This window comes from Micrasema longulum, unplaced genomic scaffold (genome assembly GCF_059751315.1).
Source record: "Micrasema longulum isolate JH-2025_06_02 unplaced genomic scaffold, ASM5975131v1 h1tg000996l, whole genome shotgun sequence".
Lineage (NCBI taxonomy): Eukaryota > Metazoa > Arthropoda > Insecta > Trichoptera > Brachycentridae > Micrasema > Micrasema longulum.
This window is the reverse complement of record NW_028278184.1, coordinates 381-144,559: the sequence shown is the minus strand read 5'-3', so window position 1 is coordinate 144,559 and position 144,179 is coordinate 381. Positions and strand designations below refer to the sequence as shown.

The window sequence follows — 144,179 nt, the reverse complement described above, 5'->3', positions numbered from 1 at the left end:
TAGGTGCGGAAAAGGAATTATGGTGAGTTATTATTGTAAATATTTTTTTTTTATTATTGTTATTATTTTATTCGACACTAAATCTTATGGTCAAAAATAAGTTAACGTAATAATTTATCTCCAACACAAAAAATACACTTTTTTGCTTAGAGAAACAATTCGCTCGCCCGCTTAATAAGAAGTTTTTTGGCAAGAGATACAATTTTTTGGCTTTGTTTTGAGTTTGTCAGCAAACGTGTAACCGACGGTTTCGGTTTGCGCTTTCAATTCTCGACCTGAGTACATACAGCCCGCTGTTTTGCTGTAAACCGTAGATATAAGAAATGTAAATGTTTTTCACAGGCTGATTTAAACTGAGATGCTGTAGAAAAGTTTATGATGGGAGATTATTCCCCAGTCCAGCCGCATAGACGTATGGACAGTACAACATGAGCTTAAAAAAGAGTAACAATTATATTAAATTGTTACTCTTTAGTTTTACTCTTACTCTCTAGTAAATTTAAAAGGGTATCTGTTTGTCTTTTTTATCATCATCATCATTTTGCCATCCGCATATAGTGGTCCACTTAATAAATAATAATATACGAGGGAGTTATTTGGATCTAACTTTATTGCAACAGAGAGGAAAAACATTTTTCAGAAAAATGTTTAAACATGGGCAGAATGGTGAATATTACACTGTGCTTAAAGTGGCCACTTGAACCAATCAACGACAAGTCATAAGCCCTGTATATGCCTAGACTTCCATATTCCCTTCTCATTAATGATTCCCCTCCCTAATGCAACTAATTTAGGTCTAAATAATTCCCTGGGGATGGAATCCAGCCTGTTTGCAAACATTTGATCATAATCAATCATTGTTAAATTTACTTACTGGCATAAGAAGAAGGATAAAAATTGTTTTCAGACGTTGCCTAGTAGGTAAATTTGTTCAGCCAGATGAACCTCTCTCACATGATAAAGGTTTCAGCTTTTTTACTTTAGAAAAGTCAACGGATGGAAAAGGTGAGGAAATGTGTATGTTAAACACGGGAAGAATTGGAAATATTACACTGTGCTTAAAATGGACACTTAAACCATCTAAGAACTGGTCATAAGCCCTGTTAATACCTAGATTCCATATACCCTCCTCAAAACAGTTTTTTTTATCTGTTGCAACAAATTTAAATTGCAAATCATTCAAATCTTCCCCGTACACTGCACAAACATCGCGAACGGCTTTGGCAGCTTAATTTCCTCAATTTAACGCGAACAGAAACAGGAGTGGAAAACGCTCACTTTCGTCTACTTGACATTCTATTCTGAATGCTTGTAATCAAATAAAATCATATAATTAACGTGAAAGCAAACACAACACCTTATAGAATATAGAAATTCATTTAAATTGACATATAATCTGCGGCATTTTTTTTTCTTTTGGTGCTCATTTTAAATTTGGATACAACCTACTTAAATACGCGCTGTAAAAGCGTTCTCTCAATATAATACAATTATAAGCATTTAAACAAATATTATAAAAAGGATGTGCTAACACTAGAATATTTCATGGTCCCATCCCTAAAATAATCAAGATACGCTGCGATTGGTGTACCGATACAGTGCCCTATGAACCATTAGGTGCAAAAAAGAGACTGATGAATGACGGAAAAAATATTTTTACGATATAAAATGAAAAAATACTCACGTAATATAAATATAACATATTGTTTATAAAACAGCTTGAAAATATTATTTATAAAAAATTTGGCCTTTTTACGTTTGATCAACACGGATTAATTTATTCTTCTTTATACTGAAATATTGTTTTTATACTTTGGTAACGTCAATAAATACAAAAAAGCAATAAAATACTGTTTCGACTTTATTCGGTTCTCCGTTTGTAAGATTGGAAGTTAACTAATATAAGGGCAATAACATTGCCGAAAAATTGACCAATTTCACCCTTACTGACAAAGTTCTACGAGTTACTATGGAGGTATTACGATAACAATAAGAAAGTGAACAATATACAAAGAGATTTGAACACTGAAGAATTTCCATTTAATAATAAAAAGACCGAACTAGTGATGTACAACTGGTTACTTAAATCGATTTATTCGGTCCTGTAATCGATATCGCTAATACAAAGGGTGTTTCCTAAATAATCTTCAACTTGAAAGTGTTCATTGAAAGCCGCACCCACTTATCCGGATATGTTTCAAAGATCTTGTGGCCTCTTTTCAGATCCGAACACAGCCAAAACATTTTTTTTTAGCTGTTATGAATTTTTAAAGTTTTAAAGTATTGCATTCATTTATCATCACCATCATCATACAACCATTTTAATCCACTGCTGGACATAAGACTCCCACATATTTTTTAATTTATTAAGATGAGGTGATTGGAGAAACATAGCAGATTTCCTAATTGTATAGTATATAAAATAATTCAAACATTTTTGACACCCCTATTATGTAATCACTAGCACACGAAAACGACAACTTGGCAAACTTACCAATTCTGTGGAAACAATACATCGATTTCATAAGGTAAAAATGCAGTTATCTATCGACCTTATACTCTGGGCAATAACTACTAAGATATCGGTGATTCATTATATGTGAAGTTTAGTCCTTACAAGGCGGCTTTTTTCTCGTGTTTCTTGGGTATTACATTTGAATTTCTAATTTCTTTATTTTTTCTTCATATTTCTTATTAGTTCTAGATAACATCATATAACATTCTTTTATTGATAAGTATTACTGATACTTGATTTTACGTAAAGGTCTAAAATATTTATATATATATATTTTTTTAAAACAATATTTGAGAATATTTTTTGTACTTTTATTACCTTTTCACACGTCTCCATTTGTGAATAACTGTAAGTATTCATTTATTTTAAATGCTATATTCGATATTTAACGTCGAAACTTAACTCTATTTACCTGTTTGTATATTTATGTATTTTTCGACTTATATGTAAAGCGTACTAAGCGCAATTTTTTTTTTTTTCTAATAAAGTAAAATATTTCTCCATATACACTTTTCTTGCGTCTTGCGCTTTCTACATCCAGTCACCAACGTTCTTTTGATATCATCTTGACCGTTGTATGAGGGTTTTCGTATATTTTTTTGTCTTCGTGAGATTGCCACGACTGTCTTTATTGCATTTATTAAAAAAACACAATACAGAAATGCGAATTAATTTATTGTGTTTTACACTTATTGAAACAAAACACAATTTTCTTTGTTACGAGCATTATTTCTTAATATTTGCATAAAGTACAAAACTTGACCAATTTTCTCCATTTAAAAGATATACTTCAAGCTTTAAGACCATTATTGTTATAATGTACATATATTATGGAAATTGTTAAAAATTAAATAAAAATAATAAATAAAACAAGGAACAGATTGTCATTGGATATACATTGGGATTTAAAAAAAGAGACGAAAATAACACTAAATTAGCGTCAAAACAAGAGCACCCAAGGAATTCGAACAATTTGCCCCGAAACCCCAGAAAGAATCAATCTAATCTAAAAAAATCGTACAAACGTTATTTTTTTAAAAATTGATTACCAAAAGAGAGTTTTCTCTCTTACAAATTATTCGATTATGTCAATCGGTTCTGTGCATCCCTAGTGACGACCAATAATATAAACTGATCAATATTCTATATTTGAAATATCTCGCGGGGACCAATACTCTTGGGGGGTGTTCAAACGTCCAGTGAGGGTGCAAGGGGTTCTATGAAAATACAAGTTTTCAAACATTATCAGTATAATAAGTACGACCAAATCTTTGTAAACAAATACTGAATTAATCCTTTGTGGAGTTTATAAAGAATATAAAAAAACAAAGGAATAATCCGTCAAGCATCTATTTTAGACGCTCGTCAGCAGGTGGGAGAAAGAGGATTTAGGAAGCCATATCAGAAAAAGTATTTCTTTAATTTCTTTCTTACAACTAGTGGGAATGGAACCTGGAACGCCAGTTTCACAGTTGACCGTCTAACCAACTGCACTACGGCGCATATTGACAAACATTTGGACATAGAAGAATGAGCTCTTTTAGGGGGGAATAATAAATTAAGAAGGAAGTAAAGGGACATGGATATGTTCGAATTTCATTTAATGAAAGTCGCGTAAGACTAGTCACCTTGCCTTCTGGTAAAAGATGATTAATATACGTTGCGTGTGGTGCACAGATGCATTGCCCTATTCATATGACAGGACGATGACAAAGAAAGACAATTTTATTTTTGACACTTAAATTACGGATAACTTACAAAGCGCCATATTCGTCATATGCACAATCAAATGTCATTTGGATTGAAATTAATGTTAAACAGTTGTCCAAATTTTTGTAGATATGGATTGGATTCAACCCCCTGGAGAGCTGTTTATACTAACATATTAGAACATAGATGAAGATCATTTTAGAGAAGGGAATGTAGAAGTCTAGGCATCCATAAGGCTTATGACCTGATATTCCTTGGATTTTTCCATATGTTGACGTTTGTGAATTTAAAGAGCTGAAACTTTGGAAACAAATTCAATTTGAGAAAATCAGTGGGATATGAACATATTGTTGGTTTATGAATAATTTCATGTTACAACAAAGTATTAACAAACATATATATTTTTTAAGAAGTAAAAATTGACTAAATATTAACACTATGCAATGAAGAGAGGAAGGGGTAAAGAGGGAAGGAAAGAGGAAACGAAAGAGGGGGGAATAAGAAAAAACTTACTTTCAAGCAGTGACATTTTATTCGTGATTTGAATGTAAATAAAGAAGGGGTATGTGTGAAATAAGTGGGTAGATTATTCCATAATCAAACAGCTACTCCGGTGAAAGAGGAGGCAAAAAATTAGAGCGAAAATGGGTATTGAAAGGGTTCTCTCGTTACCAGAACGAAAGGTTTGCCCATACGTGATGGAGGTTGAATGAGCTCTCTCAGATAAATAGAAAAATTTAAAATATTGCGAAGAAGTGATATAGATGCCCGCAATATTCGGTTAAGAGATCGAATTCTCGAATAATTAAGATAAAACGTTTACAAGTATTCTGCAATCGTTCCAACTAATCAAGGAATTCAGAATTAGCATTAGGATAACATACATCTGCATAATCAAGGATTAGAAGAAGGACCAATGTTTGCTTAGCATTCGTTGGGAAGAAATTCTGCAATCTTTTAATATGAAGTATGTAATATGTAATGTGCAAGTTTGTATGATATTCGATAATATATAAATGATCCTCAAAATAAAACATAAAATACAAATTACATTTGAGCATTGTAAACGGTAATATTTTTGGGCTCTAGGACAGCCATTTTATTTCCGGTGCTCAGGCCTCGAGTCTAGGTGGTGTTGAATAAATAGATGGTGATTATGATAGAGCCGTAGGTAATTTAAATCTTGAATATGTATGTATCAGTAATAATTTATTAAACATTGTTATTTGCACACCACTGCAATAGCTTGTTTTTACTTACCTCCACTTACAAAGACTGCATATATGATTGCTTGTATGCAGAAAAGAGATAAATAATAAATATTCACGTAGAAGATTCGAGAACAAGCGAGAGAGAGATACATCCTCATACTCAAGTACAAGAGTAAAATAATTCTAATGGGATTCTTATAAGCATAGGAAAAATCCACCAATTTCCAAGGGACATAGACGGAAGTGCTCGAATTCGAGGAAAGAAGAATAAAACTTATATCACTCGATAGTAAGGAATGTTTTCGCCTATACGAATTTCCTGTTTGCGTTATTTTGATTTTCAAGATCACCCATTTCGATAGAAAGGGGAAGATGGGGTAGAATTGAGGTGGCGGGCTCTCTAGTCGAAATAGAAAGAAAAGGAATTAGAATATTTCATGTAATCGAAAAGGGGCTAAAGACTGATAGACAAGGATAGAAAATTGCCAAATTTGCGTAATGAAAAGGGAAGGAATGATTGAAAAAGTCACCCAAAACGCTTCGATATTTTATATTGGTCGGACGGCGGAGGTGGACATATTTTACATGAGAGGTTGAAAAGGATAACGCACGATTGTGATGAAAAATGAATGAAAATGGATAGAAAAGCAATCATTTCCTAATGGATTCTCTTATCCAAAATAACACTTCCAGTGGTTTCAGTCAAAAGCATCTTCTACTAAAGAGAAACTTGATATTTATTTTAATAATTTTTTGAAACCCTTATCTTCCTATAATTAATAACCAAACTAGAGAATTAAACTACAGCGTTTTGCTAAAAAAACAATAATTGAAATATATTTCAATGTAGTATCTACCAATTCTTTATTCCTTTTCCGGCTTTGCGTAGTCTGGGCATAAAATACCACATACAGAAACAGTGTTTTCTGAAACCTATCCGGATATTAGAGTAGTTAATCAATAGTTATGTATGTATTAAAACATCATCATCATGATCTAATTCAAACTCGATGGTACATGAGGCACTGCAAAAGTATGAGAAATACAGCGTATCTCGATCATGTTACGTGAAAGTGGTATACAGTGATCAGTATTATAATTCAAGTGCAGCTTTTAAACAATTATTATTTCACGTTTCGAAAAATTATTTCAAGTCGGTATCCTTGCCAGGAATTAAATCTAGGATCTCTAGTATGGTAGGCAACCTCAACACCATCATTCGGACATATTGTCGTTCGTTTTCCTTTTTTAGGAGAGTAGCAATCGAGTCGAAGAAGTGCAGGATTTTGTTCCTTTTTTACACACAGAAGTGATACTGGAATGAATCTGGATACGGAAGTGGTAATTCATTTATACTACGTATAAACTGATACATATTTTAAAATTACAGCCGTATTTTTGTGGGCGATAGAGCTTCTACGTAAACATTTATCAAGGAAAATACGTCTGTTACACATATTAAATGATGTGAAATGTGGGATCGGGTATTGAGTGTGGAAGGAGGCAGGAAGAAAATCTAGGGAAAAATAAGAATTTGAGGAACGGTACATGATTAACAATGTGTAAAATGGCACTTCTACCAGCCAATGACTGGTTAAAAGCTCTATAAATGTCAATAATTCCATATTGCTCTTTCAAAATGTTAATCCTATCTGTTGCAATGTTTTTTTTATCATGATATCTCCTAAGGAGTGGAATCCAGACTCATCACCAAATGTTTTGACATACCCAAAATATTATTGACAAACTATTTTGACAAAAACGCAACAATTATTTTTTTTACACTTTGTTTACAAAGGCAAAATTAGCACTTCACAATGGAGTCTTGGTCCATACCCTGATGTATGGGAGTGAAGTATGGACTTGGAAAAACAGGGATGAAAGTAGGCTAAATGCTGATGAAATACGATCTCTCAGATGAATGTGTGGTAAAACTATGTACGACAGATGCACAAATGCTGGAATCCATACATTATGTAAGGCTGAGAAAAGCATTATCGACAAAACCAAGAAAGGAGCTCTGCGCTGGTTTGGACAAGTAGAGCAAATGGACCGCAAAAGGACGGCTAAGAATATTTATAATACAATAGTTGATGAATGTAGAAATAGAGGAAGTCCGAGAGAGACATGGCATGACCAAATCCAACAAATACTTGAATATGGACATGTTAAAAGTCGGAATAATCGGCGCGCGTGCACGAGAAGATGTATGAATGTAGAGGAAGCGAGATCTGTATGCAAAGCTAGAGTGATGTGGCGTTCTATCTTCTCTGCCTACCCTTACGGGGAAACGGCGTGATGGTTTGTTGTCGTTGTTGTAGTTTTTTATGTTTGTCTTGCCATTAACCCTTAAAATGTTAAAAAATAACCGTGTTAAAAAATGGAAAAGCAATTTTATCAAGTAGGTAAATCGTAGCAAAGTCCGTGATTTGTTCTATCAAATAAAAAATATTCACCAGTAAATATTAATTAAACTGTACTTTTTACTTGGTCCATATTAAGGTTGGTGTCTGGATGACTGTGGAAACCTCCCTTGCTATGTAGATATCTGGAAATAGTAAGAGAAGTTAGTAGGGTGCACACGAGGGTAGCATTTCACCCCCATCCCCTTTGACGACCCCACGAATCGATATTTTACAGCCTGCATATGCATCCGATTACGTTTTTTACAAAGAACAAATCGATAATTTTAAATTGACATCGATTACACCCTTCCAATGAGGCAGAGTGCAACTATTCTGTTGTAGAATTAATGCTTTTTTCTATCAATATTTTTAAGTTTACTTATAATATTTTTGTTATGACAGAATTTGACCCATAATTTTGACCAAGGAACAGTCCTGTTTTGAAACCAGTTACGATATTCAATTTATTTTAGTGGTTTTACACTAACTTAATAAGTAGTTACATTATTCAACTTGAAATACAGTAAAATTACAACAATACAACAGAGATGAAAAACATTTTAGAGAAGGGAATATAGAAGTTTAGGCATCCACGGGGCTTATGACCTGTCATTGGCTGATCAGTCCTTTTCAACAAAAATTTGGACAAACTCAAAGCATTGTTGATAAATCCACCTGGTCCAAGATATAAAGTATATAAATTTAAAAATATTTTCAGGCGTTGCCTAGTATGTAGGTGAAATCATATGAATCTCACTCACAACAATATAGGTTTCAGCTCTTTAATTTCAGAAACGTCAACATATAGTAATAATCATAGTAATAAAGAGTTTTTCATTCTGTATTTCCATTCTTAATTTTTAATTACTCTTACAAATTTTCTTCATTTTTAATATTATGTCCATTTGTAAATACTCACTACAAACTACAAACCTTAAAATATATTTTTTTCACTTAAATTTTAATTTTTAAACAACTTTCATTTATGTTTTCTTTTTCCTTCTCTTTTTTATACTTTCATAGTTAACCTTACATATAATTGGTTTTTAATATGGAAACTTGACTGGTCTATTAGAATTAAGTCTAATTGTGTAAAATATTAAACTTTGTAACTGTACTGTATGTTTCCTGAATAGAAGAAAGAAAAAAAAAAGATGTTTTAATAAAGCCAGAATGGTGAATGTTACACAGTATGTAAAGTGGCCACTTAAACCAGCTAATGACAGGTCATAAGTCTTGTGGATGTCTAAACTTCTACATTCCCTTCTCTAAAATGTTCTTCATCTCTGTTATATTATGTTAATATTAACAGCTCCCTAGCGGGTCAAATCCAGTCCTTGTTTACAAAAATTTGGAAAAACTTAAAACATTGTTAAAATTTAGGTAGTACTTTTAGTATGTTTAGACAACAACTGAATTATACCTGCTAGGGGTTTTATAACATTTGAAAATTACGTAAAAAGACGAAGAACCTCTTTGAAAGAAGAATCAGGAATAAAAAATGTGAAAATAATGTTTATTTCTTCAAATATTTTAACGCCCATAAGCATATTAACATATAAATATTGTCAATAAATAAAAAAGGACTATTTCTATAAACTAGTCCTTTTTTAAAAAACTAGTCCTTCACTATTGAAGTGAATTTAGTTTTTACATCATTAGAATACTGTGTTTTTTATGAACTGTATGAATTTTTCCTCGAAAAACTGACAATGAAAAACGAAACATAGCAATTTCTCTTTACTCGTTTCCGAGCCGGTGTAGTCTGACGATTGTCGAATTTACGAAATAATTCTGTCTACCACGCGTCCCACAGCAAATATGTATATATTAAGCATGTAGATAAGGCACCATAGTCCTGCAAGGTGTCTCGGTTTGTAGAGGAAGTCAGTAGTGTACCAATATTACTTCAATACAATGTGACAGTACAAAAGGTTTCCAATGTGCTACATAGAGGAATGTTGACAAAGTCAGAGACTCTGAAAGTTGAGTAGTAAAATGATTTAGAAAAACTTTAATTTTCTTAAGACATTTTTTTCTTGTGTTTCGTTATACCTTACTGTTTATTTATTAATTTCACCGTTTTTACAATGTAAATAGGTTATTTATTTCAAGTTTTAACTAGAGGTAGATATTTCTTGTGTTTAGGCGGGGCCTTTTTTGTGAGATGTGTTTTTTTCATTGGATGACGTTAAAACAATTAAAATCAATACCTACTAATAATAATATATATTTTTATTTATTCTACTTAAAGGAATAACCCGCTTAGCCTCTATATTGAGGCTTGTCAGCAGGTGGGATAGAGGGGATATGGAAGGAGGTAACGAAAACACACTACAACACCCAGACCAATTGAGAAAAAAAAAAATCTTGGATTTTTTTCTTGCAACTGGCGGGAATCGAACCCGCGACGCAAGTTTCACAGTTGGCCGTCTAACCAACTGCGCTACGGCGCCTGTCTTCTATATTCTTATATTCTTCTATATTCTTCTATGTTCTTTTATAATAAAATGTGAAACAGAGATGTAAATGTAAATATAAGTTATAAAATATAAAAAACTAACAAAATATTATCCTCCAATTATATTTATCGTTTGTTGTTTATATTTTATTATAAAAATGTAGGATTTTGGTTGTTGAGGGTTGGTTGAAGACACGAGGTTGCTGTTAAATGCATAGTTGAAGTAACTGCACTTGAACTACGTGCTGGAACTGAGTGACTGACTGGCTGAACTTTACTGGACTGAACTGGGCGTTGACTGCGCTTTGTGGTCTTTTTATAGGCCACGATCCTTTGTTTTTCATATTTCCATGGTAGGAACGATGTTAATGAACTGCAGAATGTTGATCTTGTGTTTTGAAGACTTTTATGAATTAAATTAAATAGAAAACGCTGACTTGCTTCGTGGAGTCATGACTATATTTCAGGTGAAGTTATTAAGCACGTGTGTGTCATCGATCATGGACTACAAACCCCACATATATATATATTATACATATTTGTCCTTATAAAACTAGTGAGTAAAAGCCCCATAAGCCTTGAAAATGATTGAATTAAACTAAATAAATATTACCTATTTGTGTTCTTAAATTTAAAAAAAAAAACTAACTAATTTCCCGGTGCGTTTTCCTACCTTGTCAGAGGTCACGGAAGTCGATACTCGACATAATATTTATTTAAAAACATGTTTTTACACTATAGTATTTCATAGTGCTTGAACTGGCACATGACTTCATGTAACAAAAATTATCTCGATAAGCTGTGTTTGATGTACAATTACGTGTAAAAGGGAATGATGATTATGCCGATTTCTTATGATATGCATAACCAGAAGATGAATTAATAAGGGGCTTATCGCCATCAATAAAACCTTTACATAAAATACTCTTAATTATACACATCTCGAATGATCACTTTTCACCATCATCATAATTCCCTTTCTGTATCAAATGGTTTATAGGGCACTGCATTTATACACCAACTGCGGCGTATCTTGTTAACTTTTGTTACATGAATGTAAGATTATTTGTCTTAAGCTTCAGGAACTACAAAATATTTTAGTGAAAGAATACCCTTTGAAACAAGTATTTCATTTCAACCTTTCGGGAATCAAACCCGAGACCTCTTGTATGGTAGACAAATGCGTTGACTATATCTATGAACCTACAATTCATTAAAAAAGAATTTAATATTTCAAATTTATTTAAATGTCTAGGATTGACGGAATAACAGTTAAAATTACGTACAATATCGAAGTATTTGAAGTTAAGATTTGTTAAAATAAAGGTTTAGAGTTAATTGATATTTCCCTAAAAACTTGGCAGTCTCTGTGGTGTAACGGTTAAAAACCTTTTCGTTGCGCTCAGGATTTCCAGGTTAAATTCCTAACGAAACAACAATAACTAAAATAATTTTATTTTTAAAATTGGGTTTTAAATGAGCTTCTTTGTCTGTTGTGATACAAAAATTAATATTTATAAATAAAATTTGATCACAGACAAAAAAAGACTTTATTTTTTTTTAAAACATTTTATTTATGTCAGAGATTTCTTTGATACGAGTATTTTACCTGTCCTTAAGCACGAATAAAATCATCTATTTTCGCGTCCCCTCCAATCATTTCATTGCAATTTTTCTTCCCTCAATCAATTTTCCCTGATCATTTGAGCAAAAAACTCTTTGAAGGCGGCTTTTGTTTAATAGATTTAAAGGCCATGAGCCTAGGATGTAGTAGGCAAAGGAAAGATACACGTGTGTGTGTAGGTAGAGTGTGTATTTACCATGTAGGTGTATTGTGTAGGGTGGCCAGGAAGAAAGTCCCACGTGTCTACGACGGCGTAAAGGAATTCCCATTTAAAGTCCTTCGAATTTCAGAGAGGTGCATCGCTCACCCTGTACTAAAAGCAAAAAAACGAACCACAGAAAAATGTGTGAACAATAAATTCTAAATATAAGGTTATAGTTTTATACATAGCGGCTCCAATGCATGGTGGAGTGGTTTAGATATTTACTCAGTGTATAATGTGTTTGGGTTCGAATCCTAGTAATATCCACTCTGATTGAATGCTCCATAATCAATAATAGAAATTTTATTAGTCAAGTTGAATTTTGATAAGGAAGAAATTACAAATACATTCGCTATTTATTGACCACCAAACAAGAACCAAGATAGAATCGATAATTTTTTTATCAAATGGGAAAAAATATCATTTATCACCAGTTATCGAATCAAAAACCAAGACTTTGACAAGAGTTTGAAAATTGTTATTTTTCCTTTTTTTAAAGTTCCAACTATTGTTTTTGAAATTCTTAGTATGGATTTATTTTTTGTGTTTACTCAATTTTTTGCGATGTATTTTTTATTTGCATTAGAAATGCACCGATAAACTTTTAATGATTATAAGTTTGGCGCGATCTTTTATTTATAAATATGATTAAACAAAAAAAATGCAATAAAAACTACCATCATGTCGATTTTCCGTAGCGATAGACACATCCATCCATCGCGACTTACATTTTTTTCACATTAATTCATATTTTCATGCATGCCTTTCTATGGTATATTCTACTAAAACAAACAGGCTTATATCACAAATGTTCTAAAGTTCACTTTTTTATAAAGATTCAATTCAATTCATTTATTTAAAATATAACATATACATTATAAACATATATTTAATACGTACATATTATAAAAAAGAAAAAAATACATGAAAGAGACTTATGTCAAAGTAGTAGGAGAATTTTGCAGATTTCATTTACAGCCCTTTCATATAAAGCTAACCACGCCATCAAAAAGTAGCAGAAAACCGATTTTGACTGTGAATGAAGGCGTTATGCTATCAATTATTATACTGGTGTTCAAAATGTTAACCTCAGACATCTCTGCACTTTGTTTTTATCATATAACACCTTCATCCACTTGTGTCATCAATTGAAGTCACTATTACTTACACTAAACTCATTACGTTAAGACGACTATGAAAGTCGTGTGGAATAACTTAACGAATAAAATATTTATGAATAGGAGGAAGATTTCTATTACATTTCCCATATGCATAAAGAAATACGTCTATATGCAGAAGTATTATTCAGCAAACGAATTGCCCTATCAATGGATAAATTCTGACTTGAATTCGTACGGCTTCTGGTTACGTAAAGTTTTACATGAGTTCTCACTTCGGTATAGTAATTGAGAACATACAAACGGATCTCTTTCTTATGTTTGGATCATATTTTATTACACTTACACAAATCATTTTTTTAATTTTTTTTTTTTTAAAGTGGACGATTGATCATACCAAGTATTTGTTGGTCATTTTTGTCTTACGTCACCATGGATTTTGAAACAATAATAAAAGTTTAACTCTAAGATTGTTGCGAATATTTCGTTCCACAGTTGAAGTTTTGAAAATAAAGGTAACACATATGTATATCAGAAAAATAAGAAAAAAATTAACCATTATCAAGATGAAGCAAACAAATTTGAACTTTAAATGCGATTTACACTAATTATTTACACTAATATAGAGGCATGACTCCAAGAAACAAGTCAGAGTTTTCTATTGCATTCAATTCATTACATTCTGCGAAACACGAGATCAATGTCTTGCAGTACACTAATATCGTCCCTACCATGGAGATATGAAGAACGAAGGAACGTGACCTATAAAAAGATCACAGGGTGCAGTAAACGCCCAGTTCAGTCCAGTAAAAGTCAGTCAGTCAGTCACTCAGTTACAGCATGTAGTTTATGTGCTGTTACTTCTAATTTCTCATCGCCGTAATACTCAGGCAAGAAAATTCATTATTTATTCGCCATGTAATAAATACGCATTTAACAGCAACCTCGTGTCTTCTGTCAATCTCTAACTGGGGTAAGAGCTCCACCAACCCTCGCAAGCTAATCCAATACATATTATGGGTCAATTTCATGAAAGGTTTTGAATTAATTTTCGGGTAAGGTCGACATGAAAAATTAGTTCCAAAATGTGGTTCATAATTCGTTGTTGACTTGTATCTGAAGTTTAAGACTAGTCATCGAGAAACCAAAGATCGACATAGGCTGTATTTTATGAACTAATTTAGCGCCCTATTTGCAATATAATGGTATAACGATGATGAATTGCTAAAAGAGTTAAATTATCTACAGACGCGACTTTCAGTTTCAGAAAAAACAAGATTCAAATGATATTGTAGGTTTTTTTGTGTTGGTAACTACCAGAACTTTAACTAAAGTAGTAAAATTTAGAACTAATAAGCAATTTAATTATGATTTTTAAACAGAATATGTGTTTATACAATACCTACATTCCGTTTGCTCACCTAACATGATAAAATAAAAAAGAGACACTATAGTATAATTATTCATTGTTTTTGTACTTTAAAAATTCTAAAATGAAGTTCCTCTCAAAGACGGTATGGTAGATCAAATAGTTCGCTAGGGACAAGTTTATTTCCAATGCAAACAGAGCCAATGGAAGAAGGTTCTACCAAGAGGTAACACCTGACCTTTACGTATGCAAACACGGCCATATTTGTTTTTCGTTATTTTTAATGGGCGCTGTTTTCCTACCATCAACGCATGAATTATTCAAGCGCTCCTCTCCATATAAACCCTTCCATTGTACGCTCGGGGAGTCATTTGGAGATTTTGTATGCGGAACGTCTTAATTTTTGCAAATCTTTTTTGTTATCATAACTGACAGCTGCTTTTGGACCATTCCTTACAGATTTTTTCTTTGAGATTTTTTTGTTTGTTTATAATCACTGTCTGTTTTGTGGTGAAGTGATCAGCGTATTCGAACCCTATGCTTGTGGTCCCGGCTTCAATTCGCGTAAAGATTTGCTTGAATTATTAACAAAAATTATATTAAAATTGAACTCTACTTTGTTGTTGAACCGGGTTGTGGTCCCGTGGTAGTATTGTGAACTCGCGGACCACAGGTTCCAGGTTCAAATCCCACTCTACCCGAACTTGATTTCCATTTTTCCAGCACAAGTTATGTACGACTTTTAGGAAATGTTCTAAAAATTTAAATATTTGAGTTAATAAAAAGAACTCAAATATTGCTCTTTTTTCTCAATTTTTTTTTTTTTATATTAAATCAAAAAAATTCAGGTAAGTTAGAAAGTTACTGGAAAAAATAAACAGATAAGAATAGACAAGAAATATATATTTCATGTGAAACCTGTCGAGAATTGAACTCGAGACCTCATGCATGGTAGCCAAATGCCCTAACCATTAGACTACGAGGTAGAATTATTTTATTTAGATAATCACCTTGCCCACTGTGTTACATTCACCATTCTGCGTATGCTGCAATTCCCATATTTACTTAACTCTTCTATCTATTGGTTTTTATAAAGTAAAAGAGCTGAAACCTTTGTTGATGTGGATAAGATTTATCCAACTGAATTATTTCACCTACTAGGCAATTCCTAAAAATACTGTTTATTTATAATATTGATAGAATTGAATTAAGATTGAACATTTCAAAAAAATAATTAAAACAATTTACGATTTTTATACCAATGTTCTCGTATTGTTTATTGTCTATGAACCATAATAAATAAAACAAAACAATCAAAAATTAATATTAAATTATTAAACTTTAATAACATCTATTTACATTCTTTGGATACGAACGTGGTGGCGATTTGATGATAAATTATTGTAGTGGACGAATCTCATACCCGAATAAGGGTTGGAAAAGGGTGGTTGAAGTGTGGGGGAGGGATTAGCGGAGGGGGTAAGAAAATTCAATTCATGTGCCACCCCTTGCCACTTTACACACATGTGAGTTTTGCCTGTGTGTTCTAAGAAATTTCGCGGCTCGAGGTCACGTTTTGCATCATTTTAGTAAATAATAATATGAATACAATTTGTTTTTTTTTTTTTATATATAGTTTCTAATAGAAGAGAACAATTTGCTTCGTTTATTTACAATTTTTTTTTTTTTTTTGCATCTATCTATATAGGTAAACCCGTACCAAGATAAATACAAGTTGTATCATTATGGTGTGGTAACGGTAGGAAAACGACCGCAAGGCGATGCACGGTCACTCGCCTAAACATTTTTATATTCGCTTGAATGACAGCGGACCACCCCGCTATCACCTCTTTGAATCCCTTAAAATAAATATGTGTATATTTATGTTTTTTCTTTTTTTTTTAAATGTTATTACTATTTTATTTTATTTTTACATCTGAGCATGTTTTTCATTCTTTATTTCAATTCTTAATTTTTAATTACGCTTACAAATTTTCTTCATTTTTAATATTATTTTCATTTGTAAATACTCACTACAAACTACAAACTTTAAAATATCTTTTTTTCACTTAAATTTTAATTTTTAAACAACTTTCATTTATGTTTTTCTATTTCCTTCTCTTTTTTATACTTTCATAATTAACCTTACATATAATTGCTTTTTAATATGGAAACTTCACTGGTCTATTAGAATTAATTCTAATTGTGTAAAATATTAAACTTTGTAACTGTACTGTATGTTTCCTAAATAAAAGAAAATATTTTTTTTTTTTTTTTTAAATCACCGCTCACTCTACCTCATATAAGTACATAAATATATATACACATCTGCAATTTAAAAAGGGCACACAAATAATACACTATATTTCTAAGGCGTTGTGCCTTGTCCAAGAGCCATATCGCCACTGCCCTTGGAAATCCCTGTAGTGGTTTTTATCTCTAATTGACGAGGGTAGTTTACTATATAGTTTTATTCCACTACAATTGTAGTAGCGCTGGGTTGATTTGGTCCTTAGTTTGAGAACAATTAGGGATTTGTTTGTGTTAGCTCTAGTGTGGTGTGAGTGGTCTGTATATTTCTGCGTGTGTATGGTTTAGTGTATAAATGCAAGGATACATTTATTAAACAGTTGACTATTAGTTAAGCTACATGCTAAGAATTTATTCAAATGATTTTGAGAACAAGTGGGTTTTAAGTTTTTTCCGAAACATCACTTCACTCTAACAGTTTCGGACTTCTGCTGGGAGAGCATTCCATGCCGTAGGGCCTGCGAACGCAAATGCAGCTAAAATTTGTCTCCAAGTAGATGTAGAATTGTATTCTTTTCTCGCCCGGACCCAAAAAAAAAATTGTTTATATAATATAACACGATCCTCGACATAAAGACATCTTTAACAAATTAAAACAAACTAACACCACTTTCAGTCAAAGGTACTAAAAGTTTTTTTTTTGCAGAGGACGTCCTGGTCCATTGATGCCTTGTATAGTAGGCAAAAGTAGTTAAGGCTCTCAGAAGGCATCCGCAGCACATGGCCGAGCCAACCAAATCGCCTCCGCTTGATGACAGTTGTCAATGGAGTTTCCTGCGTCCATTTTCTTATTGCTTCATTCCTCACAAAGTCAAACTACCGCAGACCAGAGATTCTTCTGAGACATCTGTTCTTAAAACTCAGTATGTTGCTGTTTTGGGCCCTTGTGAGGTGCCACGATTCGCATTTGTAGAAGAAAATAGGTGCTATGCAGACGTTTTCTAAGCAGCATTTGGTTTTCACTGAGTAAATATCTAATCTCCAGACAGCCTTCGTACTGTGGAATGTGGTGCCTGCTACTCCTAGCCGCACACACAGATCTTTTTTAAAGCTGTCATTTTCCGAAACATATACACCCAGGTATTTGAAACTTTCGACCCTTTCGATGACTTGGTGTGACAGTCAGGGGATTTCAGGCACTGAGCCATAAGGTGTTATACAGTACATGGGTTTTTGAAATATTGTTTTTTTAACCCATGCATGCGGTATACCTATTTTGGCTATCTATAGTGACCTGAAGACCCCTGACTGAATCGTTTATTATATCCGCATTATTGGCATGCTCTAGGTTCACATTCATAGGGGGGAATAGGTGCTATGCAGGCGTATTCTAAGCAGCATTTGGTTTTCACTGAGTAAATATCTAATCTCCAGACAGCCTTCGTACCTACAGTTTAATGTGGCGCCTGCTACCTTTAGCCACACGCACAGTTCTTTTTTAAAGCTGCCATTTTCTGTAACCCATACTCTAAGGTTTTTTTTCCGTTTCAGAGCTGCAGAACAGCGTTTATTTGATATTTTTAAATGCAATATATTACATTTTGTTACCCACTAAGTTCAAAGACTTTTCTTTGAAACTCTTGGCCCTTTCGATGATTTGGTTTAAAAAGATCGGGGATTTTAAGCATAAAAGAACAAAGTATTACACAGTACGTGGATTTTTGCGATATTGATTTTTTAAACGTATGCATGTGGAGTTAGAATGCAAAAAGTTAGTTCCAAAATAGAATGCAAAAAAAATATATACAAAATAAAATATTGTCTACACGAGCCAGTGTTGAAAAATTTCTACCCAAACGAAGAATGGCTCCTTTTCACCAACACACTGATGCTGTAAAAAATCTTCACACATACCAACACTAGAGCGAACACCTACACCAACGCGAACCTCCGTATGCCGCTAAAGGGGGAACCGCGGGCAAAACGTACCGACAGAAAAATTAAATTATATTTCCCGAGCGGTGTCAGCCAGTTATTAAGTGGCTGGACGCCATCTTGGCATTACATTATTTTTTATTATTATTATTGGTAGGTAATACCACCATATTTCTGGTATCGACGTGTGGGTGTAGGGTAGTCTCACTTCCACATTAAATACCGAATATCGAGGGTGGGAGGGAGAAGCAGCATCCTGGAGTGGGTTGGGAGCGGTCGTTCACTCGCCTGTGTATGTTCGGCGCATTGTATGTGTGTTTTTTGTAAACAGAAAACTGAGAAAAATTAATGGTATTTTCTCTTTGTTGCGCGGTTCTTTGCTTCCAGTACATATACCGTTCTCGAGAATTTGCTGATTGTTTGACTTGTGACAAATCTAATCCTATTCTGCTAACGTTTTCAGGACCAATTACGTACCCACCTAATGCCATTTTGTATTTCGATAACAAATCATTACTTGCACGAGAAAGTAATCATTTAACTATGCGTTTTCATTTTGTAACGAATCATTTATTGATAAACATAAAACATCATCGGATAGAAAAATTGAAGGAATATTGATGTTTAAATATAGGTGGAATTGTAAATACCACATAGGGCGTAAAATGGCCACTAAAACTGGTCGTAAGCACAGTAAATGCCCAGACGTCTGTTTTTTCTTAAAATTTTTTATATCTCTATTGTACTAATATGTTAATATTAACAGCTCCCTAAGGGGTTGAATCCAGTCCTTGTCTACGAAAATTTGGACCAACTCACAATATTGTTGATAAATCCACCTGGATCCAAGAAGAACTTTAAATATTTATTTATATTTTCAGGCGTGGCCTAGTATGTAAGAGAAATAATCCAATTAGATCAAGCTTACTCGCATCAATAAAGGTCTCAGCTCTTAAGCATCACGAACATCAACAGATGAAAGAAATGAAGTAATATTGATGTTCAAACTTAGACAGAATTATGAATGTTGCACAGTGTGTAAAGTGGCTACTTAAACCAGCGTTTGATAGGTTGTGAATCCTGTTAATGCATAGACTTCCGTGTTTTCTTTTCGAAAATGTTTTCCTTCTACGTTGAATGGGTCTGAATTCTTTCTTTTACATTAGCAAAAACATCCCTTTTAGCTGTGTTGGCCAAATTACGTTTCAGCAAAAGTACATGCATAATGCATACGTTTACAAGACGCATCGCATTTCGGAACATTGTGTCCTGTTTCGCAACAAAAAATGTCCACTCGCTTTTCTCTAGAGGTGGCAAAATTTTCAGGGAGGCTTATGGGGATGAACCGCCGATGTAATCAAGCGTTTTGTTGTAAATGATCTGCTTCGCAAGGCGATATTTCATGTTTTATACCTCCGGTCTGCGTACACTGGGCGCTTGTAGGGGTGCGTTTTACCCCGGGGTATTTTTCGAGTATTTCTAGTTTCTGCAGACACCGCTGACCCCCAGGAGGTTCCGTCTGTTTGTCACCGTAGTTCGTGCCCAGTGTGTTTTATTTGTAAAGACAGTGAACGAATAATAATGTACGATTGCATAATGATTTATGTTCATTAAACATCATTCAAAAAATTTAATTAATTAAAAAAACATTTATCCATCGATCGTAGCTGTTCCAAATTTACCTTACTCTGTTACCAATTAGATATTTTTAGTACGATATTTTATGACTTCAAAAAAAAACTTTTCGAGACACTGAAATGTATATGAGTAAATAACTATTTTACCTATTTTACTCATACGTACGCACTTTACTAGATATCTGAAGTTCTTAATAAGTTGGAACGATTGCAGAATATCTACAAAGATTATATATTTCATATTCGCAAATTCGACCACATAACCAAATACCAAACGCAACTACACTGGCTCAGTATCGGGCACACAAGACACATTCACATTTTATCACTTCTTCACAATATTTAAATAGTCCAATTTACCTGTTTAGCTCTTCCAAGCTCTTTTACCGCATGGAATATCTCCTCGTTCTAGTGACGAGATTACCCTTTTAATACCAATTCACCGCTCTAATTTTTGACCTCCTCTTTCACAGTAGTAGCTGCTCGATTGTGGAATAATCTATCTACTAATGTCCGAGACGCTTTTTTTATTTACATTTAAATTAATATTGAAATGTTACTAACTGATAATTTGAGTATTCCCTTTCTCCTCCTTCTTTCCTTTCCATTTCCCTTCCTCTCTTTATAGTAAAGTGTTGATTTTTAGTCAATTTTTATTTCTATAAAAAAGTGTTAGTATATGTGGACATATTTATATATGTATACATAAATATTAATATATCTGGGATATGTGCATATACGAGTACCTACTATTTATTTTCTCAAACCAAAGAGTTAGGGTAGGAAGGAAAAAACTACCTTAAGGCGTTATACCCGCTATTATATGTTTATAAAATGTATATGCATATAAATGAAATAATCAATAAATTAATAGTTTTTAATATGTCGGTTTTATTTATCATAAGTGCACTCTAAATTGGTCAATAGGAAAATACCACTTTTTTGTACACAATTATGAATAAATTTACTTAAGGGCCAATTAAGTACTTTCGAGTAAAAAAACATCAAATTTGTTTTAGTTTTTTTTTTTTAAATTTCCATCCAACCTACTAATGAAGTGGACTGTATAACCCTTAAATACGTGAAGTAAAAAAAAATGTGCTTACTATTTAAAATAACCATTTATGTACCGCTCCAAAAGGGCTAAACCTAACTTATCAAATATGTAGATCAGTTAGAAAATATTTAAAAAATAAATAAATATTTTTTACCAATGTGCTTTAAAAAAAAAAACAAAGAAACATGTAAAAATTAGGGTTTGTTAATAATTTTTCGACTTCATACTAACTTCTATTAATAGAAAACTCTATGTCATTTAAAATTTAAACCCCTTAGGGTTATCAATATTATGTATCTTTTTGGGTGATACCGTGTAGGTTGGATTTGATCCGACGTTTCGGCTACCATTGCAAGAGCCATCTTCAGGGAAAACTGTGTGTTTTATAGATAAATTTATGTGTTATGTACTAGTAATTTTGTACCGTGTCACAGTCAGCAGTAGGCACATTCTAGTTTTGTAGGAAAGAATAATTATGTTTATGTACTAGTAATTTGTACTGTGTCGCAGCCGGCAGTAGGCACATTTCTATTCGTTTTTGTCATATGTAGTGCTGGGAACCATGTTGAATTTAATTTAAGCCCGTCGTCTTTGTTTATATTATTTGGATGTCTGTGTATTTCAATTGCCTCTTTTATTATTCGTGCACTATAATTACTAGGTTTATGTAGAATTTTCGGTTCAAAGGCAAAAAAATGTCCTGTGTCTATAAAGTGTTCCGCTATTGCGGATTTGTCTGAATGCCCAAGTTTACACGCTTTTTTATGTTCGTCAATTTTCTTTTTTGCTGTGCGCCCTGTTTGTCCAATATACACTTTATCACATCCTTGGCAACTTATTTTGTACACGGCTTCAGTTTCCAGAGGATTTTTATCTTTTGGGTTTCCTAAATGGTCTTTTATTTTTCCCACAGTCCCAAACGTTCTTGCAATATTTTGTTTCTTCAGCACTTTGGCTATCCTGTCAGTTACATTATGTACATATGGCAGGTATGCAGTCCCTCTGGTAATATTTTCTTCCTTGTTCTTCTTCGTCTCTTGCGATTTAATAATGTTGTCAATTTGTTTCTTCTTATATCCATTATGCTCCAATGCACCTGAAATTTTGTTGAACTCTTCGCCCTTTTCGGAATCTTCGCATATTCGAGTCGCTCTTGTTAGAAGTGTATTTATTAATCCTCGTTTTTGGGCTGGATGATGATGTGAATCAGCGTGTAAGTATCGATTCGTATGTGTTGGTTTTCTATACACCGTATGCCCAAGACTGCCGTTTGGTTTTCTTTTTACTTCTACATCCAAGAATGGAAGAGAGTCGTTCGTTTGTAATTCCATTGTTAACTTTATCAGAGGATGTAATGCATTTAAATGATCTAGAAAGGTATTTAATTCATTCATCCCATGTGGCCAGACTGCAAAGATATCGTCTACGTATCTCAGCCACACTTTTGGTACAAGAGTTGTTGTATCCAATGCTGTATCTTCAATTTTTTCCATGAAGAAATTTGCTATCACTGGCGAAAGTGGAGAACCCATGGCCACTCCTTCTATTTGTTCATAAATTTCACCTTGAAATGTAAAATAGCCACTTTTAAGGCAATGTTCAAACATATCGCACATGTTTTTTTTATAAATTTCACGCAGAAGAGCCATCGAGTCTCCCATTGGTACATTAGTAAACAGCGATACTACGTCAAAGCTTACTGAAATGTCCTTTTCTGTCCCAGATATGTTGTTAAGAAGGCTTACAAAATGAGCCGAATCTTTTACAAATGAGTTGGTCTTTCCAGTATGTGATTGCAACTGTTTCGATAAATACTGCGCCAGTTTGTAAGTTGGAGCTCCTATATTGCTAACTATAGGTCTAAGGGGCATATCCTTTTTGTGTATCTTGGGAAGGCCATATATCGAGGGTGTCCTTGAGGCTTTCACAAATAGTGTCTGTTGCACTTCTTTGGGTATTTTTGATGTTTTCACTAATTCTCTCGTTTTTCTATCAAATTTATCGGTTGGGTTCCTTTTTAGTTTCCTGTATGTAGGTGTTTTTACTAGTACGCGCATTTTCTGTTTATAATCCGTTTTGTTTAATATTACAGTTGCATTGCCCTTATCTGCTATCTCTTACTATGTTTGTACTTAACTGTATATTTTTTGTAAATGCCCCTTGGGCGTATTGTAAAATTAATAAATAAATAAATATAACAATGTCTGAATTTCTTCGTAATTCTTTTAGGGCTTGTCGTTGAGATGTTGACAAGTTCGATATTGGAGATACTAAAAAAGATACATAATATTGATAACAGTGACCGTGAAAACCTTCGCACCTATTTCCCTTAGGGTTATACTTTCCCAGAATTGCGCAGAATTCTAAATTATTATAACATCTTATTTTCTGAAATCGACATACATTTCCTCACTCTAAACGACTATAAAGAAAATGATAGAACCTTAATTGCAAATAATAGTTATAATTAAATCTAACTCTATATATTTTTTTAAACGTTGATGTTTTTGAGTACTTCTATTTTTACAATATTTGAGTTTGTCCAAATGTTTGTAGACAAAAGACTGGATTTCACCCCCTCGGGAGTCATTAAGATTAACAAATTACAACAAGGAGAATACTTTAAATAAGGGAATGTGGAAGTCTAGGCATTTACAAGGCTTATGACCTGTCATTGGCTGGTTTAAGTGGTTTAAGTGGCCAGTGGCCAGGTTTAAGTGGCCAGTGTAAAATGGCCACTTAAACCAGCCAATGACAGGTCATAAGCCTTGTAAATGACTAGACTTCCATATTCACTTCTTTAAGGTATTATCCATCCTTGTTGTAATTTGTTAATACTTCCATTTTGTAATTATTTTTTCTTGTTTGATAGAAAAAAGGAGCTGCGATCACAAATCAGTTATTTTTGCGATGAATTTAATTTAATCCACTGTGTCGTGTTATAATAATCAAGAAACCACGTCAAGTGCCCCTCCTTCCTGACCACAGGATCTGATCTGATCCCGACTGCCGCGGGACAAGTTTCAAACAATAAAGTACCAGAACCCCAGTGCAAGGTAGGAAATCGCATTCATTGTATCAGGGTTCGGTGGCAAAGCATAAAGATAACACATTCCGCGAACCAGACAATTTCGCAGCGATCATCTGCGGGCAAATGGCGCGATCATTTGTTGTTTTCTTTTAATAAATAAACAAAAAAGAAATATTACAAGGTCGAGTCATGTTATGTCTTGTCTGGTTAGTGTAGTGATCATGTGATTTTTCGGGCTGATTTTAAATTTTCTTCCATTGTACGTTTTGGAGTAGAAAGGAATGTCACTGCAGTGTTGAATCTTATACAAAATGATATGCAAGTTTGGAATAACGTTAAATATATTTTTTTTCTTCTTTCTCTCTTTCCTCTCTTGAGATGATTCAGGTATTCCACTATTTGTTAAACTTATCTGACGATGTAACATTCCTTACGTAAACTACGTGACAATATTTGTTTGGTAAAAATTTATTAATATTATTATTTAAAAGTAAAATAATTACTATTTAATTTTATTTTACTTGAAAACATAAAACAAACGACATTTTTTAACTGATTCAATAAAGAAATCATTCAAACTAAATTCCTAATGACTTCGTCCCCTAACAAACCACTTTACAACGTTAAAGTGTCTATTCTGATAGATAAAGCCTCGGTTAGAGCACGCTTTACTACTGATAAACGAGTTCAAAGTAGCCGCTCCATACACACGTACTAGAAACACGGTAGTAGCTGTTTTTACACATGTGTTGGAATTACGGAAGAGAAATGCAATGTTTCCGTTTTAACGGAAAACGGACTTTGGACTAACGAATCCATCGTCCCGGTCGTTAAACGGACGATTCGTTAGATCGTTAGAGTTAGATTGCATTAGCTAACAATTGGTATTTTTGGCCATAGACGGAGGAATTGGAGAAAATTTTCTGGTATAAGAAAAGCCGGAAAAGAAAAATTAGACGATTGACCCTTTGTTCCGTAAACATAAACTAAGAAAAGTTTTTATTTATTTATTTTATTAGGTAAACAAACGGTATGTACACAAATATTGCCAATTTCTTTGTATATTAGTGTAAGAAACTCATTCAAAAAATTTTTGACACTTAATACAATAACTTAAATAATGTTCAATATAATAAATGTAAAAGAAACGAAATGAAAAAAAATATATTTCATAATAAAGTTAAATATCTGCTTCCCTCAAAATTTCTATAATTTTTGACATAAATTTACATACTTCGTCACACTGAATCGGGTTTTTCGATTGGACACATTTTGTAAAATAGGTTTATTTTACACACGCATATATAAAAATTATTTATTAATTACCCTTTGACATTTACAATAGTGTGTTATGAAATAGTTTTTTCCATATTAATAATTATTTTTAATATAACACAGTCAATGTAACAGTTCAATTCTTGTACCTGTAAATAGACATATTTTTTCATTGGTTACAAACCAATTCAGTTATTAATTTTTACTACATGCAGCATTAAGCAGATTGATTTTAAAAAATTCAATAGAATCAAATCGCTTAGACTCAACAATTTTAATTACTTGATTTGCTGGATATGTAATTTATAAACTATTCCGGTAGTTTCCACTCCCCCTCCTTGTCCTTAAGTAGAGGCAAATCCTACTCTCCCTCATCCCTTTGTCTTTGATCTGTATCCAATCTAAATTCATTGGCTAACAATGTTGTCCTCTTAGACCCCTCCATGTTACACGATTCCACTGGCTTAGCTTTGCAATACCCAATAATTTAAAGTACGAAAATCGTTTACATTATTATTAAACTTGAATTTACCTGGACCTCGATCACAATGGGAAGTTAACAAAGGTATCTTCAGCACTCTATAAAGTACGATCGAATTTTCTGTACGAAAATGAGTATATTTGTACAAAAATTTTGTTTCGTTTTATTTATAATTTATAACTAAACTCTTTCAACTAGAATTCATAAAATTTATCCATAAATTAGCCACTGATTAAAAATTGTAGACGAAGCACTAAAACTTAAAAAAAATTGTAGTAAACACAGACACAATACGATAACATCGGAATAATATTATATCGATTCTATACTGACAGAATGCATTAAGTCAAAAGGCTTTAAATATTTCAACTATTTTTAAATATAGGTTCGAGATGTTGATTTCAAATTTTATGATATACGTAGAATAAATATGAATTTTTCAAAGCTTTAAAATAAATTAAAATAAAAGAAAATAGTGGGAGAAATAATGCGTTGAAAGAATAAAAAACTTTGAATGCGATTATCTCGGAACTTGTTTTAATGACTGAATGTATTCTGCACGTAAAGCCTCCATATACAACATCCTAAAACGAAGTAAGCAGAGTCGAGACTCGATACTCATAAAAACTTAATAAACGACTCAAGATAACCTCTTCAAAAAATAACAAAAATATTATCAATAGAAGATGAATTTAAAATAGAAAGAATATTTTGTAAAATGAATGTAATGCGCAAGGGTTTAAAATTATAATGGTCCAGAAACCGGGTAGGTACATGAATCTAAAGCCGACTCAACTACTCACAAATGAGTTGTTTTATGTTTTATCCATTAATTATTCTGCAGACGTCGCTTAGTACGCAACTGCCGATTTAAAGTCAACTGCCATGTTATGTTTTTTGTAAGTATCTGGGATCAAAAGATAATAGAGAAGGATCACCTTTTATGTGTACAAATAATATTATTTGAGAATTCGATTATTTTACCGTCTGTCAGATTAAACAAGAAAACAGAAACAGAAAAAGAAGGTAGATATTTTGTTACTATTACCAAGGTATTCGATTTTTTTACCGGCTTTCTATTAATAAACCTTAGTACAATATTAAACTGTATTAATTTACTTAATTACTAAATGAATATTTAATGTTTTTTTTATGTTTGCCTGATAAAAATGTACCTGTTTTTTTTCATAGTCCAGTCAGTTCAAATTTTTTTTGTGTTAAATATAGCATAAAATTACAAAAAAATATCTTATTTTCGTGTTATTCGCGGTCTGCTAACAATACGCGGCCACTTAACGCATGCGCGCAGGCGGGATGTCAGACTTTTGGACACAGTGCGATGTATGCAAACATGAATCCACACGACTTCTGGCATATACATAAAGGTTTATTAATAAAAAAATGTATCTTTTTCAGTAACATATAACTGAAGATGTTTAAAAACAATATTAATATTTCATTGTTCATAAAAAAAATCGGTTTAATCTATAGACAGCTCTTAAAAGTGTATGTTAAAAATGGGCCAAACAGTGAATATTTCTCATTTATCTACATGTAAATTAATAAAACTTCCACCTTGGCCACAACCTTCTTTGATAATCGTCAATTTAATTTATTTAACCCATTTTCGTGACACTCGAAGGTATTCGTTGGCCCCTAATAGCGAGTCCTATTATCCACTCACGTTTTGAATAGTCACTCCGCAACAATAAGTAGTCCCCAACAATTCCTGCTTCACTTAACCCTTATCCGGAGCCTTAGAGAGGACTTCGGACGTACTGACACAGTATCGTCGCATTGTCACCCTGACCGCATATCATTTTTCATTACTAAACCAGGAAAAATTAATTTATGATCGAAATAGTATTATAAAATTACGACTTATTTGTAATTGATGTTTTTTCTGCCAAAAACTTTCGATTGGTAAGGCTGTCACTTGTCAAATTTATGACGAAAGTTTTTTTTTTACATTTTTTGTTGCCACAAATTTAAAATTGATGATTTAACATCTTACACTCGTGCCAAGTTTTGCTTTTGACCTAATAAAGCTAAGCCAAAATCAAGTGAGGGTTATTACCAGAGCCCTTACAGGGCACTGCAGATTGGACAAACACCTTGCTAGATTTAACCTTTCCGAAACTACTAGATGGTGGTTTTGCAGTGCAGATGAGGAAACATCTAAGCACATTCTATCTAAATGTGATGATTTACATCATAAAAGGAGCCTTATCCTCGAGGAACGTTAAAGAGGGTGTTAAAGAGCTCGGCCCCTACCTAATTGTCTCACACACTCTTTACGTCTTACTCTCGATAATATAGGTATATTCGCGACTGAAAGAGACAAAATCACGCGTCACACGCGCAAACAGCAAAGTTCTTAAAACTTCCCCTCAGACGCCGGTAAGTAGCTCACCGACTTTCGTCAGGGCCGGTCCTTTCACCCGCGCTGCGAGCATGAGTTAATTCGTTTTTCATGTTTTTAGCAATTAGATTAAAAAGATTATCACTTTTGACTTCAACTGAACTTTGACTGAAGCAATTGCCTATGAATATTACATTTTTCCGATTTGAAATCTCTTATCGTTTGCATATATAATGACTACACAGCACCGCAATGCGGGGACATTTTTGGGACAGTAAGGGAAAGTTTAAAATAAACTTTTATTTTTATACATTTGAGAAACGTAATAAGCAGAGAAAAATTTAAATAAATTAAAAACAATCATATATTTTTATTCATATTTTTTCTTTAACAAACTATAATTAATAATAAAAATAATGTCTCCTCACTGGGTTTATCCGTGCCAAGGGCACTTAACAATATATTTTTTTTTTAAATATTATAACATTTGAGAATAAACAAAGGAGACTAACTTAATAAACAGAGATAATTAACACAATGTTTAGACAGTTTTAAGCACTGCATATATAATTTTATAATTAATTTTTGTACATCTATATTATTAATATTACAAAACGCACAATGAAAGAACAAAAACCTAACATAAGCTATACATTTGTGGAGCAGTTGATTTAATATTGGTTTGGGCGAATGAGAGAATCCATTTTACTTCTACCTAGCTCCACTATCCAATTTTTCATAGCTTTTTTGAACATTTTCTCGTTACTAATTGTTTTAATAGATCGTGGAAGTAGATTATAAATTTTAATTGAATAAAACTCAAAATCCTCTTTTCCGAAAGTGGTATTAGCTTGTATTTGTTTAAGTTGTATTTGTGTTAAGGATCTAGTGATTATATTATTTGTACGTTATGTATTGTAGGGGTTCGGTCTTTTATTTGAGAATGAAAGTTATATTTCATTACTCTTTAAATGCGTCTTAAAAATTGTTTACATTATAATACGTTAAAAAAAATGAACTATGCATTTGTGGAGCCGGTATTCCAAAATTGGTTTGGCCAAATGACACAATCCATTTCACTTCTACCTACCTTTACTTTAATTTTTTTATAGCCTCACTAAACATTATCTCTTTACCAATCGTTTTAATGGACATCGAAAGTGGGGATAGATTTCGTGTAGGCCATTGGCTTGTATCCTATGAGGCCGCGTTAAGTCCGTGACATATGGAGAAAACCATCAACTATTGAAGCTTTAAAAACCAATAAAACACCCACCATTTCAGAAATAACATCGGATTATTTGGAAAAAGTGGCCAAAATTTCGACCGACAGAATACGTCATCGGTTATCGTGTTCCGAAAATCAATGTGTATTTTTATTTTTCGAACAAAATAAAAACAACTACGTCTGATCTACGATATATAAAAGTTATATTTTCCATCGGGGATTTTTTTTAAATTTTGAGTTTAATTTTTAACTTTGTTTGTGACCATTTAAATTTATAAAGAAAATCGTCACGAATCTTGACGTCACAATTGTCAAGGTAAAATTTTTAGCGTTTTCGTTGAAACGTAATTTTTAACAGTTTTATTTTCGAAATTATGAATAAAAACAGTTTACATCAATATCCGTATTGATTTTGAAAATATAATTAACTCATTTAAATCCATTTCACATATGTTTATCGGTATTCGTAGTATGTGATACGTCCCTATTATTAATAGTATAATTTTCATAATGCACATAGGTCTATCTACATCTCCATACGTCTAGAAAGATCCATTTTCTCATCTATGTGAGTGGAAGTTCTACAAAGAGAGCGGATGCTGTATAACAAAGTGGACCAAACGAGATTAGGAAATGGAACTAGAGAGAGCTGATATCCGAATGACAAGGATTCCTATTGAAGGCGAGGGGATGAATGAACTTATCTGTTTCATTAGATTTTGTTTTGCATTATTTTCATTCGATTTGTTTTTCTCTCAAAATAGAAAAACTTTTTTTAAGGTTATAATAAAAAAATACTATTAAATTGTTTCACTCTCATTCTATGGATTATGAAATTTCAAACTAGGTTTTTTTATACCTAATCAAATCATTGGTAATGTATGTTTAATATATTTATTTCCTATTTGTAGGCTGAATAAAATGTTTAAAGACTGGTGGTATTTTCAAATAAAAAATAAATATTTGACAAGTATCTGAAAAAAATTATAGCTCAAATTTACAAAACGAACATGTATAATACTTTTTTGAAAGGAACTTTTTTTAATGTATTAAATTACAAAATAAAACCGATAAAGTCGTAATAAACAATAGATTGATGTAAATGAATTGCAAAAGGAAAACATTTTTGAGGAGGTAATAAAGAAGTCTAGGCATTTAAAGGGCGTAAGCCTGTCATTTCCCTGTTTAAGAGGCCTCTTTACGCGTTGTGTAACATTCATAATTCTGCCTTTGTTTAAATATCTACACTTCCTCAACTCTTCCATCTATTGATTTTTGTAAAAAATACCTAAATAACTCCATTAGGAGGAAATCCATTCTTTCTACAAACATTTGGACATACTTAAAACATTGTTGAAAATAGGATAGGTTTACATATTATTGAGTAAGTTACTACCACAGAGATAAAGTTTTACATTTTATTTTGTTTCCTATTTTACTTTTGTATCATCATTTTTTACTTTTTCAGCCATAGATATGGTAGAACATTTAATATTAATTTTGTCGTATTTTTTTAAGTGGAAAATTAATTGAGATTGGGGTTTTTTGTTTTCACTAAAAAGGAATTCACAGTGGTGAATACACGATATGATTTTAGTTTATTGGGGGCACTGCATTAGAATTCCAATCATATTTTCAGTAAAAGCAATTTTTCTGTTAAATACAAAACAGATTTAAAAAAAAATGCATAATAAAACTAATGTCCTTTTCAATCTCAAACAAATCTATTTTATTAAGCGAATAATTCATCGAAATTAATATCTACTAATAAAACCGAACGAGTTAAAATTAAACTAAAAAAACCCCCTCGTATACGGCAGCCAGTAATTACAGTAGCAATGACAGAATGATATTTGTAATAAATGTCATTTAAACTGCCACCATGTACAACTCGGTGGCTTTTAATATCAACAATTTACACGCACTATGATCAAATTGTCCAAATAAGACGCAAAAAACCAGTCGAGACGAGTTTCCAGTGTTAGGGGATTTTTTCTTCTGTTTTTTCTTTACGGACTGATCATAAACTACCCCTAAGCGTAGATATACCCCTATTAAGACATAAATTTGTTGGATAGTGTTTAAAATCGGCCCTCATCTAAGGGGAGTGTGCGCGTAGGCAAATGTTATGCTAATTTCATATAATGTGAAGGGTGTTGTTAGCTTTTTTGTGCATAGTATAAAATATATTATATCGACTTGCCTTGTATCTCTGGAAAAAAATATTCTGTATTATTTCATTGCTTTGTTTTTTATCATCATCATCATTACCTTTCCGCATCTAATGGTGCAAAGGACGCTGCATTGGTAAACTAATTACAGCGTATCTTGATCTTTTTTTTGTTACATGAAAGTAAGATGTTCAGTCTTCTGCTTCAGGTACCAGTCGAGGGGCTATGAAATATTTTAGTGAAAAACACCCTTTTAAATAAATATTTCATATCAATCATGTCGAGAATCGAACCCAAGACCTTTTGCATGGTAAGAAAACGCATTGACCATTACACCATGAGAATGAGTGTTTTTTTATTCGTAATATAAAGTTTTTACTTAGAAACTTTACTTGTACTAAATATTTTGAATTCATTCATCATGGATATTTTTTATATCACAATTTTTGTGGAAATCACCTCATGGTCAATGCACAGTAAACATCTCTGCCCGTACAATAAACATGTCTTGCAGCTACAAAGCACGTAGGTGGTTAAAAATCTAGTTCCCGTTTCCAATTATTTTAAATTTTAATAGTATATAGCAGCTAGATTACAACGTGTCTTGTAGCTGTAGAGCGTATGGTCGGTTAAAAACATGAAATCTATTTTCCTTTTTTACAATGAGTAACTAAGAAAATATGTAACTCAAAAGACGTTTAACGCATTTTTACAATGAAATATTTCATAGTCTCTGGAATGGCCTCTGATGCCTTTATGTGACCAAATAATATTAAGATACTCCGCGTTTGGTGTACTACTGCAGTACCCTAAGCACCATTTCACGCGAAGATGGAAGGATGGTGATAATGATTTGTTAAACGTCAGTCGTCTATTAAAATTGTTTGCACAACCTAGATGTTCTAGATTAATCAACATCGTACTGGCCAAATGAGTGAGTTAAATTCTTTTGAATATTCCTTCAAGCTTTTGAATTTATTTGATTTAGCACAATGAAAGCGCCGTCTTTATTTAGTCTCTTATTTTAACTATGGTTTTTGATTTTTTCAAACTAATTAAGCGAAAATTGGATATCCGTTTCATTACAATTAAACTGCCAAAATGACAAAACATAGATCTTTTAAAGCTTTTATTGTATCCCTTACTGCAGCAGTGCTAATTTTTAATCATTCAAGTAAACAAGATCAGTATATTCACTTTATTGTAGTTTTTCTATATGACCGTGAAGAAATACAGTTTTAGAACTAAATCGAAGAAAAAAGCCCCTCCCAATAGAACACGCACTCTAACAATAAAAGAAAAAACAATAGAGAAATATCACGGTTTTTTTTTAAACTTTTTTAATTGATAAAGCGTCTGTGAAAAAAAATTGTATAAAGAAATAGTTAAAATGTATAATTTTGAATTCCGGCGAAAACGGTCCATTAAATTGGCTACACGCCCAATACGCCACGATTCGTGTAAATTTCGAACTTTGTTTGTGATCGTTTAAATTTAAATAGGACATCGTCACAAATCTTGACGTCACAATTATCCGGGCCAAATATCTCGCGTTTTCGACGGGACATATTTTTTAACTATTTATTTTTAAAAGTTTTGTATGAAAACATTTTTCCACAATATCCATATTGATTTTAAATACACATTTAGTTTTTCTGAATGCATTTCATGTATTTTTATCGCTATTCGTAGTGTGTGATATGTCCCTTTTTGCATTTTAAAGCGCAAAAATAACTAGTTAAAATTATAAAGACAAAAATATCAAGAGAGTCACTAGATACTCCACCCTAATGCTGCAAAAACAATTTCAATATAACACAAATTTCGGTCAAAAAGGGTAGATCTTGTTCTTGATTATTGTTTACAATCTAATTTCATTGTCCATAAGGACGGTAAAAATTCACTAAAAATGTTTTGAGTTTGTCCAAATTTTTATAGACAAGAGCTGGATTAAACCCCCTATGGAGCTGTAAACATTAACATATTGCAACAGAGATGGAGAACATTTGAGAAAGGGGAATGTGAAAGCCTAGGCATCTACAGGACCTCTCATTGGCTGTTTAAAGTGGCCACATTACACGTTGTGTAACATTCACCATTCTGCCTATATTTGAAAATTTATATTCCTTCAATCTGTTGATGTTTGTGAAGTTAAAGAGCTGAAACCTTATTGACGTGGGTGAGATTCATCTGATTTGATTATTTCCCTCACACACTAGCCAACGCCTGAAAATATTTTTTTAAATTTTCATATTTCTTCTTGGACCAGGTGAATCTACCCGAATGGTACATGTTTTTTTTTTTTTTAATAATCTGCTAGGCTTCTATTTTGAGGCTTACCAGCTGGTGGGATAGAGGGGATATGGAATGAGGTAATAAAAAATACATCACAACACCCGGACCAATTGAAAAAAAAAACTTTCTTTGATTTTTTTCTTGCAACTGGCGGGAATCGAACCCGTGACGCCAGTTTCACAGTTAGCCGTCTAACCAACTGCGCCACGGCGCCTGTCTATAATACTAAAAGTGTAAATGCCTTTAATACTTAAAGTGTAAAGCGGCTACTTAAACCAGCCAATGATAAGTCATACGCCCTCGGGATACCTAGACTTCTATATTCCTTACTCTTAAATGTTATCCATCTCTGTTGTAATATGTCAGTAAGTAAAATTAACTGCTTGAAATTGCTACGATGGAGCTGATAATAGAGGCGCAATGCGCACGGATTGATGAGTGGATCGGGCCAAATAAGTAAAAATGTGTTTAAATTTGTAGTGTTACTAAAAAATATTGTCTAATATGTACAGCGAGCATGTTTCAAAATTATGTAGAGTGTTTTCTTCGGCCTCGGGAAACCCAGTAAAGAAACATTATTATTTTTCTCTTTATATACAATAGTTCAAAATAATAAATAAATCAAATAAATACTGGCAAAACTCTAATACCGATCCTCAAATGACCCAATCGAGTTCACGGAATATTTTTTTCATTCATAACAACATCGATCTCTCACAAACCATTTTGAGGAAGCTCAGGATTTGGTTTTATTAACAGACTAATAAACTAAACCAAAAAAAATATTTTAAAAATATTGCGTTAACAAACAGTATGTACAAAATATATTGGCAATTTCTTTATACCTACATATATAATAATGTAGGATATCCATGCGCACACAAAAAAAAGTTACACTGAAGACAATAATTATTATCTTGAATAAAACAAATGTAAAAGATGTACTTTTAAGAAAATTAATTAAATATGTGCTTGTCTAAATATTTTAAAGACTTTTGACTTAAATTCATAAATATCAACTTCAATACATCTATAGTTATATTGATCGCATATTCTAGGTTTTGAGTGTTTTAAACAGTTAATTGACACGTTGTCTGTGTAAAACAGAAGATTGCGTCTTATCACTCAAGATGGCACACGGAATAGAAGTCTTTCAAGTAGATTTGAGGAATTAATTTTATAGTTTATTCTATGGCACTGAGTACTTTCAGCATTAGAGAAATTAAAGTTTAACCGGTAGTCGACCTGAATAAAATAAATGGTTTTGACCCTTTCTAGTGTATTAATACTGACATTACTGTAGCCTAAATAAAAGTGTCTACCTATCGTTTTATAATCGCTATGATTTTTAAAATTTTTGTAAATGTGAAAATCTGAAATTACACCGCCCATGACCCAACGTCACGATTTTAAGTCGGTAAGTTTTCTAAAGTGTAAAACCACGTACAATTGAGAAATATCACTTTTCTTTTTTTACATTTTTATTGTTTTATTGTTTTTTTTTTTGCACCACAACAGGCTAGAAGGCCCAATTACAGTGATGAATTACATCACAGAACAATATAACAAATTGAAGTAATAAGGGTCTATGAAATACTGTACAGTAAAATACGTCGTGGTGTAATGGTCAGCGCGTTTGCCAACCAAGCAAGAGGTCTCGGGCTCAATTCCTGACATGTTTGACAAATCAAAAAATACTTATTTAAAAGGGTGTTTTCACACCAGAATATTTAATAGTCCCTGGACTGGTACCTGAAGCGTAAGACATATCATCTTATCTTTATTTAACAAAAAATTATCTATATACGCAGCGATTGGTGTACCAATGCAGTGTCCTATGCACCATTATGTGCGGAAAGGGAATGATGATGATGATGAAAAAAAAAATACTACTTATAAGTAGCATAAAAAGTATTTTTGAATTTGTAATTTTGAATTCCCGCAAAAACATGATGTTTTTTTTAAACTTTGTTCCTAACCATTCATATTTTATGGAACAACGTCACGAATCTTTATACTATAATGCCAAATATTTTGCGTTTTTCTAGTGACATATTTTATTACAATTTTTTTTTAAAGTTATAAATGAAAACGTTTCTCCACAATATCCATATTGATTTTGAAAATACAATTAGTTATTCTGCATCCATTTAATTTATTTTTATCGGTATTCGTAGTATGTGATATTTCCTTATTCTAAATACAAATTATTTGGACCTGTTGAACGTCAAAACACCCTAAACGTCGAAAAACATGACTACCTTGGAAACTGAAAACTGGAAATCGGTTTCCAGTTGCAACAACAACATAACAGGTATAATTGATTGGCTACACGTGTTTACATTTCAACGAATATAATTTTTATTGTTGTTTTCCACACATTTTCGAGGAACTTCGCAATACAATTAATACTGCTTTACCCACCGTTAAACTACTGGGAGTTTGACTCAATTCTGACCTATCTCTTGACGCTCAAATTAGTAGAACGATAAGTTCATGCTTCTACCAGCTGAGACAAATTAAATGCATACGCAAAAATTTGCCGGTTGATGCCGCCCGTCAATTAATAAATGCGTTTGTAGTGTCTGGAGTCGATTATTGTAATGGTATCTATGCAGGTCTACCAATGAACAAAATGACTCGCCTGCAATCTGTATTGAATGCTGCAGCGAGACTTATTTTCGGAATCTCTAAGTTCAGTCATATCACTCCACTACTTCGGGAACTACACTGGCTACGTTTTCCACAGAGGGTCGAATACAAACTCTGTTGGCTTATGTATAAGTCACTGCACAACTCTGCTTCAGAATATCTAAGGGAACTATGCATTCCAGATGAACTAGCTGACAGGCGTCTCACGCTTAGATCAGCTACGTCTACGGCGAGAGGAAAAGTTATTATTAGTAATTTAGTGAACGCGCATTTGCGGTCGCAGGCCCTATGGCATGGAATGCTCTCCCAGCAGAGGTGCGAGGCTGTGAAAGTAAAGTGATGTTTCGGAAAAAACTTAAAACCCACTTGTTCTCTAAATCGTTTGAATAAATCCGTAGCACGTGACAACAAAATAAATTATTTTAATTAAATTACAAATGTAAAAGCTTCAATTAAATTAATTTAACAATAGAATCACTATGTAAAGCGCCCTTGAGGTATTTTATTACGAAAATGGCGCTATATAAGTTATCCATAATAATAATAATAATAATTAAATACTTAATTTTTAACCGCATGTTAGAAAATATTTTTTGTATCCGATTTCCCCTATTACAAAGCTTCCTCATTGACTTAATACCAACAAAGATTTATCATCGATAAGTAGCACCACAGCTATGCGAAGTAAAATGAAACCAAGTAGATACAATATTTGATAAAATATTTACTTCGGCTGAGTTCCATTAACTGATGGGGCCAGTAAAGTAAATTTCCATCTGGAGTAAGTTGTGGTTCCACTTGGAAATAGGAGTATATGACACAGGTGGTCCGTATGAAATTGTGCACGGAATTGGCAAACTATTTACATCATATTTCAGAACACATTTCCTCTTCTATCCCCTCTTGACATGTTTGTATTTTTACCAAATAATAATTTAAGAATACTTATACTCGTACTACGCCAAATATAAAATAAAAACATTAGAACTCACTCTGATTTATCGAAATCTAGTATTTTTTGTATAATTTTATTCCAAAAAGAATACATTCACATACGTGTATTATTTTTCGTTTAATTAGGAAGTAAAGGGGTTTTTTTTATTTTGTAAATAGACTATTAAACTAATACCCGTATGCAGAGACAAAACTTAAGGTGAGGAAAGTACATTCTAATCTCAAATGCAGAGAAAAACCCTAAGGTGAAGACAATAGAATGTACTTTCCTCACCTTAAGGTTTGTCTCTGCACACGGGTATAAGTCATTTTTATTATAAACTCTATGATTATTACTCTAAGTTACTGTAAGTTTTATGTTTTTTTTTATTACATCGCGTGTGACGTCTCAAGTTGTCTTCCCCTTCTTCTCGATGAAAGTAGTTCGTTTTTATTTAAATCGTTTTTTTTTTTAAATTCATTTTCTAAAAACTTTGTTGTACAATTCAATGCTCTATTTTTTACCACAAGTAAGAATACATTTTTGATTTCCAATTTCCCGTAGGACTTAACTTCCTCATTGAAAATTGTTATGTTCGATGCATATATTATGTATGTTTTAGTTTATATATCAATAAAATAAAAGCATACAAATAGAAATTTAATATAAGTCGTGTTTTAACCGTGTTTGTAGTTTAAAAATTTAAATATATTCTTCTTACATGTAAAATAAGTACATTGTAAATTGTCTTCGCCAGGGGTTATTCCAGTAAGGGCATAAATTTGTAATATTTAAAATGTATGTATGTAAAAGAAAGAATCAATAAATGTTCTTCCACAACGTACATTTCAAGGCGATAACAATGTTTAAGGGTAGTATTAAATTTAGAATAATCCTTTAGGGATGGGCAGAAATTATTAAACGGTTACGAGCTTTGGGAAAATCGATATTCAAGACATTCATTCTCGCGAGAGGAAAGTGTCTTTGGCGGCGCGTTATTAGATTCAAACCCTTACTCACCCCTTAAAAAAACTTAGTCAAAAGTGTGTGTGCGTTTTTTTCATGTGTATGACGTTTTTCCGTGCTCTACCCTACCATGAGCATATCTCCATCTCTCTTTGCATCAGTATTGAGGGCCACGTGCGAGAAGGAAAGGTTGATAATTATTTCTCTCATATTCGGCGTCATGTGTGTTTAGGGGTCGGGGGGGAGTCACTAGTCTAGGGATGTGTGTGTGCGATTGGCAATAAAAAAGTATCGCGAATGTTTGTGTGTGTCGGTGTGATAGAATGCGTATAGATTTTAGTAAGTGAAGTTAAAATAGCGAGCAGATGATACTGGGTGATCAATAAAATTATATTACCAAACTCAAAACCGTGAGCATATTATTTTTATTGTAAACAAATAACGTTTATTTTGGTGCAGTTTTTTTTTTTAATAACCTTCACGTGTACATTCATATAAAACTTGGAAAATGTGAAAAGAGGATAATAATTTGCTGATCTTGGCCAGTTATTTTTTTGTAAGTACGCATATAATTTTAAAATATTATCAATTTTTATTCGATGTTCAATGCACCAACTTTGTAATTTTACCTGTAAAATAATTTAACAGAATGAATATTTTTACTGGGCAAAAACAGTATAATTGAGATAAAAACATTCAGAAGTTCCCGAATAAATTTTTTTCTTATGAATTCGTAAGGATAATGTTTATTTTAACTAAATTTAAAAAAAAAATTAAAAAATTCATCACACAAACATGAAAACAAACGTCGCACATATACAATTTTGTAAACTATTTTCTCATGTATTATTAAATAAACATTAGATTTTTAATATACCTCTTGTATTGTCAATATATTTATACTTATTTTTTATGGAATAGCTGTAAAAATGTGAAATTTAATAAATAAACATGCCGATTTAGAGGCATGACTTATTTTCTCATATTTAGTTTGCAATATTATTTTTTAATTAAATAAATAATGACGTAAGTATTTGAACTATTCATAAATCATCCAGGTGACATTGCGGTTAAATTATGTACCAATGTCGTGATCCTTAAATTATTTTTTATTTGTATTTTTGTAAAAAAAATGCGTTTTTATGATTTACTCGAACAGCTTAACTTTGAGTCCATTTTAAGGAGGTTCTGATCTGGAGTCCACAATATTATCCACGGACCACTACCCTTCTCGTAAGACTAAAAAAAGCGTCATCAAATAAATAAAGATAGGAGTTCTGCGTTGGTTTGAACATGTAAAATAAATGGACGGAAAAATAAAAGCTAAAAAGATCTACTATGTGAATGTTGATTTATGCAGAAAACAAGAAAGACCGAGTAATACATGGTATGACCAAATCCAACTAATACTTGAAGACGAACATGTCAAAAGTCTGAATAATCAGCGCGCGTGCATGAAATGATGTAAGAATATAAAGGAAGCGAAGTATGTATATAAATACAAAACAATATGACGTCACATCTTCCCTGCTTACCTCTACGAAGAAACGGCGCGATGGGTTGCTTGTTTCGTTTTTTTTTATTACCAGAAATATAACATACCCTGCCTTTTAAATGACCGATTATTCGGCTCACCCGTTAGGGGTAGTATGTGTAGTATTTTCATTTCACCCCCAGGACGCAAAAAAGTGCCATAAAAATGCGTCCCCTCGGATTGCACCCTCCTTCACCCCCCCAAAACCCTCCCCAACCCACCCTTCCCTACTGCCTTGAGGCTAACCGCCTTGGATATCTCATATTCCGATATCTAATAACTAATTTAAAATTTCACCCCAACCAGGGGGTTGAAAATAAATCCTTATAATATTAAGGTTTCTGCCTGGGTCAGTATTGACTTTTCCAAATTACAATTTCGGAATTGCAAATCAACCTCTGTTTGGAAAGAAAATTATAAAAGAAGATAAACTGTAATAACGTTTATTTTCTTTATTATTAGGTCCTGGTAAAATCAAAAATTATTCCGTTACGTGTGCGAAATTGAATTTTTTAAATTATATTTTGAACCATAAATACACATTTGCACATTGAATTTTGTAACTTGTTCATGTTTGTTTTGATCTATATTTTTTTTCAATGTTTTTTTAAAAATTAATAATATTTCACCCAAACATCATCATATTGTAAAATATTCTTTGCTCATTTGTTAGTACTTTTAATTTATTTAATATCAAATTTACACTCACATGTTGTTTTTTTTTTCAAATCGATTCTTAAAAGTTTGTTTTGGTTATTTGTTTAAATTTTCTTTGTTTGATGATAATTATATGCTGCTACAGTAGTTTATGTGTGGTTCAATAATTGTGTTAAAAATAATTTTGATACATCCTTATCAACAAATCTTCTAATTCATCCCAAAACTGAATTTCTGTCGCAATCTTTTTCATTGCTATCTTAGTATTTTGATAAAATATAAGTTTGGAATCCATCATAACACGATTTTTTAATTTATTTATGTGTGTATCGTAAAAGCAAACAATAGTGCCAAAAAGTTTATTTCGAATGACATTTACCAATTTGTTTTAGTTTTGATGCTCATTATTAAATTTTAAAAAAAGGACCCAACTTATGTTAACACGAAGTTAACTGTTTCATGAAAGTAGGGTGATCAGTCCTACGCTTCAGCTTACAGTCCGGGAACAATGAGATATTGCAGTTTAAACAACCTTTGAAATCAATCAAATCAAAATGCAATATTATCCATTTTGAATCTAGAAAAAAATGTCACAAAGTAGATGCTTACATAAATAATGAACGACTAACTGAAATTGAACATGTTAAATACTTAGGACTAACAATAGACAGACAATTGACATGGACAATTTAATTAGCAAAGTGGCGACTTTATCGAATCTATTTTTTAAAATCAAAAATTTTGTTCCTATAAAGGAAAAAAAAATAATGTATGAAGCCTATGTAAAAACTAAAATATGTTATATACAACTACTATGGGGAACAGGAAATCAAAATGACATAAACAGACTACAAAGACAGCAAAATAAAATATAAAAGTTAGTATTTGACCTTCCCTATCTAACAGCAACTAAAGAACTTTTTGAACAAACTAAACAATTAAATGTAACTGAACTCTTTGAACTAGAATCTTTAAAATTTATTCATAAATTAGCCACTGATGTAATTGTAGACGAAGAATTAAAACTTGAAAAAAACTGTATTAAACATGAACACAATACGAGAATATCAGAAAAATATCATATACAATCTTTTAAAACGAGAAAAGGACAATCGAGACTTATAAACCATGGACTGAAATTATACAATAAACTACCAGACAAAACTAAACAAAAGACTCAGACAACCTTTACAAAAGATGTTAAAAATATTATTATTAACAGTAGAATGTGAATTTTAAAAGTGAAAATATTTTGTCAAATGTATGTAACCCGTAAGGGTTTATCAAAAAAAATAAAAATTATTTCAACCTCCCCTGCCAGGAATCGAACTCAAGGTATCAAGATTGGTGGGCGAACGCGCCAACCACACAGAACTTAGCGGATTTATCTCCATTCGATTTCACTTGTTTAGGATTATTATCGGAGAGTAGCCATCGAGTCGGAAACATTCGTGTAAGGTTCTGGTTCTATTGCGCAGACAGAAATGTATTCCTTATCCGCCAAGACACAGAATATTAAAAACTGCATATCGACGATGGAAAAGAAAAAAATACTAATCGACATGTAGCAACTTTACGGAAGAAATAAATATAATTTTCTTATTTTAAAAAATCTCCTACCTTTATTTATTACATTGGCGATGTTCCTGCATTATTTAAATGAATAATTAAAATAAGAGATTTTTTATTAATTAAAAAAATCCTTAATCGGCACTTTTTTAAAGTTGGCCACATGTCGCTTAGTAAATTAAGCCTTTCCGTCGATATGTTTGAATGTAACTACGAGAATATTCTAGTTAACATTAATAAGGTGGTTTTACATAAAATAATTGGGTAGAATAGAAAATTATTCGCAATTAGCATTTCTACTCTAAAAGTGCATGGCGTAGTGGCGAGCGTTTGCGGCTAGGCGCGGGCGCGGTGAACTCAAACATATAAATAAAAATGTTAAGCCTGTCGATTTTTTTTAAAGCACAACGTTGTTAAATACCAAAATTTCAATGTGTAAAAATGATCCATTTTTGTGATGAGTAACTGATTTTTTATGCGCTAAATAAGTGATAATGAATCTGACCATCATCTCCAGACTTGGGCAGTGTCCAAGAAATAGAATAGGAAAGGGTGGTAAATAACGACCGGTCTTATTCTGATCGTTGCTTGTTAAAAAATAAAATTACAAAGAAATTACTTTTGAAAATATCAAAAATTTTAATGTCAAGCAATGGTAGTAAAATGTTGCTTGTATTCGTATATCTGTTTTCATTCGAAATACAAAATTTAATTTTACTCTTCAATGCTTTGAGTATTATATATTTCACTTTACGGTTACGATTTAGCACAATATCATGATTCTAAGAACTATTTAAATAACAAAAATGTGAATATTCTTGATTCGCCGGAAACCCACTAGATTCCTAGGGTTGAATTTCTTAAAATGTTCATGTATTGTACAATGAACATTGAAATGATTCAAGCCATCATCAGGAGTGTTGCTGTATCTCCTATTGAATAACACAGACATATTCATAAATTAGTATAAATTCATCAAATATTGTAACAAAACAAAAAATAATTGTCCTATTCTAGAATATTTTTTTTATTGTTTGATAAAGATTTATTTTTTATAGGTGTTCAGAATAAGAAGCAGGGGTAGTTAAAGCGTGGGTGTCAGATGGCGCCGCTATCTCATCATGAATACGTGGCCCGGGGCCCGAGGATGATATACGATGATTCGCAATCATCATTCATAGGCCCACAGACGGCCATCTTAATCCAAATCTTTTATCATTGCTTTGTTTATGTAGCCCTGGCGAAAGTTTTGGAATGAATGGCGGAGGGATACAAAAAATCTTTGGAATGAAATATTTTCAACCCTTCATCTTTCACATAGAAAACTCCAGATTCATTATTTTAGATGAGAGTTTATTTGACATGACGAATACTTTGCTACGCGTGAATTTAAAACCAGAATCCTGGACGGGCGTTTTAGACTCAGCGGCTACTCAAGGCTAAAAATCTTAAAAGGGGAATCGAGTGAAAATAAGTCTTTCCCATAGTGAAGTGGTTGGTTCTTTTCCCTACCGTGCTCGAGCTTCCTAGTTCTTTTTTCGGCAATGTTGAAATAAAATGCATATTTAAATTTATCGAAAAAGATAGGTAAAACATTTTTTGATATACCGTTTATGAAATATTTACTTAAAAGGTGGTATAACACTAAAATATTTCATAACCTTTCCTTCACAAAACAAATGATACATAATTGATACATTTAGAGTTATTATGAAATGCCCTATGCATCATCATGTGAGGATAAGAGCAAGATAATAATTATGTTTACTCGATGATCTTTTTAGTAGAGTAGGTCCATATTAGTAAACAATCAATAGATTCTAACCTTTACATTCATATTGTATTTATTTAAATACAATGCTTGCATAACCTCTATTTTCAAAATTTTATAATTCGTACTCAAAATCTGAAAATCGAAAGTGAGGTGAAATTTAAGAGCAGAAACCTTTATTGTTGCGGGTAAGATTCATATGATTGAATTATTTCACCTACATACTATGCAACGTAACGTCTGAAAATATTTTTCAATTTTTATACTTTTTCTTAAACCGGGTGGATTTATCATCAATGTTTTGTGTTCGTCCAAATTTTTGTAAACAAGGACTAGATAAGTTAATGTTACTTTAGCACACATTAAAGAACTGTTATATATAAGTTACATGTGTAACATGACAACGAACCAAAAAGCGCTAAAAATAAGCAAATTTATTCATTCAATTCAAACATTATATTTCATTGTTTATTTTACTTAACCCTTATTTTAATGAACTCGTAAGGATTAACAATAAAAACGCCTAATTTTGGTGTGACTTTTAACTTTCAAATAAGTTTCGGTTTCAGCCGAAACTAGAACAGGAGCCGAAATTTGGTTGCGGTTTCGGATGAAAATCTTGTATCGGTCGGTCACTGATAATTATTAAATAAATAGAAATATTTGCGTTCCCATAATTTACCCAAATATGTAATTTCCAACAAGTTGTAAATAACTCACTATTATAAAATGGGAATCAAGTTGGGGTAGAGTGAGATTCGAACCACGGACCTTTGATCCGTGAGTCCGAGACACTAGCCACGGGACCACAACCCGATTCATTCCTATTGTCATTCTTCTTCCCGCAGTCAGTGGTAGAGAGGTCTCTGCATTTGTAAACCAAACTTAGGTTATCACGATGATCAACGAGTATTACATAAAGGGTAGGTGATCAGTCCAACGTTTCATGGAATAATGAAATATTGCAGTTTAAACGACCTTTATAATTAATTATTCACATCCATCGTGCAAGGAATTAAACCCAGGACCTAAAGAATAGTAAGCGAACGCACCAACCACTACACTACATGGCAGACTTGAATGAAGAATATTGTTCCGTGTTTTAAATAGAACCAGAACTCTAGACGAGTGGTTTCGACACTCGTTGAAAGTTGAATGAAGAAAGGTCCGCCTCGTTGGGAAGTGGTTTGCGCGTTCATCAATTAGAATGTTATTTTGCACTGCCATATTATATTGCTTCAAGACCTGACCTGACCCACCAACAACCAACGAAAATATTAAAATAAGCAGCAATTGGAGTACCAATGCGGTGCCTTATGCACACGCAGCCGTTCTCCTTTCTTGATTTTTTCCACACAGGGAATGTTTTCTTTTTATCCTTATTTTTACAATAACAAACATTGCTTTCATACATTAGATTCGGCACCAAGACTCCGTTGTGAATTCCTAATTTTGCTTTTTGCAACGAACATTTACTTGCCAAGGTTAATTAAAGTGCACCCTGCACTCTGTTCCTGACACTCACCCTACGTTTAACATCTTTATAAGTCTTTTCATCCCTACTTAACATACTTTTCAGATACCGACAAGTTTCTACCTGATTCATTATATGAGGTTTGAAATTTTGTAATAATATTTTCGTGTATATTTGTACACAGTTTCGGAGTAAAAAATTCGATTTCGTATTCAAAATACTGCTCGAAATATACTGTATTTCAAAGTGCTTCTTGAACACCGGCCGCTTACCTCTGTCCAGACTTTATCGTCGTCTGACTGATTTTATAAGGGATTTTTATGCGCCGTATACATTTCATAAGGCCTTAAACTTCAAGTCACATTTTATTCTGACTTTAGTGTCTGTCTAAGCTTCTAAACCAAGACATAAGACAAGCGATGCTTCTTGGAATTGATTTCCAATAAATTCGTGTAGCTTAAGAAAAATTTTAGATAAGTGGTCCGACTTTTTTATGATTAAGGCATATTTCATTAATATATTTTATTGATGTTTTACTGGAAAATTTCATCAGCTAATTTATCACCTTGTAAGTTTATTTGTTTTTATTTTAATTTATTAGGTGATTTTTATTTCATTAGGTAATTCAACAAAGTTGCATACGCAAAAAAAACACATTACAATTTCTAGATATTCGTCGATTCAATTACATCATGTAATTGAATCGACGAATATCTTTAATTACACATTATATTTTTATTTAAAAAAAATATAAAATTATAAAAAATATTATGGTTCACCAAAATGTTGATTTCAATGTTGGCGCCATTTTCAACGAGTTGTTACTAACTCACTATTAGAAATTGGTGATTAAGATGAAGTAGAGAGGAGTTAGAACTTCGGACTTATAATCCGCGAGTCTGCAGCTATTAATATTATTTCAATTTAAATTGTTTTTTTTTTTTTAAATGTATCTATCTATAATTGACGTATTCTTAAATGTAAATATAAATCATAGTGTTTTGAGTATGCCCAAATGTTTTTAGACATGCTGGATTTCCGATAGTTTTTAAGATATAATTTTTTTGCAACAGAGAGAGAAAACCTTTTTGAGAAAGGAATATGGAAGTCTAGGCATTTACACTATTCACAGACTATGAAATATTCTAGGGCGAAAACACCCTTTTCAAATAAATATTTTAAATCATCCATGTCGGGAATTGAACCCGAGACCTCTTGCATGGTAGGCAATTGCGCTGACCATTATTAAATGACCTGAGTATGGCGTATTATTACTCTCAAGGTAATAATACGCCATCCTCAGTTCAATGATATGCTGTCAAAAAAGAAGTTCTTTTAATAAAATCGACATTTATCAAGTTCTATAAACTTAATGTTGTAATGTGCCAGGAGTACGCATGCGTACTTTTAAGGGAATGTATTCGCGTGTTTTTGTGGACACAACCCACTTGACTTTACTTTTACTGAGTTAATAAAAATAACAATTACAGTTAACAAACTGTTAACAATTTGAATTAATAATAGTTTTATAAATAGTGGCAAAATTAGAAGTTCTTAATAGAGTCCGGGTCCCGTCTCTGATGTATGGGAGCGAATGATAAACTTGAAAAAACAGGGAAGAAAGTTGGCTGAATGCTGTCAAAATACGAACTCTCACGCAAATGTGTGGTAAAACTATGTACAATGTTGGGATCTGTACATTATGTAAGGCTGAGATACGCATAATTGACGAATTCGAGAAAGGAGCTCTGCGCGTGTTTGGGCATGTAGAGTGAATGGACAGCGAAAAAACGGCTAAGAATATTTACAATGCGAATGTTGATGGACACAAACATAGAGGTAGACCGAGAATAACCAAATCCAATAAATACTTGAAGATAGACATGTTAAAAGTGGGAATAATCGGCGCGCGTGCATGAGAAGAGGAATATAGAGAAAGCGAGATCTGTATGCAAAGATAGAGTGATGTGGCGTTCTATCCTCTCTACTTACTGTTGTTTTAGTTGGTGTTTTTGTTTTATTTTTTTGGTAAAACAACAAATTTATAATAGTATAATAATAAAGATACATTACTTTAAATCATCTGTCCAAAATATAAGATGAAAGTTAAACTTTATAATTTATTTATTCTGCTGGCTTAATGAATCAACCCAGTTAGTCCATGATAATACATGTTTTGTCTTTGCAATGAGATTATAAAAGTTTCCAGAAATAAAATATATTGTGAGATATTATTGCGTACTCTTGAGGACTGCGTACTTTTAGGCATACCTCCCCAACGGCCCGTTGTATTGCTGTAAACTGTAGCTAACTTCGTAGTTGATAATCATATATAGGTTTTGTCCGTATGGGCGACTCTATTAGCCAGTGGCGGATTATAACTCCAAGGGATATATCCTAAAAAAGGTGCAGAATGTATGCCTCGGATTACTTTTTCCTCCTTAAGAAAAATGTAATTTATTAAGGGTCTTAATGCTAAACGCTAAAAGGGAGAAAAGTAAAACCCACTAAGCCCCCCCATTCACATATAAAGCGGGCACACACAGAAAAAAACCCGAAGGAAAATAATATAATGCATTAAATCCACATATAACCAAAAACAGACATAACGGGGGGTCAATTGCCGGGAGAGAAAAAACAGAAATAATAAAAGCAGAAGAGACAAAGAATAGAAACAACGAAAAAGTAAATTACCTTTCGTCTTTCTCTTTCTTATCGGGTGTCTGCGTATCGCGCCGTCTCTTTCCCCGGGTTCATACAAAATGCAGGCCATTTCTCTCGATTATTGCGCTAAGTCCTACACCCCCTCCCCTCCCCCTCCTTTCTAACTAACCCCCCTACCACACTCTAGCCCCTATTTTGCAACCTCTGCGGGCGATACGTCCGTAACGCTAACTAAGACAAGGTTCGGCAGAAAGTAATGGAATAATAATATTATTATAATAATCTTTATCTGGCATTTAAAAAAACTATTTAAAGCTATTGTATCTGATTGTGTAATAACACCCAAATGACATACAAAATAACATCCAAATCCCAAAAGGAACATTCCCACACTAGCAGATGTCAAACTAGAGGATGGGTCATGGGGTCTACCACAAACTCTAAATTCAGGCAAAGAAATTTCAGGTTTTTGGGCCCAAAATATTCAATATGTTACCCAAATATTGCAAAACCATGACCCGGATTCAATTCAATAAATTTGTTAAAAAAAAATAGTTACTGGGTTTAGGTCGAGAAAAAGCGGAAAATTTACTCAAAAACATTATTAAATAATAAATGGTATAAATTTGTATTGTATTAATGTAAAGTAAATTAACTAGTGGGTAGTAATGTTATTGTTTATGTTGCCTAAAAATGTCTGCCTTAAACAGATTGTACCTAGTTAGGCAGTCTAGACATGATCCAGAGATATTTATTACCTAAGTGTGTATGTAGTAAATAAAGTAATTGTTATTAATTATTCATATTGTTAACAAGTTTGTTAACTGTAATTATCATTTTGTAAACTCGGTAAAAGTAAAGTCAAGTGGGTTGTGTCCACAAGAATACGCAAATATATTCCTTTGAAAGTTCGCATGCGCACTCTTGGCACATTACAATATTAGGTTCATAGAACTTAATAAATGTTAATTTTAGTCATAAAGAACTACTTTTTAGACAACATATCGTTATTACCTTAAGAGTAATAATACGCCAAACTCAGGTCATATAATAATGGTCGGCGCGATTGCCTACCATGCAAGAGGTCTCGGATTCAATTCCCGAAATGGTTGATATAAAATATTTATTCAAAAGGGTGTTTTCACACTAGAATATTTCATAGTCCCTGGACTGGTACCTGAAGCGTAAGACTGATCATCTCACCTTTATGTAACAAAAATGATCAAGATACGCTGCGAATGGTGTATCAATGCAGTGCCCTATGCACCATTGGGTGCGAAGAGGGAACGATGATGATGATGAAAGTTTAACAATAGAAACGCAAAATTTTGGCCGTTTTTATGTAAATTTTAATTTGTTTAAAGAAGTTACGGTTTCAGTTTTGGTTCCGTCCAAAGTTACTTACTTTGAAAAATATGTTAAATGAGTTAGAACTTACAAATTCTCTGTAATACCTCTGTGTGCTAACCAAAAACCGTGCAACTGAACTAAAAACGATGTAACACTGCTTTGCGAATTAAAATGAATATGTGGCTAACATGATTACAATATTGCAAAAATGTGTTAACCCCGCAATTGACGCTTTCTTTGCCGGAATTGCCGACAAATCTTGTTTGTTAGAAACGGCAACCACCTTTTTGTTCTTTAGGGATGCATATTAAAAGTCAACTCTAAAGTTTTTTTTAACGTTTGGTTTTGAACATGAGGCTTAAATTTCAATTTTATTTATTTTTTACCCAAAATTTTCCATCGCTATAAAATACATTCTATTGATAATTTTAAATTTAAAAAGGTGATAAAAATTTGATTTTGTTTTTTTTGGGAAGTAACGTTATTTTAAACGTTTTTGTGTTTATTTATTTATTTATATTTGGATAATTTATATAGCGCCGTTTTTGTGAAAATCACCTCAAGGGCGCTGTACAATAAATAAATATCCCAGCACGTCTTGCAGCTACAGAGCATATGGACGGTTAGGATTCTTGTTTCTCGTCTCCAGTTATGATATATGGGAGCTAGATTACACGTCTTGCAGCTACAGAGCGCATGGACAATAAGAAATCTAGCCCCTATTTACATTTCTATTTTTTTATTTGTTATTGTTATAACAGTTATAACAAAGGTAATAGTTTTAAAGGTGTTCTGTAGAAATGTGTTATCCCTTTTTTTTGTAGGGGTACGCCGAGAGAATGGACCGCCACACGCGTCCCTGGTATACATTTCTAATTTCTTCCACATTCATACATCTTGTCATATATGCCCTTTGGTTTTGCCTGCTTTTGACATGACCAGGGCCCCGATTACAATAGGAAGTTAACAGAGTTATCTTCGACTGTCTATTAAGAAAAATCGATATTTGTGTACGGAAATAAATATATTTTCATGATAATTTAAAGTATCTTCTTTGGTAACCTATGATTGAACATGTTTAAATTTTAAATTACGAACATGCACGTAAATCTGTTAAACGAGTTCAGTATTCAGATTAGGAAGAGTTCAGTAACATCAAACAGAAGAATTATGTGCATAAAGATAGAAAAAGTGTGTTAAAATTTATTAATGAGAGTACATAATAATACAAACTATTAGTTCTACATTTTTTAATTAATATTATTATTCATAAATCATATTACACAAAGTATTTTAAAAGTATAATACGTTGAATCACATTCCTAGGAGTTACAACAACTCAATTCGGGACATAACATTTAGAAAATAGCCCATATTGAGAAGAACAAAGAAACAAAGCAAGTTTAGCACCTTTATAACTAAATATAGCACAACAATATATACGCCAAAAAACTTTTTTTAAACAAGTAGAATAAATATATAAAGAAACGCTTTTAAATCTAAAAACAAGTGGTGAATCTACTAAGGGAGATAAGGTCATTAACATCACATGCCATGCAGATGATGCAACCATAGCGTATATTATTTAAAAACTGAAGAATTTCTCCATCTTTAACAATTCAATATAACATAAAAAAACAAACCGTAATATTAAACGACAAATCAATTTCGATGGATGGAATAACAAAAGTTTTGAGAGCGTGGCAAGAATGCCATCTGTTAAAATTTAATTTAACTACCGTCATAAAAAAGTTAATATCCTTAAAAAACTCACCTAAATAGCCAAGATGCAAACCCTTATCTTTTTACAGTGAAATTTTGCACGTAAATGTCGATGAACAATAAAGTTACTGTAGCTTTAATTTTCCATGTTTATTATTTGAGTTATTTACATACCTTTTGTTTAATAAACTTGTTTTCTAAGATATTCAGTAACAATTGTTATGTTCAAAGACGAAGAAAATTTAGTTTTTTACGAAAGCACTTCACTTGTCTACCGCTAGATGTCAGTAAATAAATAAATATAGGGGTTAGAATTTACGAGCATGCGCAGTGTATTGTAATTTGCGCATCTATCCCTCTTTCCGTTTCTCGTTATGTAAACCGAACCCTTTTACATAAAGATATGTGAGAAATTAGGACCCTCTACAGATGGAAGGGTGGAAATGTGTGGAGTACGCAAGCGCGAAGGAAATTTCTCTTCGATGAAGAAATTACTCTAGGGGGTGTTTTTCGCTAAATGAAAAGACAAAATGGCGGATACAAACTATGGAAATACCTACTACGCTAAAAAGGCGTTAATTTAACTCATTTTTGCTTTAAGTTTTTTGATGGGTTATATTTTTATGAGCATAATTATTTATATTTATTTTACAAACATTTTTATAAAAAGTAATTATCTTAATGTTATAAAATATTGGTATAAAACCACTTACCTACTTTTTTATATCTACCGGTTTCGAGACGTAAATTTCTTTTGGAATTATTTGTTGAAATGATATATTTGGATTTCTTCGAAAGGGTCGAGAGTTTAAAGTACCTGCGGCGGTGCTATTCTAAAACGCCTTCGCGGCCGTAGAATATACTTTTATTTCGTGTATTTACATACAAAATACGCGAGAGTGCTTTCTACGGTTTTTTTATGTTTTTTTTGTAGCCATTTGTTTCGGAAAAAAAATATTCTCACGGGAATTCTCCATCTTTTTTGAAAACATAGATTAAAGTAAAGAAATGTATTGGGAGCTTATTGTATAATAATTATGCATTACAGGTTGTTTAAACTTCAATATTTACGTATTTAAACAATCATAAAATGGACCGCTTTAGATAATGTAAGAAATAGGGAGGATTTAATTCGTTGTAATCTTAGAGAACTTATAATTAAATAGTGGCTGGTAGCTTACGCAATTGGTAAGTATTGAAATTTATTGAAACATAGACAAAAAAAAATTTTGAGATTATAATATTTATTTCTTTATTTTATTAGGTAAACAAACAGTATGTACACATATATTGCCAATTTCTTTGTATATTAGTGTAAGAAACGCATGCGCACACCAAAAAAATTATTTACACTTAATACAATAATTTAAATTATGTTCAATATAATAAATGTAAAAGAAACGAAATGAAAAAATATGTATATAATAATAATAAAGTTGAATATCTGCTTCTCTCAAAATTTCTATAATTTTTGACCTAAATTTCATACATTGTCTCAAAAAATATCAGCCTCGGTAAATATATTGTTATATTGGTCGTATATTCTAGGTATTGTAGATTGTTTAAAATAGTTTGTTAACGTGTTTTCAGTGTAAAACAGAAGATTTTGTCTTGTCGGTCTAGATGGCACACGGAATGGAAGTCTTTCAAGTAGGTTTGGAGAGTCAATTGAATTATATATTAATTTGCATAAAAATGACTGGTCTAACATTATTCTTCGATTTTTAAGAAAGTTTATTCCATTGTACTGCATACTTTCAGCATGATTAGAAAAGTTAATGTTTTACCAGTAGGATTCTTTCTAGTCTATCAATACTTTCATCATAGGAAGGTGACCAAATAGGAATACAATATTCTATCTGGGGACGTACGAATGTTTTGTAGAGTCTCTGCATGTTTAAATGGTTTTGATACTCGTATAATAAGTCCGACCATTTTATATGTTTTTTTTAGGACTGATTCAATATGAATATTAAATATAATATGAGAGTCTATGCATTTACAGGGCTTATGACTTGTCATTGGCTGTCCCTTCAGGCATGTGACCTTATGTACTGGTTACGCAATATTAGCGCAGTGCACGGTAAGGATGCTATGAATGGAAGGACAGATAATCGAAAGTTTTTGCGTTTCAAAGAAGGTAATTTCGCCCGGAAGATATTAAACGTTCTGGACGACCGGTGGACTTCGATGAGGACCACTAAATCCTCGTAAAAGCAAACACAGATCTCGTGTAGCAGAAAATTTTCTTTCGAAGGACAAATAACCTTACCATTTTGTTTTTCTTCTGGTACTCATTTTTAAATTTGAAAAAAAGGACACAACTTATGTTAACACTTATACATATTTTGTAAAAATCAATCTAGTGCCTTATGCACATGATTTCAAATGACGTAGAAAAGAGAATGAGGAAAAGGATGAAAAACCAATTTCTTAAAATATTTTTATGTAACAAAAAAGCGAAAAGGGAAATATGAAAGAATTCATCCCCTAATCGAAGCCTAACAAACGCTCTTGAAAAATATTTTAATAAAGAATATTACAGGGGCAACCATGTTAGAAAGTAATATTTTTTACCTTTGCAAAAAATACAAAGAACGTTAGCAAAATATATAATAAGCACACATATTATTTGATACCTATTTTGACATTTAATTTGATAATCCAATCATATTTTATATATTTGATACCAGATATTTACTATCTGAGAATTTTTGGCTTCATTGGTTTTTTGATAGATCGGATAGGTAATATTGTAAGTGTGACTTAAAGCTCAAAGGTAAAAATCCTAAAGAAATAAATCTAGTCGAGATAAACCCGCCTCGTGGTGCATTGATTTAATAACCATGTTTACATAAAATATTTATCCTAAAATACACAAGAACCTCGTTAATTTAGATGGTTCCGAAATAGTACAATCCAAATTATTTTTAGATTTTTTAAACATTAATTTTTAAATGACTTATGCCTAACGAGTAATATTAATTTATACTAACAGGCAAAAGTCGGTGACTGTTACATGCTAGAGACTTCGACCCTCCGGGTCCAAGTAATTTGCCCTCCGGGCCTCGTTTTATCGATCCTATGGGACTCAGTATACAGCCCTTTGCGCAGCGAGTGATCAGGATCTTGGTCACCAAGAAGTATTGTCATTCTGGGAATAACTGTTTTGTCGTCGTTCGGAGTAATTTAATTATTTTTTTTATTTTTTTTATATGGGTGTTGCTTTATTATTTACCTTGTTTATAATATACAAGGTTTATATTTCAAAAAGTGGATTTTTCTGCTATTAAATATCTTAAAATTTATCTAAACTATTGGGATCAGGAGGGAGTAATCTAATTGTAAGAAAGAATAAAATCTCGCTCAAAATACTGCTTCGAAAATCACAAAAAAATACAGTAATATGTCATATCAAAGTCAGAATATTGCTTGGTAAGCGATTGAAATTAAAAAGAAAAGCATTAATCATTTTAAAAAGATAACAGTCACTCATGGCCGACTTTTAAGTGCTGGTACATTCCACCGTTCGGGTTTCATTTAGGCCTCTTGGCTTTAGTGAATCTGTCCTCTTTCCTAGGCAATAGGGAATCTGTCCTCTTGGCCTTATAAAATTGGCCCTACGGGCCTGAGTAATGTAAATTCGAATATACTTTAAATATCGAAATGAAATATCATTCAAAAGGGTTCGATTCCCAACGTGGTTGATTTGAATATTTATTAAAAGGGGTGTGTTAGTTTGTTTAAGGGTACCATAGTCCCTGGGCTGGTACCTGAAGCGTAAGACTGATCATCCCACCTTTATGTAACAAAAATTATCAAGATACGCTGAGATTGGTGTACCATGCACCATTAGGTGCGAAAGGGGAATAATGATGAATGATGATGATCTGCAAATAAGTTCAGTTGGTAAGCGATCAAAATTTAATAGCGAAGAATCTGGAATTCAAAAATAAAAACAGCTTTTGCCAATAGGGAAATATCCCATAGGTACTACGAATACCGATAAAAATATATGAAATGGATATAGAATAATTATTTGTACTTCCAACATCGATATAAATATTGTGGAAAAATGTTTTCATAGATAAATGTAAAAAATAAATCTAAAATGCAAATATTTCTTTCTAAAAAAAAATAAATGAAAATACGTTGCTAGAAAAAAGGACGTGTTTGCTTGTTGTCGCGTCAAAATTCGTAATATTGTTCTAACATAATGTCAAAGGCCAGGAACAAATAAACATGAATCGTGACGTATGTTTTATGCTACTAATAATTAACAATAAAAAAATTTACGATACACTATTTCATGGGCCTTTACTACTTCAAATATGTAAAAAAAAGAAGTGGTATTACATGCAATTAAATTCGGATTTCCAGGGCGTATTTAATCGGCCTCATGGGCCTTAATAAATCTATCCTCATGGCCTTATTTAATCGTTGATCGGCTCTTAGGGCCTTGGTTAACCCTTTATAGGAAACTTATATTGGTTGATTTACGTCTTCCAAATCTAATGAAATATAGCATTTTTCAAGATAATAAATATGTTGCATTTGAAAAAGCTGAGTGAAAAACTGATTTATCTGTGAAATACCCTTGTGAAATTCATACAAAATATTTAAAAATAAATACATTTATTTTGGTAGCATACTCTTATGTCGTCCTATAAAGGGCTATTTAAGATCTCGGATGTACTATTTTAGCTTTCCATAATACAAATTAAACTCCATATTCATGAATCTTAGCGCTTTATAAGTTATCCATAATAATAATAAAAACGACATACGTATGTTATTAAGGATACAACTAATTTTTTTTCGCAGTGTAAATAATAATTCAATTAAAGAGAATTTATAAATATGGTCTCCAGGTCATTTGAAATTTCGTCAAAATATAGAAAGGGATTAAAAATGTTCTCTGGGCTTTAAAAAAATAATAATTAAGAGGTAAATGTTTTTTTGCTATAATATTGAAAAAATATATTTGCATGGCTTATTTTAAAAAAATCAACAAAGAGGTACATTTTATTGTGATGAAAACTAGTTGAAACAATATATTCTTTTAAAAAAAAATGTAAAGAAATATTAATTAAAATATTCAGATATAATTATTATCCAACAACAACAACAACAAACCATCACGCCGTTTCCCCGTAGGGTTAGGCAGAGAGGATAGAACGCCATAACACTCTATCTTGGCATACAGACCTCGCTTCCTCTACATTCATACATCTTCTTATGCACGCACGCCGATTATTCCTACTTTTGACATGTCCATCTTCAAGTATTTGATGGACTTGATCGTGCCATGTCTTTCTCGGTCTTCCTCGTTTTCTGCATCCATCAACATTTGCATCGTAGATCCTTTTAGCCGTTCTCTCACTGTCCATTCGCTCTACATGTCCAAACCAACGCAGCACCCCTTTCTTGATTCTGTCAATAATGCATGTCTCAGCCTTACACACTTCACGGATCTCGACATTTGTGCACCTATCATACATCGTTTTACCACACATTCGCCTGAGGGATCGCATTTCGACAGCATTCAACCTACTTTATTATCCGGTTTGAATATTAAGTTTTAATAGACGAAAATGACCATGATTTAGCGTTGAAACCACGATAATAAGGCTCAAATTCATAGAGCGGACTCCGTGGTGTAGAGGTCAAAACTCTTGGCTCACGCAGAAAAGGTTTCGAGTTCGATTTCGGGCGATTTTTCTCAAGCCTGGGAGTTTTGTGCTGTAAACCGTCACTTTTATTGGGGCTCTGGCCTGTTGGCCTGTTGTGGAACAAAAAAAAGGCCGAAGCCATCAATCAATTCTAGAGTATTTATATTTTTGAAAATATTTAATATTTATGGCAAAAAGAGGAAATCAACTTCAATAGATTAGGATGAAATAATCATAATTTATGTAATGTATCAAGTTATTATATTGAATATTATTTTGTTCAAAATCATTAAGCATGAAGATTTTTAAAATAATCAATGCTGTAAATGATTGTAATATTCTGCAGCGTAATTTAGATAAAATGTTTCAGTGGTGCTCTGCTAATAAACTGCAATTGAATATTAAAAAATGCCAGGTAATGAGATTTTTTAGAATAAAAAATCCCATATTATTCGATTATCTGATGGGAAATACTCAATTAATCTCAACTTCTGAGGTGCGCGACTTAGGCGTCATTTTCGACCAAAAATTATCCTTCATTAGTCACATTAACAACATAACTAGTAAATCTCTGAAAATGTTGGGATTCGTGTTACGTGTGACTAATGAATTCAAAAACATAGGCACTTTGAAGTTGATGTATACTTCTTTAGTGAGAAGTCAGTTAGAGTACAACTCGACAATTTGGACTCCTTACTACAATTGTCATCAAAATTCTCTGGAAAGGGTCCAAAAAAAATTCTTAAGATACATAAATTTTAAACTTGGAATTAGTCATGAATTTTTAAATTACGATTTTTTATTAAAAACATTAAATTTGCTTAAACTTAACGATAGAAGAAAAATTATAGACCTGTTAAATTTGTATAAAATTGTGCATTCTATATGGGATTGCCCAGAACTTTTGTCACTCGTCAACTTCAGGGTGCCTGGAAGGATAACTAGGCGGGTGCCACCGTTTTGCAGTAACAACTCACGCACAGTGTATAATTGTAATGCCGTATTAAGCCGACTTCATGAACTCGGCAATAGTAAATATTTGCGTTCTTATGATTTACCCAAATATTTAATTTTGAGGGCCATTTTCAACGAGTTGTAAATAACTCACTATTAGAAAATGGAATCAAGTTGGGGTAGAGTGGGATTCGAACCACGGACCTTCGGTCTGTGAGTCCGAGACACTAGCCACGGGACCACAACCCGATTTTACGATTTTTTTTTAGTTGTTCCCACATATCGGATATATTTAATGTGGGGTATTGTTCTTATAGAACAAACCTTATAAACTTTTTCAAAGATGAGTAGTAATCATATTTAATGTAGTTACTTCATATATGATTTTCTGTTTTTATATATATTTTTATTATAAACCTTATTATGTTTAAAATTTGATTTACTTTTTATATTAATTTTTAAAGTTCTCGTATACTTTTTATTTCAAACTTTTGTTTTATTTAAACTTTTTTTTTCTTAAATATTATGTTATATAATTTTTAGGCTTGATTATTGTTCCTAAGTTTTGAGTGCAAATATGTAGTTTAAAAAATATCAAACCTTATATGTTTATATTATAAATTTGTAAAGGGCAATTATGCCGTGTATGTTAATAAAAAATAAATAAAAAATAAATAAAATAAAATATGTTTATTTAATGCAGTGGTTCGTAATAGGTGCACCGCCAAAAAAAATATTAAAGCAGACAATCCGCGAAATACTGAAAACCGAACAATTCCTTTACAAGAGTATCTCTAATTGCAAAAGCATTATCTGCAGCACTGAAACCAGTAATAGACCAAGTTGAAAATATGATAAATTTCATTAAATTAAGACCTCGAAAAACACGTATTTTTAAAAACTTTTCTGAAAAGCATTTCGATGAAAGCTAAGTACGAATGTTTGCGTTTTTTTTCTGAAATTAGGTGGTTATATTTAAAAAAACTTACAAATTTAGGCGAAGAATTAAGGGTAGCTATATCAAATATTCAACCTATTATTTTTGAAATCTGCAGACTGGCTAGATTTCCTTCCTAGGGAGTTATTTTAATCTTAATTTGTTGTAATAGAGAGGGTAAACATTCTTGAAAAGGAAATTTGATAAATAATTTATTTATTTATTTATTGTGGATAACTTATATAGCGCCATTTTCGTAATAAAATACCTCAAGGGCGCTTTACATGGTGATTCTAACTAACTAACTAACCAACTAACCATCACGCCATTTCCCCGGAGGGGTAGGCAGAGAGGATAGAACGCCACACCACTCTGTCCTGGCACACTTCCTTTGCTTCCTTCACATTCATACATCTTCTCATGCACGCACGTCGATTATTCCGACTTTTCACATGACCACTTTCAAGAATTTGTTGTACTTGATCATGCCATGTCTTTCTCGGCCTTCCTCGACTTCTACAACCAGACACATTCGCATCATAAATCTTTTTAGCCGTTCTTTCATCATTCATTCGCTCCAAATGACCGAACCGATTCTATTGTTAAGTTAATTTAATTGAAGCTTTTAAATTTGTAATTATGGAATAACTCCCTAGGGAGGAAATCCAACCAGTCTGCAAGCATTTGGACAACTCAAAACATTGTTGAATTAACTACCTGGTAAAAAAAAAGGAAGAAAATTGGAAAATTGTTTTCATGCGTTGCCGAGTAGGGGAATTGGTTCAGCCGGATGAATCTCACCCACATGATAAAGGTTTCAGCTCTCTTACTTCACAAAAGTCAACAGATGGAAGAGTTGAGGAAATATGGATGTTCAAACATAGGCAGAATGGTGAATTTTAACCAGTGTGTAAAGTGGCCACTCAAACCAGCCAATGACAGGTCATAAGCCCTGTAAATGCATAGACTTCCAAATATGGTAATACCCTTTTCAAAAATGTTTTCCCTCTCTGTTGCAATAAATTTAAAGTTATGACCGTTTGATTTCGTTACACCACATTTTTCTATTATCATTTTTTATTCTTTATGATCAAAAGTGCACCGGGACTTTTCAAAGGTTAAGAACCGTTACTTTATTATTTGAAACGAAATGATCATAACACTCTTTAATGCATGTAAGGTAAATGGCAGATATCCATATAGGTATAAATAAATGTTTAATAAATAATTGTAAACATTTTATAAATTATATTGTCCTTTTTATTGCGCATTTAATTTTACATACTAACATTTTTAATACAAATTTGGTCCTTGCTTACATCCCTTGCTTATTATTGTTAAGTACCTAGTATACTTACCCATTTATATTTATAAATGTAAAATGGTAACACTTTCAATCCAACGAAAATCGTTTACCTAATCAACAGTTACGATAATAAATTATAAACACTTATCACAAATAAATTAAATAACTTCTATATTTGAAACACTAACTTCGTGGTGAATAAATTTAATTAAAATTAAAATAAAACTAATTTGTTTTCAATCACTTTTTTTACTGCCCGGTTTTAAAGCTACACACGCTTCCTTATAGGGGTATAATTTAGCATCAAATATTATCACATTTAAAAAAAATTAACAGCGTATTCTAAATACTAAATTGATGATATTGATATTTATATTACTTAATTATACATTTATAAGAAAGTTTTTGTAGCTTCGAAACCAGTCGGTAATAAAATAAAAAATAGTGGTTAAGAAAGAATTTGTTTTATTTTTGTTTAAATTATTAACTTCAGTCTGATCGACCGTATTACGAAACGGTAAAATCGATACTGCAGAATGATCCAGATTATATTCTACCGAAAATATTGGAATAAAAAATCAATACAGCAATACAAGGGATGTAAAAATTTCTAAAGGTGTTCTCTTCAACCCTCGATAGTAAATTCATAAAAAAATCGTGGGGTAAAGTTCAATGGAAACAGCTGTAGATGTAAAAAAAGGTCGGTAAATCGAGGCCGTCAATATTTTTGATCTTTGTGGGTAGTTTATTATTTTTCAATACAGATTTAAGGAAAACTGAGTTTTGGCACAAATGAGTAAGATTTTTTTCCTTTATTAAAAAATGAATACACTACTATAATATCATTTTACAAAAAAACGTAAAATATTAAATGATTTTTGGTCTGATAAACTATTAACTAAGAGTAATGTTCGACATTGTGTGCTCATAGCTTAGTATTAACCATATAAAACCAGCAGGAAACAGCAGACCCTGTTAAAATATGTCCACGATGAGAAACCTTAACTAGTTAAAACACACTCCAAAACAACCAGATCTAAAATTAAAGATAGTCTTGTGGTTCTTCAAATGAAGACAATTTCCGCGATTATGAACGGCTATCTTCATCGGTATTTACTGAGACGGTATAAACTAATATCAATTTCCTAAAATTAAAGCATTTAGATTTGTGCAACAGATGGGTGAGATTTGCATACGATTAAAAATGATAATAATAATTATGGATAACTTATAAAGCGCTATTTTCGTAATACAATACCTCAAGGGCGCTTTACAAAGTGATTATATAAAGATATAAATTAAATTTTAACTTTTTAATTAAAGGAAAATAATGTACTTTGTCACCACATGCTAAGAATTTATTCAAATGATTTAGAGAACAAGTGGGTTTTAAGTTTCTTCCGAAACATCACTTCAATCTCACAGTTTCGGACCTGTGCTGAGAGAGCATTACATGCCGTAGGGCTTGCGACCGCAAATGCGCGTTCGCCAAATTTAGTGCGCTGTTTGCGTAGAGGTATAATTACTTTTCCTTTTGACGTTGATGTAGCTGATCTAAGCGTAAGGCGTCTGTCAGCTAGTTCATCTGGAATGCAGAGTTCCCTTAGATATTCTGGAGCAGAGTTGTGCAGTGACTTATACATAAGCCAACAGAGTTTGTATTCCACCCCTGTGGTAAACGTAGCCAGTGTAATTCCCGAAGTAATGGAGTCATTTGACAGAACTTAGAGATTCCAAAAATAAGTCTCGCTGCGGCATTCAATACAGACTGTAAAGCTAGGGTTTCCTAGGACAGCGGTGCCCGTATCTTTACGGCCGTAGTGAACGGTGATGCGGTGGACAGCCGTCGTAGAGGTTGCTAGAGAGTGGTTTTATTTTTTAACGGTGTTATCAACACTGTTTTCCTAGGAAACAACTCTCTAATCACCGTTACGACGGCTGTCCACCGCATCACCGTTCACTACGGCCGTAAAGATACGGGCACCGCTGTCCTAGGAAACCCTAGCTTAAGCGAGTCATTTTATTCCCAGTCATTTTAAACCAAATATTCCCATTTTCGGGCTAATTCCAAAGAATAGGGAAAAATCACTTTTGTAAAAACATTTTTAAAGTAATAAAGGTCTATGAAATACTAAGAAAAAAAAAGTACTTGGCATAAAAAATATTTTTGAATTTGTAATTTTGAATTCGCGCAAAAACGGTCATTTTATTGGCCGCGCTCCTAATACGTAACGTTTCATGTTTATTTATTCCTTACCATTCAAATGTGTTCAGAACATTGTCACGAATTTTGACGTCACAACTACTGAGGCCAAACATGTCCCGTTTTTCTAGTATTTTTAAAAAAAAATCTTTTTTAAATTTATATTTGAAAATATGTCATCACAATATCCGTATTGATTTTAAAAATACAATTAATTATTATATTATTATTATATTATAAAATCTACTTAATATATTTTTATCAGTATTCGTAGTATATGATATTTCTCTAATGTAAATACCTGGGACCTGGGACCTCTTATCTGTGAGTTCGCGACCCTAACCACGGGACTACAAACCGCTTTAGAATTATTTCAATCTAACTAATTTTATCTTTACATGTTTACACACAACGAAGTATAGTTATATATGTACTTACTCACACTAATGCTATTAAAAGTGAATTATACTACCTAACATCGTAAGAACGAATGACGCTACATAAATTATTCATATCATAATAATACCTAAAAAATACGTTTAAATTATGTCGGCACAGCTTTTAAATTACTATAATAACTTTTAAATCGCCAGTTCCGTAATGTAATACCACAATTGCGCTTTAATACATTTATAAATAATATCAAATGCAATAAAATATTACAAAAGTATGTAGCATGTGAGAACTTCTATAAATAAGAGCGTTTTGTATTCTCAAAAAATACTAGCGACATCTATAATTCTTCCCTTATACTAGTAGGCAAAAGCTCGCAAAATAACAGGACCACGTAGCAAACAAATCCATGCACACTAATGTTTTTTTCAGTTTATACCGACAGATGTCAGGAAACAATTTCAAAGGGTTTTAAAATTGTAAATTGATTTTTGAAACAGGGAGAAACCTTATTTTTAAAAATGTGTTAACTGTCTTCATTCAGGCTTGTTAACATTAAAAAAAAAAGTTTTGAATTTTTATTTTGAATTGTACAAATCTTTATTTAATCTTTTTTGTTATTTTTTCTATTTAATTTTATTTTTTCCACTATTACTAAAAATATTATTATGTAAATTGAAAAAAAGCTTAAATTATGAGACAGTTTTTTTAAAATAAATAATCATTTTCTATATTTCTATATCTTAAATTTGATTGAATTGTTCAAATTATCAAAACAAACAAACAATCACGCTGTTTCCGTAAGGGTAGGCAGAGAGAATAGAACACTATCATTATGTCTTTGCATACATACCTCGCTTCCTCTACATTCATACATTTTCTCATGCACGCACGCAGTATTTGTTGGATTTGATCATGCCATGTCTTTCTCGGTCTTCTTCGTTTTCTGCATCCATCAACATTAGCATCGTAAATCCTCTAAGCCGTTTTTCCATCGTCCATTCAATCTACATTGATTATCTGTTCTGATAATTAAATTTTAGAAAGCTATTTTATATATTTTATTTTTGTTTTGTCATTGATTTTTGGTCGTTTCATCAAGCTTTGTATTATTATTGTTTATTTAATTTGTTTCATAATCTTTTTATATTATTTAATTGCATAAAATAAACATGAAAAACTTTTTTTTTAATTATTTTTCTGCGGACCGATTTTAAAACTACACAAGGTATAATTAACCAATGAATCTTTTACAGTGATTACTAAATACTTCTTTAACATATATAAATCTAATAAGTCAAGTGTTCTTGTAAAGATGAGTAGTGTGAAGTGAGATGGATACGATCTTTGAAACTAAACAGGTGTGGACTAAAGGAATATTGTTTATTTGAATTTACTATTTGAGTTTAATGACATTATTATAAATCGCTTTTTTAATTTCTAAAATTTCCAAGTTGTCTAATTTTAATATTTTGTATTAGAATAAATAAAACAACTTTGTTTTTAACCATTTATAATGTGGTCAAATACGTGTATACAAAATAATTGGTTAATAAGAAAGTTGTTTGATTTATTTTATTATAATGCATAACCACACAGTTAGTGCTTTAAATAAAAATATATATTTTGCATTCAACATGAAAATCTTTTAATACGGTGTTATTGTTAGGATTATGATAATTATCAAATGATTTGCGAATTGAAAAAAATATTATTCATTATTAAGTTTCTTTTAGTTTTTTACTTCACAAAAGTCAGAATCAGATGGAAGAATTGAGGATATCTAAAAAGATTTCTTTGATGAAATATCCCTTTTGTATAATATTCTTTTTTATTTATTTGACGGACTTATGCAGTCCATTCTAACGATGCGAAATACAATTTCTTATAATAAATCATCATCATCATTATCATTCCCTTTCCGCACCCAATGATGCATAGGACACTGCATTGGTGCACCAATCGCAGCGAATCTTGATTATTTTTTGTTACATAAAAGTAAGATGATCAGTCTTACGCTTCAGGTGCCAGTCCACGGATTATGAAATATTCTAGTGTGAAAACACCCTTTTAAATAAATATTTCAAATCAACCGTGTCGGGGATCGAACCCGAGACCTCTCGCATGGTAGGCAAACGTGCTGACCATAACACCACAAGGCCGACAAATATATTAAATACAGGCACTAATAAAATAAAATACAACTAAATCATATTAAAGCGATCCGGTCTATCTTAGAGATTTTTTAAATCTATAAAGGCTTAGACCAAAAGAGTCCAAATCTTGTCTCGAGATTACAATACGACACAATCGGGACATTGGTGCATGCAAGCCGTAGTTTGTGCCGTGTTGATCGAGGAACAGCACATTATTACTCCGCAACCGGCGAATTGCAACATTGAAACTTATCACTACAAATATCCATATCGATCTTCCCGGGATTTAAGCATGGTAGGCGAACTCGTCAACCACTGCACTTCTAGGCGAACTTCTGCAGTCTATTAACATTTTATGGATACCTACGAGTAGGCATCGAGTCGAAAACACTCGTCCAGGGTTGGTATTCTGATCGGAATTGCGCGCGAAGCTATCGCTCTGTGAGCGTAAATTTTGTACGTAAAAATGCGTTTTCTACGCCCGCTTTTGCGTTCAGAATACCACCCCAAGATTCTGATTCTACACACACATAATGTATTCTTCATCCGCCGGGACACAGACAAATTACAGACTCCTAAAATTACTGCAAAAAACTTCTTGACATTTAAAACAAAGCATTTTCAAATGTAAATTTTCAAAAGATTTGAGCAAAACGACGTTAAAGATTTATGACAGGTATTTAAATCCTTTGTTTGGTGGTCTGGGTGTTCAAATCCCTTTTGTGTTATAAGGGATGACCATATTTTAAGGTTCCGAAATTTCCAGGAATCGTCAAAGCGTGTGCCAATTGCCATGGTAAGTTGTCACAAGGGTTCAGAGAATCGGGTAAAAAGTATTGTCTTAAAATTCAAAAGCTTTAGCATGTTATTTTCTAATACATCAGGATTATGACAGCTTGAAATTTTCAATTGAAAGATTAGAAAATATAATACGTAGATATGCTTTTAAAAAAATCTGGAAACCCAACTGTTTTTTTAAATATATTTTCATAAATAAAAATTCATCTGATGATAGAATTAAATTTTTAACCAAAAAATTTGACTTAAATTAACTCAAATTAAATTCAATGTTGCTTAGAATCTTAGTCGGCCTCGTGGTGTAGTGGTCAGCCCCATTGGCTAGCATTCAAGTCTCGGGTTCGATTCCCGACATGGTTAACATGAAATATTCATTTAAAAAGATGTTTTCACACTAGAATATTTCATAAACCATAGACAGGCTGTTCTGAACTGACTGAAGACTGAATCTGACTGAAGACAGATCATCTTGCCTTTATGCAATATAAATTATCAAAATAAGCTGCGATCGGTGTACCAATACAGTACCCTATGCACCATTGGGTGCGGAAAGGGAATGTTGATGATGATGTTGCGTAAAATCACTTTTACAAAGCAGCCTCGAAGTAATAATTAAAAAATGGCGCTTATTGGTATTATTCTTATGGATAACAATAACAATATCTGAAATTGTATTTTACCCTTGTAATAAACTACATTGTTATTTTTTTTTACAAAACCATTAAGAGGAAACATAGTGTGATTTTCTTCAAACAAACGTATTTTTTCTTCACAAAATTATCAATATTTTATTGGTCGACAACATTGTAGTCTAAATTTTATGTTTTCATAATGTTTTGAATTTAAATTCAAGTATTTTTTTCCAGTGAACATATTTATTTGTAATAATCTTGTTTCTAATACGGGTTATACCCTTATATGGAGTACTGTCTGAAATTAGGAACTGTTTATAATATGGAATTCCAGTAACATTAAATTCATTTGTATTTTCCTTGTTGTATCCAGGTTCTTGACTCCTTATAAAACAGAAATGAAAGGCTTGCAAAAGAAAAGGAACATTTTGAAAAAAATGCACGAAATAAAAGCAAGGAGTTATCTAGTGCAAAACATGCCATCATTAATGCCATATTGAGTGTTTGGGGGGCGATATAATCGATTTCAAATGTGATTATTGATTATTGAATGCAAACTTAATAAATCTGAGTATCTCATATTAGGAGCACTTTTAAGAAAATTCCTATTTTCTATGGTTATTATTAACCTTACCAAGAATCGAACCAGGGACCTTAAGTATGGTAGATGACGCACCCACTAAAACACTACGAGGCGAACTCATATCCACTCAATCGGATTTTTAAAACTATTTTTTTTACCTGAGAGTAACGATTGAGTCGTAAATACTACATTGTCCAATATTTGGGGTCATGCTTTTATTTCACAGATACCTTTAGTTTTTTTCAGCCCGGACACAGGATAATTAATCATTCAAAACGAAATAAATTGCACAATATAACACCAGCTGTTATGGCAATAACGATAAGAATGGCAGTTAATTATTTTAAAAAAATAAAATAATCGTGCTTGAAATCATTTTTTTGTAGATCAACATCATTCCCCTTTCTATTGTGGTACATAGGGCATTGCATCGGAACATTAAAGGCAGCGTATTACAACGGATCGCATGTTATGTGAAGATAAGGTGATCAGTCTTACGCTTCAAGTGCCATAAGGTACAGGGATGGTGAAATACTGTAGTGGTAAACCACCTTAAAAACAAATATTTCATGTCTTCTTTCAAGGATCAAACCCAGGACATTAATCAAGTACGCGAACGCGCCAACCAATATAGTACGAGGCGGACCTTATACCTAAAAACCAATATACTACGAGGTGGACCTTATACCTAAATCTTATGAGAGGAAGTTCAGTGCTACGGGAAATTAGATATAAAAATGTTTTCTTACGCGCAGTAAAATTAAGAGCATTAAATTGTGCGGCTAAGTTTATCGAAAATATATGAAAATTTACGAAATATTTTTAACGACGTAAATAGTTCTTTAAATAAAAGTTAATAAGAAGTTAATAATAAAAAGTTAATAATCTTTAAATGAAGTAAATAAATAAAAGTTCTTTAAAAAATAAAAAATAAATTATTTTAATTAAATTACAAATTTAAAAGCTTCAATTAAATTAACTTAACAATAGAATCATAATGTAAAGCGCCCTTGAGGTATTTTATTACGAAAATGGCGCTATATAAGTTATCCACAATAAATAAATAAATAAAAAAATTAAATCAACCAACGATAGTGTTGTGATAGATTTCCGGATAACAGGAAGCGAATTCTCCAATCAGCAGAACTCACCGAAGAAAAATTTTGACGTCACACGCGGAGTAATTTAAAAATTACAAAACTTTAAAAATTCATTGCGCTGATAATACGGTACATAAATTTATTTATTTTTGAATGGCTTAGTTAGATAGTCTATTAACAAATATTTTTGATAAAAACAAAAACACTGAACTTTGTCATTCACCACAGAACGAAAATGTTACATCCGTTAGGTTACAAAATATGTATGTAAACAGAGTTTTTTAAAGATTTACAGCACACTGTAAATCAAAATCCTTTGTGATCCTGAACAATTGAGTGTACCATCTTGTTTTTCAATCCTTGTTGTATAGCACACAGCCGTTGTAGTGTGGAAGGAATTATTTGGAAACTTAGGATATTAATTTATTGCTTCGACAGCTCGTTGAATGGACACATTACGAACGTACGTGCTGGTATTCATTTATATAAATATTTGTTATGAAGATGTCACATTTTCGAACTTTCGACTAAAGAATTCCCGGGGTGCATAGAAAATGGACCATTTTTAAAAATAATATAATGTCTTGGACGTCTCTCACGTGTAAACATTATTTTACCACAAATAGATTAGAAATTTTATCTATGGCATCATACAAAATTTCAAACTATAAAACAGATCAGAAAACTGCTATGGAAGCAGAACTAATAAATTTCTTAAACCATATTTAAATTTATTTCAACAGAGAGCTTGCATACTGGCTGGCATACTCATAATATGCTTGCAGACTGGCTGGATTCTCTCCTTAGGGAGAGAATCCAGCCAGTCTGCAAGCATTTGGACATACTCAAACATTGTGTTCTTAAACCATGGCTGTTTTACAAGCTTAAATTTATAATCCATTAGGACTCTTCCAGTTTGGTGCAAAAAAGCAGACGATTAAAGGACTTACTCATTAAAAATTTACACTTGAAAGTGTAAAAATATACATTTCTATTATTTCCCCTTTTTTAAAAATAATATTATGTTTTTTTTTTTTATTTTGAGATGAATATTTATGATACTTTTAAATGTTTTTTTATTCGTCATAAAAACGCGATGATAAACTTTTATTTCAATAGTTTGACGCGATCTTGATTTTGTGACCTTTTGTTTAAAATTTGAATCAATATGAATACTTTTTTTGATTAAAAAAAGAAGCTTCTTCTTTTTTGAAATTTCAATCGCTAGACGTTAAATATTAATTTTAAATGTGGTTCTTCAAATGAATTATTTTATTGTTCTTGTACAGGCATCTGAAGCGTAAGACTTATCACCTTATCTTCCATGTAACAAAAAATCACTAATTACTCTGCAATTGTAGATTCAATGCAGTCCCCAGTGCACTACCAGGTGTGGATTAGAAAACGATGAAGGCTGCTAGAAGATTTTAAAACGGTGTTTTATTTTTTTATTTTCAAATTATTTTTCTTTTTTTTTTTCAAATAAATTTGTGTTAGAATTCCAAATGCCCATAAACTTTGTAGCTGCTACATGCCAGCGTAGTAGATTCAAACACCATTCTAAAAATAATTTTTTTATGAAAATATTTCATAATTTCACCTATAAAAATGGTAGGTGCTGTTTAAACACTAAGATCTGTAAGACTCGTGATAATCTAGCTCTTTTCTATTAATGAAATAATTTATCAATATTTTTTTAGTATCTGCAACATATCAGTTCTTTAGAACAGTCATTTCCCATATAGTAATTTTTAGATCCGTACAAATATTCTGCTAGATCACACCACTTCGCTTGTCAAACTTATTCTATTTACATATCTAATATGTTTTTTAAGTTTCAAATAACACACAGTGGATTAATTTTTTATGTATTGTAAGATTTTTTAAAAATTTATTTCAAGGCAGACAAACGCACTAACCAGTACACCATAAGGCCGACCAATTTCTACTCGATTTTCTTTTGCAGAAATTTTACTAGATTTTTTTTCACCCTAAATATTTTTTTATTTAAGTTTTTTTTTTAATATATTTTTTTTTAAATATCGTGATCTATTTTATCAATTTTTTTGTGCCGTGTGAATTTCATGATACGTATCAAATGGGCCTTTCGCTCAAGGTTTTTTCGTCGTAATATGCAAATGTGCTAAGAAGAGAAAATTAAAATATTTCGAATTTGCGAATCCGTGTAGGCATCAAAATATTTTAAGTAGTATCGCTTTCTAATATATTCCTAGAAAAATATTTTTTGTCTAAAAGGTTCTTTATGTTTTTGGACCCTAATGATCGATTTATGGTAGGGTATGCAGTTAAATACTTTTTAGTAAAAATCCTCCGTACTCATTATTAAGTACAAAAGCGAGGAATTTGACTAAGTTGGTGGAACCGACGATACCAATATAAACGAGTATGCTGGTAAAGTTACAAAAAGTTTTACGGTATGTCACACAGTGTTGGATGTCTCAAGTCTGATATTTTCACCCTTTTTAATAAGCTTATTCTTTTTTGTTCCATGGGAAATAAAAGGATCGTGAGATTTAGTAAATAAATTATGAGAGGTAAGTGATTTTTCTAAAACAAAAGAATCATTATTTTTTCTTTAAAATTCAGCATTTAACACAAAAAATGCATGATAGGTTATTTTACAATATTTCTTCTCGAAGAAAGATCAGCAATTATTTACAGTAGAACTCTGTAATACGGATGCCCAAATATCCGGATCGTTATGAGGAAATAAAAAATAAAGGAGATTTTATAATACCAAATAAAAATGGGTAAATGAGTTTCGGCCTCGTGGTGTAATGGTAAGCGCGTTTGCGTGCAAGAGGTCTCGGGTTCGATTCCCGAAATGGTTGATATGAAATATTTATTAATCGAGTTACTCAGCTGTTTGCAACTACATGCGTATATATTAACTATGCATGACACTTTCCGATTCCGCGTTTACATCACTTAGCCAACAAATTTACCTGTGATATAGACATTTTTAATATAACAATTATTCATTTAAAAACGTTATTACATGCATTAGTTAAAGCTAATTATTTATGTAATTTTTTCTTTTTCATGCAATTTTTTCTCTGTTCCTGATGCGTGAAATTAATTGTCTTATACTATTTCTGAAATTATTTTTTCAAATATCTTTAATACTCGTATATTTTATTTATTTATTTATTATGGATAACTTATATAGCGCCATTTTGGTAATAAAATACCTCAAGGGCGCTTTACATGGTGATTCTATTGTTAAGTTAATTTAATTGAAGCTTTTAAATTTGTAATTTAATTAAAATAATTTATTTTGTAGTCACGTGCTACGGATTTATTCAAATGATTTAGAGAACAAGTGGGTTTTAAGTTTTTTCCGAAACATCACTTCACTTTCACAGCCTCGCACCTCTGCTGGGAGAGCATTCCATGCCATAGGGCCTGCGACCGCAAATGCGCGTTCACTAAATTTAGTGCGCTGTTTGCGTAGAGGTATAATAACTTTTCCTCTCGCCGAAGACGTAGCTGATCTAAGCGTGAGACGCCTGTCAGCTAGTTCATCTGGAATGCATAGTTCCCTTAGATATTCCGGAGCCGAGCTGTGCAGTGACTTATACATAAGCCAACAGTATATGTACCATTATTATCTAATACACCAACTGTAATTTAATTTTTATTATAATATGTATTAATTTGTTTATACCATTTTTTTTTATTTAAAAAGGAAAAAAAGAAAGCAAGGTTTTTTTCAATTTGATTTTTAATTTTTCTTTTTTACATATACCTTCTGTTTTTATTATTATTACGTAATTTTTAAACATATTTTTATACTTAACATTTTATCCATTTTTTTCTCTTTTTTATTACGAAAAGTTTTTACTTTTGGTTTTGCGTTGCAGTATGCTTTTTTGGTTTCTATAATACATGTTTGTACAAATACTATATTTGCACTCAATGCCCCCCTAGGCGTATTGTAAAATGAAATTAATTTAAAATAAAAATATAGGTGATTTTACACTAGAATATTTCATAGTCCCTGAACTTACACCTGAAGCGTAAAACTTATCATCTTAACTTTATGTTAACAGACCACAACAGAGATGAAGAACTTTTTAGAGAAGGCAATGTAGAAGTCCAGGCATCTACAGGGCTTATGACCTGTCATTGGCTGGTTTAAGTGGCCACTTTACACTATGTGTAACATTCACCATTCTGCCCATATTTGAGCATCTAAATTCCTTCAGTTCTTGCATCTGTTGATGTTTGTGAAGTTGAAGGGCTGAAACCTTTATTTATGTGTGTGAGATTCATGTGATTAAATTATTTCCGCACCATACTAGGCAACGCCTGAAAGTTTTATTTTCAATTTTTATACTTCTTCATGGACCAGGTGAATTTATCAACAATATTTTGATTTGTCCAAATTTTTGTAGAATATTGTTGTTACCTTTATGTGACAAAAAATATCAAGATACGCTGCAATTGATGTACCAATGCAGCGCCCTATGCACTATTAGGCGTGAAAATGGAATGATGATGATGAAACGGTTACGAATGACAGGGTTACGAATGATGAAATCAGGCGAGAGTGTAAATCTGAGACAAGTATAATTGATAAGATTAAGAAAGGGTCTCTGAGATGGTTTGGTCACGTAGAACGAATGGACGACGAGAGAATGGTAAAGCAAGTATATATGGCAAAAATGAACGGCAACGTTAGACGAGGACGACCAAGGAAGACGTGGCATGATCAGATAAACCAAAATCTTAAGTCTGGTCATGTCAAAAGCAGACAAAACCGAAGGGCATGTATGACAAGATGTATGAATGTGGAAGAGGCTAGGAGTGTATGCCAGGATAGACGTGTGTGGCGGTCCATTCTCTCTGCCTACCCCTACGGGGAAATGGCGTGATGGTAGTAGTAGTAGTAGTAATGATGAAACGAGTTTCTTCATCAAAGACTTTGCTGGACATGTTTAAATAAGATTTAAAGTAATTCTTACTTCTTCTACGACTACCATCGCGCCATTCTAATTTATTTTAATAAATTTTAATAAATTTTAATTACATTTCTAGAATGGACAGACTATAAATTCCATATTTCCCGCTGTTAACTAAACAACCTGCCTTGTTAGCTGTCGAAGATGTTTATTTCATCCAATGTTTACTCTAGTCTGTCCCCTTCCAACAACCAGTAATTTTAACGGAGAGAACGAGACAGATGACTGGGCCTTTATAAGGTAAAATTACTGTTTACTTTTTTTCGCCTTCCGACTATTTTGCCTCCCAGAGCGATTTAAAAAGTTATTTTTTTCCACGAAAAAATGGCAGCGAAAAAGGATGTCAGATAAAGTTTATTCATTTAAATTTACGCAAATTTATTATTTATTTATTATTATTAAAAAAACATAATTAAAAAATTAATTTTTGTGGGCTTAAAATTGTACAATTCCTAAAAAAAATATTTAAAAGACCTTTTAACCCCATAACCCTTTATATCCAAAATCAAACATGTTCTTCTGACAAATTAGAATTACAGTAAAACTCATTAAAAACTTAATTTAAAATGTGAAGCAAAGTTAATTGCATAATTAAATTCAAATTAACATCGTCTCAATTTTTTTGCCTGTTTCAATTTCGATATTTAGTAATCCGGAGGACTGGATTTCGAATGAACGGAGTTCTACTCATATAACGAAGAAATTAATGTTTACGAAACATAATTTTTTTTCATTCTATAATTAATTATTTTTACAATTGAATGAATTTTCCCCAACATCAAAATAACCAAAAGTTATAGTGATACCGACAAAATTATTAATTATATTACTATTGAATGACCCCTAGGCGATTAAAATATTAAAATTAAGTCAAATGAATAACAATGATTAATTAGACCCACAATTGAATATTTGCGAATTAAATAAACAATATAAGTTATTTAAAAAATAATAAACACATGTCTTTTAGTCATCCATTGAAACAAAAATTAAATTTAGGATTTATTTTACATGATAATTTTATTTTATATATCAACATCTGATTGGGCTTAACCCGTGTCAAAGCATTCATTTACGTAATTTATTTTATATTCCTAGTTATAATTGTTAGTACATAAATCATGAGCACACACAAATGTATGTGCACATATATGTACACATAAATGTGAACATATATGTATATAAAAAGTTTTAAAAAAATTACCCACCGTGCAGATATTATTGAGCCAAGAAACACGCTACTGTCGCAGAATATTGGGCACTTCTAGACCGGCAAGCTCCTGATAGCCCAATATTTGTAAAAATGCTAATTTATATGAAACGTGAATATTACAAATAATTTTCATTATCATATAATTAAAATTTTTTAGAGTTTAAACAGATATCATAAATGATCATAAAAAGTATGAAGAAAAATATCATCTTTCTTCTTAAAATACCACTGACATCAAGTCATTACGCAAACATCACGCTGTTTCTCCGCATCGGCAGGCAGAGAAGATATAACGCCATATCGCATAGCCTCTTCTTTAAAATTCAAGACCTCATTCCAAAAAAAGAAAAAAATCATGACGTACGAAGCTTATGAAAAGCAAATTGGGCTACATGATCGCCTTCTGGGGAACTGGTAACAAGACAAGAAGACAGGAAGACAGACATAACAAGAATACAAAGACAACAAAGTAAAATAGTTAAACTAACATACAACTTACGCTACTTGACCTCTACGACTGAACTGTACGAAAAAACACGCCTGTTAGACACAAAATACTTGAAAATTGAGACGGTAAAAATTGTACACAAAATTGCACTGGGAAGCATATAAGACGATGACATATCAATTAAACAAACCAACTAACAAACCATCACGTTTCTCCGTAGGGGTAGGCAGAGAGGATAGAACGCTATATCACTCAATCTTGGCATACAGACCTCACTTCCTCTACATTCATACATCTTCTCATGCACGCACGCCGATTATTCCTACTTTTGACATGTCCATCTTCAAGTATTTGATGGACTTGCTCGTGCCATGTCTTTCTCGGCCTTCCTCGTTTTCTGCATCCATCAACATTCGCATCGTAGATCCTTTTAGCCCCACTTTTGTTGTCCATTCGCTCTACACGTCCAAACCAACGCAGCACCCCTATCTTCATTCTGTCGATAATGATTCAGTAACCAAAAATGCTGAGATTCATAAAATATTATGTTATACTTTTCATAAGTAAGTACTTAATTAGAAGAGAAAAAAAAAGGATTTTACTTTTGATTTTGAACGCTTGAAATGAACGAAAATTCTTTTTAGGATCATAAATATGTAAACTTTTTATACATGCATGGCCGCGCCGTTCTTTATGGCGAGTTTCGGTGTCAAAGATTAGATATAAGACGAAGGAGTGTGAATCGTTTAAACACCAATTAATAAAATTTATCATTATTTGAATAAAATAGTTGCAATTGACTTTCCAGGAAATAATAAAATTTAAGACAAGTGCTAGGGCATAATTTTTAATTGGAATATTCAAATTTACGGCTTTTTATTTCGCTTGTTATTTAATATTAAAAAATTCAATATCAAACTCCTGCCATAAATCAAATCACTTAAGCTCACAGTCAATTCTTTGCTTTTTACCTCACGAAAAAAGATACTGTTTAAAAAAAGACAATAAAAAACTACTAACAATCGGTTGAAAGGTGCGTCTTACTGTAACTTCAAAAGGTTTAAATTATCTTAGAAAATTATTTATATAGCGTTGAGGATCATTGAGGATCTCTTCTAAAACTTTTCGTAGCAATCTTAGTATAATATTGAGCAGAAATGACCTTCGGTGCAATTACTTTAAATTAAAATCTCTAAAAACACGAAAAAAATGTTGCATATAGTTTACATTTAAAAAATTGATAACAGCCAATTTGACTCAAGTGGATGTTTCTTCTTCTTCTTCTAGTGCCTTGCCGGGTCCCCCCGACATTGGCGATCACTACAGCGAAAGCAAATGTATCTGTATCAATTAATTATCGATTTGAATTATAAAATTACTATAAATTATTAATAAAATATTACTGTGTATTATTATTTAACTTTTCTGCATTCCATTTTTCGACATGTATAAATTTTTATTATTTAAATGTTTCTATTATTATTTTGTATATTGTTTTGATTGTTTTGTATATTGTTTTATATGTTAATAAGGGTTTTTGTTTTATATATAGATGAGTCCCGACTTAACACGGAATTTTCAAACAAGTCGGGACATAAAAAAATTATAATTGTGCTCTATAATAAAACTGTGTATTTTGCGCATTAAATAAATAATTGAAAAAAAATAAAAATCTGTCCTTGGCTAATTTTACATTTCGCAGCCAGGACGACTGCTTATTGGTGTACTCGCCGTAGTGATTCCTGGGAAAAGATGACCAGAGTGGTTTCCCGTTGCCTTCTCTGGTGGATTTTCTGTCAGAGTTACCTTCCCTTAGCTGGTTGGTTTTGAGGCGCCAAAAACTCGTTTTTCATCCTCTCGTGATCTGCTGCGATCATACCGTTATGAATGGAATTCTATTGCCCGGGGTTTGCGACGTGGACGCTTACGAGTTGGACTAGTCAGTAGTGTTGCCGGTGGAATGCAACTAGGCGTTCGCAGCATTTTATAGAATCACATCCTTCAGCAAAATGTGACTCACTGCGACCCTACTGACAGTTCCAACCCCGAAAAGTGGATGTTCGAAAGTGAATGTTTGCAAAATTAAAATCGAAATACATGTCATCATCATTCCATGTCCGCCCCCTAGTTGGAGCACACGGTGTCCACGAAGATCCTTCAGGCATCTCTGATCATATTTATCTGATTATCGTGATCATATTTAATAAGTTGATTAATGTTCATAATTTCAACTAATGTCAGTAAATATAAGTATATAATATAATAACTACTTACTGACTTTTTATGTCTACCAGTTTCAAGACGTGCCTGTCTCATCGTCCGGGCACTAACTACACTAGCTTGCAAATAGCAAAATACAGTTTCAGCTTCACCAGCACTGTAGAATATATAAAATTTAATTAAATCAATTAAAAATATATAATTTACATAAACTACGTGCCTCGGCCTATAGAGGGGGATGCAGACTGGTGTTTGAATCACGTCTGAACATGCACTAAAATTAAGTGTCCTAACGAAGAGATGGGTACACTTAGTGGTTGTATACTATTTTTTACTAATATTAGTAAAAATGTTTGCCACAAAGTTAATGATTTAAACATAAATAAATTAATAAGTTCACATAGATAATAAAAATAATAATAAGTGGCTAATTTATAAAGCGCCATTTTTGTAAAAAATCACCTCGAGGGCGTTTTACATTTATTGTATACTTTAAATACATTCAAACTAAACTAAAGTGATATATTATATTTTCAAAATTGAGGGTATGATAATTAAAAGAAGTGAGATTTTAGTTGGGATCTGAACTGACTGGGACTGTCAATGATTTGTAGGTTTGAAGGCAATAATTGGTTCCAAGCAGAGGGCCCGGCAACGGCAAAAGCACGATCTCCAAATCTAGTGTTTGGGGAGCGCCGGATTTTAACAAGTTTTCCTCTTCCAGAATCAAATGCTGACCTAAGAGTAGATTTACTTTGACATGTATTTTCCCTAATACAAAGGTCCGATAGGTATCTTGGAGCCATTTCATAATGGGATTTAAATACGGTCCAGCAAAGCTTGTATTTTATTATCTCTGAGCTTTTTAAGCAGTGCAAATCTCGAAGATGTTGTAAGATGTGATTATATTTTTTTACTCCCGCTATAAGCCTTGCTGCTGCATTGAAAACAGATTGAAGTTTATTAATTTGATAATTTGAGAGATTTGCGTATATTCCATTACAGTAATCTAGACGAGAAACGACATGAGCATTTACAAGAACTTTAGTTGTGTCTATAGGAATATTTCTCCGTACGGATTTGATTTGTCGGAGATGGAAGAAACCAGCACGTTACGTTTTGTTGACGAAGAATGAAGAGAAAGATCTAAATCTAAATGAAGACCCAGTAGTTTAAAATTTATACTAGGGGTAAGAAACACGAGTGATTTACACAAAAATGGCGCTATATAAATTATCCATCTATATAACTAAATATAACCTGCGATTGAAATTGAAGATCGGTCTAAAATATGTTGTAGCTTTTTTGTCGCTGTCAATAGATGCTCAGTTTTAGATGAATTGAGTTTGAATCTGTTAGATGACATCCAGTTATTGACGGTTTGGATGCATTGAGATAAGTGATTTTTCAAATTGATTATATCTTGATGAGTGCAGTAAAAATAGATTAACTAACATGCAAATCCCACTATACGCCTTCACAATAGCAGTTACATATTTTTTCCAGGGAGTAGCCATCGAATCAAAAACACTTGCCTTGGATTATGGTTCTATTTCAAAAACACAGAACTGTATTTTATCCGCCCGCACAAGGAGAATATAATATAATACTTCAAGGACGCTTAAGAAAAGCGAATGTTAATATTACTTACTAAAATAAAATAATAATTTTCCTTTTATTTTGACGTTCTCCAAGTAGAAATAATCTAAAATCAAAAATGCCTGGGTCCTCTGTAGCAGCAAGACATGTTGAGATGTTTATTGTACTGCACTCTTGAGAAGATTTTTACAAAATGCCGGTATAAAATAATCCAGAATAAATAAATTTAATGAAGAAAAGCGTATTATTAATATCAATATTCCGAGAAAAGCTGTCAGCTTTAGGCCCTTTTGTTTTGTTACTATGAACCCAGCACGCCTCCTTGTTGGAAACATTATTTGTTTAGCTGAGAGAGCACTGGGTAGGTACCAGTACCTACTATTCGAAAACAGCCAAACGGGTTCCGTTCCAAATTCGAATACTAAAGTAACTTCAGCTTCGTGCTTTATACTTCATTCGAAGTTTGACTGCGTCGCTTTGAACACGTGTTTGCAGGAGCTTCGGAGCTTTGAGATTTCGAACAATTTTCTTTTATTGGCGGGATCACGTGAAAACTTTCAAAACATTCATTAGACACAATTTATTCATGTGGTTTTGTGATTTTATGTGTTTGTTTACATAATATGAACACTATATTATAGTTTTCTCTCGTGTTTTGTGTTTTTTGCTGCTTCAAAATGTCTAAAAACAGTTCACAGTTCGCGTTTGTTGTGTATTTGGTTCTAATAATAGGTAAGCGAAGAATTTCCGCTATTTTTGTTTACATTTTTACAGTTTTATTGTTTGAAATTCGACATTTACGCGTGTCAAATCTGTTTTGATTGGAATTCTTCCAAACCCCGTGTTACATATTTTATCAAGCAGTGTTCATTTTTTATAATATTTAAATCGCCAGCATCATTTTACTATCAAATAATTATAGGAAATCATACATACTATTGACTTCTCCTACTACCATCAGGCCATTTCCCCGTAGGGGTAGGCAGAGAGAGGACAGTTCGCCACCCACGTCTATTCTGACGTACATTTCTTCCACATTTGTATGAAAGTATGATCTTTTCATACATGCCCCTCAGTTGTTTCTACCTCTGACATGACCAGACCTTATATTTCAGATTATCTGATCATGCCACATTTTTCTTGGTGGCCCTCCTATTATTATTATCATCATTATTGCATAATTTATATAGCGCCATTTTCGGGAAAATCATTACAGGGGCGCTGTACATTAAATAAATATCCCAGCACGTCTTGCAGCTACAGAGCCCATGGACGATTGAGATTCTTGTTCCTCGTTTGCAATTACGATATATTTCAATTATAACAGATAGGAGCTAGATTACAGCACGTCTTGCAGCTACAGAGCGCATAGTGGAAAACTAGTCTAGCCTCGATTTATATTATGTTTTGATTTGACAGTGAAGTTTTGTGTTTGAATGATATTAAAATATAAAAATGAATAAAAAAAAAATTGTTTTTAAAAAAAGAAGTTAAATTACAACAAGTCTTGGAGCTACTGAGCGCATGGACGAGTGGAATTTTAGCAATTTAAAATTACATCGTTTCCATTCATTCTCACCATAAACAGGGTGTTCTTTAAACCCTGTCACATCCAAAACCACGATGATCAGTATGAGCAAGAAGACATATTGGCACATTAAAATAAACTTTTAGAACGAATAAAATTTTAAAAAATAAAATATTTTTAAAAAAATGGTTTCTTACTGCTGCGGAAGAGAAAGGTGGAGGGGGGAGTCTGACACAACGTAAACCACGCGGCCGCGCCCCCCTCGTTTCTCCCCTGCAGAAGTAAGCAACCATTTGTTCTTTTTAATATTTTTTTCTTACAAAATTTCTTCGTTCTAAATATTTTATAAAATATGCCAATATGTCCTCTTGCCCATACTGATCATCGTAGTTTCGGATGTGACAGGGTTTAAAGAACACCCTGTATATCTGTTTTACCATTATTTCATCTTCCATTCGTTCTTCATTACCAAACCATCTCAGTGAATCATCTTGATTTTATCAGTTATACCAGCCTCAGATTTTTGCTCTCACCTGATGATATCAATATTGTATTTAATATTTATTTACCTTGCTGGATTCTAGCATTAAAATATTTCATAATGGATAAAATAAATGAAAAGTAAATATTTATTTTCAGTATTCAATAAATTCCTTGCACCTATAATATACCTGGATTCAAAAATGTCTATCCTTTTTATTTTAATGTTACTGTGTACGATTACATTGTATATTTTGTTATAATATCATGTTTATAATCGACTCTGTCTTTGTTAGCAAACTTATTAAAATTAATAAATAAGTACTTACTATCTAACTACGTACATAACAATACCTTTGTGGCATACATTGAAAGAAAAAAAAATACGGCCCTTCGGACATCATGTTAATGACCCTCCGGCCTCGTTTCATCAAAAATGTAAATATTAAATTTAAGGTAATTAAAAAAATATTCATCATCATTCCCTTTCCGCATCAAATAGTGAATAAGGTACTGCATTCGTTCACCAATCGCAACGTATCTTTATGTTTTTTTTTGTTACATGAAGGTAAGATGATCATTCTTACGCTTCAGGTACCAGTCCAGAGACTATGAAATATTATGTTGAGAAAACTCCCTTCTAAATAAATATTTCACATCAAACATGTCTGGAATCGAACCCGAGAGGAATGGTAGGCAAACGCGCTGACCACTGCACCATTTTTTTAAATGTAATAAAATTATCTCGCTGAGAAAATACTCATCGGCCTCGTGGTGTAATGGTCGGCGCGTTTGCCTATCATGCAGAGGTCTCGGGTTCGATTTCCGACATGTTTTATACAAAATATTATTTATAAGGATGTTTTCACACCAGAAGATTTCATAGTCTCTGTTCTGGTACTTGAAGCGTAAGACTGATCATCTTACCTTTATGTAACAAAAAATATCAAGATACGCGGTGATTGGTTTACCAATTTAGTGCCCTATGCTCCATTTTGTGCGGAAAGGTAATGATGATGATGAGAAAATATTATTATTTCGACTTTCAATAGTGAACACCTACGTAAGCAGATGGTAAAAAGGGTCATCACATATCGTTATAAAATTTTGACGACTTTCAAGCTTTTCGACTTGATCTTTCCCCTTTCTATCAGTTTCCTTTGTTTACCTAGTACAAACAGTAATTTAATTTTCCGTTCAAAAAATGCATCGTTAAATATATTAGTCTCGAGATCCCGCATAAATTATTTCAGTGTCATTATTTAATTTTATTTCAGGGTAGACTCCCCTCTGCGTATCAAGATAAATATCCTACTTAATTTTTAAATGTTTATATTATTTATAATGTCATTAATATTCGAAAAAATTCTATCCGTGGTAATAAAAAATACGGGCCCTTCATTTAAAGTCCATAGGGGGTCACCTGTTCAAGACAACAAATTACTTAGGTACTTTTTAAGGAATAAAATTATTATGTATACAATGTCCACATTTTAATAGTGATGTTTAAGTAGTCTACATTAACAGAGGGAGCTAGTAATGAAAGTTCACCTTTTATTATTATTATTACGGTAAACTTACCTAACGTCTAAATGTTATCAAATATTTATATATAACCACTTACCGACTTTTCTATGTATATCGATTTCCAGACAACATGCTAAACCCACTGTACACCTTCACCATAGTTATTGCACAAAAATATAAAACCAACACGACATGCATTTAAATAATAAAACTTTTCAACTATTTCTCAAACAACAAAGGAGGAAAGGATTAATCTAACATTGAAAGGAGGGTGAGTGCCGGGAACAGAGTGAACGGTGCACTTAAATCAACCTTGGCAAATAAATGTTTGCCGCAAGAGGCAAAATTAGCCGTTCACAACGGAGTCCTGGTCCCGACCCAGATGTATGGGAGCGGAGTATGGGCTTGGAAAAACAGGGATGAAAGTAGGTTGAATGCTGTCGAAATGCGATCTCTCAGGCGAATGGTGGTAAACCTATGTACGATAGATGCGCAAATGCTGAGATCCGTACCTAGTAAGGCTGAGACAAGCATTATCGACAAAATAAAGAAAGGAGCTCTGCGCTGGTTTGGACATGTAGAACGAATGGACAGCGAAAGAACAAGAACTAAGAATATTTACAATGTGAATGTTGATGGATGCAGAAATAGAGGAAGACCGAGAAAGACATGGCATGATAAAATCCAACAAATACTTGAGGATGGACATGTCAAAAGTCGGAATAATCGGCGCGCGTGCATGAGAAGATGTATGAATGTAGAGGAAGCGAGATCTGTATGAAAAGATAGAGTGATGTGGCGTTCTATCCTCTCTGCCTACTCTTACGGGGAAACGGCGTGATGCTTTGTTGTTGTTGTTTTTAATCTAATCGGTGCATGTTTGTCCTAATCGGGACATGTGCTTATAAAAATTCATGTCTTGTTGGTTTTATAATTTTGTGCAACTATGGTGAAGGTGTAGAGTGGGTTTTGCATGTTAGTTTAATTAGTGTCCTAACGAATTAAAATTTAATAGAAGCTTTAAATATTAATAATATCACATCTACGTAAAATAATACTTAAAAGGCGCTTTACAAAGTGATTCTCTGAATATTGACTTTAATTTGGCCTGAAATTTAAGTAAAACTTTTGAGTATTAATATCCAGGTTCCGGTTTTGTTTATATATATATATATATTTGGATAATTTATATAGCGCCGTTTTTGTGAAAATCACCTCAAGGGCGCTGTACAATAAATAAATATCCCACCACGTCTTGCAGCTACAGAGCGCATAGACGGTTGGGATTCTTGTTTCTCGTCTCCAATTATGATATACAGGAGCTAGATTACAGCACGTCTTGCAGCTACAGAGCGCATAGACAATAAAAAATCTAGCCCCCATTTACATTTTTTAAATTTATTTGACAATAAAGTCTAAACTTTGAGATTAAGATAAGAAACTTTAAAGATTTAGTGATATTATTAATAAATAAAAAAAACAAATGTATAAAAATTGAAGTTAGATTACAACAAGTCATGCAGCTACTGAGCGCATGGACGGTTGGAATTCTAGACCTCATTTACTAAATGTGGATATTTGATAGTTGATAACATTTACCTATTGCAGCTAGATTACTAATCGTCTTGCAGCTACAAAGTGCATGGACGAGTTAAATTCTGGAAACTTAAAATTATCAATAAATTTACAAAAACAAACATTGAGCATAATAGTAAATTTGTAAAATGTTCGTGCTAAAAAGTAAACAATTAAAAAATTAACAGATAAAGTGGCTAGTGTTACGGATTCACGAATAAGAAGTCTATGGTTCAAACCTCGCTCTTTGGCAACATTTTTTCTATTTTCTAATAGTGTGTTATTTACTTTAAGTTAAAAGGCGCCACAGCTGTAAAGCCACCCATACGGACAAAAATCATTCTTCTAGGATTATCAATCACGAAGTTAGCTGTAGTTCACAGAAAAACAATGGGCCGTCGGTATCAAGAATCCCAAACGCAAAACAAAACCGTCAGATACACGTTTGTTGTTAAACCAAAAATTTGCAACGCTTTTGCCGTCTCTAGAGCTGTTGCGCCTTATAACTCTGAGATTATTTACAATTCGTTAAAAATGGTCACAAAAATTGTAATATTTTCGTATATCATAAGAACGCAAATATTTGTTTAAAAAAAATAGTGTCACCTTTTTTATTGTAATCAATAGCTATTATTAAAATAACTATAATTCAAGTGCCCCTGTGGTACTACATTGTGAAAATGGCGCTATAAAAGTTACCATAATAATAATACTAGTAGGTAGTAAAGTTGCATTATTGAATTTAGAAACTCATCATATCAAACACGTGTGCAGTTGTTAGACGTGCAACTGTGAAACTGGGGTCGCGGGTTCCATTCCTACCAGTTGCGAGAAAAAATCCAATAATTTTATTTTCGCTATTGGCCTGGGTGTTGTAGTGTATTTTTCATAACATCCTTTTCCTTAAAAAAAGGTAAGCATCGTGACTATCGTTCCGTACAAATTTGATAAAACAAAAATAGTCGAATTGAAAATATTATTAATTGACTCCAAAAATCTAGCGACAAAAAAAGCACTAAAATTTGATTTGTGTTTCATCTATCTTATATAATCACAAAATTATATCTTATTATTGATCAAACCCATAAAACTTCAGCTTGTGACACTTATTACGAAAATATTTTATGTCTCCGATCTCTAGAAACCTGAAGACCACTCCATCATGAGACCTGGTGTAATTAATCATCTGGCTATATCTGCTTCTTACATCGCATCGCCCTACCCAAAAGTATCTAACGATTTCAGCTTTTTATTTTCGATTCAGTGAACTGGAAGGAGTCGAGTTTCGGTTTAATAAAAAAGTCAAGTCCAACCTGAACGCATAATACATACGTTCAGTCTTTGTTTAAACTTCGTATAATATTACGTAAATACGCCCAAACTTTTAAGGATTCCTGCATCCTGCAACCGGCTTTGTAAGTGAATGCAAAAGTGAGATAAAATCTGACTTTGAAATATTGATGGAGAATCGGACTGTTTAAAGTGACTTACAAGAGGGTAAAAACATGATCTAAATGCAAAAGTACTTATTTGAAGTGCGTATTCTTTACTTTAATACAAATGGCTTTTGAAATATTTTTTTCTGGTGCAATCACTTCATGTTTGGTGAAACAATTATAAAAATACATACACTCAAATAAGGATTTATGATATTTTATTCAAACTGCCTTAATGTATAAAATGTTTGCACGTTTTAGAGTTAGATATGAGCCTTTCTTAATAGAATAAGTATTATAAATATAAATATTTTTTTAACTTCGGTTCCCATTTAAAAACAATCTTTTTATATGCATCATCTTTAGAGTGGGTAAATATATATACAATTTATCATTGTACGTATTAACTGACACATTTATACAGAAAAACACGTGTGTAAATACACACATGAAACATTCAACTTAAGTACCTACTACACGAAAATTCTGTTCGTTCCTCGGAAAAAAAAATAACAGCTCCTTAACTTTTACCTTTAAAAATAAACTAAAAAAAAAAAAAAAACAATCAAACAAACCATCACGTTGTTTCCCTTTAAATGTAGATAGAGATAATAGAATGCCATATAACTCTGACTTTGCATACAGATCTCGCTTCCTCTACATTCATACATCTTATCATGCACGCGACCCGATTAATCCTGCTTTTAACATGTCCATCTTCTAATATTTGTTTTATTTGTGTATGCGGTGTCTTTTTCGGTCCGTTTCTATTTCTGCATTCATCAACATTCGTACCGTTATATTTTTGGCCGTCCTTTCGCTGTCCATTCGCTCTATATGTCCAAACCAACGTGGAGCTTCTTTCTTGAATTTGTCGATAGTGCTTATCTTAGCCTTGCATAAAGTACGGATCTCGACATTTGTGCATCTATCGTACATAGTTTTCACACACATTTGCCTAAGAAATCGCATTTTTACAGCATTCAGCCTACTTTTATCCCCGTTTTTCATTGGCCATACATATTCCCATGCATCAGGATCATCATTGGAACTCCATTGTGAACTGCTAATTTTGTTACATACGACAAACATTTATTTGCCAAGCCAATGAAAACTATACCACTAGAATTATTAATTTAATTGCGCGAAATTACGTAACACAGTCATTTTATTTGGTGACTTATGCAAATAATCACTTAACACTAGATATTAAATTATTTTTATATATCTACCACCTAAAAAAATATTAAAATGGTTGAATGTGTTTTACTTTGTTACAAAAAATATTTAAACCTCATTTTATTTTTTTCCGTAAACAAAATGTTTGTCTCTCTCTAAAGATTTTCTATTATGGCCTATTGCTATTTGGTATTATTTTTGTATTGATAACAAACGATTAAAAGTATTTTCCGTTTTATTTGTACACACGTGTGTTCACTGATCAGAGTGTTGTGATCTCGCATTAAGAAATCCATTAAAAACCTTTTATTCCTCCATCAATCAGTTCAATAATGACTGTTTCCACTTTCAACGAAAGATTCATTTAGCGTTGGGTCCTGATTCTTTGCCCAGCCATTGTGTATAAAAAAATATGCAATCAGTGCAGAACATAACTTTTTGTGAACATTAAAAATATGAATTATAAATTCAGGTTCAAAAACTCAAAAGATATGATCATACAATATCACACCCAAATACCGTCTACCTACATCATTGATGTGCAGTTTTGTTTTTTCCTAAAAGTATTTTGGGTTTGTCTAAATCTTTGTACACATTTTTTTTTTTTATAAATGACAGAATTGATATAAATATTAAATTTTATATAAATATATAAACAGACTTGAAGCTTTTCAAAATAAAGAAGCCTAGAAATTTACAGAGCTTTTGATTTGTCGTCAACTAGGTTATTTACATTAGTTAGATATTTTTCTAAATCACGTTTTTTCAAAAATAAATGTTAGGTTTCTTTATGCTTTCATTCTCTATAGTGGGCCAACACGACAAAACCAAAATAAGAGAATAAATAAAATGCCATACATGCATATTGATTTATTTATTCATATCTATTCATTTAGCCACGAAAAAGAAATTCCTCTAAGCAAACGTCGTGCGTGTTTTCGGAATTAAATAATTTAAATTACAGGAAAACCTCGTAGAGCATTCTGAAGGATCTACTCTTGTAGCATGACCAGAAATGTGTCAATGACTCTTTTTAAAAAAAATGTCTAATGTCCAGTACCTTCGTGAATTGGAAATATGTCTCAGATGGGAAAGTGGGGGGACATTGCAGCATCACTCTTAGTATTAATTTTTGTACGTTTATTAGGGGGTTCATGAAAGATGCAGTGCAACTTCCCCAGCCCACTATACCATAGGTTGCCACTGACTGGAAAACAGCAAAATACACCGTTCTGAGAGTGACAATGTCCAAGATGTTCCTTAGTGAGCAAAATACATGACACTGTTTTCTCAATCTGAGAACCAGCGATTGGACTTGCACCTCCCATCGTAGATTTTTGTTAATATGAAAGACAACATCTATAAGCGGAATAGTGAATATTACGCAGCGTGTAAAGTAATCTCTTAACACATCCGATGACAGATCATAAATTTTGTAAATGCCGAGTCTTCCATATTCTCCTCAGAATTATCTCTTTAAAAAAAATATCAGATGTGTTTAATTTACTTATTTATCCTTACATTTATGCACAAATTTAATGATGAAGGTTAATGAACATTTTTTTCCAATAAACTGCAAAATTAATTACTCAGCGCCACTGGAAAGCAAAGAGCCATAAATACTCCACCATTTTGACATTTTTAAAGTCCTTAAATAAATAAATCCATTTATTTTACAAAATTTATGGCCAACCCGTCAGAACCATGTGCAATTGAGCCAAGCAAAAAATACTGTTATTCTCATACGCATATGGCTCATTTTAGCGCGTTCTACCTGCACCGTTCATAGATTCCCAAATGGGCATGCAACCAATTATCTTGGAATTATGACAGTCCCTTCAAAAGCTCTTTCTTACAAGACAGTTTAGGTGACACATAAACAAAAGCTCTTTTTAATATATTTTCCAGCTTAGGGTGTTTGCTACTTTTTCGACTGATTGGCTAAAATTTATTTTCGAAGTGTCTCATTTTTGTGCGCTCCACGCATCTGCCTGAATCTCGGTAAGACAAATTTCGTGTGTTTTATGATATACCTCATAATTCTAAATGTGTCACCTCCTTCCGTTGTATGACATTTAAAATATGGCTAGACATGGTGTTAATTAGCGTTTGAACAAGAAAACTAAAACTGAAATTCAGATCTCGTTTTTCTCACGAAGGATGAAAATATCCCCCTAAGCAAAAGATCATTGTACAAAATGATTACAACATAAAATGTATAGATACTCGATACCTACTAAAGCAACCCTAATGTACTCAACTTAAACTGTTGATTATAAATGAACAATGTTTTTAAAAGATACACGAGCATGCGAGAAGTCTCGGGTTCGATTTCCGACAAAGTTGACATTAAATATTTATTTAACAAGGTATTTTACACTACAATATTTCATAGTCCCTAAACTGGCACCTGAAACGGAAGACTGATCATTTTATCTTTATGAAACAAAAATGATCAAGATACGCTGCGATTTATGTACCAATGCAGTGAAAGATAATGATGATAATGATGATTCGTACAAGTACAAAATGCAATGCATCTGTACGATCGTGAGAAATATACAAACATGAACGCAAGTTCATCCGTCTTACGGTTTAAACGCTCTTCTGGTATCTCGCAGTAAAAACTCACCAGTTTAGAGGATTTCTGTTACTCTCTCGCAGATGCCTCCCCGTTATTGTGCGAAAAAGACAATTGCGCGTCAGACTGATTATGCCTAACTAATCGAGGTATCGTTGTCCCGTTTTCTGCACCTCAAAACTAAACAATTTTTTTTTAAATGAGTATTACAATAAAATTTTGTGTTGGTACTTTTTCAAAAAAATATTTAGCATATGTGTATATTGTACGTCAGAAGACGGCAGATAAAACTTGGCGTTTTTTTTTTTGTTTTCGGATGGTCCCAGCTCCCATAAAAAACAATTTTCCAAAAAATTAAAACGATAAAGACAAGATATCCATATTGTTTATAAAAATCGCTGCTCTAGTGCCATAATCCAGGTAGAAAATACGAAAATACGTTAGTACGAAGAAAAATCAGACCGCGTTTCCTCTTAAATCAATATTTCGCCTCCGCAAGCTGGACTTATCTTTACTGTCTACTCGATTACTAGTTTCAGAAATTTTACGTGTAACTATCGAGTTAAAAACACTTGTTCAGAATTTTAGTTTCATTTTACATAAGTTCAGTGCGTTGTTAATGTATAAGTGCCTGTTGGTGAACCAAGAAAAAATACAATTTTTGCTTGTGTGAGCACGCACATTTGAGCGATATGTATGAAAACTTGAACGTTACGCACACAAGTCATTTTTTATCTAATATTATTATAGACTTTTGAATGAGACGTTTGCTAAAATTATGGTTAGTAGAAAAAAGTTTTTTGTATTAGTGAGCTCTTTTTAATTTTTGATAGTGTAATTTGTAATATTTTTCGAGTAAAATTATTATTAGTGTAGGTTAAGTGTGAATAATCGACGCAATTTATAAGAACCTGCTGCGAGTTGTATGTATGCAACTAAATTTAAGACTAACTTAACTAAAATAAACTAAACTAAACTTTACTGTACATAACTGTATTATTTAACTTCTTGTACATTAAGAGCCAAATAATAAAAGATAATTGGTAATTAATTTATAGTTAAATAAATGTATTGTTTTATCAAAATTTTTTTCATGCAGCCTATTTTAACAGCCCTGTAAAAAAACTGCGCTTGCAGTTTGCCAGGAATTTAAGTGTAATAGCATAATATGATAAATACATTTTTTTTGTGCAACTGGCTTTAAAACGATAAAATCTATCAATAAATAGTTGAATATACGAGTAGGTTCCATTGTACAAAAAATATTGCAAAATATATTTTCTAACATAATCTTTCACGGACGTTTATTCAACAGAAGTAGAAAAGGCTGTCAAAACTGTCAGAAAATCGTCAGAAATAACAATTATTTTTAATTCTCTTTCCTGTCTTTTCATAATTTATTCCACTATCGATTAAGTAACTGTGAAAAGGTGCAAATGCGCTTTAAGGGTCTATTGTACCCTTAACAACTGAAAAGGTGCATTTCTCAATCCGTCTTTTATTGGAAAGTGACAATCCATCTCAGGTGCTCATCGGTTCGTTCATTTAATCTCAAGACGGAATCTCAAAATGTGGTTAATCCATTTCAGATATTTTTAATGCAAATAAGATGGAAACCATCGTACGAGTTCAATAAACACTAGAACAAGAATGGAACTGATTTTTTTTTCTCTTTTTTTATATTTTGCAAATAAGAGTCAGATTAAGTATGCCCTGCAGATACAGAACACATCTTCTTCTGCAGCCTTTTTCTCTCCACTGCTGGATAAAGGCCTCTTCCGAACGTCTCCCTTCCTTCCTATCACCCGCTTTCATCAGAACACATAAAAGTTTACAATTAAGTATTTGATAATATTGATACACGGAAGCTAGATTAACAAAAATCTTGCAGCTGCAAAGGGCATGGACAAATAGAAGCCAGCAATTAAAAAATATTCGTATAACCTGTCGAAATCGAACTCGAGACCTCATACAAAATGCGCTAATCACCGGAACACGTGGCGTACAGGCAATAATAGTCAATGAATATACCTACTGAATATTTTATTTTACACGGGTTCCTAACTTTTTCCAAAATATTTTACTATAATTCATGAACAAAATAGTACAATATTTAAAAATTTCATTCCAAATAGCTCCTTTCAAATGTATTTTATTTTATTTTACACAAAAACAATAATTAATTTTCCCTTCCCTACGATATGTAGCCAGTACACATTACATCTATTAACTTTCATATATCTGTATATACAAATACTGGGTTTAGATTCTCAGTTTTTACTACATTACGTGTAGATTGAAATAGTTTATGATTAAATAATAATGACTAATTGGGCACAGAAAAAGCATTTTATCGGAAATCGGAGATAAATCACCTAAACAATCAAAAGCTTACCGATGTGTCATTGTCGCGGCGATAAAGTTAGAGTACCGAATATACGATAATACCTTTTATGTCTCTCTTTCGGGGTTATTCATATATTCGCGAGTAAAACTGACAATGTCACGCGTGACACAGGCCAACATGTATTACTGCCACTAAACGCTAGTTGTTCTCAGTTGCTCTCGGAACTCCGCTAAGGGTGATCCCTTTGCTCGTGCTATAAGCGTTAGCAAATAGTTTCTAATTGAAACAATTGTATTTTTTATTACCTCCTTACATGTCCCCTCCATCCCATCTGCTGAAAAGCAGGTGGGATAGAGGCTTTTCAGCCTCTATAAAGAGGGTTAGCGAGTTATCCCCGAAAAAAAAAAAATAGCATGTAATTGTTATAGTTTTCAGATTTTAAATCCATCTTTTTTAATTGACTATACATCACCGGGACGCGCGGATTTTTTTACCACAGTAAGGGAAGGGTTAATAATGACGAAACACAAATATACTAGTGAAATACAACTAATACTTTAGATTTGAAAAAATCTTTAAATACCTTTCCCGACAATTTTCTTAAAATTGTAAGCAATTATAACTAGTTACTGTGCATGAACGTACTAACTATTATCTACAATTACTCTAAGTTTTTTTTTCTAAATGATTTACTAAAAGCTTGTATTACATTTATGTGATCAATATAATCAAAAAAAGTTTTTTTCTTGATCGTTTAATCTACGAAAAATTTATGTTAATCAAAAATATTTAACAGTTTATTTTTTTTAAAGTTACGCTATAAGCTTAGAGTTAAAACTTTCATGATAAAAAAGTTACCTTTTCTTCATTTGGTTCACTTCACCTGTAATTATCTCATATTGGATTTGAATAAGAAAACATTTCTGTTGAGATCACAGGGCTGTTTAGATGGACTGCGGGATCATAAAATCAAACAAAATATACATTGCAGCAATACAGATTTACAATACCAAATAAAAATACCGCCTATGCAAACACATACGGCGTAGTAAGAAACACACGAGCTTTGAGCAAGACAAGAATAAGTTGAACTCGGCTTGAGGTTAGTGAGCATTGAGCGATCAAAGAAAACGCTAAACTTCTAACCAAAGCATTGCAGTGGATGGTAAATTACTTTTATAGCTGCATATGGTGCAGCTCGGTATGTGATTTAAACATAGTCCAGTTTTAAATAAATCAGACTAGTTTTGCCTAACATTAGATCGTTCAGATGCTTTGGCCAGAAATGTAAATTAAAAGAATATATTTTCTAAATAAAAATTTAACAAAAAAATATTGACTTATTTTTTGATCGCATGTGTTTCTGTGATTCTAAATGAAAATATTAAACTATCATTCATAGATGGCGCTTTTATATTTTTTTATTGAAAAATGTCATTTTTACGTTTATTTTCGATAGAAATTTTACAAAACTTGGTTTGCGAAAACTTTATACTATTTTGATTGTAACAAATACCATAACAATATAATTAAGGTCCTTTTCACAAAATTATGAGAAAACATGCATAAAAATTTGGAAAAGAGTTTCTTAATAATTACTCTTAAACATCTTTTTATATTTTTTAAATTTATTTTTATTTGGGAAAAAAACAACAGTTTTTAAATATATTATATACAGAAAATAAGAATATGTATTAACGAAAATTGTGAAACCAGTCAATATCATTTTTCTATAGTGGTGTAAGCTATTAATTGAGTACATTATCGGTATCAAAATAAAAGCAATTTAACGATTAAGAAATGTTATGCACTTAGAAGTTGCAAACAAAATAAAAATAATATTATTTATTTATATCACTACAGAGATGGGTAGAATTTTTGTTTCAAGATTATGGATATTCGAGCGTTTACAGGGCTTATGACCTGTCATAGGTTGGGTTCAAGTGGCCACTTTTATGTAGAATTCTACAACAATTATTCTACCCAACCTATGACAGGTCATAAGCCCTGTAAACGCTCGAATATCCATAATCTTGAAACAAAAATTCTACCCATCTCTGTAGTGATATAAATAATAATATACCTACTCCCCCTTGGGATAAAAAACCCAGAATTGTGTGTGTATAAATATGTAAATATATATACATACCAAAATAATATTGTGTAAAATAAAAATACTTATGTTTATATACAGTAATAAAAATAAAGTAAATATAAATTTAAAGAATAAGAAAAGAAAACAGTTATTCATATTCATGATCAAATCCAATCCCGTTTACAAATTTTTCCAAGCATTTTTTTATCGATCCTTAATAAATAAAAAAACAGTAAAAAATGGATGTAAAGTAAAATGATTTTTTATGTTTACTTTTTAGGAATAGCTGTGCAAAATGACGCCTTTAGACTGAACACTGCTACGAGTAATGGCGGAGGTCCGTGTGAGCAGGCAGTGAAAAGAGCAACTGCTATGGAAAAGGCCACCGTTGTCATCGATGCACCCGACAACATCGTTGGAAAGTGGGTTTCTGAAGGGTAAGTGTTAAAAAACGTCATTTCGATGATTCAATATTTCTGATTCATACGTTTTTATAAGTTCGCAAAAGAACGCATCCGATTAAAAAAAGATCTCGAAGTCTTAAGGGCAGAAAAAATATACTTACATACAGGGTGATACTTTCCAGTTAATTGTTTTATCACGTCTTCGTATTAGTGACTATCGCAGTAATCTTCATGGTGTTATTATTTGAACGTTGTTATTCAAAAAGCAGCTAGTCCACAGTTTTGAAAAAATGAGATATTGGTGTTATAGAGTGCAGTAAGGTCAATTCTATGTTCTGCTAAAAACAGCCAGACCGCTTTTGTATAAATAACCATGATAATATCACCTTCTGAAAATAGTGTTCATCATAAAAACAGCATTTCGCAATTTGTATAATACACCAACAAAATTACAAAAATCTTACGTTTCTTTAAAAATCATTAAAACTGGTCAATACATAGTTAGATTCTTATTTGTAATACAAAAAAAACTAATGTATTTATTGTTTATCATTTTTGAAAGTCAAAAACATTTTAATCGTTGTGTAGATTTCATTATTCACTATTTTTATTAGATTGCTATTACCTCAGTTTCAGTTTTTTAAAGCTGGCTGCTTTTTGCAAAACGACGTTCATTTGTCTTCCATGATGTGACTTATTTTGAATGTTATTTTTCCTGGGAATAATTGCGCAATCGAATTTGATTAGAAAACTTTAGCTCCAAATGAAGCTCAAAGAGCAATTAGAAATAAAATTTTCTAGGAAATATGTTTGGCAATTAAAATAAATGTCTAGAAAAACGATGATAAATCACAGGAAGAATCGGTTTTTATAGTTATGTATATTTTTATCCATTAAATGTCAGGCAAATAAATAAAAATGCACAAATACACCATGCATGAGGCCGACTAATCTCCTCTCGGTTTTATTTTGCAAGATTCGTACCGTAGACCAGCCACTAAATTAATAATAAAAAAATAAAATTTGATAAATATATCAATTCTACCGAATTTCACAGGTCTTCCAAATGTATACGACCTTTGTGAAAACGGCAATTCTTCTATAAATATTCGGATTTATATAATACACGTTTTGAAAATAAGTCAATTAGAGCAAATGCTATAAAACAATATGACAACAGCAATGACAATCACGTAGTTTCCTCGTAGGAGTAGGCAGAGATGATATAACGTTTTTATTGTGCTTTTATGAATAAAAAATACGTATTTTACTTCTCAATACTTTTACTTTTATAATGGATTAAAAAATAATTTAAAGACATACATACTTTAGTATATTTTGCTTAAATGTTTCCATAGCTAATAACTACATAATTATTGGATAGTTCAATGCACTTCCTTTTCTACAGAGTTAAATATTAATTATTATTTATACCGTACGTAATTATTATTCAATTAGGGTTCTGAATTATAAATTAAAATGCCAACAGACTCAATTTCCTCTTTCGCAAGTGAAAGACGCGCTCTGTCTTACATTCTGCATAAAATTAATCTTGAGTTAAACGACACTTGTGTCCCGAACGGACTTGTCCCTTTGTAAAACCTGTCCGAATGAATAATTCATATTTCTTTATTCCAATATAAATCGTAATATAAGGCAAAAAGTAGTATTTGTATGTTGGGGTAAGTCGTACGTCGTACTTCGTACCTGCGCGAACTGTGGATGTCGAAGAGGTTTTACAGCGAAGGTTAAACTTACGCATACTGGAGAAAAAAAAAGTTTTTATTATTATGAAAAAACTGTAAATAAGTGTCTATGCGGTATGGAAACTAACAGACGATTGAACAATAAATTATGCGGGCTCCGGGTGCACGTCATTTGGGTTTTGGCTTTATAGCTGGTCGCACAGTTATAATATTGTAATTAAGGCTCAATAAACGGTAGTAAAATTAATTAGTGTTTACTAATGAATTTAATAAGGAGCTTTGTACCTAGGCCCGCATACAATGGGAAGTTAGCAGAGTACTATCAATATTTTTTTTTATTATCTCTTAAATAAAATCGAATGTTTTATAGGAAATTGTGAATATCTGTATAATATGCGTTTGGTTACAGATCCAAATTTTTTTCCAAAAAAATACAAATACATACAAATAATGTTCATTATTTGTAGTGACAAACCCCCCTGATTGTTTAAGTCCAAATGGAGATTCTTATTTAAATGAAAAAAATATTCCCTTTTGATTAAAAAAAAATTTTTTTTTTTGAGAAATCGAACCCTATAACATAATTTACTACAAGTGGTATTCCACTAGAAAATAAGGAAGGATAGTTAAATACCGCTTTTACGAATAGTCTTTGTTTTGTTTAGTAATATTTTTAAAAATCTGAATGGAAAATATTTAAATGTGTATACGAGTACTACGAAATAGGTATTTAGGTTAAAATGTGAAACTAGAACAATTGTTAGAAGTTTATTAATAGTTACTGACATAATTAATTTTTCGGACTCGTGATGTTATGGTAAGCGCGTTTGCCTACCATGCAAGAGGTCTCGGGTTTGATTCCCGACATGAATGACATGAACTATGTATTTAATAGGGTGGTTGCACACAAAAATACTTTATAGTCCCTGATCTGGTACCTGAAGCGTAAGACTGATCATCTTTCCTTAATGTAACAAAAAAATGATTAAGATACGCTGTCATTGTACCAATGCATTTCCCTATGCACCATTAGGTGCGAAAAGGGAATGATGATAACTTATGGAGCAAAATAGTTTTATTCATCTTGCACCAAAAGTTTATAATGTGCAACATTGTTATTATTATTCAATTTATTTTTTAAACTAGCCCGTCATAGTTATAAACAATACATACAGAATAACAGCCAATATCAAAACCAAGTACGGGTTTCATATACAAACAAAAATATAAAAAAACAAAACGTACATTTCGATAGGGATGTAAGAAAGTAGGATGAGAAAATAGGGGAGGAAGAGGAAAAAGAAAACAAAATAGTAAATAAATATAAAACGAAAAAAGAAGAAATAAAAATGAATATAAATGTACACCTACAACATACATACATACATTTACATACATACATCCATATATATATATATAAATGCATACATACAAACACATATATACATATATATATATACACACATGAACATGCATATATATATACATATATACATACACATACACGCATGAACATATACGCATACACAAATCCACATACATACGCGTACATGCTGAAATTAAAAATTATACGAAATCGTAGAAAAGGGATCAACATCTGGACTTTTTAATATGAAGTACATTTGGTTTTTGTTCACAAACTTAAAATTTCCCATAAGATTGTGAAGCAGGGTTCCTAGAACGGGCATCTTGTTATGTTTACATGAGAGCCAAAAAAAAAATTATACAAGTTATAACTTGTATAATCATTTTTTTAAATATATATATTTGGACCCCTGTATTTAGTAGCCTTACTTGTCATGTACAAGGCTAAGGTACTCGGAAAAAAACGTTTTTGTTTGTCTTGGAAATGGGATGTTCGATCACTGATTTTGGTTTATTACCTTTATGAGTCCAATCACCATTGTTGCAAAGGTCAAGAACATACAATTAGTAAATTACAATAAGTAAATCATTTAATTCAAGAATCATACAATTAGTAAATTACTCCAAACAAAAATAAGTCAATAAAACTATTTTTTTATTTATGAAATATCTATGCTGTGTTAATTATTGATATTTGCACTGTTAACCAACGGTTATGTCTCAAAGCCGTTAGACATAGAAAAGTCGATAAGTGGTTATATACGAATATTTAATAACATTTCAGTACGATAAATGTTTGACAATCTTATGATTTACGAATAGGCTTGTTAGCAGGTACGCCATAAAATGATTATCGATTATTGTTTTAATAAATCAATATGACTCTTCGTTTTTAATGATAAATACCCACTGCCTACACCTACCTGTTATTTTCAACATCTTTCCTCATTTAAATTTACAGCAAACATTAAATTGAATCATTTTAAAATGCAAACAATTCAAGCGATCCGATTTATTTATTAAAACAAGTATTTTAATTACTTGTATTATTGATCAAACGTGCTCATATAATTTTAAAATTTGTCCACAATAAAATATTTAAAGATTTTTTAACAAACACATTATTCAAATGGATTTTAAACGAACAAATAATTAAATAACAAAAATACGATGTCTATTGTTAAATTCTGAGATCGAATATTTTAATTACAGTACCTACGTGTGAAATCAAAAAGCTAATAGTTTTTATGGCTTACTATAGATAACCTTTAAAAACCCCTTTCGTTCTTCTTATAATACCTCGAGGGCGCTTTACAAAGTGATTTTATAAAATACAGATTTGAAATTTACTTTGGATATAATTAAAACTTTTTTTTAGGTTTTTTAAATCGAGTGTTAGTCTTCTAATAATAAAAAATACCTCCGAAAAATATAGGTATTATTAATCACCTTTGTGTACGAAAATTCAAATTGCGTAAAGCACCTCATTTTGAAAATCCTATTTTCATATATTTTCTTATTCGATTTTTTTTGTGCATTGTCGCTGTGCGGGAAATTCTAACCAAAAAAAATACACCTTTGAGTTAAATATGACGCCATTGGATGCGTAAAATTATGTTCTTTAAGAGTCAAACGTCGCCAAGGTAACTTAGAAAAAAAAATCGTAGATCGGAATTATTTCTTTTTTACCATGTGGCTTTATACAATTTTATATTGAAACATGAGAAAAATATATTTATACATTTTTTTTATTTTGTTTATTAATAAATTTTTTAAAACGTACATGATTTTGTAAAATTCTAAACATATCTACTTTTACACATCTGGTAAATGTTATCACTGTAACTCTCCAAAAAAGAGACTAACTTTTGTGTTTGGAGAGTGACTTACACCGTTTTAGTTGTTTGTATAGAGTACATGAGAAAGAAAAATAAAAACATAGGATATTTAAAGAAAAAACATAAAACAATATTACATTCATTCTAATGAAAATTTAATGTTGTTTTTACACGTGTTAAAAAATTTCCTGAGAATAACTTTAAATTTATTTATAATTTTTAACGACAATATTATAATATTTGCTTCTTATATTTCTATTTTTTAACGAGCGTACGTCACTTTTACGTAAAAATTTTGACACCTTACCTCATTAAAAACCTTTTAGATATTTTCAAATGTTTCAGAGGGAAAAAGTTACAAATGGAATTTATTGAAAATACACAAATAAATTATTTTGTATACATAAAACCTCCAAATCACAAAAATCAGATTTTTCCTTGGTCTCCAAACTTTCAAATTGCGATTTCTAAAAATGGAGTTTGTTGGGTTAGTGACTTTAGCCAAAACGGCGACGATACTTTCATTACATTTCATTTTAAACAATTTCGGTTTACTTCTTTCCTGTTTTAGTTATTGTTATCTACTTGTCATTTTTAAAATACATGTTTCCGTAATTATCGTTTATTATTATTTATCTTTTTTATGCGACATTTTTCGAGCAAGATTTATGTCGCGTCGTGACTCGTGACAATAGCGAAGTTTCGGCAAACGTTGCATTTTCGACATTCAAAGCAGTTACCCGATTTGCATTTGCCGAGGGCAGCCGGCATGGAATCCGAAATTAAAACGAAGAACAAAAAGCGATCGTTTTTGTTTTTATTTTTTGAAGAACAATGGAAGCGAGGGCGGCGTGTGTGCTTAAGGTTTCTTATATTGTTTTAAATGGAACAAGTTTCTAGACAGGGTTGGCACAGCTAAAATTATTAAAATAACAATATTTTGAGTTTGAGCGGTACAATTTTGAACTAGTGTTTTCGAATCGATTGTCAACTCTCAGCTTAACACTCTGAATACAGAAATCGAGTGGAAATAAGTCCACCCCGTAGTATAGTGGTTGGGGATTTCACCTATCATACTTGAGATCCCGGATTCGATTCCTGGAAAGATCGACATGAAATTTGTTCTACTCTGCAAATATTTCTTTGTCCCTGTACTGGCATTCAAAGCGTAAAAAAAACATTTAAAATAATAATAAATTTCGGCAACTTTTATCGCGCCGTTTTCGTGAGTAATTACTTCAAGGTACATTATACTTAATTAAAAAAATACAATAATGTCTTTCTCCAGACTAACTCTTAATGACTATTTACTTAATGAAAAATTTCACAAATAATGTATTATGTTTGTACTTCTGAAACTTACATCTAAAATGTAGCGCTTTTTAAGTCGTATCTTTCTCGGTTTTCCTCGTTTTTAGCGGACATTAACATTCGCATCGTAAATCTTTTTGGCCGTTTTTTCGCCGTACAAATAAATTATGTCTCACGATAATTAAAAATACACGCACATTCATCATAATCTAAATCTTAATTACAATGTACCTACATAAGTTTAAAAAAAATATAATTAATCTTTTATTTTTTATTTTTCCAACCCTATTTATAGGACGATGTTCGTAAATTTTTATTCAGATTCTCGAGTAACAATGTTTATTATTCAGTAGCTTTTCTGAAAATAATGATCAAGAAACGAGGATTTAAATCATTATGTCGTCGTAGCGAATTCGTTAGCAAGCTGTATTAGCATGCATTCGATTCTGAGTTAAATTACAAACCTGGTCTTTATGATGAACAAAAACAGGACGATAAATTATTTAAATCAGCTCATTGCAACGCACTACAGCTGCTGATTTAGTCAGAAATTTTCGATGCAAACATAGTAATATTATATAAATCCTTAAGGATCTTCAATAACATGAAATAAGGAGTCATTTTTTGTTTATTAAGTTTATTTTACTAATATTTGATCCGGTTAAATACATTTTATAATAATTAAAAAAAAAAAAAAAAACTATTCTAGATTCCAAAAATTTGTGCCCATTAAATTGTAAAAGTGATTTAGTGAAATTACATATATAATAGTTCACATTACATTATCAACTTCCTTTTAAAAAAAGGTTTATAAGTCCAATTTAAATTAATAATTATTAACATCCTCAAATAGGGAATCGGAAATAACTTGAACTTCAAATTGAATACAAGTAATATTTTATTGTTTGCAAAATTGTGTCAAAAACCTCTATAAAAAATTTCGACATTCTCATTTATATTTTTAGCTAGTATAAGTAAATATCAGTAATTTAGGTCATTCAAAATTATTAACGATGAAGCTAATACATAAGGTATACATAACTAAGTTTTATTAACAATTAACGATATATATATTATTAAAAACAAGAAACTTTACTCAAATTTATTACAACAGAGGGAAAAAAAATTGAGAATGAAAAAAGTTAACACAGAGCAATTACACATAGGCAGAATGGTGAATGTTACAGTGTTACTTTGGACGCTGTGTAACATAGCCAGTCAAACCAACCAATGACACGTCATGAGCCCTCTAAATTTTTAGACTTTCATATTCCCTTCCATGTTTTATTTCCGTTTTATTTGAATATAAATATGCCAATCTTAATAACTCTCTTGGGAGTGAAATCGAGCCTTGTCGCAAACATTTGGACACTTATTCTTGATTTTGTTACACAGAGAGGGAAAACACGTTTGAAAGGGGAATATGGAAGTTTAGGTATTTACAGGGCGTATGGCCTGTCATTGGCTGGTTTAAGTGGCCACTTTGCACACGGTTTAACATTCACCATTCTGCCTATGTTTAAACATCCACATTTCCTCAACTCTTCCGGCTCAACCAATTCACTTACTAGGCAACGCCTGAAAACAATTTTTAAATTTTTATACATCTTTTTGTACCATTTAGTTGATTCAACTATTTCTTTAGTATGTGCAAATGTTTGCAGAGAGGCTGGATTTTCTCCTTTTGGGGATATTTATATCTAAATTTATTGTAACAGAGAGGGTAAATCCTATCTGTTTTCCAGGAAACTAAGCCTATTTGCTAGCATTTGGACATACTCAAAACATTGTTGACTTTTATTCTTATTCTAAAAAATCTGTCATTAGGGGTCAGTGCTACATTAGCTTCTGACGTCACTGCGACCTATGTAGATCTATTATTGTGCCAGTCCACGTAAATTAATTCTTGCCCCTCAAACGCAGATGTTCAAAGAGCCTGGCCATATTTTTTTTTTTTTTTAAAATGACATCACAACTGGTGCAAAAACTACAAAAAAATCTTAATTATTTTTTTTTAATTTTTGTATCAACCACAGCAGGCCAGAAGTCCCAATTACAGTGGCGAATTTCAACACAACCTTGAGAAAATTTGCATTTTTATATTTGTGTTCTCACCGGGAATCGAACCCGGAACCTTCCGTGTTTGAATTAAACGTTTTAAGCACTACATCACGGAGGCTGCCAAAATATTTTAAATAAACTTGGTGTTTTTTAAAATGATTTTTCACTCCATTGAACAGCGTACACTGTATTCCTCACATTATTTCACCGAGGAAAATCATTTTCTTTTCTTTTTCTCTTGTCTTCTCCTTTCCCTATAGAAAATCATACATTGCCGTTTTCTTCGATGAATTATCAGTTAGTAACCTAGAGGAGATATGTTGTGTTTGCATGCAGATAAGATTGTTGTGAGTTGTGAGACCTAAATATGTAGTCGACGTCTACAGTTGACTGTAATTATATGTGGGATGTATGTTTTGTGTTGTATAAACGATTGGAAAATAAACAAAGAACAATCGTCTTCACCACTTGAGAAATCTATTTCGGTTAACTACACATTGTAGTTACTGGACGAACAAGATGATTGGTCGAATTTGAAGCGCAACTAGAAATTACTAGCCGATTTCGATCAATTTAACCCTGCACAACCCGTATAATGCAAATATGTTTTCCGATCCACAAAAAAATAAAATTAATTCTCTCGAAGCGTATCACGAGGTTATGTAAAATACAGGTATTTTACTTATTGTTGTTTCAGAATATACATACAGGTTATCATCATCATCATCATCAGCCGTCTCTTGTCCAATGTGAACATAGGCCTCCCCCTTCAGTCTCCATATCTCCCTATCCTGAGCCAACCGCATCCAACTACTTCCTGCAACTCGTCATATGTCATCAGACCACCTTGTCTAAGACCTGCCGAAACTTCTTCTACCCGTTCTGGGTCGCCATTCATGGACTTTTTTGGTCCATCTAGAGTCTGTGGTTCTGGCTATATAACAGCCTAGCTCCATTTCTGGTTGGCAGCCCTATGGACCACATCGGTGACCTTTGCTCTCGCTCTAATCTATGTATTTATTCTTCTGTCTCTTAACGAAATACCTATCATTCTCCTTTCCATGGCTCTTTATAATAAATTAATAAATTACAGGTATAATAAATTAATTATTATGCTAGTAAAATAATTACACATCACTTCACCGCTGACAAGCCGGTTTTGCGGTAAAGTGGGTTTTTTTATTTTTCCTTTTATATTTTGCTGTTCATGTATGTATTTTTTTTTTTTTTTTTTAATTTAAATCTTAAAGTAGGGCACACATATCATACATATTGTTATGTGTGTTCTAATAATAACATTGCAAATATATTTAATTTATAAATTGTTTATCTCATATGTCTTAACCATTATTTTAAATTTTGATATGTTTTTTTCTTCATAAATATTTTTTTCCATTTCGTAATACTTTTTAATTGCTTTAAATAAAATTGAATATTGTGACTTTGCCTTTTTCCTAAATGGAAGTCTAATTTTGTTCTTTTCTCTAGTATTGTGATCGTGTTCATGCTGGTTCCGATAATTTTTTTTCCAAAATTCTGTTTTTTTATTAGAGTTTATAATTTTATGAACAAATATCATTGTATTGTAAAATATTCTTTGTTTATATGATAATAATAATAATAATTTAATTTCATTTACCATCGACTTTACCCTCGTGTATCTGTTTTTTTTTCAAAATGATTCTAAAGGATTTATTTTGTAATACAGTTAGTTTATCTATGTTTTCTTTGTTTGATAAAAATAAAATGCCACTACAGTAGTTAACGTGTGGTACAATAATTGCTTTGTAAATAGTTTTGCAAGAGTCCTTATCAATAAATCTTCTGATCCTTCCCAAAATTTATTTTTTTTGCAATCCTGTTTATTACCATCTTAGCGTTTTTGTGAAATGTAAGTTTTGAATCCAACATTACACCTAAATATTTAATTTCAGTGACTTCATTAAGTTTTCCATTTTCTATTACAATTGATTTTCATCAATATATTTAAAAAAAAAAAATATATACATGTTAAAATACTAGATTATTCTTTTATTTTCATTTCAAAATTAACGTACAACTATTTTCTTTTTTTTACACAATAGGTATCATACTATATTTGTTTTTCAATTAACGTTTTGAGGTGCTATATGTTAAGAGCAATACTTGCAAATCTATTACATTATTTGTAGGCGAGAGCTTTTAAGATTTATTCATAATATCAAACAAACAAACCATCACGCCGTTTCCCCATAAGGGTAGGCATGGAGGATACAACGTCATATTACTTTTCCTTTGCATACAGACCTCGCTTCCTTTACATTAATACTTCCTCTCATGCGCCCACGCCGATTATGCAGGTCGAGTAGTTTTCAAAGGGCACGTCGATCTGATTGCGAGCATTTTTTTTACTGCTTTACAAATTTTTCAATGAATTTCAATATTAACGTCTGTTCGAAAATATCTAAGTAATTTCATAATCAGCAATAAGATAAAAGAACAAATACCCACAAAATGAAAAAAGAGTAAATTAAAACCAAAAAAAAAACTAATTAAATTGATGAAAGACAACTAAGTGAAAATGTTAATACATTTTTTTTTTAAATCTACAACGATCCAACACAGTGTCCATGTGGACCTACTAGCTTCTGAATTGAAACAGAGTTTTTTTATGGTGTTCTATTGTAATAATGAGGATATGTTTTAATTTGAAAAGTAGTGAAATGATCTTTTTTTTCTCTCTATATTTTGTAGAACAAATAAAAAAATGGGTGGACATGTTTTTGCGTTTGATATTTATCAACTCATGTATTTGTATACTCTTAAGTTTATACGGAGTTATTTAAAAGATGTTGGGGTATTTTCCAACCGTTTTTATTCACTCATCACTGTGTATTTTTTCATTGTCGCTACAGGGTTTCTGTCGATAGTCGAAGCTCCATCCACAAACCTGACTGACATATCAGAAAAACATTGCCCGCAGCTATAAACATAAAAACAAACTTGTATAACAAATAATGATTCAGTTAAGGTACTTTAACAGACTTTACGACCTCTTCAACGAGGTCCGGACGAGTTTTTCTACTTACAGAGATGAGTGCTATTGGAAACAGTTAGTTATGAGAGTCGATTTTTTTCGCACTCAAATTATTTAAACTTTATGACGCTATTTCTAAAATCAATAAGCTATTTGCTCTCTCATCGGAGAATTATAAGAAAGGTAAAATTAAATTAAATGAAGATTCAGTTTACAAATTTTCTACAAAATATACAACTTGGTTTGCTTAACACGATTAACCTTTTTGTTATAATACTCTACCGGATTGTTGATAACTACATATTGATATATTTATTAATTTTTTGCAGTCATATAAGTGAACTGTTAATATTATTACGAGCGTACACAAGGAACATTTTCAACAACGAAACAATAAAAATGCAATTATATTGTAGATTTCTCATTGTGTGTTTTCCTAAATGACAAAAAAATCACAATATTGAACAAACATAATTTAAAAAAATAAATAATACATATTTTTTTATTTTTTATTTATAAATCATACAACACAAAGTGTTTTACAAGTTTAATACTTTGAATTACATTCCCGGGAGTTACAACAACTCAATTCGGGACATAAATAATATTAACATTTAGGAAATAACACATATTGGGAACAACAAAGAAACAAAGCAAGTTTAGCACTTTTATAACTAAATATAGCACATCAATATATACGCCTAAAACCTTTTCTGACACAAGCAGAATAAATATATTTAAAAAAATATATTTTAAAAATAAAAAAGGTAGTGAATCTACTAAGGGAGATAAGGTCATATTATGGTACATATATTTTTTACATCAATTTTAAACGTGTTAAAAACTTATTTTATCAACTTATTTATTTTCCTTTGGTCGACTTGTACAAATAATCGTAATTTTATAGCAATATTAATAGGTAGGTAAAGTTATGAAGTTGATACTGAATTTCCTCTTCGAAATATTTATTTATGTTGGGAATAGACAGGTCTTTCAAGCTGCAATTATTTATACTTGTTGTTACAAAAACATATATCGAGGGAGTCGATTTTACAAATCGTACGAAAAAGCCATGTTTAAAGACATCACCCTTCTATGGTTTACTAAATATAACCGCATGATGTATACATATTAGCCATGTTGTATGTACGAAGTGTATAATTATTGGTTTTTATCAACAGTTTCTTTGAAGAAGACCGAATGAGTCTGCCCTAGTTTACCGAGATATTATTTCATCAACCGCCACAACTCATTTCAGAAGGCAAACTTAAAAGGTACAAAATAGCTAAAGACGATATACATTAGAGCGGGCCGATGATGTATGAAGTTTTTTATTTTTTATACATCAAAGTGAAAGGGAGCTGAAAAGTTGCATTTTGGATGACATTGAACGTAAAAATTATTTAATAAAATATTCCATACTACTTTTGGCCCTCAACCGAGGTTGGAAGTTTATAACTGTCTGAACATTTTGTGAATTATCTAGATAAATAAAATAATTTTTTTGTTAGTAAATGTATTACTTAATCAAATAACAAATTCGAATACGTTTTAAAACTACCGAAATGGAAAAAGTTTACACTCCGCGGAACTGATTTCGTTGAGCGCCTGGTTAATATTGACAAAAACAATGGCTCATTAAAACGATGCTAGGTACTCATTTATTACCAAAGACAGTGCAACTCACGCCCTTACGCTTATTAAATAAAGTTTAGTGCACGTTATAAAATTTAATTGGACTGATTTTCTTACTTAAATACGAAATGACAGCCGGTTTAGCGCGAAAAATGACTTTTTCGAAAATTTTAAGCTCAGGTTGAGGGCCAAAAATAGTATCAAATATTTTTTGCATTCCGAGTAATCCAAATGTCAACTTTTAAACTCTTTTCATTTAAAAATTCCGAAAAAAAAATATCGGCCCACTCTAATGTGCATATTTTTATGTGAATCCGCAGTTATATTAGAAAAAAATTAAGATATGTAGTTTCGTTTTAGTCTTGCTAAGTTACAAAGTAAATTGTAATTTCCTTACCCACATCAAATTCTCAGTGTACAGGCGGATGAAGAATACAGTTATGTGTGTGAAATAGAACCAGAACCCTGGACGACTGTTTTTGACGCGATGGCTGCTCTCAGGTAATGATCCTAAGCAGCGTCGTAGCTAAGGGCTAGCGAGGCGAGCGAGGCGGACGGCTGCCAGCGGCGCAACCCTCAGGGAGGCGCACTTTGCAAACCCTCATATTTTCTCTTTTTCTTCCTAGGAAATAAGTCCAAAGGGGGCACAAAATTTAAATTTTGCCAGGGGTGCTCATGACCCTAGCTACGAGGCTGATATTTAGTAAGGAAATCTAGTGAAAATAAGTCCCCTCATTATGTAGTAGTTGACGCGTTTGGCTACTATTATTAAGGTCCTGGGTTCGATTCCTGACGGGGTGGATGAAACATATTAATTTCAAAAGTTCAAGTTGTTCAACGTATACATCGATAACTGTAACATAAAAAACTGAAAGATTTAAGAATGTGAAAATGGGTGATTTAATTGTCAATTTTATTTTATATGCTGATGACGCCATACTTTTTGCTAGCAACAAAGAAGAACTGCAATTCTTGGTAACAAAAGTCAACGATGTAAGCGATTTGCTAATGAATGTTGACAAACGAAAGTTTATGGTTTTTGATGGATGATAGAATAAATAAATGTAAGATCAGTGTGAACGGTCAAACTTGTAAAAAATTCGGAGTAATCGGCGCGCGTGCATTAGAAGATTTATGAATGTAGAGCAAGCGAGATATGTATGCAAAAATAGCGTGATATGGCGTTATCTCATTTCTGCCTACCCCTACGGAAAAACGGTATGATAGTTTGTCTGTTTACCTTTTTCGTTTTCCAAAATTATATTTGTATGCCGTACGTCCGAAGACCGCAGATAAAACTGGGCTCTTTTATGGGTTTTTGGGTGCTCTTAGCTCCCATAAGAAACAGTTCATCAAAAAAACAAAAACATGAAAATACGAGAACGCCGATGGTAAATATCTATACTGTGTAAAAAATCACCGCTATAGTGTCATAATACATGGAGAAAATACGAGAATACATTTGTATGAAGAAAAGTCAGATCGTCTTACGTTTTAGGTGGCAGTTTCGTGACCTAGTAGATTTTAGGACGGGATAAGTGAATAATGATGTAGTATTTCAATATATAAACTGTATATGTTCTTTATTCCAAATATAAATGTTAATTACTCACTCTCGCCGCGATATCTTTTCGTCCGACAATGTCCGGCATGCGACATACCGGACGAGTTAAGGTTCGCGCTCTCCCGTTGGCATTCCACGGCCATGCGTGGTCTCCTTTTTGCGGAGAGGAGACGTTCGGGACATAGAGAGGAAATTTATTCGTCTCGATTTAAAATTCGAACGCGTCACGTGGTGCAAACAAAAGAACGGCGGAATTCGGAAAACTACCATAAATAACGGAAAGACCAGAACCTACATAGAAATGCGTGATTTTGAAATTCGTACGCGAATAATAGGCTAATAACTTCAAAATGGACGGTTCATAGAAACGCCTATATGTAGGTACGACGTCTTTTTTTCTTCTTACGCATGTCTGCTACTGATGGCGTATAGAAATTTTTAGGAAACTACACTGTGCGCAAATTTCAGAATATTCGCAATATCGATAATGCGTTCTAAATTTGAAAGTCAGATGATCAATATTACGGTTCATCTGCCAATCCAGCGTCTAGCAGTGCGATTTTAAACGCTCTGTAAAGTGCGTTCAGAATCGCATTGCAGGGAATATGAAAAAGTGCACCAATTAGAGATGGGCTGTTCGGTTATTATATAAAAAGACCAGTCAGTGAATCGTGTGTATTGCCGTTGACGACATACGGATCAGAAGCCATGTCTGTAACACAGGAAAGTAGACAGAAACTAAAATGCACGCACCGATCCATGGTAAGATAGATGCCTAAGAAATGAAGAAATAATTCGTTGAACCGGAGTTGTGGATATCATGGATCGTGCAGCAAAATTAAAATAACAGTAGGCTGGACAGTGCGAGGCAAAATGATGGCAGGTCCACACAGAATAATAAAGTGGAGACAATAGGCAAATGAAAGAAGTGTTGGAAGGCCACAGAGAAAATGGGAGACATTGCCTCGATAGCCAGTAAAACGTGGATGATGAAATCGGGTGATAGAAAGGAATGTAGATGTTTAGAAAGGACTTTTATCCAGCAGTGAAGAGAATAAGGCTGAAGAAGAAGAAGACAGCAGTTTCGGTTATTTAAGGGGAGTAGTTTTAGTAGTTGCTGTTTCAAAAATTTAACTGTTTTAAAATAATAGTTTAAAGCTGCGTAAGTATAAAATTTAATGCAATGAACTGCTAGAATAGTTTATTAAACTGTTACGTGTTACAGAACTACGCTGCTTTTTTTGAGAAGAGTTAATTTTTTTAATTCCTGCACAGATTACATCAGCTTTGATCATGTTCGCTGCACTACCGCCCGAAACGTCGGTAAAGAGTGCGAACGCTAAGAAATTTAATCGTTTGGTATGTTTAACCTTTTATAGTTCTACTGTGTGTGAATGTATTTCGAAATTAAAATCGTGGGTGCTTTTAGTAATCATGTTTATGCCGAATCATCAAAAAGGTAAGAGCCGTTAAACTATAAACTCTGTTGCTTTTGACCGGTCTTTGTCAACACAATCAAACAGCGGCTGATAAACATGAATATATAGGAGTTGAACACGTGTTTAAAGACGGCAGAGATAAGAAAAATCAGAAGTTGAGAGAAAGTACCATGAGTCAACAACACGTACGTAAATATCAAAGTAAGAATCAGAAACAAATCTATTACGCAAGAAGAAAATTTAAATGTTCTAGAACACGGTTTTTGTTAGACAGAAGAACAAAAATGCGGTTAATAGAAAAATATATATTATTGTTATCAAAAACATTTATCACTTTGTGGTATGACATTTTACACTTATTTGTTTATAAATTTGTATAAACCACTTAATTTTTTTAAATTACACTTCGACCAGTTTCGAGGTTACTATCTCATCGTCAGGAATTTAACCAACTTATAATTACACACGTTGCTATTTATATAATAAAATATTGTATGAAAGAGACAGAAAATTGAAAGAAAGAGAGAGAAAGAAGATAAAATAAATCATAACGGGAATAGTTTTAAAAGAGGACTCGAAGTTAAATTTAATTGATTATTTATTATTTGAAGTTTTTGATTAATGGCTTTACTAATTTCTAATCGTTCTAAATTATCTAAACGAAAACCATTTTTATTGACACGTCTCTTTCATACAATATTTTATTGTATAAATAGCAACGCGTGTAATTATAAGTTAGTTGAATTCCTGACGATGAGGTAGTAACCTCGAAACCGGTCTAGTGTAATTGAAAAAATTAAGTGGTTTATACAAATTTATAAACAAATAAATCAGCAATATAAATATCACCCATATCGACAAAGGTTTCAGCTCTTTTACTTCACAAAAGTCAACAGACTGAGGAGTTGAGGAAATATACATGTTCAATAATAGGTAGGGTGGTTAGTGCTATACAGTGCATAAGCCAGGTCATAAGCCCTGTAAATGCCAAGACTTCCATTTCCTCCTTCCAAAAACATTTTCTCTCTGTCTTTACTGTATCAACCTTAAAATAATAATTCGCTGGAGAAGCTCTTTAGCTCTATTGTGCAAAATGAAAGCGTTTCAAATGTTTGGTTTGGTTTTTAGTTAAATAACAAATGTGTAACGAACGATTTCGGTTTGCGTTTGCAATTCTCGACCTGAGAACCTAAAATTTGAAGGCGTTCTCATTTCACACACTGATCATTCGCCATTTTGCCAATGTTGGAACGTTTGCGCTTTTCTAAACATTATTTTTTAAAGTCTACATAAATTTAGACTCTTTAGTGTTGATTTATACAACCGTTTATCTATAATGGTAAAATGATTACAATAATTTGAATATCAGATGACTTTTGCTCAGAGAAATCTCTCATTTATCGTACCAAGAGTGTTCAATATTTTGGAAGAGCGTATTAAGCTCTCAAGGACAAAAAATATTTTTAAGAAAGTAGTTAAGGACTGGATTTTCCTTAGTGGGAGGGATTTGAGTAGAAAACTCCTTGATGATTTTCCTAATGTTTGAGTTTACTGTTTACCACATTGATGTGCCATATATATATATGTATATGTATGATTTTTTAAATTATTTTTTATGTTTCTGATCCTATATTTTTGGTGATATACTCATGTGTCTGTGTCAACTAATTGCTAGTCCCATGGAGTTGAGACTTATGTCTCAAAAATAATGTACAATAAACTTATGTATGCAAATAAATATTGTACTGTTTTCGCATCGTGCCATATCAGATGAGAAAATTATTTGGATTAAGAGTTGGGAGTAGAAATATATAATTATTTTTGTTATTTGTTTATCGACGTAAGGTATAATAATTATATATGTACATGGAATGTGAAACTGGAGTATTTTTGACGCTCCTACACCTCCACTACCACAGTATAAACATATAAAATGTCTACAAATTGTAATCAGATATTAATTTGTTTATTTACCCTTTAAAAAAGAGGCGCTCCCGCCTTTTCAAATATTTGACAAGTGTCTGACGTTATTTGGAGCGCGCGCGGCGGCATTTGAATGCCTCGCTTTGATTGGACGGGATTTTATCCGCGGGAGTTTCAGTTGGTCCAGCAATCCAACATGTCCGACTAGCGGCAAGGTTTGATGTTTGAGGTTATCTAATTTTATGACGCGGTCCAATGGATTCAAAAGCATTCTCGGCTCTTTATATCCTGCTCGGTGTTTATTGCATCTTGTTCACTGTTTGTTCAACTTAATTGGGATTTCATTAAGATGGAATTTCTGTCACATAATTAAAAATTAGACATAGATAACGAGATTATTACTATTTATACCCCAATAATACAGGTTTATTTACATATCTTATAAACGCCAACTTATAGTAATCAAAACCAACAATACCTTTAAACAATAATTGATTAGGTATTAAATGTGAATTTTGTTCAACCATATTCGCGGTTTTTTAGTTTTAAAAAAATGTGCTTTTTCCAAACTTATCTCCAAATATATCTTTAATTTTATCTATTAAGTAAAATTAAGATTTCTGTATAAGAAAAATCATATTTTTACATTTTTTTCTAAACATGTTCAATAACAGGTTACCGACGAAAATACTTTGAATTTTAAAATATCGATGTTACTTTATACCTTCTCGATATGCACCGATAAAGATAGCGTTTGTAATCGCGACCCTGGGCCAAGATATCAATGAGAATTATCTTCAATTGTCAATAAAATCTAATAATCTTTTAAAAAATTAAATATATAAAAAAAATATTATTAGACATATTTAATTATGGGTTTCCGACGATGATAATCCAAATTTTCATACAAACATATACATTTTAGTGCTGAAAATTCGATTTTACTTTATAGACAATAGGAAAATATCACATTAATAAAAATCTTAAAAATACTGCAGAGTAATAAAATATTTTTTTAAACTCATTAGTACTAAAAAAAATATTTTTAAATTATAATTTAAAATTCTCGCGAAAACATTCATTGCATTGGCTACGCTCAAATACGTAACGTTTCAGTTGAATTTTGAACTTTGTTTGTGACCGTTTAAATTTAAATAAAACATCGTCACGAATCTTGACTTCACAATTTTCAAGGCCAAACATGTGGTTTTTGTGCTGACATATTATTTTTTTTAAATATTTTAAAAATCATGTATGAAAATATTTCTCCACAATATCATAATATTGATATGGAAAATTCAATTAACTTTTCTGAATCCATTTCATATGTTTTTATCAGTATTTGTAGTATGTGATATTTCCTTATAGTAATAATTCTCTAGAGAAGCCCTTAGGCTCTATTGCATAGAACAAAGGGGTTAAAAATTTTTGGTTTGGTTTTAGTTTGGTTTTGAGTTTAACAATCAACGTGTAATGGACGGTTTTGGTTTACCCTTGAAATCATCAATCCAAGTACCCACGGCCTGTTGTATTGCTGTAATCTGTAGCTAACTTTGTGGTCAATATAATGCTTTTTCTCCATATGGGCGACTCTATCATGTTATTACTCTAAGGACATTTCCCTATGAAGATAAGTATGTTAAATTCCTTTTGTCAACGGGGCCCTGAATGGGACTTTGCCTTCATATAATCAGTGCATCGGGGAGAGAGGAAAAGTTATTATACCTCTACGCAAACAGCGCAGTAAATTCGGCGAACTCGTGTTTGCGGTAGCAGGCCCTGCGGTATGGAATGCTCTCCCAGCAGTGATGCGAAACTGTGAGAGTAAAGTGATGTTTTGGAAAAAACGTAAAACCCACTTGCTCTCTAAATCATTTGAATAGATCCGTAGCATGTGATAGCAAAGTAAATTATTTTTCTTAAATTATAAATATAAAAAGTTAAATTTTATTTTTTTATTTTTATATAAACACTTTGTAAAGCGCCCTTGAGGTTTTATATAACGAAAATGGCGATATATAAGTTATCCATAATAATAAAAAATTTAAAAAAAGAGATGAGAGGAGATGAGCTCAAGGGCGCTGTATAATAAATAAATATCCCAGCACGTCTTGCAGCTACAGAGCGCATGGACGGTTGGGATTCTAGTTCCTCGTCTCCAATTATGATATATAGGAGCTAGATAACAGCACGTCTTGCAGCTACAGAGTGCATGGACAGTAATAAATCTAGCCCCCATTTACATATTTTTTTTATTTAACAGTGAAGTTTAATGTTTAAGTGATATTTTAAAAACAAAATAAAAAGCAAATTCATAATAATAGAAGTAAGATAACAACAAGTCTTGCAGCTACTGAGCGCATGGACGGTTGAAATTCTAGACCCCATTTACTAAATTTAGGTATTTGATAGTTGATAACATTTACAAAATATGTTAAATATAATATGATAGCTTACATCACAAAAAATCTTGTAGCTTCAAAACGCACTGACAAGTGAAATTTCAACAACATAAGAAGGATTTTAAAAGTAAACAAGAAAAATAATTTTAAAAAAACACAATAATAGTATCCTAAAACGTTTAACAACTACATAGCGCATGAACAGCAAAGATTTTTTTGTACCTTTATAAGTAAATATTTATTTGTTTTAGATGTTATTACAAATTATTAATGAGTCGTGTAAATTAAAAAATAATCCGTTTTCACGGCTAGCTCTAATCTCATTCCAAGAAGTCAAATATTTGCGCTTTGCCGCTTTTTAATCCTTTGAACCGGGCTTATTCAAACGTCTATCAGATGTCACCATTCCATCAGAAGACTCGAAGTTTTAAATAAATCAAATCTCGGAAAGAACCGTAACCAAATAAAGAGATGGACGGCTCCATACAAAAAGTGATTTTCTACAGACTCTTAAATTGATTTCACGCCCCATCATCACGGATTATCACGCAACTTTACGAGCTTTGAATGCGGCCCATGTTGGAATCAAGGCAGAACTAAATAACCCGCACCAGCTGCTACAAAACCGCCGTTTTATCTGAGATACTGCAGTATTTTTCAATAACTCAAAGCTCAGGGACCAGATCTATCTTTTAATTTGATCCTTTGTGGAGATGTAAACTTCCAACGCGGACTGTCGAATAAAAAGGTCTTGTTTGTTTAGGGATTATAAATTACTTCAGAGCAAGTCATTAGTTTCGATTCTCGGAGGATGCATTTATAAGTCATAATATCTACCTTCACGAGAAATAATAATGTTAAATAAGATTTATTTTTACTTAGTTAAAAACGAAGGTTTTAAAAAAAAAAGTTGAATCGGCATTCACTTCGTAACACTTCATTATAAATTATTATGAAAATAAAACTGTGTAATTAGTGTTACACAATGTTTATGATTTTACAAGAACACTACTACGATTTCGGGAGAGAACTCCTCCCATCGACGGGTGATATAAAACTAATATAGTAAACACAGAATATTGTTCACAATGTCATAGAATTGAAACGAAAAACAAACAAATTAATCAGTGAACCTCAGAGTTGGGGGGTTTTATTCCACTGTCGATGTGGGAGGAGTGCTCTCCCGAAACTGTAGTAGTGTTCTTGTGAAAGTATAAAAAGTGTGTAACACCAATAATATTTTTTTAAAAATAATAATTTAAAAAACGAACGTAGTTATGCAGAAAGCAGACGCAATAGCGCTTTTGTGAAATGAGTGAATTATTTAATCCACGTAACAATTTGAAACCCTCTAAAGAGGTTTTCAATGTTTAAAAAATATTATCAAATTGAGAGAGAGATGTTACGATGTGTGTGTGTGCAAAAACTGATACCCATTTTAAAAAAAACATTCATTTGAATTAAATGCTACGTTTGTTTTGGCAATCGCCTACCCACTATTATGCAACATAATCTTTGTCTCCGTGTTATTTTCAGAATCGTAGTCATGTCAAGATTCGCTTTAGACCCGCAGCCATAAATTTACAGTCCGTCCTAACAAAAACATCAGACATGGTTGTCCATTAAAAAAGTCAACGGGGCACCCCAAATTGAAATTTCAAAATACGTTGTGCATTCTCCCGCACAGCGTGTGTCCATCCGAAATTCCTTATTCGTCCGTATTTGTTTACCTTCCTACCCATTTTTCGTCCTTTTTGACTTTTTCCAAAGTCAATAAGTGCAGAATGCGCTCCAATAGATATAGGCATGCGTGTTTGTTTAGAAGGACAATAGAACTGTCCTTTAGAATTAGACGATTCTGTGAATTTTACTATCAACGCAGGCATCTGCTCTTCCCGTAGGACCTTAGATAAACATCACGCCAAGAGTATTTTGGGTAATCTCATTTTATTGAATCGCCTTTTGCGATTCCCTTTTTTTATTTGCGTGGGGTCTGTGACAACAGTCATCCATAAATCAAGGCCATACTAAATAATTGAAACATTTTAACAATATAACAAGTTAAATAATATGTTTGACAAATACACAACACATTCATGTTTTTTCAATATTTATATGTAGACTCAAATAGAAATAGCACACAAAAGCTTTATTTAATGTTTAACGCTATAGCACAATTCGAAAGTTGATACAATAAGTCAATGATTAATATTTTTTTAAGAAATATTTTGAAGGTATGCATATCAAGATTATTTTCGTTGAATTCTTTTTCAAAGCGAGAATTCTTAAGACGTACCGAAATTATCAAACAAATGAAATATTTGTCATTTTATTTAGGCGTAAAGCAAATATTGAAAAGGCTGAAAAAATAAGAGCTTGATGACAAAATGGCGACGCAATCCGATACGATCCAACACCTCGTATAAAATTGTTGTTAGTAGTCCATTGAAGCTTTTAATGAATAACATTCATTCACCCTTTCATCACACGCTTCTCTTTTCATTATAGTCTTTCTTGTTTATTTTTTACCCTCTCGAGTTCTGCTCCTTATGGTTTGCTTTACACTCCGTTTATGAGAGATTTTCTTCTAACCAAATATGACATTTTTCTTTTCCTATACGAGCGTGGGTCCTAAATCACTTGTCACTTTTTTGTTTTGACAAGGGACGTTATTTATCTTTTTTTGTGGCGTGTGGTTCTTGGTTCTTGCGCTGCGTTGCTTTTTTTCCTTTTTATTTAGAACAGGGTTAGTTTACATAGCTCTATCAGCATGGCCTAACAACACAACAATCCACGGACGAGAATCAATATTTAAAGACAACTTAAATACATGTACTTGCTATGAACGTTTTTCGAAATCGATGATAAGATACGATTTAATAATAATAGGCGATATCTTTTATAAGCACTTCATCCAATATTTTGAAATATGTACAAGATTTTTAAAATCTCATGAAATTGCGTTGGAACATTAAATAATGTAGAAGATGAACAATTTAACTTATTCAAATTACCCTAACTAATAAATTACACTTAATGTTTGAACACAAAGTTAATGCTTTAAATATCATTCATATATTACAGTTTTATTTCTATACTTGATAAATAATAGTTTTTATTTATTTTTTATTTTTTATATAAACGGCATAAATTGCCGTAAACATTTTATATTGAACGTAAGTATGAAAAAAAAACAAATGTAAATACATAACAAAAAATGATAAAATTGCATAACTCCAAAAAACAAAGCAAGTCAATCATATTTATATTATTAGTAAATATATCAAAACAATACGTGCACCAAAAAAAACATTTTCACCAAAAAAATTATCAAAATTGTTTACTCAATTTTTCCTTAATATTATATTGAATATTGCCACCTTTTACTTTCAGCGCAGCAGAAAAACGTTTCTTCATTATATTAGAGTGAAAGTAAATAGATGTTTCTGAAAAATCTTAAAACCAGCTTGTTCTCAAAAGCACTTGAATAAATCCGTAGCATGTGATAACAAAGTAAATTGTTTTACTTAAATTGAAAATTAAAAAAGTTTTTATTTTTATTTTTTATTTATAGAATCACTTTGCACAACGCCCTTGAGGTTTTATATCTACAAAACTGGCGCTATATACGTTATCCATAATAATAATAATCATAATTAAGTTACGTGTAATAGTTTTATTAACCCACCACGTCGTTTTTTGTCCACCTACATGTTTTATTATTCACGCATATACACAATTTTTTTTTATCAAAGTTTTAGAGGTATACGCTATATGAAGTTATCCATAGTTATAAAATAGTCAACAATGATAACTTCTCTGACTCCTCTCTGAGCTCCTCGCTGACTTGAAGATGCTTAGACCGTCTAATGCATAATATTTTTATTAAATTTCTCTGTTTATACCACTTTGTGATACGAAAGATGGTAAATCTTGTCATTTATACACAATTGTGCAAACATTTATATGTTACGTTCCTCTCGGCGTGATGTTTGGATGCAAATCCAATTAAAAGAGGTTTTCGTGCCGTGCATCAATCATTGGCAACCAATCGAAAAACCACGTTTTTTATTCAGAGGTCAATTTTTTAACCTTTTAGCCGTGTGGTATGGTCCACGATTAGTCATGGGCAAACACAGCAACAAAGGGGTTAAATCGTATGTGTATTCATAATATTTTATATGCTAACAAGACTAGGCACCGCCTGTCATTTCAATCAGTTAGCGCTGTATTAACTTTACATAATAAAAAAAAACAAACGAGTTTCGTGTCTAGTTTTTATCTTAGAAAAAAGGTTAGACTAGCAATCAATACGAGGATTCAGAGTTGTACCACACAAAGTCAATTAAAAAAAAATCTTAGAAATTATTTACTAATTGTATTTTTCTATTAGGAATGCATTTTGAAAATTTTATTTTCGTTAATTCTCAAACTATTGAATCTTTAGACATTTAATTTAATCGTTTGACTCTGCGAGGAATGGAGGTATAAAATAAAAGCCTTAACCACGCTTGCCTACTTTACGAGGCGTCAGGTGCTAAACGTCGTTCTGCTGACGGTTAGTTTTTTTTTTTTTTTCGTAGTTGCAAATTATTTGTACCTTGCTTTTGTTTTATGCAAGGTTTTATCGAATATATTTATCTTTAGATTATATTCCGTTGACTTTAACATTTTTCACCGTAGATAACAATAATAAAAATAAAGCAGAATCAGAATAAACAAAATAACTCCAGAAATATTACATTAACAAATAATAAAAAATAATAAATCGTTTAAGTTGGACACAAAAAAAACAAATGGAGCTAGAAACCCCCATTAAATAACTTAGCCTGCTTGATCGTCCCTGTAATGAATCGAGCAGTCTCTCTTCGTGTATCATTACAGTTCAGAAGCTCAGCTAGGTTATAGTCGCAGCAATCCGAGTGTTTACTTTGCATTCAAGCTCCCACCTCGGCCTATCAAACAATGGACAGTATATAAGAAGATGTTCCACAGTCTGCTTAGTGATGCCATCACATGGACAGCAACTATCGTCTCGCAGCCCAAAGCGATGCAGATATTCTCTCATGCATCCATGTCCCGAGAGAGCCTGAGTTAATTCATACGTAAGCGTTTCATGCTTCCAAAATGTTTTGGCCTTGTCTGTGCTTCTCAAAAGTTGCTTGATCCACTTATTGGCAGTTTTTTCTTCATAAATTTTCCTCCAATTTGATTTATCTTTTGAAAGGGATCAACTTACATGGCTTATTGACTGTTCTTTGGCAGTTCATGTCAGAACTACAGGACGCGAAACTGACTTTGGAGGATGCACAGGAGCTACCAGCTGACAAAGATGCCTAGGGGCTCTTTGTGGGCACAATATGCTCCAACTAGGCAGCAGATATGGAATGACGATGATGTTCAATTGATGTAAACTGACCTGTTTTGTAAGTTTGTTCGTATCTCACTTTAACGCAATTAAAATGGCATTTCGCTCTTGTTTCTGTTACGTACATACGAACGAACACCCCGTGACACGTACATACGAATAAACACTCTGTGATTGGTATGCTAACTGCTCTGTATTCTGAATATTTTCGTATTTTTTACATATTTTTATTTGGAAAAAAATATTAGCCATACATTACAGGATGTATGTTTTTGCACATAAAATGTTTTAGTAGAAATTTCTTTCGTTATTTTCTTATTTCACGTATTTTATAAAAAAGCCTCTTTCAATATGGAAATCTACGCATTTACATAGCTTATGACTTGTCATAGAATGGATTAATTGCAACAAATTTCTACCCAAATAACTCCCTAGGAAGGAAATCCAGCCTGTCTGCAAACGTTTGGACATACTCAAAACGTTGTTGGGTCTCTTTTAGTTTATCGATACAAATATTTACTCAGCATATTTAAAAACTTGTATTAGTGGTATTTAAAATACAGTTTCTTTTGGTTTTGTTTAGTAAATGGAATTTTACTATGGCAGTACGTTTGAAATAAATATTACTCCTATCACGAATTATTTATTTATTTATATTTGCTTCTAATAATAAGTAAGATAAAAGTTTTGTGCATTGCATGCGTTGTATTTGAGGCTTAAAAATTTTATCAAGTTAAAAACAAATAAAAAAATCACATTTAAAAAAACCAATGAAAAAAAGAAACTTTCTTGGGTTTAACAAATTGAAGATGCTAAAATTTTCTTAGGGAGGCGAGACACATTGAACAGTTTACAGTTAATCAAATTAATTGTATTTCTTTTCGTTTCAAATGTATTCGTATTCTTTTCGGAGTGAATTAACCTCACTTTATTCTGAGCCAAGTGTATATTCCTGTCACTCCTACGATTTATGTGTAAAGTAAATACATGATCAAAATACTAAACATCGTCTCATCATTTTAATGAATAATGCTCCGTAACATACATATTTTAAAATATGCACACATTGCATTTACAGTTTACATATTATTCAAACTTGAGCTTGAAACTCCCTGAGACCGAATTCTATAAAAATAATTTAATCAGTACCTACAGTTTCAATTTTATGATCTAAAGTTTATAAATTATAATTATGAGACTAAAGCTTTTTTGTCATTTCTTACATATTAAAAAAATAGTATCTCTGTCGCCAGTGGCCTACGAATTGTGAATTTATAAAAAGAGCAAGTCTTAGTGTCGAAAAATAAGTTGGATCTGTCAGTTAGGTTAAATATTATGTATTATTTTGTTATGCATGCATGCAATTGGCAGCTGCACATCGATAGGCAATTCGAGATTAGTGAAAATGTACTAATCTACTTTGCTTCCATATTTTTTTTTGCTTTTTATATATCTTGATATTTTTGTGTTTTTTCATTGCGCATTTTTGTATTATTTAATGTAGTACTCACTGTTATTTGCCATATTATATTATATTCTCATATTATTATTTTCATTTCTTACTACATTATAGAGCGAGCTTATAGAAACCATATTTCCATTGTCATTTCAATTATGTTTTTGTTTTTTTTTTTATTGTTTTCAATGATACTATTATTTTTTATACTTGATTATGTTTGAATCTTAATTAGTAGAATTTGTATTTTAATATTTAAATCGGTTTTTTTTTATATTGCCTTCTTTGGAATTGAATTATTTATTATTTATACCTTGTTTTTCTGGATTTTTATTATATTACATTACAAGTTATTATAATTAAATCAATTTTAAGATGTAATTTTTATTGTTAATTATTATGGCTTAGCACGGGCATAACCTAAAAAGCCTTGATACATTCAATTTAAACGAGTGTGATTTTGAATGAATAAATAAATTTTCAAATCAATAAAATTTACACATTTATAACCCGATTAGTCAAATCAAAGTTAAGCTAGTTGTTGATCATCTCGCCGTAGTCCCTAATTCGTGTAATATTTATTAATAATACAAAGTTTGAAAATTAAATTATCAATGCTATGTTTACTTTGCCATTTGCCCTAAATTCACCGTTTCCAATGGTTTTGTATATACTGATTTTCATTTAATTGTGTATTTTCGTACCCTGTATAAGAAAATCGCGTTAATTATCCATCGATTATTTTTTTAACTTTTGTAACATTTTTTTCCAGATGCGAGACTCGCCCTGGTCCGGAGTTCTTGCTGCGCTCGTATACCTTCAACTCCAACTCAACATTCAGACTGGTTCAGCATTACTACGCAGATCCATCTTGCTCCAGTCCAGTATACACAGCAGTGGCAAGGGGTCGTCTTCGTGAAGGGGGGCAGTACTCTCTCTACAGAGTAGGCCTGGTTCCCCACACGGCTACAGTAGCGCAACAACTGGCTGCTAAAATCTTTTCTACTTGTCCAGGTAAAATTTTGACCAAATTGCTAATAAAAATTTACTTTAAAATCTAATGTTCAACATAGTACTTCTCCAATTTGAAATGTTAAATAAACTGACTTGCGTTTTCTTTTTTTTAAGGCATTGCTCGAAAAAGATGGCTGCCATTCCACGAATACTTCATTCTGAAGCTTGCGGATGAGTCTTCTACGCCAAATTTAAGACCTTTTACAACCACGGCCAATGGACAAGAATTTACTCCAAAAATACACAACAAGAAAGGTTTTAAATCAGGTCATAGTTTCAATTGCCTGAACTCGATTTCATTGGTTTTTCATGAATTGCAACACTACAAAGTCCAAATCAAACTCGGAACTGATAGTAACTACGATGTCACCCACTACCGACAAGAACTACTACTTGGCGATATACATTCGAGAATTGATGGCAGAGCTTCATACAAACCGACTGCTTACCAAGTACCATTGCTAAAAGTCGATACATCATTTGCTGATACTTTTGGAATAGAAAGTGACTCCCTGATCCGAAGTGAATCTCTACTCAATCTTGATGCAAAAGGAGTGGAAGATGTGAGGGGACGCGTTTATGAAAAGAGTTTTGTTGGTCATTTTGATGCTGGAAAAATTGAGCATATCGATTCCATAGTATCATCCAAGGATGTCAAAGAAGAAATGAGTGAAAAAGTCCTAAAGAAAAACTTAGATATCTTTCATCACTGTCCCGTTTGCTCAACTATTTCGGCTGCAAATGAAAAGTCTCCTCCCTATTTGATGACTAAACCAATGCTACCCCTCTATCTTGCTGGTGAATGGGTGTCTCTGACATGCGAAAACAGACCAATGGGTTTATATTTAACGAGACATTTTAAGTTTTATTCGGGAGATAATACTTGGATTGTAGAATATAAATTTTATTCTGATACCATATGTTCTGGAACGAGTTTTTCAGTTACCGCAGCTGGACACTTCAAGAAAGGGAAAACAAATATTCACTTGCCTGGTTCTTCGGAAGTAGACTTCCATTTGGAAAGAGCGTCACTCACAGTATTCGATCCTCATATGATGGATCATTTACAAAAGGATCCGGACTGCGGTTTAGGTCCCTGGAAGTTAGGAATTCCTCGAGAAATGTCAAGCACTCATGGCTGTAAAATCCTCGGCTTAGTTGTACCCAGCGTCGAGTATGAACTTATGAAGATGGAGATTGATTTCCAAGGATCACCGTTGCTGTTTATGGGACAAGCTGACACCGACAACAGAAGACGAGGCGTGAAAGAAAGACCAACAGCTTACCAACCCCCATTGGTTCAATGTCAAGACTTGCCTTCGTATTCAGAAAGCTTAAGAGATATTTTAAGTAGTCCATTATATGCCGATGATGCGTACAGTAATTACGATTTCAGAATATTAGCTATGGACACTGATAGTTCAGCTACAAAATTGCACCATGCAAAATTGATTGTCGTTTTTGTATTACTCTTATCTTATTTAATATGATTTAAAACAGCCTTTATTTGCATTTCTTGATCTCAGTAACTTTGATGAGACACTGTTGGGTTTAATTTGTAAATATTGTGAATATGTTTTCGATTTTCAATAGTTGATATTTTCTGTTAGCATTAATTTTATAAGTGTATATAAATTTGTAAATAAAATTTCAGAGACCATTTTATTATGCCTTTTCGAATCGAGAGCTCGGTGTCGAGACGTAGTTTCAACAATTATTTGACAAAAATGTTGTATAAATAAATACAATTGAAATGATCGCTTTCGAATTCGTACAAAATACACGTTAGAATTAATATTTGAAGCACCAACATTGTGATTTTCCATGTTAAACTACATAACTAAATATTTTGTCTCTGTAAAATCTTTGCGTTATAATCTCCAACAAAGGAACAGTCGTGTTCTGAACCAGACGCGTATTAAATTTATGATGTAATTTTACGCAAAAAAAAAATAGTTTTGTAGGTATATAATTTAAAATACATTCTGTTTATTTTAGCTTTTACACGTTCTAGATATACCGAGCTCCTGATTTTTTTTTCTTCGTGAATCTTGTGCCTTATAAATTTAATATATAAAAAATGTCCTATTTCCTATAATATGTTTTATTTAAATCTATCAATAAATGTTTTGTGAGTTTTGAAAACAAATCTTCACAGTTTTTGGGCAAAACAACCAGTGAATCTTTTTAAGTAAGAACTAGAATATATGTAAATATAAATATTCATATTATAAAGTGTAAATATCTTAAATTAGGTTAATTAAGTAATGTCGGGCAAATTGTCCCAGTGATAAACTAATAAAATACCTTCTTACTTTTAGAAAATATCTAATATCTAATTGACAAACTTGTAAATAAAATACATCATTATTGTTTTAGACATTAAGCAAAATTTTATTGTTTGAGTGGATAAACATTTTACACTTGCATGTTGTGTAAATTTTTAAAAGAATATGAATTGGTTTATTTATTGTTGGAAATTATCTATTTAGTTTTTTAATGCCGTGTACTCATATGATCTATTATATTTATAATAAAATATATGTGAAAAAAATAAAATTTAGTTTTACTTAATAATTTGTATTCCAAAAAATAAATAATTTACAATGATATATCACACATGCCCGTTTCTTTTAAATTTGCGGGTTTACCTTTTATGCACAAATTCCTAGACTCAATTCCCGACATTAAATATTTATGTCAAAACTATTTTTATGTGACAAATAATTACGGGAAGGTATAAGAAGATTGGTAAAATGTCATGTGTGGTCTGTATTGTTGTATGGATGTGAGTCTTGGACTCTGAAGGTGAACACTATGAACAAGCTGGAGACTTTTGAGATGTGGTTGCATCACAGAATGCTTAATATATCTTGGACAGACCTAATAACGAGCTCAGAAGTCTTAAATCGAGCTAGAACGAACAGAGAACTCTTGACCACCATAAAAGTTCATAAAATTTCGTATCTCGGGCATATAATGCGCGGAGAAAAGTACCACGTGCTTCATTTAATTTTGAAAGGCAAAATTGAGGGTCACAGAGGGACTGGAAGAAGGCAGATATCCTGGCTGCGAAATATACGAGACAGGACTAGCTTCAGGGCTGTGGAGCAGATTTTCCGGGTAGCACAGGACAGAGAGACTTTTGCCAGAGTGATTGCCAACGTTGGGGATACCTGACAGGGCACTAAGAGAAGAAGAAGATAAGCTGCATTACCGATGCAGTGCCCTAAGCAATACTGGGTGCAGATTATTTTGTAAAATTAACATAATATGTTAAATTAGTTAATTACTGACTATTTTTCAGTAGACATCTCTTTTAAAAATAAAAATTCCCTGAAAAACCCACTTGGTTTTTCTTTTTATTTATTTTGTACTTTTTTATTTTACATATTTTTTATTTCTACAAAAACCACTAAAAATTATGGAAAAAACAGCAGAAAATTAGTTATTTCGATTGAACATGATATTTACACCAGATTAAATAAAAAAATTGAGTTTCTTAGTTTTGCAGAGCAAAAAATAACGTATCGTATACTTTTTATTAAAATTTATGGTTTTAATTTTCAACGGGCCAAACCTAAATCTCGCTGCCTAGCGACAAATTTACAACTGGTTGAAATTAAAATGGTTTGGGTCTAAGATATTGTTGTGCATTCTACGATTCTACTAATTTAGTTTTACGACTCATCGAGAGGTGGCAAAAAATATTATTTTTAATAATTTATTCTTGCAAGTTATATCTATAACAAAAAATTATATAAGATGATTTTTTAAGAAAAAAAAACAAGTATTAATTATGTAATCATATTAGTCAATGAAAAAAATTTCTGGTAATACAATACTTATAAATTTTTTATTAACGTTAAAAACACATTTTAAAAAGTTCGTAAATTACTACACATCATCCGCTGCCTAGTTTGAGCATATGGTGTCTGCAAAGAGTCTCCATGCATCTCAAATAATAAACCGTCGGCGGCCTCCGTGGTGTAGTGGTCAAGACGCTTGACTCACACACGAAAGGTTCCGGGTTCGATTCCCGGTGAGAACACAAAAATTAAAATGTGATTTTTCTCAAGCCTGGGTGTTCTGTGATGTAATTCACCACTGTAATTGGGTCTCCTGGCCTGTTGTGGTGCAAAAATAAATAAATAAATAATGTCTTGTAATGTAGGCAAGCGAGGTTAAAGCTCTCAGGAGGCATGCGCAGTATATGGCCAACCGTATCTCCTCCCCTTGATGAAAGTTGTCACCGGAGTTTGCCGCGTCAGTTCTCTTATTACTTCTCTTAGTTCATTTAATAATAATAAGAATATTTGGCTGATTAATATAGCGCCATTTATGTGAAAAATCACTTCAAGGACGCTTTACAATGATTGTATACTTAAACTACATTCTAACTAAACTAAAGTGACATATTACATTTTCAAAATTGAGGGAATGATAATCTAAAGAAGTGAAATTTTTTGTTGGGATCTGAACTGACTGAGACTGTCAATGATTAGGAAGTTTGAAGGCAATACTTGGTTCCAGACAGAAGGGCCGGCAACGGCAAAAGCACAATCTCCGAATTTAGTGTTTGGGGAGCGCTGAATTTCGACAAATTTTTCTCTTCCAGAATCAAATGCTGACCTAAGAGTAGATTTACTTTGACATGTATTTTCCCTAATACAAAGGTCCGATAGGTATCTTGGAGCCATTTCATAATGGGATTTAAATACGGTCCAGCAAAGCTTGTATTTTATTCTCTCTGAGCTTTTTAAGCAGTGCAAATCTCGAAGATGTTGTAAGATGTGATAATATTTTTTTACTCCCGCTATAAGCATTGCAGCTACATTAAAAACAGATTGAAGTTTATTAGTTTGATATTTTGAGAGATTTGCGAAGGTATGTTTCATTACAGTAATCTAGACGCGGAACGACGTAAGCATTTACAAGAGCTTTAGTTGCGTCTATAGGAATATTTCTCCGTAGGGATTTGATCTGTCGGAAATGGAAGAAAACAGCACTTACCGTTTTATTGACCTGAGAATGAAGAGAAAGATCTAAATCTTAATGAACACCCAGTAGTTTAACATTTATACTAGGGGTAAAATCACAACCTGTGATTGAAATTGAAGATCGGTCTTCGGTAATTAAGTGCACAAAAAAAAACATAAGAACGAAAGTATTTTTCTAAAAAATATATATTTCTGTTATTATTTGCAATTTTTAATGTGTAAAAATGTGAAATAACACCACCTACTTATTTTTAAATTCTGATCTGTGCAATTAATCTTTCGTTTTCGGGTAAACCCACAATCCTCAGGACAAACAATTACAATCTATTCAAGTTGACATTCTACATCCCCTCTGCTTTTGAATAAACAAATGTATTAAAGAAGGGAAATTTCCAGATAACCTAAAAATACGATCAATTGTACAAATATTCAAAGCGGGTAATAAGATGGAAATAATAAATTATAGACCAATAACCATATTAAATACCCTATCTAAAATAGTAGAAAAGGTTATAAAAAAACAATTAATTACCTGTCTTGAAAAAAATTCTATACTATCTCCTAAACGATTTGGCTTCAGAGAAAACACAGGAACATCAAATGCAATAGCCAAAATAACGAGCTACATAAATGATAATCTTGACAAAGGAGAAAATTGTATAGGTATTTTCCTCGATTTATGCAAGGCCTTCGATACTATTAAACACGACATACTTTTTGAAAAACTTAGAAATATAGGAATCCTTAATAAAGAATTGGAACTGTTCCAAAGTTACATGAAAAACAGAAAGTAAATAGTAAAGATTAATAATAAATCTAGCGACGAAACCGAAACTTCATTTGGCGTCCCTCAAGGAAGCATAATTGGACCAATTTTGTTTCTTATCTATATAAATGATCTTTGTCACTTATCTATAAAAGGTTCTATAATTAGCTTTGCTGATGATACTGTGATACTATCTCAAGGAAGCTCATGGGATATTGTATTTGGAAAGGCTGAAAATGTAGTAAAAAAATGGTTTGACTCAAATTATCTAACACTAAATCACTCGAAAACAAAATATATAACATTTAAAATTAATAATAAAACTATATGTAATCCAAATCTTTTCTTAACTATTCACAGCTGTAATTATAATAACAAAATTCCGAATATTTAATGTATTTGTAAATCGTTGGACAGAGTAGATTCAATTAAATATTTGGGAATTTATATAGATGGGAATTTAAGATGGACTCATCAAATTAATCATATTAAAAATAAATGGAAAAAGCAAATTTACTTTTTTAAAACTATAAGAAATATAATTAGCCTAAAAGAACTTGTAAAAATATATTACGCAACTACTCAATCAGTTTTGGAATATGGAATCATTGGATGGGGACGTGCAAATCACACACTGATCAAGCAAATAATAATTGGACAAAAAGCTTTAATAAAAATTATCCTAAGAGTCCCAATCAGAACTATCTCCCTCGGTATATTTGAAAATCTCAAAGAAAATTCTATAAAACAACTTTATGCAAAAGCTTTGTTACTATACCCACGTAAACTATACTCTCTACCTTCCGCCACAAATACAATAGTTACTAGATACTCCACCATGATGCTGCAAAAAAATAAAAAAATAAATACAACCTTCGGTCAAAGAGGATTGACCTACTACTCGGTTAAAGTGTACAATCTACTTCCATTATCCATAAGGACAATAAGTAAGTTCTCAAAATATAAAATGGCTATTAAGAAATGGATAGTGGAGGTGGGTTGCGCACGGATCGATGAGTGGATCAAGCCAAATATGTAAAATGTATGCACTGTTTATAAATTTTATTAATTAGTCTATATTAATTGGTTATGCTTTTTATGAATATTTTTGTTTTTTATTTTGTTTATTGTGTTAATTATAATTAGGTTAATTGGTTTAATTACGTTTTTTTATTGTTCTTATTTTGTTATTTTTTTTTAACTTTGTTAAATATATTTCATAACTTCGTTAAATATTACTATCTTAGGCATTTTTCACATTTTTGTAAAATGTTTCCCTCGGCACGAGACACACCCCAGTGAGGGAACATTATTCTGTATAAAAAAAAAGAATACAAAGAATGTAAATGTATAAATAATTAAATAAATAAATAAATAATAGGTTATGCTTGACACATATGTTAGGTATATGTGCGTGTATGTATGTTTGCATGTGTGTGTGTATATTTATGAATATATGAAAACATGCGTATATATGTGTATATGTATGAATGTATATGTATGAATGTATATATATATATAAATATATATATATATATATATATATGTGTGTGTGTATGTAATGCATGTGTATATGTATGAATGTATATATATATATTTCATATTTGTATTTGTTTTTAGTTTTTAAATGCAAGATTTTTAATATGTTTTTTCTTTAATTTTAAGATAGAATAAATAAAATAGTTGGTTTGAGACCCCTGAAACATTTTATATACTTATACAAGAAGTCATACTTGCTTCCTATGTATATGGGTTCATGCTCACTTTTTCACTGACTAACTGACTGTTCACTGACTTTGCAACAATAACCGATGAACTGAAGATTCAGTCTGTATAATAAGCTCTTATAAAGGTCTATTTTTTTTTTGCTGAATTTTTGTGACCAACAATGTGTGCCCATGTAAAATTTACAAACCTAAAATGCATATCTTTTTTACTACTTTTCTTCTATACTTTACTCTTTTACCATAAATCATTTATTATACATACTTTTACTGAGTTTAACCATAACAATTAACTATGTTTTCTTTATATTATAAAACTTTGTTTTTACCTTTAATTTTGTACAAATTAGCTACGGCCGTTAGTTATAATAATAAATAAATAAGTAATATTATAACTGACTTCGACAATTGGCTGGCTCTCCATAATTATTGTTAGTACGGTAATAATGTATTTTTGTTGTGTGGAAACTAGGTACTTTAAGCATAAATACATATTGCAGTAAACACAATAAATTAATCAAGATTACTCTTATTCTGTTATCTTCCGAGTGTAAAAGATAAGCAACATATCAGCGTATAGTAATTAAGTCAAATGATGCTGCGAATGTAGGTTTTTAAAATAAAACCAGTGAGGTTGGTTCTTGCAACCAATAAACATGGAGTGAATGTACAACTCTTACAAAAGAGTTTTTGATAAAGAAATCTTAAGTGATAAACTTAAAGTTTTAATTTCCAGGGTGTTTTTAGAATAAAAGATATGAATTAAAAAATAATCATTAGTATTTTTTTGTTTTGCGCATTTGATTTCTACGATAAAGAACGTGGATTTGATTCCGTAAAAGGTAGACATGACATTAATTATTTATTTATGTAACAGGTAGGTAGTTAATACATTGACTAGATTGTTTTACGATTAATGATTAAAAAACTTTTCGGAAAACATTCCTATTTTATTACAAAACAGAAGCTGTTTTCAAATTGTTATTTAGAACTTTGTATTTTAAACTTTTACTTATGACTAATGATCAAATGATCGGACACTTGGTTTATTTATTTAATTAAATAATGTATAGTATGTAATATACATTATATTACTTACTATGAATAATGAAGGAACCTTCATTACATGTTTTTTCGTTTTTAATGCTGTTCTTCTCCAAAAAAGAGCGAAGCTCTTGTGCATGGAGATAGATTTACGCTGAATTAGTATGTGTATAATTAGAAATTATAATTATTAAATGTTGACATTTTTTAATAGTCCGGTACGTATTATTTAGGTGTAATTTTTTTACGTATTATTTTTTATTTTTAAGTCTAAGACTTTTTTCGAATATACGGCTTACCAATGCAGTGAATGCAGTGAAAGCAGCCTTCTATACACAGTGCCTTGAGGATGATCGATGGATAATACAATTTCTGAAAATTCTTACATCATACGTTTGACAAAAATGTAAATTAATGACATAATACTTTTTTTTGTAAATTGTACTCTAGCATTATGTTTACAAATTATGCTATTCATTATTTCTCTATTTTATTTTTTGAATAATCTTATAGACAACAGGTATTTTTAAGTACTAAAATTCTAATTTGTCCGCCACGTGGTCAAATGGTCAGCGTATTTGCGTACTATGCAGGAGGTCTTGGATTCGGTTCGATGGACGACATGAAATATTTATTTAATAATTGTTTTTACACTAAAATATTTCATAGTTCCTGAACAGGCGCCTGAAACGTAAGATTGGTAATCTTACTTACATGTAACAAAAATTATAAATATTCGAATATTTTTCCCTTTCCATTATAGATGTAGAAACGGAAAACAGAGGTAGAAGTTTAATGTAAAATAAAAATACGTATTTATGTATATAAACGTAAAAAAAGGCGTCCCTTATTTAATCAAAAAATTAAAATTCACTGCAGTTGGTATAAGAAAGCAGTGGACTAAGCACCATTAGATGCAGATAGGGAGTAAAATTCGTTGTTCGTTATTTTATCCGTGTCCGGACGGAAAAAGAGTACAGTTTTGTGAGTAAAATATATCGAAAATTTTCAAATAATTTTTATTTATTTGACTCCATGTCCACTGTCCTATATAAAGAAAATCGAGTGGAATCATCTACCACACTTGAGATCCCGGTTCGATTCCTGGAAAGGTCGATACCTATTATACCGGTTTAAAAAGTGATTTTAAATTACTTTTTAAACCGATATATTGTCTTTGGACTGACCTAAAGTCGAAAACTGACGACACCTTACCTTCATATAAAACGTCATCGAGATATGCTGCATTTAGTTTACCAACTAAAGGTTATTAATTAATATGTCTTTTGAGCTTATACCAAATATCTGAACGACATTATTGATTATTATTAAAATTCTTTTATTCGATTTAATGTTTAAAAAAATGTATTCTTTCATGTCAAACACCCCGAAAATCCGATAAACGGGACCACTACATAAATGACCTTCGACAGGTTTCAAGTTGGTACCGTTGGAATTACGATACTAAATGGGACATCTCAAGAGGATAGAATATACAATCGTCCATACGAGTATAATGCAAGAATTGTGTAAATGGAAAATAGTGGTATAACTGTGCCTAATATCGAACGCATACTGTGCCTAAAATTCAAATAAACCCATTTAATCCTTTCAATTGAAAATAAATTTCGGTTAATAAAAAAAATGTTATAGGCATATTCTTTACATACAAAAGGAATGACTTATAATTTATTTATTATTTATTTAAATATATTAATAACTGCGAATAGCTATCGAGTCAAAATCACTCTCCAGAACTCTGGTTCTATGTATATCACAATCAAAACACAGAACTTTATTCTTTATCCATCTAGACAGGAATGATTTTTTTTAAAGATTAGTAATTAGAAGTAGAGAAAAGATCATAAAAAGTGTCTATCTTGTAATTTTGGCAGGATGTTGCATTGCTTGAAAACGAAAACAGATCGAATATATTTTGATGTTTGAGTGTTCTCTGTCCCGTAATAATTTGAATAATATTAAAGAATTTTGTAACTAGTTTATTGTTAACTAACATATTATTTATTGTGTATGCAGTTAATTGGTAGAATTCCATGTTAAAATTTAGTCAGGTATCCAATTTTAAATACCATTATTGGATTAAATACTACTTTCATTTTTTTACTACTAAAGAGTGTTCAATGCGACGCGTTCCATCTTGATAGGAAATTATTAAACGTCCTAACAAGACAAAACGAGTTACATTATATTCTTGTATATTTTAAAATATAAGAGTAATATTAAATCCAATGATTTTGAATACTTTAGCGAAATTAAAATTAACATTTTGTTTACATTTTCCAGAAAACATTCAAAATGGAGAACATCACGGACTACCACAACTCAGAAATGAAATTAGACTATCTAACATTTTCGCTGTACGATTATTTCTTTTTCGCCGGAATGTTGGTAGTGTCAGCCCTTATTGGGATATATTTTGGAGTTATAAAAAAACAAAAGACAGCTAATGATTACCTGCTCGGAGGGAAGAACATGGGTGTTTTTCCAATAGCGACGTCTTTAGCTGCCAGGTAAAAACTGCACATAACTTATTACCACCAACGTTTTAACAATAATGCTGAAAGTTCATGGCAGCTTGAATTTACCCAATTTAAGTATATAAAAGAAAGAATATACGCTTAAAAATGTACGTAATATTTCTATCGTCTAGTTCATGGGTGGCCAAAGTGTCGACCGCGTATCCATTCCTAGTCGCTCGCCTCTTTGATGCTTCGAAACAAGAATCCATTTATTCGGTTTTATAATATACTGTACGTTTTTTTACCTTTCACACAAATTACTATTTTATATTTTTTTTCATTACTTTGGTTTTGTCCACCAAAGAGATAGCTTTAAATGTAAACTCGAAAGCACCATCTAGCAAATACTGATCGAGGACAAAACCCTTAAATTAAAATGCGATTTTTTTTAAATCTCAAACTTCTTAATGAAGTGATTTTTGGAATTTACCTTATGAATAAAAATATCCGTGTTTGCAGAGATGTGCTTGTCATTTTTTTTATGTAGTTTACTGGGCAATTTTTTTTCTGCAATTGTCTACATTGAATGCATTAAAAACAAAACATCGCTCCCGTTTGTTCACAAAAAATTATAGGTTACTATGAAGTCTATTATGAAAGTCTTGATGAAAATATGCAATAGCATGTTTCCAGCGCACCCCCTGATCCTAAGTACATAAAACGTTAATACTTACGAATTTTAAAGCATAAAACCGCCAGCATAGTCCTTTGAATCATTGATATACGTAAGCTTCTTCATTATTGCATATTGAAGAGCTATTATTTTGTTATTTATAATACAACCAAGATAAATTCGCATTTAAATGATCAAGTTATTTGTTTTTTATGTTCATATTTATTGAACTATTTATCAAACACTATTGAATTTATAAAAATAATAATGTTCCCTTTAATGAGATGCTCCCCGCAAAAAAAAATATTTTGGTATTTGTACATTACATGTATTTTTGTGAATTAATGTCATAGATAGGTAAACGTATTTTTAAACTGGGTAATAGTATGGATGACTTTTTAGTTACATTTCTGCTATTACCCTTCTTGGAATGCCAGCCGAAGTGTACACCTACGGAACCCAGTATGCTGCCACATGTCTCGGGAGTATATTGGCAACCATCATCATTGGATACGTCTTTCTTCCAGGTAAAATAAGAACTTAAATTTTTCAAAGATAACAAACTTAAGTAAACTAAAAGATACATGCTTTTTATAGGGACATAATACAGTGACAAATAGTATATATTGCATACTTTTGACCACTTGCTGCAACCCGCTTTGGTAGTCTATTCACTAATCTCGTTATGTGGTTACATACAAACACCCTATTTAAAACAATTATGACTTTTAACCACAGCATAATTCTCAAATGAAATGAAACAATAAAATAACACAATTTTAATATTTAAAGTTTTTATGCATTATTGCCTTTTATAATTTCGTATTTTAGTGTTCTACAACCTCCAACTAACGTCCAGCTACGAATACTTGGAAATGAGATTTTGCAAGAAAGTTCGCCATACAGCCTCCTTCCTATTTTTGTTGGATTGCGTGATTACAGTTCCCATTGTTATGTGTGTTCCTGCTATGGCTTTCAATCTTGGTAAGTGTTATAAAAATTACACACTTTACTTATTAAATGAGAATCAACTTGTAACATTTCGTTATAAGAATATTAATATTTTTAGAAATGCAGTCAAACGACAATAAATAATGAGTATTTTACTGTTTCCATTTGCAAGAGTTTAATCGAGATGAGAACGATTTTTGAAATAATAGCTCTTGCAAAGGAATATGTTATTTCTATTTTAAGTAGACGAATATAAATGTATCGAATATGGAATAGTGTAAGAAAAGATACTCACTAATTATGATAAAATTATTTATAAAGTATTATGTACATTAAAATCTTTGGGAACATAGTTATGTAACCTAAAAATGTAATCGAAACATTTTTTTTGATACATGGAAATGTCCTTATTTTAAAGAAAACGTTAAGCAATAGAAAAAAAACTATTTAAAAAAAATGGTCCTAATATGGGATGCTCCAATTTTTAAATTTTGCATGCAATCGATATAATCGGCCCCTGAATACTCAATATGGCAGGCTTGGTACTGGATTTACTCCCAGTCTTTGGTTTCGCGCCTCTTTGTTAACATTTTTTAAGGAATCTGGAATCCGGATAGGACATAAAAAATATAAATAAATTTTGTTCTACTAGAATACCATATTAGAAACAATGTTTCTCATTTCAGTCATGTTAAGATCGCCCATATAGTTCCTATTAAGAACAAGATCAGTACAAACATATTCACAGAAAAATCAACTTAAATCTAACTTAAAAACATAATATCTATGCTATAATATTGTCGAGCAGTAAAATATTGATAGTTTTGTGTATAAAGTGAAACTAAAATATTAAATCAGAAACTCAAATATCAACGTGAAACTTAAATATCAAATTAACTTCAATCTAACATTGGCACACCTGTGCAGTGTGCAGTGCCATACGTTATATTATTTGCCGAAAATGTGCTGGATGTAAATAAATTTACCTCGTTATACTTCATTATAAATTATGAAATTAAATAAAAATGTTTTTTTTAATTTTTACAATAGAGAGAGACCACAACAGTTTCGAATGAGTACTCTTTCCTTCTTGAAACAGTCATCAATCTGTGGAGTACTCTCCCAAAATCATGTCCTTAACCAATAGTGCATAGGAAGCATTGGAACGCTAAATATAGCGTATCTCGATCATCGTTTACGAGAAGGCAAGCTAATCAGTCTAACGCTTCCGGTACCAGTTCAGACACACTATTCATGTCGATTCTACCGGGAATCAAACCTGTGACCTTAACCATGGTAGACAAAAATCCTCTAAACAGCGAGGTGGACATATCCCCACTATTCGACTCCCCTTTTCACAATTTTACTTAAGAGCAGTCATCAAGTTGAAAACACTTGTCCAGGGTTTAGGTTCTATTTCACATACGGAACTGCAGGTATTTTTCACCCGCCTGGGCATAGAATTGTGTTCAAATATAACTTCCATCTTCATTTCTCTTTCCTCACCTAATGGTAAATAGGGCTCTGCATTGGAACACCAAATACAGCATATATTGATCATAATACGAGTATGCTGTAAGACATGTAAGATGATCAGTTTTACGATCCAGGTGCCAGGCCAGGGGCTATACAATATTATAGTATAAAAACACTTAAATATTTCATGTCAACAATCAAAATCGAATCCGAGACCTGAAGGTACGTAAACACGTTGATCATTTAACCACAAGACGGAGAGATATACATTTAGTAACACTGATAACGTTTATTTCATTTCATTTTAAATTTATTTTCGTTTTTTATTTGAAACTTTAAACACTTTTGGTATTGTTATTTGCAGTTACAGGACTTGACATAAAATATATTACTCCTCTTGTAAGCTTCGTGTGCATCTTTTATACAACAATTGGAGGGTTGAAAGCTGTTGTGTGGACAGATACAATACAGTTTATTACGATGAATGGAGCAATCGTTGCAATACTCATCCTTGGAGTGTATTCAGGAGGAGGATTTACAAAAATATGGACTATTTCTGAAGCTCAAGACAGGATTCATTTTTTTGAGTAGGTAATCAAAAAAATTATTGCAGATCTTTAATCAATCTCAATTATTTTAGTGTTACAATACAAGTGTCTTTGATTACTTTGTAAGGTTTTAGTACATTCATGTATTTTATACACTTCCAAACTTATTGCTATGCGTATATTTTTTCCAGTTAAATTTATTTGTAGATGTGAACTATTGTAATTAATGAGTAATAAAGATTAACGTTTAAGTGATTTTTCAAGGCAAAAAAAGTTTTTTAAGGGAAAAAAGATTATTACTTAGTCGAGTTGAATGAAATAGAAATAAATAAGACTGATAGGAATTCAAGAGAGAAGGGAATAGGTAAGTCTAGTATGGTCCTCTTTTTTGCAATAAATATGAATATTTTTAATCCCGAGCGGGTAAAATTCAGCAACAAACATTTGGACAATACGCCAAAAATAAGCTAAAACAGCTAAAATAATATGATTGATTAAGTGTAATGTTAAAGAAAAAAGTAAAAATAGGTCAAATAATTGACCCGGGTGAATCTCACCCAAATCATCAAAAGTTTGAGGTTTTTTAAGATAATCAACAGGCCCTTATAGATTGGAATTAATAACATATAATGCAGTAAATTAACTCAGCCTGAACAGTTTTAGAATTAGTTTTAATTTTTAATAGGCATAGTTATGGCATTATCTAGGCAGACATGGCAAGTGAGTCATCGCAACTTAGAAGTGATAACACCGCTTGCTTTTTAATGCATGCCTTTGCTGTAGGAACACATCGATAGTACTGTTTAGTGGGATTTTGTTAACTGTTAAAGAAAGTGAAATAATAATAGAAAATATTAGAAACAAACAGAAATGTTTTTTTTAAAAAACGCTTGTTTATTTTAAGTCTAGCTTTCATTTTCAGTTTTGATTTGAACCCAACAAAGCGTATTTCATTTTGGACAGCCACAATTGGGATGTGTTTTGGATGGGTGTCGTCTCTTGGAGTAAACCAATTATGCATTCAAAGATTTTTATCAGTTCCCACTCTCAGGGACGCCAATAAGTAAGTTATTTTTTTGCCTTTTTCAAAAGATTACTGTTTCCCAAAGCTCTACTACAGCAAAAACATTTTTTTACAGGGTTTTGTACATCTACAGCATAATGATTTCGATAATTAAAGCATTATGTCTCTTCTCTGGTCTGATAATGTTTTCGAAATATTATGGATGCGACCCTCTCACCGCTGGAGTAATAACAAGATCTGATCAAGTAAAGTTAATTTGAATATTGATAACTACTCGGATTTCATTTGTTTCATTAATCGACTTTGATCTGATGGTATTTTTGAAAATAATATTTTAGATTCTTCCTTACTACGTCATGGACACTGCAAGAAATATTCCTGGGTTACCTGGTTTGTTCATGGCTGGCGTATTTAGTGCTGCTTTAAGGTATGACTTATATTTTTTTCATGAAATCCATGTCCGCTCTCAAAATGAGGTATATGGGTTCATTAAATTTTCTGCTAAAGCTTTTATAAATTTACGGGATTTGTTACCTAGGTTTGTGACCCAAAATTTGTACAAAAATTACCTTTGGACGTTCAAATTAATTAACTAATCCAATATCCAAGTGCTACTACTACTACCACCATCACACCATTTCCCCCTAGGGGTAGGCAGAGAGAATGGACCGCCACACATGTCTATCCTGGCATACATTTCTAGCTTCTTTCACATTCATAAATCTTTTCATACATGTCCTTCGGTTCTGCCTGCTTTTGACATGACCATAACTATGATTTTGGTTTATTTGATTATGCCACGTCTTTCTTGATTGTCCTCGTCTCACGTTACCGTTCATTTTTGTTAAATATACTTGTTTTATCATTCTTTCGTCTTCCATTCGTTCTACATAACCAAGCCATCTCAGAGACCCTTTTTAATTTGATCAATTATACCTGACTCAGATTTACACTCTCGCATGATTTCATCATTCGTAACCCTGTCATACATTAATTTCCTAAGTCATAGAGATCGTATTTTAACCGCGTTCACTCGGCTTTTATCCTTCCTCTACCAGTTCCATGTTTCACTTCCATACATAAGTGTTGAGGCTAAAACTCCGTAGTGCACTGCCAGTTTAGCTTCGATTGACATACTTTTATTAGTAAATACTGTGCTTAGTGCGCCGTTCTTTTTTTTGCCCGTATTTTTCAACATCTTTTTCTATTCTTCCATCTCTTTAAAACATGCTTTCCAGATGCACAAATTCGTCTACTTGTTCAAGACATTCGTTGTTTACATTTATTATGAATTCAGTAACCTCACATCCCCTTTTAAAGACCCTTTTTGACTTATGAACTTTCATTCATCACTAATTCGCTCTCCAGGCATACCATCATAAATTTTAGAGACTATTTGTTGCAAATCCTCCTTGCTGCTCGCAAAAAAAACTGCATAAATAACGTATTATCAGCACTATGATTTTTAAGGAGTTTTGTATTTCTGAAATTAATCCGCGTGTAACGTCTCAAGTTTTTTTCGGCTTCTTCTCGGTCAGTTCTACCGATTGGTCCGTTAAAGGTAAATAAACCGGAAATATTCCAAAACTCTGTTATCATTTGTTGATTTATACGAACTAATGACGTAGTTCAAAGTAGTTCATTTTTATTTAAATATTTTTTAATATTTTTTTCATACATTTTTTTATACTTTGCAGTATAATTTAACTCTCTATTTTTTACCGCGCGTTAGATAAAATAGTTTTTATCTAATTTCCCGTAGGGCTGAAGTTTCTCATTATTTGCCGTGATTGGAAATGCTCGAATAATTGATAGTTTATAGGCTCTCCTGATAAAAACGATATTAAATATTGGAATATTTCAACGTTTGATAAGTCGTTCATATTGTGAACTAAAACGCAGGAAACTCTTATTTCACCTGCATGGCCATTTTGCGTGATGGTTCGTGACATGTGTTTCGGACTTAACTACTTTCGTTGACACCAGTGGTGGTAAAAGTTGTCGTTCGGTATTTAAAATCTCGCATACAATATCGCCCATTCTCTCCTGTATAACATAGTTTTTTTTGTGGCCTCTTCGTCCTCCGATATCATCTTGCACAAAATTTTGATTTGTGTCTCGTTAAACATGTCTACTTTTAAATCGATAGTCCTTGAAATATAGCTTGATTAGAATGACAGCTGTCAAACTAATTTCATTAGTGATGGGAAATTACTGATCACTGATCAAATCGATTTTATCAGTTATTTCATGCAACCATGAGAAACTCTGTTTCCGAAAATTGACATAAAAAACGCAAAAACAAGCCTGTTATAGTGTGTTTAACACAATTATTCAACAAAAAATGAGAAATTTATACTTTTTTCATGAACAACATCAAATTAGTTCTTTTTTTATTCGATCAAATTACATTGATTAATTTGTCCCATCCCTAACGTTTTTGCAAAATGATGTAACCTTGTAAGAACGTTATTATTAATTAGGTTTATTTTAGTTTTCTTTTAGTTTTAACGCTGATTTTATATATTAATGTTGATTTATGTTTCAAGCATTGTATTGACAAAATAAATTAACACGCCAGATACAAATGATTTTTCGTGTGTCAATATAAATAACTCCTTTGACGTTACTACAAAGTTATGCTGTCACTTTTTCTGACAGCTGTTATTGTAATCATGTTACATTTTCAGGACTATAAGTGCTCGCACCAAGACAAAAAACCGTGGAATGTTTTCTCGATCGCTAATCGCATTGTTTCCAGATCGAAATGGTTCCTTCCGCCTTTTCATACATTTACGCTACACTCAAGTTGATAAATTTAAATCTTACAATTAAAAAATGATTTCAAGAATACGCGATAACGAAGTTTTTTGTTATTCGATAAAGTCTCAAATAACAGAACGTATCGATTCAAACAGTATTCGAAATGCTCACCTAGGCTCGACGTTTGGCCGGCCGATATTATTAACGACCGAAAAGTAGGTAGTTTAATTTTTGATACGAAATAAATAATAATAAATTTAACGAAAGGCACACGAAGATTTACGCAAATTATTGTTTTGATGAATTTACACGATTATTTTTTTTTTGTTTTATTCAGAAAACATATAGTCATACATAATAAGTATTAAAAACAACGATTTACTAACATGAAAAGACCAATCAAGTCTTCATAAATTATGCAAAAGATGTAAACATTAAATGTGAAAAAAAATAAATAAATGAGAAACTCAAGTGAGAAAAGAATAATTGTTAACATTTGCGAATTCCATGGAGGTTATCATTGGCAAAAAATAAAAATACTGAATACTCGGTATTTTTATTATGATTATTATACGTTTCAAAATACAAAGGAATAATGTTGTAATGAAACGGCTAAATTGCCTTTTGCAAAACTTATAATATGAACATATTTGGTTTAATTTTTTTTTAAAACACACATCATTGTATACTCAAGATTTGGAAATAAAAATTAAACTAAAAATTATATAACACATTCAGTAGAAGTTTAAAACAATTAAAAGTAAATGTAAAAATCGAATAAAATAATAAAATATTTTAAAGGATAAATATGACAAGAAAACCGTAAAGCAGTGTTTCATATAACAAAAATACTAAGGGCTAAATTACCATTCATCATCTTTGAAAAAGTTAAATCGGTTTGATTTACAATAACAATATCCTACACTCAATATGTCCGATACGTGGGAACAATCATTGCCGAGTTCCCGGAGTCTATTTAATACAACATTATGAGTATACACTGTCCGTGAATGGTTGCTATAAAACAGTGGTATTCAACCAGAATACAGAATTATTTTCTTCGACAACGTCTCGCGAAAAGGCAATATGTTCGAATATATTATTTATCCGCGAGATGCACCAAATTACGTTCATTATTCCTTCGTAAAAAAATGGTGTATGTTCGTTTGGTATTCGTGTGTAATGTCTCAATTTAGGAATTAAATAAAAGGGATAAGGACTTACGTTTTCCTTCCTTTGGCCCTCGTTCCTGTTCCAGGATAGCACTACATCGTTTTATTAGCACGTGACGTTACTTGAATTGATCTGGACAAGTTATCTCAGATAGATTTTAAAGATGCGCTTTGCCGTGTGTTGTTCGTTGCGATGTCACAAGAAGTACTGTTTTTTCTTGACTTCCGCCGGGAAGGAAGTGACGTCAGTGACTGAAAATTCAAAATAAGGGGCAACGGATTTTGAAGGATACGATGGTTTGACATTTGAATCAAAATACACACACATCCGAAACAGTATAAAATTGCATGATTGATTAATAAAATTGCATGATTGAAAAAAAAAAATTCGTTTTTCGTATTGCTTGACAGCGCCTCCGCCGTTTTTTTCGTAATATCAACGCCGGTAAAATTGTTAGATGGAAGAGTAGATGAAATTTGGATGTATAAACGGGCAGAATTGTGAGTGTTACACAGTGTGCAAAATGGCCACTTAAACCAGCCAATGACAGGTCATAAGCCATGTAAATGCCTAGACTTCGATATTCGATTTTCAAAAAAAAATTTCATCTCTGTTGCTACAAATTTAGATCAAAAAACCTTTCTGGGGAGGAAATCCAACCTGTCAACAAACATTTGGATATACTCAAAACATTGTTGATACACATTTTCGTTCATAAATATCGATTTTACTTTTTACAGTCTCGCTACAATCCGTGGCCCTGTTATAGGTCCTGGCGAATCTACAGATCTGGTGGCTTCTAAAAATAATTTCAAGGCTTTTAAAAAGTTTTGTAATCATTTCGGCCAATTTATCAGGACCAATCAGTTTAATCCCAGTCTGTAAAGATTTCACTTCCCTCTTTTCTCAATCCGATGAAGTGAAAATTATGTACTTATGAATTACCTTCTTTCAGCACAAAGATTATAAGGCTACGAGATTACAGAGAGCTCCTTTCCGGTAGTTTTTCTCGCTCGGCAACGTGCAACTTTTCCATGTATGTGGGCACCGCCAAGGAGACTTATGTCCTTAGATGCAGTTTACCTACGGTTTGTGGTGGGTAAGCTTATACCACCTCGAAATGTACGATGTAGTTAGCGTCTGTAATAGAGGTCCAGTGCCGCGATTATGAATTTATAAAATTTATGTTTTATTATATAAAATTTGAATGCGTATTTGTAAAATAAAAAATAATAATAACTAATGAGGAACTTCAGCCCTACGGGAAATTGGCTACAGAAAATGTTTTCTTGCGCGCGGCAAAAATTAGAGAGTAAAAATGTGTAAAATTGAATAAAAACTGCAAAGATTCTTGACAATGTACGAAAAAAATAACTACTTTGAACGACGTCACGATGGTTCATATGAATAAACTAATGATAAAACAGATGTGAGAGATATCCGGTCTGCTTACCGTAAACGGACTTATCGGCAGAACTGACAGAGAATAGGTGGAAGAGAACCTTTGACGTCACACATGGAGTTTTTTAGAATTACAAAACTTTAAAAAATGAAAAGCGCTGATAATTCGATACATAAAGCTTGAAAAACAATTTTTGGCCTGAAAAAAAAAACACTGAACTTCCTCATTACTCAAGTAAAACTTGAAAAAGTTGTTCTATTTCAATTTTAAGTAAATATATAAGATAAAATAAAATCTGACTAGTTTGATGTCCACATTCTTCTTCAGTTCCATGTCCTCTTTTCTCAACACCATTGCTGGGCTTGTCTACAAGGATTTTTTCTGCCTGGTCTTTCCGAATGCCATATCTGACACCAACGCCAGTTACGTCATGAAGCTGGTGGTGGTCGTCTTTGGGATCCTCAGTATGTTCATGGTGTTTCTGGTAGAGAGGCTGGGCAGCATCCTCCAGTTGATGATCAGCTTCTCAGGAGTAACAAATGGAGCTATGCTGGGGACATTTGTGATGGGAATGATCTTTCCAAGAGCTAATTCAAAGGTATTTTACATAATTACATTTTAACCCTTTATCGCATACAGATATCTGGTTTGAAGTATAAAAGTGAACATGTATTTTTTCTAGAATAGAGATTCTCAAGAAAGCTATCGTGTAGAATTGTTATAAGTGCATGAAGTGCTAAATATGGCCAAGTAATACTGTAGGATTTAGGTAGTTGAGGGTTGGTTGAAGCTCCTATCCCAGTTAGAGACTGACAGAGAAGACACGAGGTTGCTGTTTAGTGCGTATTTATTACATGGCGAATAAGAAACATGACTGGTTGCGTAGCGACAAAGATGGGTTGAAGAGACTGCACTTGAACTACATGCTGGAACAGAGTGACTGCGTTGAGCTGGACTGACTGACTGAAGTGATTTTGTTAGGCCGACTGACTGGCGTTGTCGCGTCCTGATGTCTCTTAATAGGGGACGTTCCTTTGTAGTTTATTTCTTCATGGTAGGGACAATGTGATTTACTG

General features: G+C 32.0%; 2 protein-coding genes across 2 annotated transcripts; both read left to right on the top strand.

Annotated features, from left to right (window-relative positions):
• Positions 1–79,276: 79,276 nt before the first annotated feature.
• LOC148277668 (protein APCDD1-like) lies at positions 79,277–124,032 on the top strand. Its single transcript, XM_088232563.1, has 4 exons — positions 79,277–79,561; positions 93,858–94,014; positions 121,838–122,079; positions 122,194–124,032. The coding sequence occupies exons 1-4, from the start codon at positions 79,507–79,509 to the stop codon at positions 123,567–123,569; spliced, it is 1,830 nt and encodes a 609-aa protein (XP_088088689.1). The 5' UTR covers positions 79,277–79,506; the 3' UTR covers positions 123,570–124,032.
• A 6,143-nt stretch (positions 124,033–130,175) lies between these two features.
• LOC148277667 (sodium-coupled monocarboxylate transporter 2-like) lies at positions 130,176–143,740 on the top strand. Its single transcript, XM_088232564.1, has 9 exons — positions 130,176–130,411; positions 132,918–133,144; positions 134,169–134,293; positions 134,598–134,750; positions 136,558–136,780; positions 137,664–137,804; positions 137,881–138,010; positions 138,104–138,192; positions 143,431–143,740. Exons 2-9 carry the CDS (start codon positions 132,930–132,932, stop codon positions 143,723–143,725), a joined length of 1,371 nt encoding a protein of 456 aa, XP_088088690.1. The 5' UTR covers positions 130,176–130,411; positions 132,918–132,929; the 3' UTR covers positions 143,726–143,740.
• Positions 143,741–144,179: the final 439 nt, after the last annotated feature.

Excerpts from the sequence above, each read along its gene's own strand:
- LOC148277668 (XM_088232563.1), top strand. The coding sequence starts at position 79,507 with ATGTCTAAAAACAGTTCACAGTTCGCGTTTGTTGTGTATTTGGTTCTA. Across the intron at positions 79,562-93,857 it reads GTATTTGGTTCTAATAATAG|GAATAGCTGTGCAAAATGAC; the intron begins GTAAGCGAAGAA and ends TTTACTTTTTAG. Across the intron at positions 94,015-121,837 it reads GGAAAGTGGGTTTCTGAAGG|ATGCGAGACTCGCCCTGGTC; the intron begins GTAAGTGTTAAA and ends ATTTTTTTCCAG.
- LOC148277667 (XM_088232564.1), top strand. The coding sequence starts at position 132,930 with ATGGAGAACATCACGGACTACCACAACTCAGAAATGAAATTAGACTAT. Across the intron at positions 134,294-134,597 it reads TGGATACGTCTTTCTTCCAG|TGTTCTACAACCTCCAACTA; the intron begins GTAAAATAAGAA and ends TTCGTATTTTAG. Across the intron at positions 138,011-138,103 it reads TAATAACAAGATCTGATCAA|ATTCTTCCTTACTACGTCAT; the intron begins GTAAAGTTAATT and ends ATAATATTTTAG.